General features: G+C 47.2%; 2 protein-coding genes and 1 non-coding gene across 3 annotated transcripts; 2 read left to right on the plus strand and 1 right to left on the minus strand.

Annotated features, from left to right (window-relative positions):
* Window positions 1–13976: 13976 nt before the first annotated feature.
* Window positions 13977–15270, plus strand: LOC147663655 (mid1-interacting protein 1A-like). The gene has a single exon (XM_086950291.1). The coding sequence runs from the start codon at window positions 14048–14050 to the stop codon at window positions 14432–14434; it is 387 nt and encodes a 128-aa protein (XP_086806417.1). The 5' UTR covers window positions 13977–14047; the 3' UTR covers window positions 14435–15270.
* A 14179-nt stretch (window positions 15271–29449) lies between these two features.
* Window positions 29450–113876, minus strand: LOC147663656 (NADH dehydrogenase [ubiquinone] 1 subunit C2-like). Its single transcript, XM_086950292.1, has 3 exons — window positions 113641–113876; window positions 70811–70954; window positions 29450–29657 (listed from the first exon to the last, which is right to left on the minus strand). Exons 1-3 carry the CDS (start codon window positions 113771–113773, stop codon window positions 29608–29610), a joined length of 327 nt encoding a protein of 108 aa, XP_086806418.1. The 5' UTR covers window positions 113774–113876; the 3' UTR covers window positions 29450–29607.
* Window positions 97534–97606, plus strand: TRNAR-CCU (transfer RNA arginine (anticodon CCU)). Its single transcript has one exon. It is a non-coding gene; the product is annotated as a tRNA-Arg (tRNA).
* Window positions 113877–134015: the final 20139 nt, after the last annotated feature.

Genomic DNA, 134015 nt, shown 5'->3' on the forward strand with positions numbered 1-134015 from the left:
TACTCTTTGGCGAGGGGCTGCTACTGGACCATGGTAATTTTGTCCGAGGAAAGGGAGCACCAGATCGTTTGTATCTCTTGCACGCCGCCTTATTACAATATATACAGAAGTATTGGGCACCGCAGAGACAGGAACCCCCCCCCCACTAATGACCTAGTCAAAACTCTATACTATATGGGTAGGGGACGTCACCTTATTAGGTGGTTATTTGTAGGCCTCCGCTCGCACACGCAAGCTGACCTGACACCGCTCCACGCCGCCTGGGAAGGGGACATGGACAGGGCACTAACGGATAAGGAGTGGGAGAGGGTGCTGGAGCAATCTAAAAAGGTATAGCGGAATGCGCCCTTTAAATATATCCAAACTATGATCCTACACAGGGCGTACCTTACACCATGTAAACTTGACAGGATGTACCCGACAACGCGTCACCACTGCCCCAGATGCCAGTTAGAAGGAGCGGATTTAGCACATACGGTATGGTCCTGTCCGCGGATCGTTAGATTTTGTGCCCTGATCAGTGGACACACAGCGGACATCACAAAAAGGGAGGTGGCTGACGAAATGGGGTATTGTCTCCTTGGACTGCGGAAGGGAGCTTCTAAACACAAAGTGCAATATAGATTTGAAAATCTGGCGCTTCTATTAGCAGTGCGAGCGATTAACATGCGGTGGAAGTCAAAGACGCCACCCACGATACATGCATGGCACAGTGAACTGTTGAGGTGGGGTGTAGCAGAGAATGCTGCATTGCGGCAGGAAGAGGCCAGAGGACTGAGCAAGACCCCAATTGCAATGGATTGGGACGTCATGTTGGAGACATACATATCTTTGGACATACCCTTAGACACCAATGTTAGCCATTCCTAGGGTAATGAATAAACCTATGAGTGAGAGTTACATGGTCCTGGGTGTCTGCAGAAGTGGGACGGATGTACGGACAATGATCGAGCCAGTGCCGGCGGCTGAACCTGGAGAAACTCTATATGTATGTAAGCAGAATCAGTTGGTGGGGGGTGGGCGACACACAGTTACAGTGTTTTTTTTTTTACAAGTACGATATGTTCTATTAAGCCAGCAATATAAAGGCACGCAAAGCTAGGTTACGTTAGAGCAGGCTGACATAGCATAATAACATTCTCCCCGGTTAGGACAGGGTTACACCATAGTGCAACTGCAGATGATGCCACAGTCGATAATATACGACAATGGATCTTTGAAATATGAACGAGAAGCACTGCGATAGTATGTTGTAGATAATGTAATAAGGTATATAAAACACACATTTGCTTTGTATTTTATAAGCCTGTATGCTGTGAAGAAAAATTAAAATCAATAAAACTGTTTAAAAAAAAGAGCCTAGTGTTTGTTCAGGGGATGTATATGCATGGGTCTGAGCATCATATTGGTCTTCAAATGTTCATGATTTATAGTCACCGCTCATTACCCATATATTCTCATTGTCTCTCCATAAATACAATCCAGAATATTTGCTCCTTCCTTAGCATACTCCTTGTATAAAACCTTCATAGTTCTCAACTATCCAAGGTGCCTTGGGCCCAGATTAGAAACCAAGCTCTTGCAGATTGCTTGTCTGGTCAGTAATAAGCGATAAAATAGATAATGATCTTCACATTGAGACATGCGCTTGTTTGCATCTGAGAGTCGAAGTAATACCTAACTGGGTTTTACGTGCTTGCAGATAAAAGAGATACATTTACTCACGTCACTCTAGACATTCAGTGGACCTGGGCACTTTACATACATGTTATCCGCATCCAATATGTCACATTTTTGGGGAAAGAGCTCTTGTACCTCATCTGAACGTGGAGAGTGCTTAGGTGTCCAGTAGACCTTGTGGAAAAGGTAAAAGTATTTACCCAAGTGCGGCCAACGCAACAACGGAGTACAGCATGCCTATAGATACTTGTCAATTAATGTAAACACAATGCTGGACAGTATGTCATCATGTCCATTGTTTGATGGTTGCATTCTGAGCTCTTGCCTCCCATCCTACCTCCCGAAGAAGCCTGGGACTGCTCTCACTCACTACCGAGAGTCAAGTACAGAAGGGGTTGACTTGACCCAGTTTCAAGATCATAGTAGGATAGACCCCAAGATAGCAGTAGCAAACAACCGCAACTATTGTGAGACTCAGGAGCCCTTGTCTGCCCCTTGCCCCGCCCCCACATAGGGTGCGATACGTGGCACCAACATTTTTCCATCCAAATAGGGGTTATTTATTATTTTTCTTGATTAGAACTGAATGTTTTAACTTTAGATTTTATTTTCACATTTGGTTAAAATTGTAACTTTGCACTATATTTTCTTTGATGAAGATGGAGTTAAAATAGTGGTTACATACAGCTTCATCAACTTCAATATCACTACAGTATGGGCTGTGTTGTGTGGTTATTTTGACTATTTATTTCTGTTAGGACATTGACAGAGAAAGCAGAGGGAAAAATGAACTTGCTAGAGAGGCACAAAGTGTACCCTGGCAGAAAAAAAAAGATAGGATATGGAAACAAGATGAGATCGCTTTGGTATTTTACTATTCTGGCATGTGTCAGTGTCATTGGCAGGCTCCAAAGAAAAACTTTGGGACCCGGCACTTATCTTCCCCTTCAAGTTAAGCACTAGGCACAAACTAAAAGTGGCTAAATATGTCAAAGCACTTCAAAGCCTAGAAATTGGGTTACATGGACCAAATTCTACTTTATTTCTGGTACAGAACCAACTCAATTGTCAATTCAAAGTTTTATGTATAATGTTCACTCTTTTAGTTCTGTTTCTATTTGTATTGACTGCAAATGCCTGTGTTATCAACACCAAGACCTTCCACCATCTAGGGAATTAAGTTGGCCTGCTGTCGATTATATAAATCCCACTGCATTTGAAATTTCCGCTAAAATCTTCCCAAACTGTTTAACGGCTATGCATGAGACAGTATTGTTATGTGGTGTAAAACTTAAAATTTCCCTCCAATGTAAAGACTAAAGCCGGTTGAATGCAATTATTTTCCATGCACAAAAACGAATAAATCGACCTTCCATGAATAAGGCTCTTTTCAATAAAATCCAGTTCAGTGCACTTGGGATTTGGAAAGGCCCACGAAATATTGCTGAGGTTATCAGTGGAGAAAAAAACCCCTCAAACATAAGATATATCATGGTCTTTTCTAGAAGAAAAAAAACATTAAATAGCGCATATAACAGAAAGGTTGCAGGAGCATTAACTGGAAAATGTAAGACAAATTAAAACCTAAAGGGGTGATGCAGAATACATCTCTCAATACAGCTTTGCAAACCAATTCAGTCATTAGTATTATTTTTAGCTCTACTTCAGCACTGAGAAAAATTCGCTTCATTCTGCCTGCTCCAAGTGGTGCTGCAAATGGAGTGGATTGCAGCCTGGACTACGCCAGCCCTTGATGTCTAAGCGGCATTAAAACAATGCAGAATAAATTGAAGGTGGCACAAAATACGGTAGTCCTGTTGCCTTTAGGACTCCTAAATTACCCTCAAGTAACAGAAAAGAAAAAGATGAAGCACTGGCATTAGGTTGACAACAGCAATAAATATATAAACCTCAACTTGCTATACCGTTGTTACCTGGGTCCTGCTCCAGCTAGCCAGGTGAAGGCCAAGGTGCACTGGTTCCAAGTTACCGGAAGTAGTATTTTCTCTATGTACTAAACTTGTAGAATGCCATCCCCACAGACCTGCAATTTAACCTTCCACCCTTCGGTACAAAAACTACATTAAGACGTAATATGCGTGATCTATTCCACTCAAAATACCAGAGAAATTCCACAAAATACAGAAGATGTGTATAAAGTTTTTTGCCAGTAATTTACGTGAATTTTCTAGGTAATGGCCCACCTTCCATAGCAAAGTTACTCTAGAGAGCAACAAGACACTTTCGAGGAGAAAATGTATCTTAGAACAACATTATCTACATGAACCAGTATCTGGTGGGCAAAACTTACATAAAATTCCAGTTTAAATGTGGTCATTTTGGGTAATGCGAAATTCAGGAATTACACAAGATTAGGCATTCTTAGTGTAAATTATGCACATGCATAATCACTACCATGTTTGCTTGAATGTTTATTTCCTTGAGTTGGCCAGCGGGGTGAACAGTTGCAGAGATGAGTGTGCTATAAAAATTCTTTTCTCATTTCTCATTCTAGAACTTGGAAACTGGGATTATATCTGGGATACAAATTCCATGAATTTAGCAAACCCACTTAGAATGTACACCATTCCAAATTTAAATTTCATCTACGTCCAGAACAGCTATTTATACAGCAAATGTATCAGTATCCCGAATTTCATTTAGTAAAACCTTTCACAATATCAAGAAAACACTGAGACAAAGTTGGAACAGACTGAAGAGCTTATTGTGAAGTGTGGCAAAGGGAACATGTGGAAATTGTGACAGGAGAGAAAAAGTAGAATGAGCTGGGTGAGGGGACAGCGGGTATTTTTGTAAACTTGAAAGTGCCAATGAAATGACAAAGTACAAAAAAATGATTTGGTTGCAACATGCTGCTGCCTAAAAAGCATATACTAAAAAAGAAAGAACATGCAACACATTTAAAAACTAACTTTCTATGTCTTACACAATCTTTTTAGGACTTGCCTAAGAGCGCATGTACAGTCTCTTGTGAGACCTTTTGTTGCCATACAGCGGGCTTTGAGGCCGCCCATTGCTTACCACTGGTTGACTTCATTGCCACTCTCATTTGCTTGCTACTTATTAGTCAGCTTTCTTCTTCTACTTGACAGTGTTCCTCCACTGGAGCATGGACGCATTTCTGTGTCCTTCTGCTGCTTGCCTTTTTAGGTGCTACTTTTTTCCTGTTTCAGCACTACGAATGTGTGTGCATTTTCCAGCTTTCTCCCTTGTGTACTTCTCCCCCTCAATGTTCCTCGTCCATTCACCTCCTACCCACCCTCCTCTGTCAATGTGCTTGTCCAGACTCCTTCCACCCATCCTCCATTTTTTTGGGAATTTTTTTTATTGACTTGTTATAAACATATCGTTTTCCATATTTTTGAAATAATTACATTCTCTTTACTATAGGAATACCACCATTTTCGCAGGCAATTTACACGATTAGAAACTGTACATTGTTCCTATGAATAGGGAAACAAAGTATGCATATGATCTATGCTTATATGTTCAGGATTATTCTGCACTGAGTCTACATGTCTACATATGGCACGGTCATTTACTCACTACGATCTACATGGAAAAAGCCATAATGTACACATAATTAAAAACAGAAAAAGACAAAAGAAAGGAAAAGCAGACAGAGCTCTGAAATGACTCATGCCCATAATACCATGTAAAGGAAACTTATTTAAACAACTAAAATGTAACTGCCTGCCAGGGGTCCTCGCGCTCCTACGGTAATGAGAAAATACTCATCAATTCTCTAGGTGGGGACGGGGGGAGCGACGAGGGAAGGCGAACACCTTATCAGGCGGGGGGCAGGGCTCTCAGTCTCAAACATTCATGACGCTCTAATCCTCAGACTCTGCCGAATCAACCCCCATGGCGTGATCCAGCACATGTCGAGTCTCCCAAGCCCGAAGAATGTCTCCCTACGGTTCCACATATGGCCGGCGCCGTTTGGTAATCCTCTCTTCTGCAATCAGGGCCCTTTCCTCTGCTCTAGCCCAACATTAGACATCCGCCTCCCATGACGTCACCAGTGGTGGTTGTTTGGACTTCCAGCCAAGCGCTATTCTTCTTTTGGCCAAGAGGAAAGCCAGGTCAGCAAACCTATGTCCCAATTTACGGGCTTTAGGTCTCGGAAAGAGGCCCAACAGACAGACCTCGGTAGTACACAGCAGTTTGCGGGACAACACCTTATTGACCATATCCACTATCCTAACCCAATAATCAGAAAGCCGCGGGCAGGACCAAACCATATGGTCGAAATCCACATCTTCTAGGAGGCACCTAGCGCGAGACAAATCCACTCTATTAAAGACTACATTCAGCCGGTGCGGGGTGAGATATGTTCGATGGAGTACATTAAATTGAAGGACTTTAGAGGGTGTATTCCTCAAGACCTTTTTGGGGCCTTTCAGGACTTTCTGCCACTCCTTGTCTGCCAGGCTCCTATGTAATGTCTCCTCCCATCGCTACCGCAGGCTCGATTATGAACCCGGGCTTAACTCTAGTATCGTGAGATAAAGCCATCCCTCCAGGTGGCCCGCCGAACCAATGTCACTATCGCCTCCAAAGCTGGGTGGGCCTCAGGTCCCTCCGTGCCATCCCCCCACAGTTCCCGCACTGCCCCGCTTAGTTTGTGGTAATTTAGGAATTGCCCCCACTGAGAGCTCGTGATATTCTAAAAAGTCATATAAGGGGAGCAGTTGCTTATCCCTGTAGCAATCATCAATCGTCAGTACACCCGCCTCCTCCCAACCTACCAATTGGCGCCGCGATAGCGGTGGGCTCATCCCTGCCTGTGGGATACATACGAGCGGGAGGCTAGGGGCATAGAGCAATCTATTACTGGAGCCCGCCGTGCATCTATCCCAGCATTTCACTGCCACCGAGAGCAGCGTACCCATGTGTTGAAGTTTATGGCATCTGTTTGGAAGCCTGGGAAAGAGCTTAGTCTGTATAGCACCGGCGGGAAGCAGCAACGTAACCAGGTCCCTGCCATCTGGCTAGCCACTGTAGCTGCACCACTAGGTAGTGGGCTTCAAAGTCGGGGCCCCAGTCCTCCACCCACAAGCATAAGCCACAAGGTCTGCAATGATACCCTATTGCGGCCGCCATCCCATACCAAGTCTCTCAAGGGTCCGTCCAGCGTTTTAAACCACGATCGCGGTATCAGCACTGTGAGGTTGACGAAGTAATATAATAGGCGGGGCAGGACCACCATTTTGGATAACGCCACTCTTGCCATAATTGGCAACTGAAGAGTGAGCCAACAGGCTACTTGCACCCGAAGGGCACTTTCAATATTCCCTTCGAACAAATCGGCCTGTGTATGGTAGACTTGTATCCCCATATATTCAACCGACACAGGTGCCCATTCTATTGTGGTCAGCAAGGACAAGGGTCTGTCCATAGCGGAGTGCAGCGGGAACACAAAGGTTTTTCCCAATTTACTCGCAGGCCTGAATAGGTAGCAAACTCGTCCCAAAAGTTACTTTCCTTCGTAACGATATATCTGGAAGAAACATTAGTTAGTGATAGATTCCTTACCTTAGAATATCCCTAGGCGTCAGACTGGATCCGTAAAAGTTTTCGTCAGCAGTACCCTTGCACGTCGGAAGGTGGCGTTGTGCGACTCCGTGTCCGTCGCAGGCGCTGAGATGACGTCACAGAGACTACTTAGGCGCCACCCATGTGCGCTGACATCAGTTCTGTACACGACTTTCCACGCCAGGAACGCAGAGCCACGCAAGAAACTGACCACTGGTGCCATGAAACTAGGTCCCTGAAACGGTTGACCCTAACCTTAGAAATCAGTTCGCAGAACGGGGAGGATGGGTGGGGTGGTAAGAAATCTATCACTAACTAATGTTTCTTACAGATATATCGTTACCGAAGGTAAGTAACTTGTGCATCTGAAAGAAACACGTTAGTGATAGATTCCTTTCCTTAGAATAGATACCCCAGCAATACCAACTCCGGCGGAGGGTCTGCAAATCAAGATCACACCAGAAAGTCTCGGTGAACAGAACAGCCAAAGAAGCCATCTCTCCGGACTTGGCTGTTTAGGCAGTAGTGCTTGGTAAAAGTGTGCAGCAAGACCCACGTAGCTGCCTGACAGATGTCCTGCAAGGGAACGTTGCGTCCCCAGGCAGTAGTGGCTGCTGTTGCCCTGGTAGAATGGGCACACAGTCCCACAGGAGGCTCCTTCTTAGTCAACGAGTAACACGCTTTGATGCACAGAACGACCCACCGAGAAATGGTCCGTTTGAGCACGGCCCGACCTTTCTTGGCGCCCACGTAGCCAACAAAAAGTTGGTCATCCACCCGGAACTGTTGTGTGCGCTTCAGATAGAACGAGAGCGCGTGTTTGGGTCCAGACAGTGGAGCCTCTTTTGAAGGAGGCGGAAAGAAGGTGGGCAAAGTGATGGTCTGCTCGATGTGGAAGGACGTGACAACCTTTGGCAAGAAAGAAGGACGAGTCCTTAAAACCACCTTGTCCGGATGAACAGAGAGAAAAGGAGGTTTAGAAGACACAGCCTGGAGCTCACTCACCCTTCGGGCAGAGGTGATAGCTACCAGGAAAGCCGTCTTTAGAGTGAGAAGACGTAAAGGACAGTTATGAAGTGGCTCAAAGGGAGAGCACATCAGAAAGGTCAAGACAAGATTTAAGTCCCATTGAGGCATTATGAAAGGCACGGGAGGAAACATGTGTGTAATGCCTTTCAGGAAGTGATTAACAACTGAGGACTTAAAAAGAGAAGGCTGATCTGGAAGCCGTAGAAAGGGGGAATTAGCCAAGAGATAACCCTTGATAGTGCCCAGAGCAGAGCCCTGCTGGGCCAAAGAGAGAAGGAACAGAAGAACCTCGGAAAGAGGGGCTGAAAGGGGATCCACAGCCTTCGCTGTGCACCATGTCACAAACTTGTTCCACCTGCAGGCGTATACCATCTTAGTGGAGGGAAGCCTGGCTGCCAGAAAATCTCACAAACTTCGGAAGGAAGGTCGAAAGCGGTCAACCAACGCCGCTCAATCTCCACGCATGGAGGTGGAGGCTGGACAGGTTCGGGTGGAGGACCGTCCCTTGCTGCTGTGACAGAAGATCCTCCCGCATAGGCAGTCGGATCGGGGGATCGATCACCATGCTGAGTAGCTCCGGATACCAGTATCTTCGTGCCCAGTCCGGAGCCACAAGAATGACTTGGGCCCGGTTGCGCTGGATCTTCGTCAGCACTCTGGGCAGAAGTGGTATAGGTGGAAAGGTGTACAACAGACCACAGCACCACTCATGATGAAAAGCGTCGCCGAGAAAGCTCAGTCTTGGAAATTCCAACACGAAGAACTGATGACATTGAGCGTTCTCTTTGGTGGTGAATAGATCTAACCAAGGCTCTCCCCACTGCAGAAAGAGACCTTGCGCCACTCGTGATCCATCAAGCACTGGCGGCTGAGCTGGTCCATCCTGGCCTTCAAAGAACCTGCCTGGTGTTGAACCACCAAGGAAATGCCTTGATGTTCCAGCCATATCCAGAGGCGGAGAGCCTCCTGACATAGGGTCCACGACCCCACCCGCCCTGTTTGTTGCAGTACCACATGGCGGTGGTGTTGTCTGTGAACACCTGCACTACACTTCCCTGGACAGAGGGAAGGAATGCTTTCAGTGCAAGTCAATCGCCCGAAGCTCCAAAAGGTTGATATGGAGCTGGGACTCCACCGGAGACGAGAGGCCTCTGATCTCCACCTCTCTCATGTGGCCGTCCCACCGCAGGAGGGACGCATCCGTTACCACTGTGTGCTCCGGTTGGGGAAGGGAGAGGGATCTGCAATCAACCCAATTGTGATTCGTGAGCCACCACTGCAATTGTTGTGCATTGCCCTCCGAGATCTGGACGTGATGGGACAGGTTGCCCTGATGCCGTGTGCTACTAGAACTTCAGGTCCCATTGCAGAGACCGCATATGCCATCTGGCATGTTGCACTAGCAGGATGCAGGAGGCCATTAGGCGCAGGAGCCGGAGGTTCATCCTGACTGAAACCCAGGATAGAGGCTGAAAGATCGGAATCATAGCCGGAATATCCCGGACTAGCTGCTCATGAGAATAAACCCAAAACTGCGTCAAATCCAGAACCGCTTCGATGAAGGGGAGCTTCTGAGAGGGACTCGGGTGCGACTTCGGCACATTGATGGAGAACCCCAGCAAATGCAGGAGGTCAGCCGTAGTCTGGAGGTGGGAGACTACTGCCTGGGGTGAGCCTGCCTAAAACAACCAGTCGTTGAGCTTTTGGAAGACTGGAAACCCTGACCTGCGCCAATGATCTGCGACCACCACCATCTCTTTCGTGAACACCCGAGGGGCACTGGTAAGGCCGAAGGGGAGTACGGCAAACTGAAAATGCTCCTGGCCTACTGTGAACCGCAGGTAACTCCGGTGGGCCGGCAGGACAGGGATATGAAATATACGTCCTGCAAGTCCAAAGCTACCATCCAGTCTCCGGGGTCGAGGGCAGCCAAGACCTGAGCTAGAGTCAATATCTTGAATTTCTCCTTCCGGAGGAAGCGGTTGACGTTCCTGAGGTTCAAGATGGAACGCAGGCCCCCTTTCTCCTTCTTGGGGACCAGAAATTAGTGGGAACAACCACCACCCCCTACTTCTGGCCCACAAACGCGCTCAATGGCCCCCTTCTCCAAGAGAGTTTTGACTTCCTGCTGGAGAAGCGACAAATGGTCCCCCGACATGCGGTGGTACTGAGGTGGCATGGCCGGAGGGGCAGTTTTAAAGGGGAGGGAGTAGCCCCTTCAGACGATTTGCAGCACCCAACTGTCCGAGGTAACGGAACGCCAGTGGGGAAGGTGCCGCCCACCGGCGTGGGGTTTGCCCCAAAGCTCGGATTCTGTGCAGGCTTGTGGCTGAACGAACGTGTTGGAGCACCCCTTCCGTGATCATGAAAGGAACGAAAAGCAGACGTGGCCGGGCGCGTGGTGGAGAGACATAAGTACTTGGCCGTAGTCCAGGAGTCCTTAAAACGCTCCAGTGCACTATCAGCCTTATCACCAAACAGACGAGTGCCATCTAAGGGCATGTCCATTAGAGAACTTTGTACATCCCCTGAAAAACCAGTGGACCGCAACCAGGTGTGGCAACGGAGGGCCACCGTCATGGAAATCGCCCTACCCAGTGAGTCCGCGGAGTCCAATCCACACCTTATGCGAACTTTGCTGCATCTTTCCCCTCAGCAACAGCTTGGGAAAGCACTGTCCGAGCCTCCTCTGGACACTAAGGCAGCACCTGTGCAACAGTGTCCCACCCAGCTTGTGAATAGCGGCCCAAGAGACATTCGGTGTTCACCAACCGCAGCCCTAAGCTGGCAGATGAAAACAGTTTCTTGCCGAACTGTTCCAGCTTCTTGGATTCCTTATCCGGCGGAACAGTAGGGAATGCTCTCTGGGAAATTGAGGCCTGGATGACCAGGCTCTCCGGGGTTGGGTAGGTAGACAGAAAATCAGGGTCACCCAGGGCCGGGTGATGGCGCCTGGCTACGTTCTTATCCACGGGAACCCCGGTGGCTGGTCTAGACCAGGTGCCCATGAAGACGTCAGTTAAGCCATCATTGAACGGCAGCAGGGGCTCCATAGAGCTTGCCGCCGGCTGAAGTACTTCAGTGAGGAGATTAGTCTTGAGGGTCACTGAAGGCAGGTTAAAGTCAAGGGCCTCAGCTGCTCTACGGAGCATCACAGTAAATGTAGCCCCCTCCTACAAGGCCCCAGCAGGAGGAGAAAGAAAACCAGGTACAGAGGAGAGGTCAAGGCCACCGGCATCATCTAGCTCTGCCGTGCGAGAGGGTCCTCAGACCCCTGCCTTTTATCCCCTTCCTCCACTGCCCGTGGAACAGGCTGCAGCAGTGGGGGAAGGACAGGGGAATACAAATTGCCGAACGGCACCAGACAGCGTTGGTCCGGCTCCGTGTCCCAATTAGGGGAAAAATTGTCCGGAAACCCGGGCAAAGGCGGTGGAGGAACGAACGGAAGCCACTGCGGCACGGGATTGGAGCAGCAGGCAGCGCCGAGGCGGGAGCCGCCGGCAGAGGTCCCTGCAGCGCCGGAGCTGCCGGCGGCAAAGGAGGGCCCTCAATAGGAACCACGGGGCACGAAGGCGCGCCGGCAGGAGCCCGAGGCCTGAACAGGAGATCCATGGCTGCAAGAAAATCTTGCACCTGGGCAGGAGTCGCCGACAGACCCGGATAGGGCGGGTAGGCCGCTGAACTCACAGGCTCCAAAGGAGCCGTGGGGGTGGTACCCCTGGTCCCCTCGTCCGCATCCGGAGACCAACTGGGGGCGACATCGGAGAGCAGCAACACTTCTTCGACTTCTTCTTATGTCATCTCTTACCCGATTCAGAGTGTGACGACTTCGACCCCGAGGAACGATGATGATGGCTCCGCGATTGGTTCCTCGATCGACCACTGGACCTCGAACGACACAGAGAAGACTGCCGGGCCTCCAGCAGCTTACAAGACCGCTCCCGTAAGGACTTCGGAGCCATGGCCAGACAGTCAGAACATGACCGGGAGTTATAGTCGCGCTCCAGACAGTGGAGACCGACACCATGGGGCTCGGCCACCGGCCCCGCAGGACTTAAACCCAGGCATCACTACGTGGCACCAGGAGTCAAAGACTCTAAAGGAGAAGACAAAAAGTCTCAAAAGGATAGTCAAAAAGTAACTAGTGTACGTGCTCTAACCGGATCTGCGCTTGCTGGTGCGGAAAAAGAAAGAACTGACGTCAGCACGCATAGGTGGTGCCTAAGTAGTCTCCGTGACGTCATCTTGGCGCCTACGATGCCAGCGACTGACGTGGAGCCGCACAACGCCACCTTCCGACGTGCAAGGGTACTGCTGATGACAACTTTCCGGATCCAGTATGACGCCTGAAGATATTCTAAGGTTAGGTATCTATCACTAACGTGTTTCTTTCAGATCAGGATAGCTAAGATAGGGCAAACCCCCTGCATGCCATCTCGGAGATAGATCAATACATCATCTGCGTATAGCGAGATAATGTGGTGGGCCCCGTCTAGAGATACCCCCACATCTGCTTGCTTTCTCCGGACCCGCGCTGCCAGAGGCTCCATTGCCAGAGCAAAGAGCAATGGCGAGAGGGGCCCTGCCTGGTTCCTCTATAAATAGGGTAGGTAGCCGAAAATGCCATTTCTGTGCGCACTCTGGCGGTGGGCTTCCCATAAAGGAGACGGACCCACTGCACCCACAGCCTCCCCCAGTTGCTTCGCACCCATGACAGCCAATAAAAAGTCCAAGCGCAGGGTGTCAAACGCTTTTTCAAAATCAATAGCCACCACAATTACCTCAGGATATCCCCGCAAGTCCGGGTGAAACATGAAATGGTACAGCCTCCCACTCATCTCCCTGTGCTTGCTTCCTTGCATTCTCCAGTCATGCTGCTGTACAGCAGAGCTACAAATCAAAGCCACAGGCTCTCGTAGGTGAGACTGATTGACTTTGTCAATGTTTATTATGATTTGCACCATATAACACCTGTGGTTCTCTATCCTGAAAGCACAAATCTGTCTTATACAAGTAATTAGCATGTCATCTTATGGAAGACAAGCTGTGTCTAAATGAGCTCATATGGTTAATTATTTGCAAAATGGTATTCAAGCAAAAGGGTTATAAAAAATTATGTTTTAGAAAGGTTTTGCACTGTTAAAAGCTAAACCACGAGAGCTGAATGCAACAAAAGACGCATACAACGTAAGCACAGTACCTCATGGTGATGGAATATATGTCTTGTAATTTTATTCTATTAAGGACTATTCAAATGTTAATAGTACTTGTGTTGTTTTATTTTTTTACACAAATGATACAGTGAAAAATAAACTTCGAAATCTGGTAAAACTCATGTAAGATCTTTTCATTTTTGAATCAAATTATTTTACACTGTCCTTGAATAACGCATTTATTAAAGTCTGCATGGGTCACTCTGGACCGGCAGCAGGGGAGTTATTCATACTGTGAAACAGAAGGAACGTCTCGTTTACTTATTGCCCAACATCAGATCACCTCACCCAGTGAGCAGTGAAATCGAAGAGCTGTCTTGAGCAAGCTTCGGGCTGGCAGTCGTTATGTAACCCATGGGATTATTAACCAAGCTGTGGAAGTAGATTGCCTGCACGATCCAACTTTTGCCACTGTTGCAATTTGACTGCTCCAAAAAAAAAAAAGTCACGCCACCAGCTTCTGGCCCATATAACCCCTGAAATGCCAGCAGATACCCAGTCGCACTGGGAATCACCAACCTACCAACTGCCCTGCGACTCGAGGAGGCCTCTGTACAGTTTCGGAGATGCAGCACCCGAAAAACTGCCTCGCCTCCGCCATGGCCAGGTTCTCCGAAGCCGCCTGCAACATGGAGCACGAAGTGATGTTTCCCAGTCTGCTGCTCGATGTCCCGCTGGACCAGGCGCAGGGCACCGGCCTCTCTGACCTTTACCAGAGCTACATCATGCTGAAGTCCATCCGGATGACGGTAGAAACTGGGCTGATCCCTCTGGACGGCTGGCCGGCCAAGGCCAACACCGCAGACCTGCACCCGGAGACGGAAGAGAGCCCTGACCTGGAAGTGCTGCTCCAGTCTCACACCCGAGGACTGCTGCACGTTCTGAGCCGCCTGACCAACCAAGCCCGCGCGCTGACCCGGCGGTACAAAGACATGATGGGGATGGCTCACTGACGACAGGTGACGTGAGCACAGCATTGCACCAAAGGCCCACGACTCAACCAAACTTGGAAATGAAGAGGGTCTACAACAAACAGCACAGAATAATCCACCGTCATCGATGAACCATGAATCGTTCACTTCAAGTGCTGCCAATATGTGCAGATTATTTTAACCTGTACATTTTATGGAAAAAAACGCAGACTCTAGTCTTCCTTGGTCCGTGCTGTATCCAAAATTAGGTAAAGTAACAAACTGAATCTAATTCATAGCATCAAATGTTTGTAAGAGACCACTGCACCACATGCTTTAAAGTCTCGTTTGTGTAAGGCTGCCTTTGTACTTGTGGGGTTTGAGGTGGAAATTACTTCTGTAATTAGGGGTCATTGGCAAGCTTGTTAATGCTTACATGACAATGTTACAGCTACAGGGAAGCCCGGAGGTACAGTGGATTTATAGTCGCTGCAAAGGATTCTTAACTGCCTGGATTAAGGCTCCATAAAAAAGTAATGACACTGCATCGAACAACAGTTTTGCATTCGCTTAGACGGCCATGAGTAAAAATCAGAGACACGAACTAGAGGACTTGTAATACAGGACCTCAAGGTAGAGGCTGTTATCACAATCCGATGGTGTAGTCTGATGGTATAGACAGAACACCAAGGAGGACACCATTCACAGCAAAGTAATCCCTTCAAGACTGTTTACTTTTTTTGTAAGAAAACTAAACCCAAATGCTGGATTGTCAAAGTATTTTTAAGCGTTAATAGATTGTCTGTTGGTATCAGCATGTGTGAGGCAGTGAGGTGTCACATGAGAAAGCATCAATGAAATAAACTGTACATGAGCAACTTGTCTTAGCCAATCCTGTTCATTTATCTGCTGTGTTACTCCAAACTGCCCTAAAAAAGAGTCTATCTTCTAGTAAAAACTATTATTCTAGGACCAGCATGCTTTTATCCCACGTTTACCTGTTATGTACAGTAGGGTGACCAACTGGCATGGGTGCAAATTCAGGACGGTAAGTGTAAAAATTCAGGACAAAGGGTCAACATTCAGGACAAACCTTCGAGACGAAAGGTAAATTTTACAGACACATCAGAGGAGGTTGCGCGATAGTATAAAAGTAAGTAAATAGACACCCACTTAAGTACAAGTCAAAATAAGTTTATATTAGGTTGAGACAATTGTGCAGGTCTTTTTGTGGTATTTCATATGAAAATAATCTATTTAGATGGTTACTGCATTGTGTTGACCTGTCTGATATTTTGTTTACAATTCATGGTCTTGAGCAGGCATGTTTGGTGAGAGAAGTGGTCGGGAAGATCTGATCGGATAGACTTTGTAACTAGCATCTCATATCAGAGTTTCATTGTGAAATTTAAAGCGGCACACATAAGTGATCTAAAGGGGGGATTGCTGTGATGAACCCCCTATAGGGAACGCATGATGGGTGTTTCAGCAAGTGTAACTAAAAATATGAAATTGGACTTTGCTTAGGGGGGCTTCGCAGAGAGTTGCACTAGCTGACGGAAGTCACAAAGGTGCTTTTCCCTGCAGCTTCCTTAAAGAAGGCACTGTCAATACACTATTACATGCTTTATTTTTGACGCCTTGCCTATTGCTACCAACACAATATACATCTCAAGCACAGCTCATGGCACTATGAGGCTCTCCCTAAACCCTTACACCTAAAAAACACTTGCAAACATTTACAATTACTAGTGTAACATTCAAGTAGTAGTTGGGTGCCACTAAAAATGTCATATGCATGATGTATAGATCCCACATATAAGCACACAGCAAATACAGAATAGTAACACATAAGCAAGGGAGTAGCCAGAAACTTTAACTACCTCTCACTTGCAACCAAAGCTCTCATGGCACCAAGAAAGCAAAGTAAGTAATCACAACACTCTCCAGAAGAGCTCTATTGTATAAGGATCTAGCCATTCATCCTTCCATCAAACCCCTGATATCCATCATTCAGTCTTTCACCGTTCATTCTGTCCTTCCATCTGTGTGCCCATCAATATGCAAACCTTTTTAACCATTTGAAAACCTATCCATCATCTATCCTTCCTTCCATCATTTCACTCATCCATCCCTCCATCCAACCTTTCTCATCACATCCACTCTTCCACCAATCCATCCATTCACGCATCCATCCAACCATTTACCCTTTCACCCAAGCCATCCTTTCACTCATCCATCCACTCTTCCACCCATCCATCCATTTACCCATCCAGCCATCCTTTCACTTGCTCCTCCATCCATCTAGTTACTCATTCGTCCACCATTTCAACATTTCACTCATCCATCCATGCTTTCTTCCAGCTCTCCACCCTCCCTTTCACTCATGTATGCATTCTTTCAATCATCCATCTTTACATTCTTTTCACTCATCCATGCACCCATTTGCCAATCCATTCTGTCAATCATTCATCCATGCTTTCACTCCATTCATCCTCCCTTTCTCTCCATTCCCCTTTCACTTAGCCACCCACCCTTCCATCCACTTATGAATCCACCCTTTCACTCATCCATTTAGCCTTTCTGTCATCCATCCACCCTTTCACTCATCTATCTATCCTTTTGTCCATCTACCCTCCCTTTCACTCACTCGTCCATCCGTACATCCACCCTTTCACTCATCCATCCATTCACCCTTTCACTTATCAATTCATCAATCCATCCATCATTTCCCTCGTCCATCCACCCTTTCACTCATCCATCCGCTCATCCATCCACCCTTTTACCCATCAATCTACCCTTCCACTCATATATCCATCTATTTGCCCTCATCCATCCATTCACCCTTTTAATCATCCATTCATCCTTTCACTAAACCATCCAGCCATTTACCCATTCCTTCACTTACTCACTAACCCACCTTTACACATTAATTATGAGCTGAGCCTTTCTACCGAGTTACAGACAGAAGAGGCCCATCAAGAACTTCAACCTCGCTGTAGTTCCTAAAGCAAGGGGTGGGAGTGGGTTCACTATGCCCCTGGACAAAAGCAATCTGAAATGTGGACGTTATGCATGATGCACAGTGCCAGGACGTGAGGTGACTGTGACATGGGGTTGTTTCCAGGGCTTTAAGTGGGATGAAAAAACTAGGGGTCTCTCCAAGGGGCGTGTCTGAAAACAACTAAGCTAAAAATGTGCTGAGCATAATGTGCTGCCCAACTGGTATTTTGCGGTTTCTATAATTGCATCCAGTAACATTAGACCTACAACAAGCCATGACTATTGGCTTTGTCAATGGATGTTAACTGCCTAAAATAAATAAAAAAGCAGCAACTATGGTTTTGTAGTATATATTATTAAAAATGCTTCAGCTCTGAAATCATGAGACTGTAAGAACTATAACCCCTTCTTTTTAACTTCTTTCGCCAGCTTCTATTCATGAACTAGCACATAGCAGCATAGGCAGTTTTGTACATTTGTTTTGTACATTTCTTCCATCTAACCCCAACAGAAGGCCCTGACCTAGACCGTTCAGAAAAGGGGGTGGTAGGTAAGAATTGGCTTTTGTAGTTTGGTTTGCCCTGTTCCCATCATGCACTGGGACAGGAACAGACTAATTTGCATACAGCCAGGTTCTGAAACTGGGATGGTGCAGTGAGCTAAAAAACAGTGTTGGATCTAGCCCTGATCTCTTGACTGGGTGAGAGCTTTCTGCTTAATTCAGAGACTCTGTCCCTCACCACCCCTTGTTGTAAATACTGACCTAGACCGTGGCATGAAGAGGCCACGACATGCTGCAACAGCCCAAACATGCCCATACTCATTATGTATGTGGCAATCAGCCAGTATACAGAATGACAATGGGCTGGTGGGGCTGCTCTTGTGCTCGAGGATGAGTGAGAGGCGCTCCATCAGGGAGCTGAGGCCTCTCACGGGGGAACAGCTCTGCTCCCTGCAAGGCCCAAAATTACAGACAAAAGGTTTCCGTAGAAGGGTTCGTCATGGTCAATGGAAGTGAGGTCCAAATTACGGATGGTCAATGAAATTTACGGACGGTTGGTCACCCTAATGCAGAGGGTGAAAGCAAAATCGTTTACTTAGATGTACCTCTGTCATATAATAAAGTATTGATGGACACATGGTTCCATGGTACTTCATTACGTTACCATGCATTCCAAAACACCGCCCTCCCCTTCATTCTCTAGTTCTAATCGTTGAAGTCCGCCCATCAGTCTGTGCCTCTGCTTCCACTGAAAATCAGGAGAGGCATGGAGGTGTGCGTTCGCGACTCATCTATAGAGGCTTCAGGGGCACAGTCCAGCCACATTATGTCCTGAGCCTCAGCCTGCACTGTGCTAATTATTTAACTTAAAAGTATTCACGAAAATAATTTTTTTGTGTTATCATGAACACCGCCAGTGTGAGGGTCAGTCCTCTTGGCCTCTCTACGCGGGCTCACGATGAAAGGAAAATGAAGCGGGCTGCCCAATGATCTATCTACAGTGTTGTTTAAAAACACAGAGCTTTGTAGGTTGATTGCACCAGTATACTGATTGGTTAAACTATGATCCCATCACGCAGGTACAATCCATTTTATTTAGGATACTGGGAATGCCTTGTGAAGCATACTATATCCACTAAAATATGGCTGTCGGGATGCATATCAGTGCACCCTGAAGGAAGTGAGGAGCAGGGGCGCAACTAGAGACACATTTGGTGTTTGGGGGGTGGGGGGTGGGGGGGGGGGGATGGGGGCGGGGCAATGGGGCAGGACAAGAATTTCCATAAGTGGGGTGCGAGCTATCCTCATAGCCAATATAAGAACAAGTGAAAAACTGTGCAATTTAAACATATTGGACAAACTTGATATCGTAATAAGCATGTTTTTGTAGATTTGACACTGCTCCTAGGCTACTCACAGTGCTGAGTGCACCGACAATTAAAAACAACTTCTATAAAGTTGAATCCAAAGCACATAACACGTTTTCACAAAGGTATTTCAAGAAGACAACACCCTTTTTGCCAATTCCCTGATTCCTTCTGTACAGGACAATGTAATTGTGAAATATTTATAACTGAAAGTACAGAAATATGCTCCTGCCCCATAAACAACTGAAGACATTATTTAGTGTACCCAATTGGATGTTGCAAAATATTCAGGGGTGAAGCTGCCCTTATATACAGGTCTCAAAATATTAAGCTTAGTGGCAGTGCCTAAATTGAGCTGGTGGAGCCCACTTGCACTCATTATTGGGGTCCTGCCCTAATTTTTCCTCATCTGACTTTGCTCCAGAACAAGAGAGAAAAAAACACAAAAGGGGGGAAAGGCAAAATAGAAAGATGGAAAAATTATGACAAAATGAGAAAGCAAAAATCAAAAAAAACCTGCAAAAGTTAAATAAGGGGGCAGGGAGTGACTGGTGGTAGATTAACGTAGCACACTGTAGAATCAAGCCTTGGCAGTGTTGGTATTCAGCTCACCTGACATTTGAAATTGCCGGGCACAGGATCCTTAGCAAAACTTTGGGTCCTGGCCTTTATGATTATAAATTAAGGACTGCTTTGTGGGTTACTAAAAGTGAAGTTGGGGTAGATAGCTTATAAACCATAGGCTTAATTCCCCAAATACTATTCCTTCTTCTGCAGTTGTGTGCCAATCAGTTGATAATATTACTGCATCCAACTGCACAGCCACAGAGCTGTGCTAGACACACAACAAGCACTGGCGTTGCCAAAAGGTCTTGCAGTAGGAAAGTTGGAGCTATTACAATTGCAAATAACAATGCCTTTTATTTTTGTTTTCATTTTAAAAACATACAGGGCTTTGTCATTTACAAAACCAATAGCTCCAACTTTCCTACTGCGAGACCTATTGTGCACTGCACAGTGTGGGTGAAAGTGGCACTGCGTGTGTGTGAGTGGCTTTGAGTGAGTTGCGTTGCGTGGGTGAGTGGCGTTGCATGTATGAGTGGCGTTGCGTGTGTGAGTTGCGTTGCGTGTGTGAGTTGCGTTGCGTGGGTGAGTGGCATTGCGTGGGTGAGTGGCGTTGCGTGGGTGAGTGGCGTTGCGTGGGTGAGTGGCGTTGCGTGGGTGAGAGTGGCGTTGCGTGGGTGAGAGTGGCGTTGCGTGGGTGAGAGTGGCGTTGCGTGGGTGAGAGTGGCGTTGCGTGGGTGAGAGTGGCGTTGCTTGGGTGAGTGGCGTTGCTTGGGTGAGTGCGGCATTGCGTGGGTGATAGTGGGCTTGCGTGGGTGTGAGTGGCGTTGCGTGTCGGAAAGTGGTGCTGTGTGGGTGAAAGTGGCACTGCGTGGGTGAGTGGCTTTGCATGAGTGAGTGAGTGGCGTTGCGTGGGTGAGTGTGGTGTTGCGTGGATGATAGTGGGCTTGCGTGAGTGTGAGAGGCGTTGCGTGTCTGTAAGTGTTGCTGTGTGGGTGAAAGTGGCACAGAGCCTTTGATGTGGCCTGGCGCAGGAGAAATGCTGCTGCTGCTAATTAAATATAAAAAGTGTTTAGGGACTCACGGCTGCCGAGAGTAACAAGGCAGTGCTGGGAGGGGGGCTGCACACCAACTGAAGTGCTCTGGTTGCACGGCCTGCGGCCGGCCGTGTGAAGTGATAAGCCTTTGAAGTACACAGGCATGCTGTGACGGAGGTGAGAGAGGTCTGGCAGGGAACAGATGGCCTGGCTGTGAAGCAGGGGGCGGGGCAGCGCTGGGGAAGCCTTTGGGAGGGTGATTGATGCCTTTGATGTGGGGAGGGAGGAGAGCCTTTTGCGAGCCTGCAGGAGAAATGCTGCCGATGCGCGTGCATGTTTAATCACGTGATTCACGTGAACTTAAAGAAAACCGCGGTGAAAGCCCGTGGTTTGAAGTGGATTTTGCCGACTTGAATTCTCCCCATTTCCCATTCCTGCGGAATGGTAAAGGCGAGACCTAAAAATGGTCATTGTTAGCATGCCAAATTAAACGAATCCCCTATATGTAAACATATTGAACCACATTCAGTAGGAATGCTCCAGGCGGGTGTCGACAAGATAGCAGAAAAATTGATTTGTAAAGAGTATTATGGACAGAGGTGCCATTCTCAATGGCAGAGACCTAGCCAACTACAAATACAAAGTTATTTTTTAAGAAGATTTGTCTAAGTCCCTAAAGAGATGGACAAGGGAGAGGTCAAGTAACAGGCAGTCCAGTACTCCATTTTAATCCATTCCAGTGTTTAAATCAACCCGTGTGGAAGTCAGTGCTGCTTTCGTGCCACAGCAATACCAGAATCAGTTTTGGTAATCTAGGAGGTGGTTACGTTCTTCCATGAATGTAGCTATTTGTCTTGATGCTGACCTTTCCATCTATTTGCCTATAAACAGTTTGTTATTATCTGTAAGTTAGAAGGAGAACTTGTTTGAAAGCCTCTTTGTTTTATTGAGTTCTTTTGAGAAGAGACCTTTATCCAAGTAGTTGTTGATGGTTCTGGCTAGATCCGTTGCAGAGCTATTAATTAGGATATTCTTGGATATATGAGCAGGACATATTTGTACCAGTGATGGTGCTGATCTACAAGCTTTTGTAGCTTTATTGAAGTCCTATGTGGTCAGGAGGATAAAAGGTGAGTAACTCGGGATTGTTTTTATACTTTGTTTTCTCGTGAACTGTGCAGCACTGTTGGAATGGTGATTGAGCCTTGGAGAGGGATGGAGGGGATCTAAAATAATTTTGAGGTTTGAAATAATGCAGGTGTGCCAGGCACACAGCAAGAAAAAGTCCAGAGGCCTTTGACTGGGTTGCCAAGGCATCCGTATTTCCTAAGGCACTGCAACTTCAGTTACTGTAGTTAGAAGATCCTTTTACCTGTGAACTCTCCCAGTGGGTTTGTCATCTAGAGGCCCATTATCACCTCCCCCTGTTCAGATCAACTGACTCATGTTTAGGTCTCTTGACCACAGTCTACTCGTCAGGCCACAGGCCATCTCTACAGCTCATGGGACAGGTTCCGCTGAAGCAAGGCAGGCATCAGGTATTTAGGCTTCAGTCAGCTTTCCCTGCTACCTACACATAATTCTAATGCATAGTCCGACAGGACAGCTGGACACTACCTAGCTCCATGGAGACAGTCATTCACTTACTAAGATTTCAGTGAGATTACAAGGCAAAATGGGTGCATATAGAAACTGTATAAGATTATTGGCAAAAAATGTATGAGAGGAAAGAAATAAACACTAACATTTTGAATACAACAGAGAGGGTTAAAAAAAACAACAACCCTGCACTGCTTCTGGATGAGTTATGTCATGGCAACCCATGACATAACTCCGTGCAGTAGTCTGGAACAATTAATATACTTGTATAGTGCTGCGATGTGCTATTTTTCAAAGTAGTAACACTATTGGAAGCAAACTAATCCACTCTTTACAAATTAATATCACAGCATCCAATTGACCGCTTTGGCAAACATTTTTTTTATCCTGTAACACTTTGCATCTTGGTATTTTACATACAATGAAAAAAGAAGAAAAAAAACAAGCTTCACAATGAAAGCATTGTGGTGAATGGAAAGCCAGGAATGGCGGTAGATGTTGCAACAGTACAATGGGCAACTATGGAAATATAAACAAATTTCACGTTGTGATTTTTGGCCTACTTTTTTTGAACAAATCAAATGCTATGCAGTGAAATGGTGAATGAGCAAAGATTCCATGTCATGTACAGATGTTAGAATTCAAGTTCTAAATGTGAAACACTCAAACTCCTCTAAAATAGTGAAACCTGCTAAAAATGGACCACCCACCACAGTGATAAGTCCAAGGGGCTATTGAACCAAAGCTATAGCATCACTTGCAACCCTTTGGTCACGCTGAGTAGTAACAGCACCTGAACGTGTCTGAACTGAGAAGATGAACAGAAAACCTTAATGCTGGTGCTTGTGTTCCCAAACAGAGCAGTAGCTTTGGTGTGCTTTCACAAGTCCCAGCCACTCAGCTGAAATATTGTTGAAACGTGAGCCCAAGTGTCCTAAAGAAGCTGGTGCTGGTGTTCACATCCTCAGACAGTGCTCCACTGTGGTACCTGCCGCCACAGAGCACTGCCATCATGCAGGCCAACAGGTTCAAACACTGATCGACGCCATGGCTTCAGCAAACAACGAAAACAACAGCTCCCTCTGCAGGCCAAGGGAGCTCAGGTGAAGGATTTCAAATGTACTCTGGAGCCAGTGCCACTTCACCACCTGCAAAGCACCGTTGATCAAAGTCCCCACTCTATCCCATCACAAGCTCACATCATCTGTCGTATTGCTTCATCTTTAACCTCTTGGGCCTGCTTCCCCCACTTCTGCAGCTCCCAGCTTATCCCCACAGCCTCAGACTGAGCCTCAGTCCCTCACCATCCCCCAAAGCCTCTGCACTCATCTCCCTCCTTTTGCCATCACTCTCCACTCTTGCACCGGCCACATAGTTAGAGATGGTATCTACTAGGTATCTAGGACCTCAGTTGAAAGGCCATTGCGCCGCCAGTCCATCCTTTTGTTGTGACACTCCAGCGGCGCAGTGTGCATGCTATTTACAAGGCCACGCAGTCACCCTGCGTGACTTTTCATGACCTTCTAAATAGGTGCCCCTTTCACACATTTCTCTGCGTGAAAGGGGCATTCCATCGGTGCTGCTGTGGGTGTTGCCACGCAACATGCTTGGAACTGGACACATTGCCAGGTTTACAAAGTTTTGTAAATCTGGGAATGCGTCAGAATCCTAGGCCTCCCCAGGCGAAGTGTAGGAGTGGCGCAATGAGGAGAAATACTTTTATTTCTCCTTGTTTTTTCCTCTTTCTGTGCGTGCCATCAATGATTGTTATTGTGCAGGAAGCTCTCCCTTCCTACACAAAAAAAAACATCCCCATAACGCAGGCACCGTTGCAACAAGACGCAAGGGTGTCTGCACTGGCACATGGTAGCCAATTGTGCGCCAGTGCAGGGGAAAGCACTCAGATGCATCGTATTGTTGTTAAGAAGACGTATCTCAGTGCTTTTACAATGACGCAGCTCAGAGCAGGAAAATGGTTTGCGGCGCATCACCATTTTCTTTTGTAAATGAGGCCCTTAGTTTTGTGGACAGAATAGATATTTTGCAGGTGCCTTGTAGAAATGTGTATATTTATGACAGTTGGATAATTTTTCGGTCTTGCCTGTGAAAGAGTATGTGCTGCTTGTGCATGCACTATAGCTTGCAAGGCCTTCTACAGAAAGGGGCTACTCTGCAGCATAAGAGGTGAGCTCATATAAATTGTGGGTGATTGTGAACAGTGTGAGTGAAAGCACTGTGAGTTAGTGCATACAGAGTTAGAGGAATTAGTGCAGAGTGGGTAGTGTGACCGGTGTAAATGCAGAGTGAGTTATGTGCCTGTGTATGTACTGGGGGACTTGTGTGCCTTTGTGAGTGGAGTGCAGGGTGAATAGCAAGAGTGAAGGGTGAGCTGTGATAGTGAGTGCATGGTGAGAGTAGTTAGTGGAGGGTGAGTGGTGTGTCCCTGTGAGTTTTGGTAGACTATTGTGCCTGTGTGCAAGAAGAGTGAGCTGCATGAGTGACGGGTAAAAGCAGTGCCTGTGTGAATGCAGGCTGAGCAGTAGGACCTGTGTGAGTGCAAGGTGAGAGAAGGGAGTGCAGGTTGAGTGGTGTGAGTGTGGAGCCTGTTTGAGTGTGGTGAGCACTTGTGAGTGAAGGGTGAGCTGTGCGAGTGACCAGAGTGCCTATGTAAGTGCAGGATGCGTGATGTGATGTGATCGTGTGAAAGTAAGGTGAGAGTGGTGAGTGCAGGGTGAGTGATGTTAGAACTGGGTGAGGGATGTGCCCATTTGAGTCTGGGTGAAAATGCAGAGGTGAGACTGCAGGGTGAGCAGTAAGAGGGACAGGTGAGTGGAGTATCATGTGGGTGCAGGGTGAACGGCATGAGTGCATGGTGAGCTGTGTAACTACAGTGTGATCGCTGTGAGGGCAGGCCGAGTGCTGAGACTGCAGAGTGAGAGTGACAGGTGAGTGGAGTGTCATGCGAGTGCAGGCTGAGAGGTGTGCCTCTGTGGGAGCAGGGTAAGAGGAGGGAGTGAACAGTGATCATTGGAAATAGTGTGATCGCAGTGAGTGCACGGTGAGCGTTGCGAATGATGAGCTAGTTGCCTGAATGCAAGCCAGACACTTTGAGAAACTCAGCATATTTGTTATCCATGGAAGAGAGTGGGGTCTCCGATATAATTTGTATAATGGCATCCATGAAGGATGGAGAGAATAATCTGAGGGCCCTGCAACAAACTATTGATATGCCTTGAAATATTGCTATGACTTGAAAGTGGAAAGGATGTGGCATACCTGCCAGAGCTGCTGGCTTGGAGTTGGTGAACAAGTTTAAAGTCCCAGCACCAGCTCAACATCTTGTGATCCTGAGCAAATCACTATCTCCATGTGCCTTCAAAAATGAATGTGTCCTTGTATAATACAATTGGTGCACATGGAAAGTGCCTCAATACCTTCCGGTGGAGTCCGAGCTACATAAAACTGCAAAAAAAGCCTAAGGTTACTTTTCCGGAAATGCATTCTCACACTGGGGCAGCAAAAGGAATTTGCAACTTTAAGGAATAGGCAGAGTGGAGATGCAGGGTCTCTAGGAACGGGTGAAAAAACAACAAAGTCTTATTATCAAGTAAATGGTCTTTTAAAGACCTGTGAAATACTCGGGTGAGGTTGCGATAAGAAGCCAGACCAGCCAGCCCACAGCAGCTCAAGAACTGTCTGTGTGTGTGTCTGGTAAGCTGTCTCAGCCCGGGCTGACACACACAAGGGAGGAAAGTGGGGGGTAGGCGGGGTGAACTAAAGCCCTTTGAGGCCTACGGAAGTTGCACGCCTAGCGAGGAGCCTCACAAAGCAACAGGCCTCAGCTTCTGACAGTGCTTCAGTATTAACAAGCACTGTCCCAGCTTCTGATAGTGCTTCAGTACTATCAAGAAGCTGGGAGAAGGACTGAGGGGGGCCCTACCATTTTGTTATACTAGTCTTGCTGCTCTGTCTGGGTCCACGCTGGCAATCATGCCTTGCTGGTTCCCATGTCCAGCACTAGGCAATCTACTGTAGTTTTCTCTGTGCATGGGTGAGTCATTGTATGTTTATGAGTGATCAAGAATATAATTGAGTGAGACTGTGTGTAAATTTAGTGCATCAACAAGAGTTAAGTGAAAGTCAGTGTGCATGAATAAGTGAGGGCGTGAGTACAGTAATGCGAGCGAGTTAGAATGAGTGAGGAGCAAATTGTGCAAGGGAGAGGGGGTTAGGGGCGTGCAGCGGGAGCAGTTGCACCAGAACCCAGAGGAGTCTACTAAAACCTATTTATTAAAGCAGAGACCCTTGTACACCAATAGTTGGCAGGAATTGTGCGTTATGCGGTTTCATGGTGACTGTTAGTCAGTCCACGTTATTCTGCCATATTCCATTAGGTGCCGTAGTGCAGCGATTGAAGTGCTTTGCCTGATACCTTGGTCAGCGTCACGTGCTTGCCCCTGGGGAGGGATGTAAATTACTGGCATTTTGAGTCTGTCTTTATGGAGAATGGAAATAGGAACTGGTGAGACCGGTTACTGTTCAGTGTATACACACTGTACGACTACGATAGGTTTTCTTTTCAAAAAATCTTTGTGTAGCACGTCTTGCGTCCTGCAATACGTATAAAATGTTTTATAAATGGCGAATTCCTTGGCAATCCTCTATTTGCATTAAATCAAACTACGTCCCATTGACCACACCTTCAACTGGACTCTGCCATTTCCTTTTGAACCAACCCGGCAGGGGTGGGGAGGAGGAATGGGAGAGGAGATGTCATACTTTAATGCTAATGTCTAATGGTAAACCATCGTAAAGCACATGGCTGCAGTAATAACATAGCACATTATGAAAGCACTATGCTATTCAGTACTATGCTGCGGATCTCCCTTGTCTACAATTTTGTTTCCCAGCTACTGTTTTCAAAATGAATGTACAGCCTTTTCCCAACCCTCATCTGACCTCACCAATATGCGTTTCATCCCACTTTCTTGGCTTTCTATAAAGGCGGGCTATAAAATATTACAATTGTATAAGCCACTCCAAGTGTGCCATGTTGTCTAGCCTTTTACCTGGATATTTCAAAGTTAGACACAAAATCAAATGGCCAAGCATATAGATTAAGAAGGCTATAAACAGAGACCCCACTAGGGATGGATTTATCTACCTATCTATCTATATATTGTTTTTAATGCAGCCTCCTCCATCCATCCAATAACAGTGTCCCATTCGCTTTCCAACATGAGGCAAATGAATTTGCTCATCTCTAGTGTGTGTTGAATCAGTGTAAGGAGGGTTCAGACCACAGGTCGTGATCTGTGCCCCAGTGGGTTAATTGTGAGTGCTGCACAGCACATAGGTTAGATGCGTGCATTTAAGAGCACGGTGCACTTCATACCCAACGCTGCACCAACAATTGGATGTCTTCTTTGAGACCCTACATTCAACAGAGAAAGCAGACACCCACAGTACAAGCACCATCAAGTGTGCTCCACTTTCATAATACTGCATTTCTTTTCTGCTGCATTTGTCCTGTAACTGCTGCTCTAGGACGTGCGCCACTGAAAGAATGGATATAACTTGTAATGGTTTTCTAACTGTGCATAGTTTGCTTGAAGCTTTGAGGAAAATACGTTACAAATTAAGTAAAACCAATGCCCATACCTAGCCCACGAGCAGTTTGTGTTACTATTAATGATGGATTCAACCCAGATCTGTGACTGGGGTGGAGTGTCTGAAAAGTATCAGCGTTCGTCCATCATCTCCTTGTGTTTACTTTGTTCGCCCCAAGTTAGCAGGGTATGCCGAGACATGGATCCCTTGCTCACTTTGCCACTGGATTCAAGCTAGCCTGGCTAATAAAGGGTGTTACCCAGAATCAGGTCCCAGGATGCTTGTTTCCGGTTCAGGGAACACCTGGCTTGGCAGCTCGGGCTGGACTGGTCCCATGATGCACCGGGTCAATACTGATTTGCATATAGCTGGGCCTGAACTGAGGTGGCGAAGTGAGCTAAAGAATGATGATGGATTCAACCCAAATCTGTGACTGGTGGTGAGTGTCTGAAAAGTATCAGCGCTCCGTCCATCATCTCCATGTGTTCACTATTAATAAAGCAACAGATTAATTAATGAAGGCGCCTTGAATCCCTCCTGAAATACCCACTGCCCTGCAGTGGGGCTCATGGTGAGAGCTCAAGATAAGTCTCAACCTGGTTCTTAACACCACAAAGTTCAAGTTGATCATTCAAAGGTCTTTGTTATGACCTTTTGGTTCCCTAAACTTCATCCACTTCCCTCTCTCCAAGGACTGAATCTTTGCCGACCTCACTCACGTCACCCAGCAGGAGAAAGTCTACAGCATGCACTTGCAATTCGAGCATTTATTTAAGAGGTGCTCATAGTTTTCTGCCTTACATGGGTGATTAAATTAAAATACTGTTTTGCTATGGTTATTACCAGAGTGTCCGACGTAGGTGTAGGCAGGCCAAATCGATGCCAGATTGTCAGGATAATCACTCTGTAAAGTAGTTCCATTCAGATAAATTGCATGTAAATAGAAATAATGAGGATGTCCTGAACATATGGCATCGGCCCAGACCTCCTGGACCTACGATGGGCACTCGGCGACCCACATAAATCAACATAGTTTATTTTTAATTGTAGAACTCTCTAGTTCATTCTGCACGTTACTCTAAAGATGGTTACTTTTCCACCCATTGCCATTGAAAAAACACATTGTTACTTTCCCTGGTCATTGACCTGCATTATAATCCGTTTCTCTTTTCCTTCTTTTCCTCTAGTGACGTAACTTTCCAAGTGAAATCATGCCACCAATTTGAAGGGCACTTTGGTGAAAGCTCTGTCACTGCTCTTCAATGTTCAAAGCAGATCTCAACACGTTTCCAGGTTTAATTACCTGTTCAAAGAAAACATAGGCTCTCTCATCTGATCTGGGTTTAGCTTGAACACATACACCAGAGAAAGACCATGTGGTCAACAGTCATTTTAATGCCACGAAAACAGCTGGTTCCATATGGACAGGCGTAATCAACTTATTAAATACGACTTTCAAAATAGGGCCTGTAATCAGCGACAATTGTAATCATAAAAGGGTTCGGCAGGACTTGAGTGGTGGGCGGGAACTCCTCAACGAACGGGAATGAAGTCCTCCAACACCTCAGCCATTGTTCTTCTTTCTACAAAAGAAAAACACAATAAAACATCAGCAAATTTAATGGACCCTAGAATCAATCCAAGTGCTTATTCCATCAGTCAATGGTCACATTAATGGGAAATTAGCACCCTACTCATGGGGTCCCTAACCAGACCCACTACAGAATTCTTCTTAAGGTATTAGTGTAAACAATCCAAACAGATGAAGAGACGAGGGGAAGGAAAAATGAGAGATATGGATTTTAGCACAAAAATAAATCATGTTACTGAACAAGGAAAGGGGCAATGCACATCCAAACAAACATTGGCAAAGTCAATAATTTGGGTTTAACATGCTAACAAGTAAACATATGCGTATCTTGCAAATGCACAAAGGCTATTTGTACCTGGAAGTATTATTGTAAAGTGCCTCTGTGTGTGCCTCCTAGGACTGTGCTCCGTTTTCTATTCCCCAAGCTTGTGGTGATGCTGAAGTGCAGCACAGTAAGCAAGAGGGGGAAAAAGCACAGAAATGACCATCTACACATTAAAATTGGAGGTACTGGCTTTCCCAAGGCCTAATTTTCTTTCAAATGAAGGAAAAACGGGTTTTCTATGACAAGTTGCTTCAAATGAGCTCATCTGCTGAATACAAAGCAACAAAGTTGTGTGTGTAGTTCTAAATAAGAGGGTTTGATAGCATAGTTTAGGTCTTCACGTGATCAGCATGTTGCAATAATAACACCAACTGTTAGTTTTTATGTACCATGTCAAAGTTCACTTATACCATTTCCAACAGCTGCCAATATTAACTAAATTAATGGCCTCAAAAGGAAGAAGAAAGAGTGGGCCTTCGCCAGGTCTCTCACACGGGAACCGTAGATTAAAGCACACCATCGCTGTAACCGTTCTAATCCATTGAGCCATCACTAATCCATGCAATTAGAAAATTGTTGAGCTTGCCTTCTCGAACACAAGGACCAATATGGTATTGGTACAGAATAAAGTGGTTGTACAACTGTTTTCCCAGTGTTTTCAGAGACAACACATTGTGGACACTAATTAATGAAACTAGTAATTTGTTTAACCATGCAAGGCCAATGGTAAATCTGTCTTTTTTTTGCTAGTGGCTGAAAAATCTAAATGACCTTCATGAGCCAATTTACTAATTTGCTCATGCAACGTCAACAGTGGTATGACCAATTAAATTTGATTTTCGCACATTAACTCCGAAGACACTTGACTAAAACTCTTCAAATTGCCTAGACTTTTACAGTATTGCCAGCAATCTGATTAATTAATAAAACCTATTGCAAGACTACATCACGTGCAGTTGCAGACAATCATTCTCTGAAATAGAGGATTTGCATTCTGAAATAGCATTCTTTGCCACTACTGCACACTCATTATCATGCTGATCTCTAGCGGGCAAAGGTAAGTGTGACAGGCAATCTACACATATATTAACTTCACCTTGTATGTATTTAACACACGTCACACTCTTGTAGCTTGAATAACAAGGTTACTATCCATGCTGATGTTTAGCCGAAACTGTTCTCAGCCAAAAGATATGAGAGGTTTATGATCAGTGTATAAACCAAAAGTAGTTTCCCCAATGTAGGTTTTAAATGTATGTACTGCCCACACACAAGCCAAAGCTTCACGCTCAATAGTACTATAATGAACCTCAGCTTTACAGAGTGTTCTAGAAGCTACAGCAACCGTGACTTCCTTGTCAGAGATAAGTTGCTAAAAGACAACTCTAGTACCTTTCAGACTGGTATCTATTCCTTATAAAAGTCTTTGCTTCACGAACACATGGCTCAAAACTGGAGCATTGACAACTTTTTAAGGTGAAGATCTCAAAGGTTGTACAGTCAAAGCATACTCTGGGACAAATCTAGCATAGTACCCACACAGGCCTGGAAACGAGCACAGCAAAGCTCAATCTCTATGGGAGGAGGTGCTAACTGTAATGCTTTTAGGTTGCAAGATTTTGGTTTAAACCCGCCACAGAAATAGTGTGCCCTAGATAATCCACTTGTTTTTTCCAGTTTTACAGACATGCCCGTCATCCAAGATACGAAAAACGTTGCAAAGCACCCTTACATGTTCTTCTCATCTTGTGTGAAAATTACTCTTGGAAAGCTTACACTTTGCCTAAATCACCAAACAATATGCCCATTGTTTTCTGGAGAAAAAAAACGGTCTCCCAATGCCAGTCAAAAATTTAGCTGTAAATGCTTCTAGGTACCCTAAAGCGTAGCAAAGATGGTCAGTTCTTGAGCCTCTTTACTCAGGGAAATTTGATGATATGGTGAAAAAAGCTCAACAGTGAAAACATATTTTGCTTCACTAATATAGGCAATCATTACCTGGTTGCAGGGCCATGGCTGACAATCAACCAGAATATTTTGGTTGAAAGAGCATAGGTCTACAGAACCTTAAATCGCATTAGTGTTTTTTCAGTAAAACAAACTCAGAAACCCACTCTGACAGATTAGATTGTATGACCCCCCCCTTCAAAATAATGTATACAGCAAACACTTCTGAATCTTCCTGACACTAAGTGGTATGGTTTGCCTTTATGAACTACAAGAGTCGCTCGGCAAGAGGTCTGACAGCGTTTGGCGTACTTTGGCAGAAATCCGCTACAGGAGTAGCCCTTTAACTTTCCACGTCACTGTGCCCAGGGAAGGAGGAGACCAACACCGGCGAGGCCGCAGAGGAGGCGAGAGGCGCGGCCCCGGGACTGCGAGGTACAGCGTTAATTCCACCAGCTGTTTCCTCTTCCCGTGTGGGCCGCGCCCCCTCCCTGTGCCCGCCTCCACCAAGCTCTTCATAAACTCTCGCGGCCCCCGCTTCGCGGGAGCCGCTCGGCAAGAGGTCTGACAGCGTTTGGCGTACTTTGGCAGAAATCCGCTACAGGAGTAGCCCTTTAACTTTCCACGTCACTGTGCCCAGGGAAGGAGGAGACCAACACCGGCGAGGCCGCAGAGGAGGCGAGAGGCGCGGCCCCGGGACTGCGAGGTACAGCGTTAATTCCACCAGCTGTTTCCTCTTCCCGTGTGGGCCGCGCCCCCTCCCAGTGCCCCGCCTCCTCTTACCTCCCATAGTCTTAAGCAGGGTCGCAGACGCGCATCGCGGGACGCGCGCGGGTCGCAGCCCGGGGCTAAGCACGGGCAAAGGGCGGGCCCTCTGTGGCCCTCAGAGGCCCGAGAAGGCTAGGCGAGGCCATCCCCTTGATGCCTATGGACTGGTAACATTAAGGTAGTAATCAAGGCTGCCTATAACTCACTGTCTAGCTGTCATTTGCCCGTTGCCCCTGACCTCTACCCTGTGATCATCCATCTTGATTCCCTGCAACAGGCTGTAGGCAATATGGTGAAGAAGAAATCGGCACCCGCCGCTACGGAATCACTTAATACTATGGACTCATACGTTATACAAAAGGTCAGTAAGATCAATAATGAGAGGAGGCAATCGTTAGGTTTGAGCCAATCCCCAGTCTTGCCCCCCGAAAGCCCGTCTTCAAGCGCGTCATCCACAGTGGCGTTGGCTACACCGCTAGAGATTCCCCTAATAAATAGATCAGTTCATACCTCACAAGATCATGGCAGCGACGAAGAAGATCCCGACGTTTTGGTAAATTTGTCTGCTAATATAGACTCTGACCCCAACTATCAGTTAATTACAGTGGAAGAAGCATTATCACCGGAGCAGCCCGTACCACGGGCCGTGAGAGCCTGTAGAAAATCTCACTCAAAGCGAGGGGGGAAACAACAAGGTAGGAAAAAGTTGGCCACACCGCCCCCAAGACGTGAAGTGCAATATGTGGAGTTTGATGTTGAAGCAGAGTCAAAACGTATTATTGACGATGATTTATTCAATCGGATACAAGAAATGATCGATATTAAAATCAGGACAATCATTAAGCCTCTGATTGGGAAACTGGACAAATTAACATCGGAGGTCAAAAAGGCGGGTGTAGTACATAGTAAGTTGGTTGAAGAGGTGGAGAATTTATCCTCCCTTGTAACAAAATTGGTTACCGGAAATGTGGAGGCATCACAGACCACCCTACTAGAGCAGCCACTACCATCTTCTTCATTATCGGCACCTAGTCAGGAAGTAACAGCAGGAGTTTGCCCCACCTCCACAACTGCTGATATAACAGGATCTAAACATGAGGACGTCTCAGCCCAATTCATTTTGGAAGCCTCCCCAGTAGTGCTCGTACTAACAAATGTTCCCGTTTTACCACAAGATAAAATAGAATCCAAACAGGACTTGAAAGATAAAGCGCTACATTGGCTTACCTCTAATATGCATATGGCTCATCAAGGGTTGGATAGTTTAGCAAGGGACATTGTCATGACAAGGAGGGTACCTTGGATCAGGTCAAAGCCAAACAAATTTAAGGGGGACTGTGTGATTATAAACTTCGCTAATGCGGACGTCCTCCCAAACATTTTGACCAATATCTTCCCACCCCAACGGCGTAGCGGCTCTATAATCCCCCTCACCCTAAAATTCTTCTTTAGTGAGGCCCAGCTTGCTACTTTCTCTAACACTCCTAGAGCTAAGAGAGGGAACAATGCCACCAGCTGGGAAGGGGGTACTAGACCCCGACATCTTAATGACCGTTTTCGGCCCATGGCTAATTTTGAGCCTGGAAGATTTAATTATCCGCCTGAGCTAAATTTCAGGCCTGCCATGCCATTTGACCCAGCCATGAATGGATGGGGACCTGGCTTTTCAGGTCCAGACTTCATCGGCCGGAGCAACAGGTTTATACCATGGAGGAGAAATGACCAGTTTCTGTTACATCCAAATACGCCACAACCTTTGTGGAATACCTCAGTTATTGGCCAAGGTCAGGTAGCTACTCCCTTTGATTGGGGATGCGGTATGGGGAATAGGTACGGCCCTTTATCCGACTTAAATAACTGTGATTGACTTAAACCTGGTATTGCCCTAGAAAACGAGACTAGTAACATGCTCCTATTGAATAGTGGCCAACGTCATATGGGTGTGGACCCTAGTGAGCCTACTTCTAACGAAGTATTAGAGAGTAATGAGCCGTGAGAGCACGACCACCCACTGGTATCTCAGCAGGGGGTGGCCCGTGAAAAACCGATCTTGAACATCGACCTAATACAGAGCCACTCTGAAGCCGAATTAAATGAGGGGGTTATATCCTCATGCTCAGCCGAAGGGTGTTTGGTGGGGGTCATAGAGCCTAGGATACCAACTGATTCCTGTAAAATCATAAGTTGGAACATTGCAGGCTCAAATGCAAAACGACAGGATAACGCTTGTTTTAACTTTATTTCCAATTACCACATAATCGCTTTGCAAGAAACGTGGGATACATCCGTCAATTTTTGGTGGGATAGATTCACTAGTTTCTCCAAACCCGCTGTCCCTAGCCGTATGGGTAGAGCCAAAGGTGGTCTGGTAATTATGTTTTCCTTAGACTTGAAGGGTAGCTATAGGCAGATTAATACTGACTCCGTCAACATCCTAATGGTGGAAAGGGTGATCAATAATAATAGCAGGACCATTTATGTTAATTTTTACAATTCTGGGAATAGCGAACATAGAGGTAGTAATATCGCTAACCTAGACAGCATTTTTAATACAGTGTCACAAAATATCAAGTTTGCTTATGAGTTTATTTTATTAGGTGATTTTAATATTCATCTATGTAATTTAGCCTGTAAGGGATGTAGTGACAATGTCAATGAGGAGGATGAGGAGGCCCCCCTGGGACCCCATTTTGAACATTCTACAGAGGGGTACGAGTTAGAAGAATTTCTTGCTAACCACGATTTGTATGAACCCGACAGGGGCCTGAGGGCGCCAACCTTTACTGGCACCCATCACGGATCAGTGATAGACTATATTTTCGTCTCACAAGGCATCCTAACCCGGACTATGGATTATCGAACAGTAATAACACCTTATAGCGATCACAATCCTGTACTACTCGAAGTGGCCTGGGGAGGCCAGATGGGAGCACCGCCAACAGACCTAAAACCGGTACATCCCCTGAGGCCCTACGACCAAGACAGGCGATTGAAATGGGCTAAAGTGATCCCGGAAAATTTTTATGAAAAAAACTTCCCTAAAATAAAAGATAAGGTGGACATTTGTCAAAAAAACGGCGCTCAAGGTAATGAAGTAATAGCGGCTTACGAGGCAATTTGTGGCCAGGTGGCTAAGGATCTTCTAGCCAAACCAAAAAAAGGTATCCCTGGAACTAAGCACTGGTTTGACTCTGCATGCTCTAAAGCCCACAGTGCATTGATGTCAGCCCTAAAAATCTCCCCTAGGGTCGGAGATGACATTGTCAGACTAAGGAAAAATTATAAAGGCAGCCATTAAGAAACGCAAGGATATCATTAAACGCGAATCATGGGAAAATCTACTCTCAGCGGCAGTGTTGAAGGACAGTAGGGAGATTATTAAACAGCCTTTATTTTCCGATGATAAAAATGTTCCCATGGACTGCGTGATTACCGATGAAAAATGGCTGAATCATTTTAAAAACGTCTACGAGGGTGAGGACGAAGGACCCAAAGATGCCTTATTGCCCGTGGGAGCTGTACACCCTATTATTTTTAACCCCGAAGAAGTGGAAAAAGCTCTACTGGCTACAACAAGACATAAGGCACCCGGACCGGACGGTGTCCCTGCCGACTTTTTCATGTACTCACCTAAATTGTGGGCGGAGGTTTTGTCAAAAGTGTTTAATGCAGCCAATGATAATCAAGCCCCTAGTTCTTGGGCCACATCCACCATTGTCCCTATTTACAAAAATAAAGGCCAGCGGGACGATCCCGCTTCGTATAGGCCTATATCTCTTCTGGACTCAACCATAAAAATCTTAGGTAGAGTACTTTTGGCCAGACTTAGGGAAAATGTTGAGAGCTGTGGGGGGCTGTCTGAATTACAATATGGATTCAGAGAAAGAAAAGGGACTATCGAACAATGCATAAATCTGCACCTACTGATCTCCAAATATACAGTGGCAAAGGAGGGTTCCGTGTTTCTTGCATTCATGGACCTCTCCCCGGCCTTCGACCTGGTGAATAGGACGAAACTGTGGCAGATCTTGTTGGAGATGGGCATCGACGAGTCGTTGGTTGTGTTCATTGCCACCCTGCATCAGGAGCTTTTTGCTGCTGTCCGAGTTACAAATGATGGTAGACGCACCCCTCTGTTTAAATCTCTAAAGGGGGTGCGGCAAGGCTGCATCTTAGCCCCCTTACTATTCACCATTTATATTAATGGGTTGGGCGGTCACCTGCGGGGTCAGGTAGCCGACGTTCCGCGTGCAGGAGGCGTTAAAATACCGGCACTCCTGTATGCGGACGATGCAGTGTTGATAGCCCGCACGGGAGTAGGCCTACAGCATCTCCTGGATGCCTTTGGCTCTTTTATGGAGAACCTGGATCTCAAGGTTAACGCCTCTAAATCACACACGATGGTAATGGGACGTGAGTGTAACAAAAAAAGACATAAAACATTTTTTTGTAGGGGAGTTCCCGTCACCAATGTAACCACATTTCCCTATTTGGGGGTCATGTTTGACCAGAAAGGAACCTGGGGCCCTCAGATAAGAGCAAAAAGGTTGGCAGTAATTAGATAGTCTTCAGCGGTAATGGGTTTTGCTGGTAAGTTAGGGGCCAGGCCCATGGAAGCCCTTTTGAAAATCTATATGAGCAAACCAGTGGCCATAGCGTCATACGGTTCCTCTTTGTGGGGGTATGTAAACCTTGACCCAATTCAGAGAGCAGAAAACAGATTTATCAGATCTCTGCTCTAAGTTCCACAATCAACCCCAACGTATTCTATCCACAAAGAGGTGGGCTTGCCCTACCTGTCTGACACCCTGAGCCTTGCTCCGCTGATTTTTTGGTTGAAAATGTGGACGAACGAAGATCTCCCTTTGAACCATAAAATTATGCTCGACGTCCTATCTTTGGACAAACATAATAGTATCCCATGCTTGGCCTATATAGCGAAAACGTTTACAGATTTGGGTCGCCCGGAACTCTTTTCATCTCCGGATAAAATCATGGGACAGGATATAGTTATTATCAAAAAGTTATTTAGGGATAGGCAGGAAGCACGGCGGGAGGATTACGAACTGCTGAAACCAGCGGTAAGGGCCCATAGCCTTTTGGTTTGCTCATCCGCACTTGCCCCCTATTTGAGTTTTGTCACATTCCCCTATCACAGGTTTTTATTAACTAAGTTTAGATTTAATTTGTTACATTTTTATTTGGGTTCTTTTAAGAGCTGGCAGAAACCCGAGCTGGCCCCACCGTGCAGCTGCGATAATTTTTCGGTGCAGGATACTCTGCACTTTGTCATGTTTTGCAGCCTGTATCACGAGCAGAGAAAGAAATACTTGCTTCCTATCCTGAAAGAAGCAGGCTTTGTACAAGTGCGACCAGCCTTGCTCTTTTTACAACTTTTACCTACTCCGCATATTACTTTTTGCATGGCAAACTTTTTGGTAGCTGCCGCAAGGGCGAAATCTGTAGGCCAAATCTTACCTTAAAATCATTGGCTTTTTATTATGCTCTCATTTGTATGAAATGTAAAACTTTTTTAACCATGTACATAATCCTTTTTTAAATGCCTAGATGGTTTTTCTCTTGGAAAATGTAGTTAGTAGTACCGCATGTATTGTATGTAATGTAATTGTTGTTTTTTTTACTTGTCTGTTCTTTGTATGACTTGTAAAAAGTCGAATAAAGATATTCTGACTGACTGACTGACCTACAAGAGTTGCATTCTGCTTTAAATAGAAAACAGTGTTCTAATCCCTTAACTGTGCCAGCTTCATTTTTTTAAGTACACTTGGAAAATTAGTAACATCAGCTGATTTATATTTTTATCGGTATCCTTTCCCAGATCAGGTATTTCACCCAGACCAATAGGGTTTCATGCCCTGGACGAAGTAGGATATCTAATTTAGCTAGATCTTTCACACCACAATATCCTATCAACAGCAAAATAGACCTTTGTCGAGGAAACTGTGATTATTGCCAGAGTCTAAAATAGCAATCAGTGGTCTGCCAGTCTTTTTTGCATAACATAATGGTCTTTTAATTTTCTTTTCTTCACAAATACTGTTTTGTGTTTGAACTGTTAACAATACATTACTTAATTTGTCTAAATAATCTTGCATGTTTATGTGGATAACCTTCATATTGTTACTTGACGGCCAACACACAGATTTAAAGCGGACTATTTTCCTGCAATTATTACACTTCTTACTCAGAGCCAAACAAGTAGTATTGTTCCCAAAAGGATTGCCAGAACGAAATCTATAGCAGGTTGACTGATCCTTCATATTTCTAGAACATCTAGAATTAAGTGCACAAACACAAAAAAAGCCCTGTGGGATGTCCTAAAATTAGAATCAAATTATCCACAAGCAATGTTTGACACTCAGTGGGGTAGATGAGAGACAAATGAGCATGCAGGTTCCCATCTAAGTAGGCTACGGCAGGTGAATAGTGTACTACTGAAGAAAACTACGCCGCAAGTCACATTCTTACTCCTTTGGAACATTGCAGATGTGTGAGTGACTGCTGCAGAGATGTCTTTAACATGTCTGCAGGGATATGGAATTCCTATAGCCCGACGCCCAGTCATTTTGTTTGGGGTCAAGGACAACAAGTTTACATGTGTATTTTGTCCTTAGGACAAGTAGGCCAAACTCCCTGCAGCACAAACCCTTTGGCTGCCAGTTTGCAGTAACACATTACGGATCAGGGAGGGCACTGTCTGTAGTTAAGGTAATATTTTTGCCTGTGTGTTAATGCTATTCAAACTTGCATTTATGGTTCATTGATTAAAAACATTTATTATTAGGGTGAGTGCTCTAAGTAAATTTTGTAAACTCCAACTGCACTACTGACAGTGGTTCCAGTATAAAAACGTGTACACACGCTTTCAAAGTTTAGCCATATGAGGCTATGTAGAATGATCCCAGAATGCTCTCTGATTTGATGCAAATATTTGCAGAAGCTTGAAAGCAAGATTGATGATTCTTTGCTTTCAAAATAAAATGTTCATAAAAAAATAAAGCAGGAAAAAAACATTTTGCTAAACTACTGTAACATTTCAGGAACCATTTCTTTGCAGCATTATTTTGTAAAGTGTTGATGCATGCTAGTATTTCCCAAAAATATTCATAATGGGAAATCAGTGTAACCAGTTACATTAAGATTATGGTAAACAATAATAAACAAGCATTGGCAAAGCCAGTAGGTCTGAAATTGGTGGTCAGCTTTTAGTTTTGTCAATGTGTGACAGTTTTGGCATGTTTTTTGTAAAACCTTATTGGTGTGGGAGCTGCCGGGCCCTCACCATTATAACAAACATTGGCAAAAGCAAAAATTGTTTTAGGTCTAAAAAAGCACACACTGCCACGTCTGCGTACCGATCTGCTCCTTGTGAAAGAGCAGAATGCTGTTACTCACTGTGGAGCCAGCCGATTCAGAGAGAAAGAGGGACATCGTTTTAATAAACACTAAAGGTCACGGTCAACACCAGACCAAATTAGGGGCCCAAATATTAAAGAAAGTCTCAAAAGTGCACCCATGGTATAAGTCCTTGCATGAAGTGCAGCTATACCACTTTCATGAATTCCCAAGAATTTACAGAAGTAGGACAAGAAATAGTACTCCAAGAAAATATTTGTGAATTGCATTTTAACATGAGCAAATATGCATGTGTAGATTTGCTCATGTGGAGATCTGAGTGCTTGCAAGCCTCACTGGTTGGCTGGATACCCCCCCATCTTCAAGAAGGCAGGACTGAGAGTTGTGTTTCACCTCTCCTCCCCCACCTGAAGGGTGGGTTTGGCAAAGGTGGGCACACCTCTCCTCCGATCTTGGTTTTCCCGCCGATTCTCCCTCACAAAGTGGGTGTTAGAACCGGTGGGGGTCAGTTGCTGGGAGCAGCAAATGACGGGGTCAGCTCACAAAGGTGGCAAGCATTTGAAGCTTCCCCTTCGTGGATCCTGCCCAACCTGGGGGGAGGAGGCTTGGCACCTCCACCCAGGATGTGCTTTCTTACAGGACTCAGAGTGGGAGGCTCTCAACCCAGGTGTCCAGAAACCTGTCTGGGGCTGGCAGCTGGCGAGCAGCCAGTCAGCCTGGACACTAGAGTTAGGTCGTTTTTCAGGGGGCATCTCTAAGATGCCCTATGTGTGCATTTGATACATATAACAAAAATCCAACTGAATAATGAAATCCTCAGGGTGAGAGTCACACACTTACAGAAAAAAAACAACAGTAAAAGTATATATGAACCAGGTTGAATTTGATTGTCAATACAATGTGTATGTAAACAAGTATTAGTCAATATGCTCCTTTTAAGATTCAATGTTACAAAGGTTGCTACGAAGTGATAAAGTGACAAAAGTGCTCAAAATAGTGCAAGTGAAGGAATTGTGAAGGGTGGACATTTAGAAATATACAGAATATACAATATTTACACGATTAAAAGATGACCTGTCTAACATGATTTTAGAGATTAGCTTAAGAGACCACTTGATGTGAGAGCGTTATTGTATGAAGAGCTTGTCCACTTCTGGGCTATGAATGATTAGTACAGGTCTCAAACAAATAAAAAAGTTCCAGTTTTGATCCCAAATGAACGTGGTTGTTCAGTCCTTACTGTTGGGTCTTCCTCAGGACCAGAAAGGGGCAACCTGCAATGTAGTAAACTAATTGTTACTACTACGATATTATTTAGAGGGACGATCACATGTGGGAGAGGGCAAAAAGGCTCACCTTAGTTATGACACTGTTCAGTGTATAATGGTACTGGCGTGGCCTGGGTCGCTCCAAGGGAAATAGAGGGAGACACCCAAGGTGCCTAGACTGGAAGACAAAAATGGAGCACGTCCATGCTCCAAGGACTTCATAACATTCAAACTGATAAAGGTAGCACGGGCATTACTCACATGAAAAGAGTATGCCTTGTGGATAGAGTCTGGTTATGCTTCTTGGTATATTCGGGAAACAACGTGATCAAACAATTCACTCAAGACTGAATTAATCAGATGACTTCTATAATCAAAGACAACAATGGAGGCAATGAGAAATCTGACAATGACTAGTGACTTAGCAGAAAAGACACATGCGTTCTGGACTGCGCTTTAAAACTGGAAAGATGAGTGAGCATTGTCCAAGTGGTTACTGACAATGCCGGCCGTATAGTGGACTTGTTAAAGTGAAGGAGTTAGGTCCTTGGAAAATGGGGAAGGATGGACCTTGATTAAAGTATTTATGAAGAAAAAGTACCCCCCCACTTATTTTTCAGAACAGCTCTTAATTATGAGCAACACATCCACTAGAATTTATTTTCCTTTATTTATGTCTAAAACTTATGTTATATTTGTGGTGTTCTTTGTCTGACATGAAATGTACAGAATTTTCTAAATAATTGCTGGATTCAAGGTACAAATAAATATACCGAACATATCTAATTCTAGTGGATGTGTTGCTCATAATTAAGAGCTGTTCTGAAAAATAAGTGGGGGGGTACTTTTTCTTCATAAATACTTTAGGCCGTATAGTGGAAGCGGTGGATACCCAAATTAGCGTCCAGTATTAAGCTATGTGATTAAAATTATAGATCACCAAACACACTATCAATAATATGCACAAAGCTATGACAGCGTGGAAAACTAGCCGACAAGACTTTGGAATGGAATGGAATGGAAGCGGTATTTATAGAGCGCGGCTGTCGCTTCGGAAGAAGCATCCTGGCGCTGACTGGAAGGTGAGTGGAGGGGAAGGATTTAGGCCGGGACTAGATGATATTGCGCACATACTCATCTGGTAAGCTAAAGATCCATGTTTTCAGTTGTTTCCTGAATGTATATTCCTTTGTCAGGAATCTCAGATGCTGAGGCATGGCGTTCCAAGCTTTGGAGGATAGGTGAGTGAGGGTTTTGCCCCCTTTGGTTTTTAGGTTGAACTTTCCTATTGTAAGGAAGTTGTTGTTTGAGGATCTCAGGGACCTGTGTGGATTATAGTGGAGATAACGTTTCACTAGGTACTTGGGACCAATCTGGTTGAAAGCCCGGAAAGCCACGGTTAGGATCTTGAAAAGGATCCTTTTGTGCAAAGGTAACCAGTGGAGGGTTCTCAGGGCGGCAGAGGCTGAAGATCTTCTGGGGAGTTTGAGCACTAGCCTCGCCGCCGAGTGCTGGACGCTCTGGAGTTTTTTGAGAGTGGTTTTCTTCACACCTGCCAAGAGGCCATTGCAGTAATCAATGCACGACAGGATTAGTGCCACTGTGACCGTCTTTCTTGCTTCAATTGGAAGGAAATCAAAAAAATTTTTGAGGGACTTGATGATTCCGAAGCAGCATCCTGCGACTGACCTGACATGATGGTCGAAGGACAAGTCAGTATCAAAGGTGACTCCTAGGTTTCTTGCAGTGGTTACAGTCTGTGGGGGGGCTGTAGAGTCCTTTGGCCACCAGAGGTGGGGATGGAAGTTGACGTTTTTCCCTATGGGGAGGATTTCTGTCTTCCCTGTATTACATTTAAGGTGGTTGGTTTCCATCCACTGGAAGACATCCTTCAGGCAGTTGGTTAAATTTTGTTCAGCAGTCGTGGTGTTCTCTTCTAGCGGGACTATGAGTTGGGTATCGTCGGCGTAGGATGTAACCGTGATACCGTAAGATTCGATCAGGGAGATGAGGGGTATGAGGTAGACGTTAAAAAGCAAAGGGCTTAGGATAGAGCCCTGTGGGACTCCTGATCCGATCATTTTCTTTGTGGAGTTGAAGGGTCCTAATTTCACAGATTGTGTTCTTTCTGAAAGGAAGGATGTTATCCAGTCCAATGCCCTGTTGTCTATACCAATGTCCTTAAGTCTGTCTAGGAGTATTTGGTGGGAGATTGTGTCGAACGCTGCTGTGAGGTCCAACAAAATCAGTACGGCGTTTTTCCTTTGGTCTTGGAGGGTTTTTATGGAGTCGGTCAACTCAATCAAGGCTGTTTCTGTGGAGTGCTGGGGACGGAATCCAGATTGTTGGGGGTGGAGGATATTATTTGCTTCCAGGTGGGCTTTGAGTTCCCTGTAGACTATCTGTTCTGTGATCTTGCCCAGGACTGGGAGGAGGGAAATAGGGCGGAGGTTGGTCAGATCGGAAGGGGGTTTGTTAGGTTTTTTCGTCAGGGGTTTGACGGAGCCGTGTTTCCATGCACTAGGGACGATACCAGTACTGAGGGAAGTATTGACTATTTCATTGATAACAGGATTGACGGTATCAATCAGCTGATGCAGGATGCTCGGAGGACAGGAATCCGTGGGAGAGCCTGATTTGCAAGCCAAAATGACTTCCTTGGATTGTGCGAGAGTGACATGAGAGAAGACCCTTAGTTGAGCTGTAGTATTATCTGTTAGTTCCTGTCTGGCTGGTGGCTGGGATTGTTGGTAGGTGGGGAAGTTCTTCTGGATCAAATTGATTTTTTCTTCAAAGAAATCTGCAATTTTGTCGCAGAGATCTTGAGAGGGGGGTATTTCAGACTGTAGGGCTACGGGATGGGTAAAGGATCGCACTTTAATTCCTCCGTTACCACGGTCCTCACACGGGCTCCTTGCGATGAATTTAACATATTAACAACTTAACATTAAGGATAATCATAGTTAACGGTGTACTAGCTCAGAGAAAAAAATGCCTCTCAATCACTAAGAATCATCTACAAAGCATCTCACATCTGCGCGGCCGGTGGGGTCCCGCCTATGTAGGAATTCTTACGTGAACGTGCACGCTGTGACTGGGGTGCCGTGTAGGCAGAAGCTAGATGCTGTCCTGCTGACCGCGGTGAGTCGAGCGTCATGATGGACAATAGCATGACCCCTTAGATCTGCGGCTGGAGTGCCGTGTCTAAGCAAAAGATGCCAGACATAGGCGTAACCGATTATATCCGCATAGTGGGGTGCCAAGAATACTAAGAAATCGATGTTGCAGAGTTCTACCCTATTTGTAACGATAGACACTGGGGTTTATTTAAAAAAAAAAGGATTTCATCTAGCCCTGGTTCTTTCTAATGCGGTCAATACAAGGTGGGTTATACAATAAGCCCTAGTGGTTGTAGTATTACAGCAGTATCGGACAGCCAGATAAACGTTTACTCATCATAGTTATTGTTACAAAGCATCAATATTATAAACACGTGGAAATCAGTCTATGTAGGTGATATAAAGAAAATTATGCGTGATAAAGGATCACATGTATTATAATATCCGTGTAGCTGGTTTTTGGTCCAGCCCCTAGTACATGTGAGATCCTGCTTCTGGAGCTACAGATCCAGAAAGAATTGCTCAGCGGTTCGCCAGTCATGAACAGAGATAAGGACAAAGCACCAAATGGTGAAACATTACATAAATTAGAATACATTGCATACATTTGAATACATTAAAACACCTGTTCTAGGGGGCGCTAGAGGGCGCACGCACGGAATGGCCGCCTAGCTGAGTGGCTCCCGTTCCCTGGAACATTAATCCTGCAATAATCCTATACTACTGGAGAGCAGTGTCCCATCAGAACTGCTCACTCGATGCAGAAAGAGACCCTCTACAATCGACCCAAGCCTTAGACCGCTGGCGGTGACTGGGACCGAGAAATCAGCCTCATAGATTTGGCCGGCGGCGTCCTCGGCACTCACGAGGTGAGGAGATAGGCCGCGGGCCGGCACGCGAGGCCGGTGCTTGTCACGAGGCGGTGGGCCCCTCCTGCGTGTCTGTCTGCGGCGCCAGATGTGAGCCTGGCGCTTGGCCCGATTATCTGCCCCCGACCCTGCATCCTTGACTGCGCTGCCTGCCTCCCATGCAGGCCCGGTTCTAGAGGGTAAGCCGGGTGGGCCAGGCCTACCCAAACATGAGCCTGGCCCACCCAAACATGATGTGAGCCGTTTTTTACCCCCATATGTGTTCGGGCTTGCTCTCCTGATCGGAATTTAAGAGGCTGCTGCAGCCTCTGCGCAGCCCAGCACAGATTATCGCGGCCCATTGTCACATATAGAATGACAATGGGCCAAAGCCAGCAGGCACAGCATGTGGTGGGAGCTCCTGCCCTGGCCTTAGGGCGGAGGTCTTCAAACTGTGGGTCAGTGGCGGCAGTCCCAGGAGGGTGCAAATGCCTCTTTAAGTACTGAAGAATGAAGATGGCCTGGAAGAGCAACTTTTTTTTTGCATTTCTAGGCTGTCTTCATTTAAAGTCAACAGCTTTGCTAAAAACAACACAATATTTGATAAGTATTTTGTTGTATTTTCATGTTCAGCAACTGCACTTAAAATAATGCTCACGCCTACAAGTGAGTAAAGAGGTGTTAAATAAATGCACATTAAACTAATTGATGGGACACACACATCATGAAACTTGGTTAATGTGATACCCGAAGATGTCTGTATGAGAACAGTCACAAAATTGAATCCAGGATAGTGCAGTGCATAATAGTGACGTGTATTTATATAGTTTTGCGGTCCCAGCATGTAACAGGAAGCAATGTGAATATGTAGGGCATTATTCTAGAATTGTAATAAACACTGTATAACATAGGTTGCCACACAATGATTATGTGATCAGGGCCAATGGAATTATGTGGAAGGGGAGCACCATAGACAAAATATGCAGTATAATGCAGCACATTGTTTACTAGTATAAGTTAATTATTTTGAATTTTTTACTTGGTAGAACTGTCTGGGTAAATATTTCACCCAATTAGTACCAATTTAACAGCCAAATACAGAAATAAGCTACTGAAAGTTTGCAAGTTACCCTTTGAAAAGGGCTTCCAATGCGCGCAAACACGTCACCATGTTTTGTAGTAACTTTTGATCCATTTGAGCTTCAATTGTTTTTTTAAATCTGCATGTTATACTGCACGTGGTGGATTATGTGGCAAATACATAATTATGTGAAAAATGTCACAGATGCAGAATTGCAGAATTACAGCAGCCCTGTATCAGATAAAACAAGTGCTTTAGCAGCTGTAATAGCAAACCAGACTTTACCTATTGCAGACATTTTTTATGACCATTAAAAGTTCACGTTTTAAAACTCAACAACCTTACATTGCCTCTAAAAAAAAATATTTTTTTGTCATCATGATGCTTCAAGTTATTCCATAAATGAAATCACATTAGACCCCCTCCTTGAACTCACACACAGAGGTACCTCCAGGTACCCATTAACACATCTGGGATGGTTGTTTTTACCAAAGGGTATGGGAAGTCTTTGCAAAATGGGCGCCTTAGTCCCCATACCTCAGCCAACTCAGCCTCTGTTTACATGCAGATGGCCTTTCAGGTGAGTTGCGAGGGTACACGGGAAGAGACCCTGCATTCAGAAGTTTGTGGGTTGAGTGGTGCTGTACGCGGTGGGGATTGAGTGGCGCTGTAGGCATTGCGGGTTGAGTGACGCTGTAGGCATTGCGGGTTGAGTGGTGATGTAGGCGTTGCAGGTTGAGTGGTGCTGTACGCGGTGTGGGTTGAGCAGTGCTGTAGGCGTTGGGAGTTGAGCGGTGCTGTACGCGGTTGGGATTGAGTGGTGATGTAGGCGTTGGGGGTTGAGTGGTGCTATAGGAGGTGCACGTTTTCAGCAGGCACACTCCTTCTGCCGTCAGTGCACACTTTCACCAGGCACACACCACTATCCGTCACTGCACGCTATCACCAGACATACACACCACCAGTTGTCAGTGCACGCTTTCACCGGGCACAAACACCACCAGCCGTCAGTGCACGCTTTCACTGGGCACAAACATCACCACACCTCAGTGCACGCTTCCACCAGGTACACACACTACCAGCCAACAGTGCACGCTTCCACCAGGCACACTTCCACCAGCCAGCAGTACACACTTCCACCAGGTACACACACCACCAGCCGTCAGTGCACGCTTTCACCAGGCACACACACCACCAGACGTCACTGCACGCTTTCACCAGGCACACACACACACTACCAGCCATCAGTGCACAATTTCTACAGGCACACACACCACCAGCCGTTAGTGCACACATAATTTGTTAACGCATCCACAATTAACTATTGTAGCAATCGCAGTATGGCGCACTTTACTTTTAAACATATTCATCTAAAGCGCAGCATGCCACCATTGCTACAAAAATACATACACATTTTTTGGCCTACAATTTATTGACTTTTGTTGCAATTGGTGTTGCAATATTTAGCAATGCCAATAGCTCAAATTTAATTATCCAGAGACCTATTGCATTGTAAATGCTTGTTATCATTATATTGACCATGGATGCAAGGCAAAAATAAAAATGTCCAGATAACTGATGATTACTGATCCTGCTGGAGAGCAATCCTTTGTTGGTAGTTTTGAAATGCAGATCAACTGTATTTTATGTGGATAGCTCAGTGGGTTACGGTCTTTGACACAGTGATTCTTGTTTTACTTGCAGCTCAGAAGTTACAATCCTAACATAGAACAGTGACCTATGAACTGTCATCAAAGAGCTGCATACAAACCTGAATGGTTTAGTTAGAACTTCACATTTTGTTTGTGTGGAGATATAGTTAGAACTTCCTCAGTCTTTCATTATTCTAATGTTGCTAAAAAGAGTTAGCTTGGGCAGATATACATTTTTATTTGTATAGCCAACCCACCAACCATTGAGGTATGCTTTAAATCCTGAGTTTGTGCTTCTCCAGACCATACCCTCTTAGAATACATTGCCCACCAGTGTGGATGACACGAGTCCTACACTTTCTAATCCTCATTGGCTTATGCGACATTCCCTATAGACTGATTTACCTACTTGCATCAATTATTATCTCTGTATAATGTGTGTGTGATGTGAAGTACTGTGACACCCTACACTGATATGAGTAGCGCTATACAACAAATGAAATGCATATGAGAGAGGGGCTACAGGGGGTTGAAGGGCACTGTTGAATGGTGGTAGTAATGGTATCTACGGATGAAGAGGTCATTGGTGGCCTAACAAGCCAAGCCAAGCCAAACAAGACTTTTGCATTAGTGCTAAAGCAGGCCCTGTCATGCCCTTTCGGTTTTTGTTTATTTAATTAGCTGTCAGGTCATGAGTGCACAGACTGTTTGGTCGGCCCTCTGGGGCTGCCCAAACTAGTCATGCCCACTCTGTCTTTCTCCATACAGGCTGCATTGGCTGCAATGCAGCCTGCATAGAGAACATGGCCTCCACATAAGGCCCTGGCTGGGCGGTGTCCCGACCAATCACAACACTGCTTGCAGCGTTGTGATTGGCTTTGGGGAGGGAGCCAGGCTGCCTGCATCTTGTTCCTACCAGAGGCAGGAGAGCAGGAGCTCAGAAGACGTGGGTCCCAGCCAACGGAAAGGTAAGCTATATTTTTTAATAATAATTATTATTAAATTAAACACCACCCCGCGTGCCCCCACCCCGCGTGAACCCCCTGCCCTGTCTCCCTTGCCCCGCAAGTCATGCCGGCCGCGAGTGCCGCAGTGGCCCACCCTAATGCACCATTGGCCCACCCAAATAAAAATTCCTGGAGCCGGGCCTGCTCCCATGCCCGCTGGGTCCCAACTACGGCCATTCACCTGGTGTAACTTTTGTGGCCGGACGAGAGGAGCGCTACTGAACCCTGCGCAGCACGGATTGAGTGATAGCCATCGGGCGGGGTGCCGGCGCTGCTGATCCGACCCCTGTTGCCTTTGTGGGACGGCGGACACCTGCCGGGGGCATCGGTATTGTCTTTGCAGTCGACCGGGGAGTGGCAGAGGGTGCATGCCGCTGCTTGCGGCCGTTTCCTGGCGCCCTGCCGAGAGGCGGGAGAAATGATGCCTGCTGTGCCCATCGCCCTGATGCCCACCGCGCTACCATAGGGACGTGGATACAAACCATGTGCCCCTAGCCCCCCCCCTCGACTGAATAACCCTTGGCAGGAGAGGGAGCTGAGGAGACGACGCTAGGTACTGCTCTGCCCTGGCGAAATATCACCGCTTAGCTGTCTGGGTCTACGGTCTCATTGACCACATCCCTGTACTATAGAGGAGACGGAGCCCACCGCAGAATATTTTACATGTCACCGCCGGTATGCACAGCCATATACCACCTGGTCGGAGGTGTTGCCTATGCATTGCGCCACTGATTGCGTGCTGTCTAAGAGGGGCTCGCACCAGACACCACTGGGTACCGAATACTATTGACGATACTTTGTGGATAACCCCTGTTCACTGTCGCTGTCCTGGCACTTGCTGACAGATTGGACATCTTGCTGTGTATATCTGTCTAAAACTGAGGAGTTTTCCCAATGATAAGGGACACTAAACCTGGCGCATAAGGGGTGCCAGGCTTGGGGTGTGCCTACTATCAACGCGACGCCCTAACTGGCTCGGAGGCGCTCACACTAGCGTCGTTGGATCTGGCGGCAGAGGGAGGCGAAAGGCGCGAAAGCAAGAAGGGGCACCCCGAGAACCGTCAGACGAAAATTAACTTTGACAGCGCAAAAAGAGGGACGAGGACAACTCCTGCCGAGCCGGGGCCTAGTGACGCGAATTCAACCGCTGTTCCATCTCCCTCTAAGGAACTAGACTTGCATCACCTATTTCAGGAAATGAGGCAGGGGTTTGCCACAGTGGTGGAGAAAGTGGACAAGATGTCCTCCAGAATGGACGCCCTAGTACATAAGGTGCACCAACATGAGGAGCGGATCACGACAACGGAACAGCGAATCTCAGACAATGATGACGTCACCGCATCCCATACTTCACAACTCGCCCGCATGGATAACCTTCTACGAATCATAGCAGCCAAGAACGAGGAATTGGAAGCCCGTAGTCGACGCAACAACATACGCGTCACGGGAATTCCGGAGTCCACAGACACGGGCAAGATGGAATTATACGTGGAAAAGCTCCTCAGGGGATCGGTGGGAGAAGATGTATTCTCACCTCAATTCATCGTCGAGCGGGCGCATAGATCACTGGCCCCCATACCCAAGCCCGGCATGCCGCCTAGGCCAATTATCGCTCGATTACTGAATTATCGCGACCGCGATGTGGCATTAAGAGCAGCTCGGACTCAACAGAACCTGCACTACAATGGAGTCGCATTTTCCATCTATCCTGACTTCACTCCTATGGTTCAGGAGGAAAGACGCAAATTCATAGCGGTCAAGAAGAAGTTGCGGGAAGCCCAGCTGGAATTCGCCCTGCTCTACCGGGCAAAGCTACGGGTGACACACCAGGGAAAACATCGCTTTTTCACAAATCCACAAAAGGCGGAGGACTACTTGAAGATGATCCGCAAGGCACAGAGGAATGGCCGGGATGCCAAAGCAAACCAGCCGACGAACATTGACCTGGGCTCTGTCCTTACTGCACGATCCCAGAGGGCTCGGACGCTATGCTACAGAACGGGACTAAATAACCTCTTCAGTGGTAACTTATTCCAGGGACCACAATCCCTGCGCTGGCCTCCACCGAGGGTGGTACAGTTCTGGAGGCTATCGGAGGGAGAAGTGGCTGTGCGCCCTTGATGTTGTTTCCCTCGCGGGTATACCCCATTCATGATGCTAAGTTGTGGAAGTTGTGGGTGGGGGGGGGGGGTAGGGGTAGGATGGGCGGCTGCTGGCATCATTGGGATGCAGCAGTGGGAGGGGGGCTGAGTTCTTTTGGGGAGGGAAGTTAAATACATGGAATGGATAGAAGAGCGACAGAATGTCATGACAATATGTATCATCTGAGCGGGAAAGGTATTACTGCATTTGTAGGGGTGGGCTTCAACAGTTTGATGTGTCGCAAACTATGGCCGATATAAGAACTGCTGCACAATTGAACTGTATGTCATGGAATATCGAAGGGCTTAATAATGCTAAAAAATGTCGAAATGTGATTGCCTATTTAAACCGCCATCAAGTCCACATCGCCATGTTACAGGAAACCCACTTATCTCCGCAAACGCGAGTTGCCTTTCCTGGTAAATGGGCTGGCACCCGAGTCTTTTCCTCTTACTCTACCTATGCGAGGGGAGTTGCTATCCTCATTAGACGCACTGTACCATTCCAAATGTGCGGCGAATTAATAGATAAGGAGGGACGCTTTGCCCTATTGTGGGGGCGGCTGGGCCGTGACACTGTCACCTTAGTTAATTGCTAAGCACCTAACATTGATATGCCCTCCTTTTTCACTACACTTTCAGAGGAAAAATTGTGGACGTAGGGTCCCGACACATTATTTGGGGGGGGGGACTTTAACTTGGCGTTGCTGCCACAACTAGATAGAGCAGATGGAGTAATGCATTACAAGCCCAGATCCAGGGAGACACTAGGGGGCGTGATCTCAGAGGGCGGATTGGTGGACGTATGGAGAGGTTTACATCTCTCCCGGAGGGAGGGTACACATTTCACTTCACAGACGGGCACATGGGCATGACTGGATTACTTCCTTATGACCAGGGAGATATCTACAGGGGTGGAGAAGGTAACACACTTACCGAGGACATATTCCGACCACAGCCCTGTCCTGATGCACATGCGAGTACCTGGCTGGGACGACCCTAGGCCACGATGGAGGTTGCAGCCGACAGCCCTGTTAGACGCTATGTTTCGCACCGAACTCGGAGAGGAAATTACTGCTTTCTTTCCTAGAAACAAGGGGTCTGTTGATTCGGTTGATCACATCTGGGAGGCATTCAAGGGAACGATCAGGGGGTATTGCATATCCAAAAGTTTCGGGGCCCTGCGTGACATTCAACGCACTATCCACACACTTGATGGTGAGCTAAAGGCCTTGGAAATTCGAATGGTGGAAGATGACAGTGCTGACATCCACGCGGAGTTTAGAGACAAGCTGACAAAATACGAGGAAGAAGCCAACAGGGAAGCAAAATTTAGGGGGAAGCACTGGCAAGCTAGGAAATATTGTGAAGGGGACAGACCGGGTAGGGCACTGGCGGCGATGACACGATCCCGCATGACCACAACACGATATTGGAACTCACAGATGACCAGGGACACACAGTCAGAAATTCGGACGAGCTACTCACTACCTTCGTTTCTCATTATCATGCGCTTTACACCACCGCCACCACCGCTGACGTACCGTATAATGACTTCTTGAGCGATGTAGCTCTCTGCTGGCTTAGCGACGGCGATAGAGCCTTCCTAGCTGCCCCTTTTGAACTAGATGAAATCCGTGAAGCCATTATGTCTCTCTAGACGGGATCTTTAAAACATACATCGACATTATGTCCCCTGTCCTTCGCGAGATCTTCGAGGAGTCGCTGACTGACGGCGTCCTCCCCTGCTCCATGCCGTGAGGTCGTTATCACCTCGCTCCTGAAACCTGGCAAAAACCCTAGCTCCTGCGACTCTTATCGCCCACTTTCCCTCTTGAATTGCGATGTTAAAATACTTGCAAAGGTGTTGGCTACTAGATTATCCCTCTTAATGACCTAGAATTGTCTTACCTGATCAATCTGGATTTGTCTCGGGTCATTCCACGTCTCACAATCTGCGCACCCCGTTTTCCCTATTCTGCACGGTGCACCCTGACCTTCCAGTCGCTGCGTATTTCCTGGATGCCACGAAGGCCTTCGATTCGGTCGAATGGCCATACCTGTTTACTGTCCTGGCAAGCATGGGATTCTCCAAGTTGTTCATCTCCTGGGTTCAACTGCTCTATACACAACCAACGGCGAAGGTGCTCATCAACGGTCGCCTTTCGCACTCCATTGCCATCTCCAGGGGCACCCGTCAAGGGTGCCCGTTGTCCCCACTCTTATTCGCAATTGCAGTCGAGCCTCTTGCCTGTAGGCTCCGGCAGCTGCATCGCGACGGTGCGATACAATGTTTTCAGCGCCAGATCGATGTGTCTTTATACGCTGACGATATGACACTTTTTGTCAAACACCCAGCCTTGAACCTCAATCTCTTACTTAGAGAGTTTGTTCTATTCGGCAGGATGTCTGGTGTGCACATAAATTGGGCCAAGTCACAATTTTATCCACTCACGGATGCGGATGCCGACTTTCCCCCTCGATTACCCTCTTGAGTGGTGTCGGTCGGACCTACAGATTTCGCGAGACAAAGATGAAACACTGCACTCCAACTACGGAGTGGCAATCACTAAACTCACCGCATCGGTGGACCACTGGATCGCCCTGCCGCTCTCCATGGCGAGTAGAGCGTCCCTTATCAAAATGATAGTCTTACCCCGGTTTCTTTACCTCTTCCTTAACATCCCTTATTATCCAGGTGCCTTCTTCTTTAAAACATTGAAGTCGGAGCTATGTCGATTATTCTGGGGGGGAAAGAGCCCAAGGCTGAAATGGTCCACGCTGATACAGCCAAAGGAGGCTTCGAGTTCCCTGACTTCGAGGCTTATTATCTATGTGTGCAAGCACATTATGCTTATCATTGGATGGTTCCTACTCCCTTCATGCCTCAATTGGCAGTGGAGGACTGGATTGTACATCCCCTCCCGCTCAATGGACTCCTCCATTGTCCGGGTCATCTATAATGACACCGCTTACCTCCGTCTCATGCACTTTAGATGCTTGGCGCCGCATAGCTAAGAGACTATCTTGCCGTCTACTATACTCTTCTCGGCTACCATTACCATATCATCCTAAACTTGCACTCCTGCAGGAACGTGGCTTCCAATTGCTCTGCGAGCGCGTGCAAGTCGCCTGTTGGGGTGACTTATTCTCTGATGGTCAGTTCAAGATTGCTGAGTTGTTCTTCGCCTCTCACGCCAGCACGCCACTTGACGTGTTTTACTATCTGCGCCTGCGCCAAGGGATGAAAGATATCCTACCTGAGTTCCCCAGTGAACCTGAAGCCTTGTCTCTACTACATTTTATGCTATGTTCACAAGATGGTTCACACCTAGTGTCTGGTCTGTATCGTCATCTCAGGAAGAGTGGTCCGGTGCCTGGGGCCAGGGCTCGAATGCACTGGGACACCGACCTAGCGGTCGAGCTCAACGATGAACAATGGCAATATTGCTGCACCCTCACGGCCCAAATATCGGGAAGCAGTAGACTTAAGATAATACACTACAAGTTCCTACAGAGACTATACTACACCCCGGTTAAGACTGATAGATAATGACAGATGCGAGCGCTGCCGCGCGGAACATGCGGGTTTCCTGCATCTTGCTTGGGAGTACCCTCCCATTCGCCTCTACTGGCAACAGGTGCACGATGCCCTCGTAGCTATGACAGGAGAATCCATACCTCTTGATCCATTACTTATGCTCCTTGGGTACACGCCACACATCCCTAAATCCTGCAGGAAATTCTTAGATATTGCTCTGCTCTTGGCAAAGCGGCGAGTGGCATGCCGCTGGGGCCGGGGCAGAGCCCCTAAATTCAAGGAATAGCTAGCGGACATGACCTATAGCCAGGAGCAACACGTAACTTTCACTGAGCTGCTGCCAATTTCAAGTCAGCCTAAAGACATTTGGGGACCTTTGGTCAGCTACCTACTAGCCCAGCCGGATAAGGAGGACAATCCAGAGGGAGGTGACACCTGTAATTCTACTGACATCTGAGGGGTCTTGCCCGCCAATGCATGCACCACTGACGCTCTTTTGATCTGATTCATCAGCCCCATGCATAAGCCTATGTCCCACCAGATAGCACAATCCGCCTCTACCTGCTGTCAGCTCACACTGCATTCGTAGTTACTCATGTTGGGCCCTCATATCATATGTGTCTCTGTAGTTCAATCCACAAGATGCATGCTTACCCTTTGGCAATGATCCTTGCCACCATACAATGTGCTCACCCTGAAAAGACGAATTACTGTTGCTGCTTATGATAGCGAATTGCAGTATACTGTCACTGTTCTTATTTGCATATGTGATTTCAATGACTCAAAGCTCCAAACCCATGTATGGTTGTCTTTCTTTTTTTTGTTTTATGTGTTGAAAAACCAATAAACAGAATTTACAAAACACCTGTTCTACAAAAAAACCTGTTCTAGAAAAGAAGATGGGGAGGAGGGAATCTCTAGACACGATTCAAGGTGTCAACCCGTACCTCGTCACATCTTACAGTGTGTTGACATCTAAATGATCAATGTGAGGGTCAACCCATGGTTAATAAAGGTAACTATCTACTGATTTCCTACTGCTCATTCAGACCGTTTTGGACAATGTCCAAGTAATGCATCCACTTGCATTCTTGCACATTCATTATGTCAGTGATGTTGCCACCTCTCGGAGCAAGGGTAACCTTTTCGATCACCACCCATCTGATACTGTCAGCTGGGTGATGCAATGACAGAAAGTGTTCGACTAGGGGAGCCCCTGTCACTCTGCAGTGGATCATACTGCAATGTTGCAGGATCCGGCCCATGGTCATCTGACAGGTCACATGGACATCTAATCCCATAAATTACTTGTGTGCTGTTACAATTAGTGTGTTCCCTTAATGTAATTGATGAGTTGGTGTGTGAGAACGTTTTGGTTTCAATGGTCAGGTCACGGGCTTTGCATTGGCCACATTTATAGTGGCCCACTGTTGGTGGGAGGTTCCACAGTGTGCGTATTAAGGGTTGCGTGGGTGGTTTGAGAAAGGAATGCACCACATGGTCCCTAATGCTTTTGCCCCTTTTAAAGGAGTGCAGTGGTGGTTCGCACATGTCCACGTCATCAGCAATAAGTTTCCAATACTGGCTGTTTATTAGTTTGATGTCCTTACTACGTGTGTTGTAGGTCGTTACACACACCATGCGTTGGGTGGCATTGTCCTGGTGGGGTTTGTCCTCAAGTAAGGCTTCCCTAGGATTGTACCATGCTCTTTTGCAAGCTTTTTTTAAAAGTGATTTTGGGTAGCCTCTCTCCCTTAATCTTAACGGAGGTCTTCAGACTCACCGAAGTAGTCTTGTCCGAGGGTGCAGTTCCTGCAGATCCTGAGAAAATGGCCGAAGGGCAAGTTATCCCTAAGGCACCTGGGGTGATGGCTGCAGTACTGTAGGAGAGTGTTCCTTTCCATACCTTTTCTGTATAATGCAGTGTACAAATGGTCATTGTCTACTTTGATCGAGATGTCCAGAACATTTATCAAGGAGGGACTATGTTCTATGGTGAAGTCCATATCTGGGGTTCTTTGATTCAGCTATGTATGGAATTCACCAGTTCGCTCACACCGCCTTTCCAGACCAGAAGTACATCATCGATGTAACGCTTCCACAAGACTATGTTTTCGCGGAAAGGGTTGGTATCTCCAAGGGCAAACTCTTTCTCAAAGTTATCCATGTACAGAATTGCCAGGTCTGGGGCAAAGCTGGCACCCATCGCCACTCCTTTGGTTTGGAAGAAAAATTCTCTCTGAACAGGAAGTTTTTCATCACTGCCAACTCCAAGAGTTGGATAATAAAATCAATGGGTACCGCAACAGGTCGAGGTCTGGTGTCCAATGCTGTCCGTATCACCTCAAGTGCAGGTCTCTGCGAAATGTTAGTATAAAGGGATACAATATCCATTGTTACCAATAGTTGCTGCATGGGATTGAAGGCCATATCATCCACTAGGCGTATGGTTTCTATGGTGTCCCTTAGGTAAGCCGCGGTCGATTCAGCTAGGGGTTTGAGAAATAATCAACATATTTGCACAGGGGCTCAAAGACAGACCCAAAACCTGACACAATGGGACTGTCCGGGTGATGTTGTAGGTTTTTGTGAAATTTGAGAAGTGTCTAAATGGTGGGGGTCTGTCAATGTTTCCTATTGAGGAACTCATACTCATGTTCCGTAAGGTATCTTTGGGTGTTATGTCCTTTATCAGCCTACTGGCTTCTCCGGTTGGGTCCGTGCTCAGCTTGCTGTAGCAAGTACCAATATTGAGCTGTGACTCAATTCCCGCTACAAAGTCTGCATGAGTGCATTTGGTATTAAATCCCACACTGGCGGGGGAGGAGCAAAGATGGCGGACGGGACGGACGTGTGAGCGCCCGGCTCCCCGAGCCGTCTGACTTCACATTGATATCCTTGACTATATCCTTCCTACACCGCGCTTAGATGGGGACACGAACGCGCTGGTGACAGACGCGTTCATTTGCGGTCTTCGCCGGCCGTTTTTGATGGAAATTTGTGGATTTAGCCGACCACCGGGGCTCCCCATGAACCCTGCGCCGATTGACGCCGCTGGACGCTGCTGCTCTTAGCCGGTAGGACGGGCTGTGGAGATACCGGTGCTTGGGACTGCTTGCTGATTGCCGGGGGACGAGGGGGCTCCCACTACGCATGGCCCCCTGCACTGATAGCCGCGTGCTCTTTAGTGTTGGGACGGTGGTTCTCCTCTAACGGAGCCGCCCCCCTCCCTCCAGGGTGGTTCCGAGGAGGAGATGGCAATGGCGCCTGCCTTCCAGCATGGACAGAGGGCTGCTCCCTTATCCCCAGCTTGCGTGGACCTGCCTGCACTAGACCCGGAGGCTGATCGTAATGTGACACTGTGCAGAGCGTATCGGCAGGGGCTGCAGAGTGTTCTGACCTGGGGTGATATCCTTGATGCCCTTGCAGACTTGCGGGCAACATGGCGGCGCAATGCTCAAGAGCTGGGGAGAAAGATCGAAGAGGCTACTTTTTCCACTACGCGACCGAGGCTGCCTATCTCCCTGCTGCCTACGTGTGATTCTACACTGGATACAATGTTGCTGCATGTGCGAGCGGAAGATCGAGGTGTCCCTGGCTACAATGTTGCGTGTCTCCCTACCGACGATGCCATTGTTACAAAGTCTCCCCTCACTCCGGGAACTGTGACTCTGCCTGAACAACTGCTACCAGAGCTCAGTTTATCACCCTTCCAGTTGTTTGCCCCCTACGAGGATTTTGCCTTCGGAGCCTTTTTTCTGCGCTGCTGGAGTGTGTGTCATCCTGCACGGCAGGGGGGGTTCGTCATTTTGGCCGCTGAATTTGTTGGAGACTGGGAACACTCGTCTTCTTCACTTCTGCTCCTCCCAGGTCGAGAGCGGCCATCTTGCTCCTTTGTTCTGCCTGCAAAGTGTCCGCGGAGATGGTCATGCCTGGAGAGATTTCGTCGTTCTGGCCAGGGTTGAAGGTGCCCCTCACCTCGGCTTTGCTTGACCGGCTGGCGGAGACCCGGACTGTACTGTATTTTGCTATGCTGATTTGTTGCAAGTGCAGCCTTTTTCCCACTTGAGATTGCGATTATTATGTTCTTCTGTGTTTCTTGCTGACGGGAAGACGGTTCTGTACGGGCCCGGGGTTCTAAGTGTTAATGCTTTATTCATAGGAGCTGGCTTTGTCCTGCGCCCGCTATCAGGCCGGGATTGGGCTGATTCATAACGATATGGCTTCCCGGGTGGGCTGAACAGGGATTGGAACTGCTTTGTATGTGTTGTTAGCGCACATCGCGAAATGACTTTTTCCATCTATGCTATTGTTGCAATTGATTACAGCACTGCTGCTTTCGGAGTAGGAGGTTTTAGTGTGTGGAAGCTGTGGATGGCCGGGGGTCCCGGGCGCTCTGATGCTACGTAGGCTCCTCCCCACCTTCTTCTTTTTGGGAGTTTAGATCAGAATAGTTCATTCTTTTCTCACCCCCTATGTCATAGGTGTTCACGTTTTTCTTTCCTCCTCCTCATTCTTCTCTTGATCTTCTTTCTCTTCTATATTTCGGGTTTACTGGGCGACAAGCACTATGCTGGGGGGGGGGGGGGGGGGGTAGGCCGTAGCCTCCGCATTGGTGTAGGGTGGGGGGGTAATTTAGTACTTCTTATTGGTTCTATGGGCCTTTATTTCTTTCTTTTGTCTTCTGTGCTTTTTCCTTGGTTCGATTCTGGGTCCGGGCTTGGGGTTGGCTGAGTGGGGGCGGCGCTGAAGGGGTGCGTACTTACTGGTGTGAATATCCTGCTGTTGCTTCGCACCGCCTCACTGCCTGAGATTTTAAATTTCCACGGTTGTTTTCCGAAATACTGCCGCTCTCCCGTGATGTGAAGATAGTATGCGGACTCGAATCTCCTTGGGACTTATTCTTCACTGCCTTTTTCCCTGATAAAATTATAAAAAACTTTAAAATTAACCTTCATTTCTCCTTCCCCCTGGTGTCATGGTTCCCCTCAGTGTAACATTCACAAATTGTTGCTATTTTTGTCCGTTGACGCTAGGGGGCCGCAATGTTTGTACTAGTGCTCAAAAGTATCGTGGCCGGCCTGATGGTTGTAGGCCCGTATTTGTTCTTTTTACATGCACGAATAAAGGTTTTCAAAAAAAATTTTTTTTTAAAAATCCCACACTGGCATCAGTGTGGGTTTAATGTGCTGAGAAGTTTGATGCCAAACTTCTCATAATTAAGTAAAGCCATTAGGGTGCTGTGAGTTCATAATGACAAACTCCCAGACCATATACTCTTTATGGCACTTCCAATGTCTAAGAAGGGACTTAGATACTGTAGGGGAACAGGGCTCATGCACCTGTACCCTCACCAGTGGTATAGTGCACCCAGATAGAGGGGTGTCTTACCTATAACATAGGCAGTGGATAGTAGGCATGGCACACAGGTATATGTGCCATGTTGACACTTCACTTTTCTCTGCACCAAAACATGTAAGGGCAGTACAGGACCTCTAAGAGTGGCACAATAGGTGCTGCAGTCCTTGGAGGCCTTCACTGGTCAGTTCCCTTGGTGCCCATGGTATCTTTTACAAGGGACTTACATGTGGCCAGAGAGGTGCCAATTGGTGTTGCAAATGTACAGTTTTAGAGAAAGATTATAGGCCCTGGGTACCTGGTTAGCTGGAACCAAGGCAACACTTCAAAGAGCATCAGCATCAGGCAAGAAGTGGTGGGCACCCATGCAAAAAGAGGCACTTTCCTACATAGAGGCCCGAGGAGATGCGCCTGAGGTGGCTTCATTAATGCATAACCTGTCCCCAGGGCCTTTATTGGATGAGGAGGGGTGGCCAGCCTTCCCTTTAAAATAGAAAAACTGCCCCTTTATAATATATATATATGGTCCTGGGTATGGGGTCCCCAAAGCCTAATGAGGCTCGGAGAGGGGGGCCGCACATCACTCCTCTCCTTTAAAAAAACACACACACAGAAACAAACAGTATGCCTTGGGGGATGGGTTCCCTGAGGCCTTTTTAGGTCTCGCCTAGACGAAAGCAAAAGCGAAGCTTTTGCTGTCTATGCGAGACAACTTATGTTGCCACTTTTCTGGGAATATTGTGGACATCAGACTGTTACGAGCTTTTTCTGCTGTAGTCAGGCTGTCACGAGCTTCTCCTTTGGAGATTTGACCTCGTGAGCGCGCCTTGACTGCATCTAATGGGCCGTGCGCTTCCTTTAGTCAGTTTCACTTTGCCTGCACTTTCAAAGTGAAATGAAACAATGTGTCTGGTAGTTGTTCATGTGGAGTGCCTTCTGACCTCGTGAGCGGCCTTGACTGCATCTAATGTGTGTGGCTTTTTTTTTCAACGTGGCCCTGGCGCTTGCTTCAGTCAGTTTCACTTTTAAGGTGCAGGCGTCAATGGGTCTGGTACTTGTTTTATTTCCATTTAATGCTCTTTGGAACAACAATTTTATATTACTTGTGTGTATTACCACTGGCCAGAATTTCAAAGACTTATATTCACGCAGGTGAAATAATACTATTGTGATTAGGGCCGATTTTTGGAGTCTGACCGTTCAGAGTGCAGAGTGGAGCTTCAGAGTGGAGCTTCAGAGTGGAGCTTCAGAGTGCAGAGTGGAGCTTCAGAGTGCAGAGTGGAGCTTCAGAGTGGAGCTTCAGAGTGGAGCTTCAGAGTGGAGCTTCAGAGTGGAGCTTCAGAGTGGAGCTTCAGAGTGGAGCTTCAGAGTGCAGAGTGGAGCTTCAGAGTGGAGCTTCAGAGTGCAGAGTGGAGCTTCAGAGTGGAGCTTCAGAGTGCAGAGTGGAGCTTCAGAGTGGAGCTTCAGAGTGGAGCTTCAGAGTGGAGCTTCAGAGTGCAGAGTGGAGCTTCAGAGTGGAGCTTCCGAGTGGAGCTTCCGAGTGCAGAGTGGAGCTTCAGAGTGGAGCTTCAGAGTGGAGCTTCAGAGTGGAGCTTCAGAGTGGAGCTTCAGAGTGGAGCTTCAGAGTGGAGCTTCCGAGTGGAGCTTCCGAGTGGAGCTTCCGAGTGGAGCTTCAGAGTGGAGCTTCCGAGTGGAGCTTCAGAGTGGAGCTTCAGAGTGGAGCTTCAGAGTGGAGCTTCAGAGTGGAGCTTCCGAGTGGAGCTTCCGAGTGGAGCTTCCGAGTGCAGAGTGGAGCTTCAGAGTGGAGCTTCCGAGTGGAGCTTCCGAGTGGAGCTTCAGAGTGGAGCTTCCGAGTGGAGCTTCAGAGTGGAGCTTCAGAGTGGAGCTTCAGAGTGGAGCTTCCGAGTGGAGCTTCAGAGTGGAGCTTCAGAGTGGAGCTTCAGAGTGCAGAGTGGAGCTTCCGAGTGGAGCTTCCGAGTGGAGCTTCCGAGTGCAGAGTGGAGCTTCAGAGTGGAGCTTCAGAGTGCAGAGTGGAGCTTCAGAGTGGAGCTTCAGAGTGCAGAGTGGAGCTTCAGAGTGGAGCTTCAGAGTGCAGAGTGGAGCTTCAGAGTGGAGCTTCAGAGTGGAGCTTCAGAGTGCAGAGTGGAGCTTCTGAGTAGAGCTTCAGAGTGGAGCTTCAGAGTGCAGAGTGGAGCTTCTGAGTAGAGCTTCAGAGTGGAGCTTCAGAGTGCAGAGTAGAGCTTCAGAGTGGAGCTTCAGAGTGCAGAGTGGAGCTTCAGAGGAGAGCTTCAGAGTGGAGCTTCAGAGTGCAGAGTGGAGCTTCAGAGTGGAGCTTCAGAGTGCAGAGTGGAGCTTCAGAGTGGAGCTTCCGAGTGGAGCTTCAGAGTGGAGCTTCAGAGTGCAGAGTGGAGCTTCAGAGTGGAGCTTCAGAGTGGAGCTTCAGAGTGGAGCTTCAGAGTGGAGCTTCAGAGTGGAGCTTCAGAGTGGAGCTTCAGAGTGGAGCTTCCGAGTGGAGCTTCCGAGTGCAGAGTGGAGCTTCAGAGTGAAGCTTCCGAGAGGAGCTTCAGAGTGCAGAGTGGAGCTTCCGAGTGGAGCTTCCGAGTGGAGCTTCCGAGTGGAGCTTCCGAGTGGAGCTTCCGAGTGGAGCTTCCGAGTGGAGCTTCCGAGTGCAGAGTGGAGCTTCAGAGTGCAGAGTGGAGCTTCAGAGTAGAGCTTCAGAGTGGAGCTTCAGAGTGCAGAGTGGAGCTTCAGAGTAGAGCTTCAGAGTGGAGCTTCAGAGTGCAGAGTGGAGCTTCAGAGTGGAGCTTCAGAGTGCAGAGTGGAGCTTCAGAGTAGAGCTTCAGAGTGCAGAGTGGAGCTTCAGAGTGGAGCTTCAGAGTGCAGAGTGGAGCTTCAGAGTGGAGCTTCCGAGTGGAGCTTCAGAGTGGAGCTTCAGAGTGCAGAGTGGAGCTTCAGAGTGGAGCTTCAGAGTGGAGCTTCAGAGTGGAGCTTCAGAGTGGAGCTTCAGAGTGGAGCTTCAGAGTGGAGCTTCCGAGTGGAGCTTCAGAGTGCAGAGTGGAGCTTCAGAGTGGAGCTTCCGAGAGGAGCTTCAGAGTGCAGAGTGGAGCTTCCGAGTGGAGCTTCCGAGTGGAGCTTCCGAGTGGAGCTTCCGAGTGGAGCTTCCGAGTGGAGCTTCCGAGTGGAGCTTCCGAGTGCAGAGTGGAGCTTCAGAGTGGAGCTTCAGAGTGCAGAGTGGAGCTTCAGAGTAGAGCTTCAGAGTGGAGCTTCAGAGTGCAGAGTGGAGCTTCAGAGTAGAGCTTCAGAGTGGAGCTTCAGAGTGCAGAGTGGAGCTTCAGAGTGGAGCTTCAGAGTGCAGAGTGGAGCTTCAGAGTAGAGCTTCAGAGTGCAGAGTGGAGCTTCAGAGTAGAGCTTCAGAGTGCAGAGTGGAGCTTCAGAGTGGAGCTTCAGAGTGGAGCTTCAGAGTGGAGCTTCAGAGTGGAGCTTCAGAGTGGAGCTTCAGAGTGGAGCTTCAGAGTGGAGCTTCAGAGTGGAGCTTCAGAGTGGAGCTTCAGAGTGGAGCTTCAGAGTGGAGCTTCAGAGTGCAGAGTGGAGCTTCAGAGTGCAGAGTGGAGCTTCAGAGTGGAGCTTCAGAGTGCAGAGTGGAGCTTCAGAGTGGAGCTTCAGAGTGCAGAGTGGAGCTTCAGAGTGGAGCTTCAGAGTGCAGAGTGGAGCTTCAGAGTGGAGCTTCAGAGTGCAGAGTGGAGCTTCCGAGTGGAGCTTCCGAGTGGAGCTTCCGAGTGGAGCTTCAGAGTGGAGCTTCAGAGTGCAGAGTGGAGCTTCCGAGTGGAGCTTCCGAGTGGAGCTTCCGAGTGGAGCTTCCGAGTGGAGCTTCAGAGTGGAGCTTCAGAGTGCAGAGTGGAGCTTCCGAGTGGAGCTTCCGAGTGGAGCTTCCGAGTGGAGCTTCCGAGTGGAGCTTCAGAGTGGAGCTTCAGAGTGGAGCTTCAGAGTGGAGCTTCAGAGTGGAGCTTCAGAGTGGAGCTTCAGAGTGGAGCTTCAGAGTGCAGAGTGGAGCTTCAGAGTAGAGCTTCAGAGTGCAGAGTGGAGCTTCAGAGTAGAGCTTCAGAGTGCAGAGTGGAGCTTCAGAGTGGAGCTTCCGAGTGGAGCTTCCGAGTGGAGCTTCCGAGTGGAGCTTCCGAGTGGAGCTTCAGAGTGGAGCTTCAGAGTGGAGCTTCAGAGTGGAGCTTCAGAGTGGAGCTTCAGAGTGGAGCTTCAGAGTGGAGAGTGGAGCTTCAGAGTGGAGAGTGGAGCTTCAGAGTGGAGCTTCAGAGTGGAGAGTGGAGCTTCAGAGTGGAGCTTCAGAGTGGAGCTTCAGAGTGGAGAGTGGAGATTCAGAGTGGAGATTCAGAGTGGAGAGTGGAGATTCAGAGTGGAGATTCAGAGTGGAGAGTGGAGATTCAGAGTGGAGATTCAGAGTGGAGAGTGGAGAGTGGAGCTTCAGAGTGGAGCTTCAGAGTGGAGCTTCAGAGTGGAGCTTCAGAGTGGAGCTTCAGAGTGGAGCTTCAGAGTGGAGCTTCAGAGTGGAGCTTCAGAGTGGAGCTTCAGAGTGCAGAGTGGAGCTTCAGAGTGCAGAGTGGAGCTTCAGAGTGCAGCTTCAGAGTGCAGCTTCAGAGTGCAGCTTCAGAGTGCAGCTTCAGAGTGCAGCTTCAGAGTGCAGCTTCAGAGTGCAGCTTCAGAGTGGAGCTTCAGAGTGGAGCTTCAGAGTGGAGCTTCAGAGTGGAGCTTCAGAGTGGAGCTTCAGAGTGGAGCTTCAGAGTGGAGCTTCAGAGTGCAGAGTGGAGCTTCAGAGTGCAGAGTGGAGCTTCAGAGTGCAGAGTGGAGCTTCAGAGTGCAGAGTGGAGCTTCAGAGTGTCAAGAGCAATGCCAATAGCTCTAACTTTAACAAAGGCAAAACCATTGCATTGTAAATGCTTGTTATTTTACCGAATCACATGCTCATGCTGCTGCCTGGTTTGTCTACATGCACACAGGCAGAATCACTCGGTACAAAATGGCTCCTGTTCACTCGTCAGTACGGTCTTGCGCCGCCCCACCTTCCCCCTGCCAAATACATTCATTCCAAATACTGCTTATTTTCATATCAGACTGACTTCTCACATCTGGGATAGCAGGGGCACCTTCCACAGTGATTAGTGCTTCACAAAAAATAATTCTCGGCTAGCGCTCAGAAGCCTTGAAGCTTTGATTGAATGACACTGCAGTTTGATGCCCCGCTCGTTTTTTGATGCTATGCGTTCCAGACACTGATTTTATTAAGACTCACTTGGAGCTCTAAACTGTCACTTGATCTTTCTTTGGGTCATTTCGTTTGCCCGGAAGGACTAACATATCTGTGAAACCCTCTTCTTTTATAGTTTGAGCATCGTCTTCGTTTAGCAGGATAACATTATACATTTGAAAATACAAATATCCGGGAAGAGCAGAGAGCAAATCTCCGCGATGTTGGGCATTCTCCTATCATAAAGGAAGCGTGTTGGTGGGACCTGTGGCATCTAACGCATCATTTAACCCTATATGCGTGGGCACCTACCACAATAATGTATAGGATGAGTTTGTTCCGTTCCCGTTTTTAATTTGATGTAAAACTCAAATCACTGCACACTCTCTACTACACACTCTCTACTACACACTCTCTACTACAGTCACTACTCTCTACTACACACTCCCTACTACAGTCACTACTCTCTACTACACATTCTGCTACACACTCTCTACTACAGTCACTACTCTCTGCTACGCACTCTACTCTCTACTACACTCTACTACACACTCTACTACACACTCTACTACACACTCTACTACACACTCTACTACACACTCTACTACACACTCTACTACACACTCTACTACACACTCTACTACACACTCTCTACTACAGTCACTACTCTCTGCTACGCACTCTACACTCTACTACACACTCTCTACTACACACTCTACTACACACTCTACTACACACTCTACTACACACTCTACTACACACTCTACTACACACTCTACTACACACTCTACTACACACTCTACTACACACTCTACTACACACTCTACTACACACTCTACTACACACTCTACTACACACTCTACTACAGTCGCTACTCTCTACTACACACTCTACTACACACTCTACTACAAGTCACTACTCTCTACTACACACTACTACACACTCTCTACTAGTCACTACTCTCTACTACACACTCACTACTACACACTCTATACTAGGCACTCTCTACTACACACTATCTACTACAGTCACTACTTACTACACACTCTACATTACACACTCTACATTACACACTCTACATTACACACTCTACATTACACACTCTACATTACACACTCTCTACTACACACTCTCTACTACACACTCTCTACTACACACTCTCTACTACACACTCTCTACTACACACTCTCTACTACACACTCTCTACTACACACTCTCTACTACACACTCTCTACTACACACTCTCTACTACACACTCTCTACTACACACTCTCTACTACACACTCTCTACTACACACTCTCTACTACACACTCTCTACTACACACTCTACTACACTCTACTACACACTCTACTACACTCTACTACACACACGCTCTACTACACACTCTACTACACACCCTCTACTACTCTACTACACATTCTCTACTACTCTACTACACACTCACTACTTTCTACTACACTCTACTACAGACTCTCCACTCTCTACTCCACACTCTCTACTTCAATCTCTCTACCTCAATCTCTCTAATTCAATCTCTCTAATTCAATCTCTCTACCTCAATCTCTCTACCTCAATCTCTCTACCTCAATCTCTCTACCTCAATCTCTCTACTTCAATCTCTCTACTTCAATCTCTCTACTTCAATCTCTCTACTTCAATCTCTCTACTTCAATCTCTCTACTTCAATCTCTCTACTTCAATCTCTCTACTTCAATCTCTCTACTTCACATTCTGTATTACACACTCTCTACTACACACTCACTACTCTCTAGTACACACTCTCTACTACACACTCTACTACACTCCCTACTACACATTCTCCTACACACTCTACTACACACTCTACTACACACTCACCACTCTACTACACACTCACCACTCTACTACACACTCACTAGTCTCTACTGCTCACTCTCTACTACACACTCTCTACTACACACTCTACTACACACTACTACACACTCACTACTCTCTACTACACACTCACTACTCTCTACTACACACTCTACTACTCACTTACTACTCTCTACTCACTCTCTACTACTCTCTCTACTACTCTCTCTACTACTCTCTCTACTACTCTCTCTACTACTCACTCTCTACTACTCACTCTCTACTACTCACTCTCTACTGCTCATGACAATGCCATTTATTTATCTGTTTCCAAAACCAACACATAAATAAAACATTTGTCATTTACAATGCCAAAAGCGCTAACTTTTGCAAAGGCGAGACCGTTGCATTGTAAATGCTTGTTAAGGCTTGGGGCCGAGTGGGGGTGGGGGGGACGGAGGGGGGGATGTCCCAGGGTTTATTAAGACTCCAGGATGGGGCCACGTGACCTCCCTTCCCTCTGAAAAACATAAGGCTGCCCTGGGGGATGAGAAGGGAGCACGCAGGCCCCGCCCGCACCCTTTTTAATGTCATTTCCCCAGGGAATTGTATTTCGGGCCTAATAAGGGTCAGGGAGGGGGACTGTGTGGCCCCTCTGCCCTTTTTCTCGAATTTTGCCCTGAATGGGGTTCCCTGGGCCCAAAGGCCAACCTTATGCTGCCTACTGCAAAGGCATGGGATTGGATGCCTGCATAGCATTTGGCAGCAGGACCATTGTCGTCCGCAGCCATGGGTTGGCTTTATGTATGGTAATAAAATATCACTATGTTAAGAATATCCTAAAAATTCACTGAAACAAAGACTAAAGTAACGTTATAGTTAAGTGTGATAAACAGATATGTTTTTATTTAATAAAAAAAAGTAAAAAATTCATTGAAAAAAGCGAAGGTTAAACTAACGTCATAGTTAGGTATATAGGTCACTGAAAATTAAAAAAACACAGAAATTCACCAGTTCTAGTTAGCAGAGCTAACTATAACTTGCTACCCGGCCATGCACTGGTTTTGACTTCACCTATTACATCACTGATGACATGCTCTATGACATCATTTATGGCATCACTGATGACATTATCCAAGATTCTTTTGCACACATTGCACTTTAGAACTAGTAAGGCATTAGAGGGCTGAAAGGCAGTACAAAATAGCTCAGAATTATATGAAGCATCATTAATGCCATCCCATATACAACTCCTTTGGGTATAGAAAGCATGGATAATGGGAAACATTAACCCTATACCATACACTTCAAAGGTAGCCTAGTTCACATTAACAAACAAGCACAGATATATGAGAAACCCCTAGTGCACACGATGTTCAATCTGTACACAAGTGTTCAGAGAAAGCCAAGAGTCTCAGAGTCTCTTCCAAAATTAATAACCTACTAAGGACAGTCTTTATCTGTATCAAATCTCTCACAGTCACTGAACCTACATTGAGAAATGAAGTTGATAACAGTAGAAAAGCGGGTACTGTAAACAGTGTAAATTCTATAACACATTGTTTTCAGACAGTGAAACGCTCATGGGTATATACCAAAGAGTATTACGGGGAACATTATACTCTCTATGCAAAACATGTCCAAAGAGACAATTTGCTTAAAAAAACTAAGGTCTGAAGGTGCTAAAGGAAATATTACCTGCAGCCATCATATAGTGATTAAACTTTACAGAAACACCACCTTCTAAAGCTAAACAAGTACATACATTAGTACCTGGTGCACACAGTTTTCTATCTTATGTAGAAATTGCTATGCTGAGACAATGCTGTCTAATATCTCAAGGCTGCTTACAATACTTAGTATCTACTACTTAGAATCTTTGCCCTGTCGGAAACTTTTTCAGCAGAGCAAAAAAAACCTGTGTGGAACATACTGGACAGAACTCGTCAACTGTCATCTACAAAGAGAGTTACTCTTAAGTAGAAAGGTTTATAAATTGCTCAATACTCCCACGCATGTGTGATCACACATCCGATTTGTAAACACTTACACCCAGTACTGAGACAGAGGACGTACAAAATTAGATAGAAAAGTAATTTGGTAGGTACCTGCCACTATGTAAACTATAAAACAAACTAGCACACTCATTGGATGATGTTTTCAGCGAGATCAGGGATGTCATTTGAGATGTCATAAATGAGGTCATAGAACGTATGCCCAGCGGGGGTGCAAGTTCTAGTTAGCTCTGCTAAATCAGCCAGTCAATATCTTTATTTCGGCCTAAAAGAGCAAAATAAACACCAAAATATACAATATATAAAAACAATTAAAAATAGAGAGAGCATATAAAAGAGAAGGAAGATCCGACTAAATAGATTACAGTAAAACCAGTATAAATTGTGTTAAAACATTAAGTACAGAGCAGCATTAGGGGAACGCCTTTTTCTGTCTTCACCTCCACATAGACATCAGATTAATGCAGAGACAATGGACTGACTTGTATTACTTTGGAGTGTTCGAAGGGTGATGCTGTAATTCCTCAGACCCAAATTACGACAGAGTGACAAAACCCACTTTTTCCTTGGACCATGATAGGCTGGGCAAAATAGAATTACATGTTCAATCACTTCGATCACCCCAGGGCAGAAAGGGCATGTTTTGTCAGACTCTGAGTTCCCAGACCTCCATGCAGTGGTAAAGCCTCGAATTGGGGTAAATAAACGGAACTTTAAGTAAAGGGTTCTGGCATCTCATTCAATAATGATTCAAAGCAGAGGTCAATGTTGAACTCAAAGAAAGAGGCAGTGAGGGAGCCCACCCTAGAGGTTCTTGCAGTATTTTGTTCCACATATTTCCAACAGGCTCTTTTCAGTGCCTGTTTGGAGACCAGTGGAGCATCAGTTGGTGTTGACCGGAGCTTGCCAAAACCAATCTGTCTCAACCGATTCCAGACCAACCTAAACCGTGAGACCTTACTGGACACTAACTGCCCCATTACGTATTCCAAGGGTCCTCGGAGAAATATAATTTGCGGGGCTAACCATAGTCTTCCCCAATACATTAAAGGTTTCAGCCCCACTACGTCATTACCGCTCTTTAATCCATGATCTAGTCAAAGGATAAAAGGGGGGTACTTGCTGGGAGTTTTGTTCAAGGCCATCAGAAATTGATTTTCCACTACTTCAAGAGGTCTAGCGTCACAAACCCCCCATAATTCAGCACCATACATTGCGGCCCCCAGTGATTGACATCAATAGATCTCGAAGGCTGGGGCTCTGCTAAAAATAACTGATGCATTTCTGTGTTTTGTATTAGTTCAGAATGTTAATGTTGTCACTGACATATTAACCTACCCATAACTTTAATTTAACCTTTGTTTTTTTCAGTGAAAATATATACATTTTTCACCACCAGTACCATGAAAAATGGTGCACGATCTTCATTCCTTACAACAGCTGTCGAAACAGTGAACCTTTTCATGTGTATGTGCTCCGACATTTTAATTCTCACTCGTACACCAACAATACCACTGTAAGAAAAATTCAAAGACTGACTGCTGATAAAAGTTACATACAGGAGATAATTGGTAAACTGGTTAAATTACTCAAAGGCTCTTTACCATACCTTTTTTCTTGAAATCTTCTGGATGTAACTTTATGTACTCAAACATCTCTCGGTCTTGTTTTGCATGGATGTAATTTTCACGTTTAGTAAGATGATACCCAATAAACCACCCAATGGTAAGTGCCAGAGCCTGACGATGGACACCTGAAAAAAAAAGAAACATTTTTTTACACACTGCATAACAGGCAGTTGGCCCATTTTCAGATGTTACAGCTAGATCAGATATGTTTCAGTTAGTAAGCACAAAGAGATACAATTGTTATCCTGGGGAAATCAAGTTCAGGAATGTCAATTCAACTAGTTCCAGAGCCGACTGCTTCAATTAAAAGTGCATAGCATCTTTTATGCAAAGGTCTCATTCAGGAAGAACAGTAGATAGGGGTCCTGTAAGGCAAGACACTAAAAACTATTAAATCACACTGGAAATATTTGCCATCAGTGTCTTAACTCCTTTTGAAGACTTTAATCGGTGTCTAAAGTTTACTTAGCACAAACCTAGTGTTTTATCCTTGTTTCAATGTGTTCATGCTCTGCCAGTGAGTTCCTCCTAGAATGATGTAATATGGAATGTTGGGGGTCAGAGATTACAGTTGGAGAAGGGCTGAGCAGCATGCTGGCTGCTCCTGGTGGGGCTAGTCCTGAGCTGAACTTCAGAACATGTAACCATCTACAATAAAGTCTCCTGAACTACTACAACCAGCTTGGACTCCGTTACTACAATTTTATGGCGACGAGTTGACTCAAGAACCTGCGTCTGCTACCTCTCAAGTTCAACTGGGTGTAGCTGGTAACCTACTGTCAAAGAAGCAACCTCTGCATCTACAGCTGCATATCATCAACTAACTGGCAAACCTCAGCCCCACCAGTGACCTCCACATTGGTCGCCCTCTACGTAACAGTGCCAGCTCCTGTCTCAACTGCAGCTCAAGTCTCTACAGCGTCTCAACAAGAACTGCAGCTAGTCACTGCATGCTGTCCCTTAAGCCTCTCAAAAAGCTACTTCCTGCATTTTTTTTTTTACTATAACTCAAGACAGTTCCTGCTGTATCTGTTTTTGTGGTTCCCTCTGGAGAGGTGTATTTCTGTCTTCAGTGGTCACAACTACTGGAACTGAACTGTGTATTTGTTCAAGGAACAACTTGTGGTCACTTTCACCCCTACAATTTATTCAAGGAACCTGATCTCGTTATTCTCCTTCTCTATGCGCAAGGTGTCTACATGGTGTTTTAACAGCTCCTTAATGTATACACAAATCGTGCTACACATCTAGACCTGCACAAGAGCGGACCGGTGAGTTCCCCATGAAAGGAGCGCACGTTTGCGAGCTGATAGTGTGAAGACGTGTTTGGGGACGGACTGCCTCTATGTCACGAGTCTCTCCTGTCATATTCAGGTGAGACATGTTGTGTCTGTTATTGTTGGACAACGCTCAGACCTCTTGTCTGTAGCGTTACCCAACTGTCATCTATATTTTGAAAAATCACCAAGCTCGTGCCCAAGGCTGCACGTGCTTACCTCAGTGCAGTGTCTTGCTCCCGTGCGGTCTTTCCATTTGTGTGACCTACGTTGTGACGTCCATTTCATCTTCAGGGATTCCTTCGTGCTTTCGGGCACGCTAATGCCATGAGCCACACGGGAAGACGTAAAAGGGCGTACCGCCATCTTGTGATTTGCCTATTCTCTTATACCTTTCTCCGTTATGCCAACCACGTTTTCTTCATAAGTGCGGTGATTGTTTCCACATGATTCGAAGCCTCCTTTGGACTTGGACTTGATGCTCCTCTGTTCTCCTGCTACACCTGAGCGTCGTACTATGATCTCTGATTACCGGAGGTTCAACACACGGAGATTGGAGAACACTGTTTTTTTTGCTTCTGTGGTGAGTGGCGAGCGAGTCCTATTTTCTCTTCAAGCCATGACGCACTTCGTTCTTCAGTCGGATCTTCTGTTTACCGGTCCACTGTACTTTCTCAAGTAACAAGGGACACCCCTGTATTTCGAAGTGTTGTTTTCTTATACCCTCGCCTGTCTCTCTATTTCGCGGTGACAGGCACACCATTGTCCATTTAACAGGTCTTTTATAAAGGGGAATGGTACTTTGGTTGTTGTTGTTCTTTTATACTTGCTACACTATTGTGTCTTTTGAACCAGTTAGGTATCCTATACCTGCGCACGCTTTAGTGCACATAATTTACCATTATAGCGCTTTACAAAGAAATTTTTTTTTTTTTTTTTTTTACACACTTGTCAAGGTGTTTGGTCTACTTTTAATTTCAGATTTATGGTATAGGTTATGGGTCCACACCCATAGTATCTTTCTTGCACACACTGCCCCACACAGGGTGTACACTTTCAGTCCCATCTCGTCCATATTCTAGTGCGCCATTACTCCAAGTAGGGTGTACAGTCTGGGTTATAGTCCCATCATTCCAGTACACAACGTTTTTACCTCCACGCGAGGATGTTTTGCTCTAAGTGTTTATTTACCTCTCACAGTGCACGTTTTTACCTCCACATGAGGTGTGTCGCACGGGTTCCAGTCCCGTTGCTACAGTGCACTACCGGTGCGCAACGCTTTACCTCCACTCGAGGTGTCTCGCAAGCGTCCAACTCCCATTGCTCAGTGCACATTGGCATTACCTCTACACAAGGTGCTTTCTTTGGGTGGTTTTCCTTGGTTCGGTGCACATTGTTTTCACCTCCACATGAGGTGTATAGCGTGGGTTTCAGTCCCATTGCTACAGTATAAAATGCTTTTTGCCCCTTCACGAGGTGTCTCACGTGGGTCTTTGTCCCAGTACGCAGTACACATTATTTGACCTTTCGAGGTGTGTCTCACACGGTCTCTTGCCTTCATTACATAGTGCACGTTTTACAGTGTGGGTGTTTCTTTATTGCAACAGTGCACAACGTCTTACCTCCTCTCAAGGTTACCCCTGCACAAGCGAGTTGTTACCCTTTTTGGGTGTATGGTTTGGGTTCCAGTCCCATTTCCATAGTACATGGTTTACGTTACACTGGGCGTTTTTTTTTGTTTTTTTTGTTTCATGTTTCATTGTCAACACTATAGCCAAGTCCTGTTCTCTACTTTGATTCTGTCTTCAATAAGTGATGGATAATTTTAATCATTTGTATTTCTCTGCTTCTCTGTCTTCTGGTTTCCTCCTGCTCCGAACCTCCTCCTATACCTTTTTTTTTTTTTTTTTTACTTAAAAGAGTGTACGGTACATTAGTGCAATAAATGACATCCAATACAAATGACGGATAGTAGTTAAGGCTAAAGGCACCTTCTCGTCCAGATCAGTTTTGTCCACAGGATCCAAAAAACATGAACTCAAACACATGTGTTTAACTCTCTCCCCTCCCCCACATAATTGGCACGCATTATATCAAGGAACTAGTGCCTGTAGGTCTTTATCTAGATAAGAACTATGTGACCGGTGTAACAGTGGCTAAGATTGGTAATTGTCAGTGGCGTGTCCGGGCCTCGCACCTGTGAGAGGACTACGGTAAGGAACAGAGTAAGCGCGTCTCGCTGTTAGTTCAATCCATCCTACTATTTGGGCTCGTCAGGGTGATGTGGCCTTCCCACGTGTGGTTTAGTGTGATGGTTGAGTGTCTGTTGGTAGTGCATCCCGTGGTTCACCAGATGCTATGTCCTCCTCTTCCCGCTGCCAAAGAAGGTAGGCAGTGAAGGGGCCCCAGATATCCTTAGGGCCGGATGTTTGTGGCAATAGTTCCGCATAGTTATGCAGTTGCTCTTGCCATGTGGTCAGGGTGGATATCCAAGCCTTAAATTTGGAGGCGCGGCCCGGCCCCATCTGCACGCCACATGGCGCTTTGCTAAAAGGAGGCTTAGTGCCAAGAATTTTTTGTGTGTGGTCGCAATGACATGTGAGTGACCCAGCAACGCTGTCAGCGGGCTTGGCACAAGGTCCATTCCCAACATTTCGGACAATCCCACAAAGACCTCACTCCAGTACGCGGCAACGGCAGGGCAAGTTCATGCCAGGTGTAGAAAATCTGCTCCGTCCCTCCCGCAGCGGCAGCAGCGGTCGTTGTCTCGCAGGCGGAATCTGTGTAGCTTGGCCGGGGTGTAATAGAGGCGATGCAGAAATTTAAAATGTATCAAGCGTAACCGAGCGTTGCCCGTCACAGCATTTGTATGAGTGCAGCTCGACTCCCATTGCTCGTCCGTTAGTGGGACAGCAAGATCTCTATCCCAGTGAGCACGCGATCGTAGTGTAGTGGGCGGTGGTGCGTGCTGTACGTGTTTGTAAAGTAACGACACTACGTGCTGCGGGGCATTGTTCTGGAGGAGTGCATGTAGTGGAACCAGAGTATCGGGTTCTTCAGGGAAGCTAGGAGTGACTGTGCGAACATTCTGGCGCAGTCGGGTGTACAAGAACGTGTCCATTATTGTGGGGGTGTGATCCCCAAAGAATTGATTCGAGGTGCGGAATTGGCCCTGGAGATATAGGTCCCCCCTGGTGTGGCAAGCCAGGTTGATTAACATTTTGCGCCCGATTTCTTCGCAGGTTACGCGCAGGCGGGGGTCATTCGTCAGGGTCATGCAGGGCGAGTATAGGAACGGGGATCCCATGGTGTTGGCGAGGCGTTTCCACGCCAGCACTGTACAATCTACTGTAGAGGGATCGCGTTCTCTCTCTCGAACTGTCGTGTAGATGTACCCAGAGGCTTTTTCTGGCCTCATGTATCCGTCTTCCACTGCAAGGTGTGCCATGTATGGTGGAGGGTGGAACCAATAGGAGGGGAAATGACCTTGAGCACAGTCGTAGTACCGCTCGAAGTTAGGGACGTCAAACCCACCTTGGTGGTATGGCAGCATCAGTGTTGCCAATCCGATCCTTGCCTGTTTTCCGCCCCAAATCAGCCGCGATAACTGAGTCTTTAGGGCACGAAAAAAATGTGTCCCAGGGTTATAAGGGATGTTAGTGAATAAATATAGGAGTTTTGGGAGTACCACCATCTTAATGAGGGAGATGCGGCCTGCCATTGACAGCGGGAGGCGTATCCATTTAGTGATATTATCTGTAATTTTGTCCAGGGCAGTGCCGTAGTTGGCCCTGATCATGGTGTCCAGTTGCCTAGTAACTCAGATGCCCAGGTATTTTAGTTCATCCGTTTACCAAACAAGGGGGTAATCTAAGGGGTAAGGCTGTGTTTTATCCGTTAAGGGGAATATAGCAGATTTGGCACAATTTATTTGTACACCAGCGACACCACCAAATTTTGTGATTTCGCGCAGTATGGGATTCAGGTTATCTTGGGGTTTTGTGACAGAGCGTCATATCATCCGTGTATAGTGAGATGAGTATCTGTCTCTCTGGATATATGAGCGCCCGGTGGTTATGTTGTTGTCTGAGTTTAGCTGCCAATGGTTTGATGGCAAGCGCGAAAAAAACCAGGGATAGCGGGCATCCCTGACGAGTGTCCTGTGTATTTCAAAGGGGGAAGAGCGCGACCCATTCAGTAGCACGCTAGCGCTCAGTCGGCAGTACAGCAGTCGCACCCAGTTCAGGAAGCTGAAAGGCATCCCCATGCGTTACAAAAGTTCGAGTAGGTAATCCCATTCTAGCGAGTCGAACGCTTTTGTAGCGTCGAGGAATATGGCGGCAGCTTCACAATTGGGGTTTATGTCCTGCAACATTGCGTGTAGCGCTCGCAAGTTGTGGGACGTCGCTCGGTTAGGGACGAAACCGGCCTGGTCCGGCAGGACCAGTCGTTCCATCAAAAGATTGAGGTGCGTAGCTAGGAATTTCGCAGGAATTTTAATGTCAGTATTTAATAACGACAAGGGCTGGTATGAGTCTCACTGTTCGGGGGGTTTACCTGGTTTAAGCAAAGATGTGATCAAGGCTTCGTGCATGGAGTTTGGTAGACTGCCTTCCTCAAGGGCTGCATAATAAACCCGTTTAAGAATGGGGGCGAGTAAGTGAATATATGTTTTATAAAAATCGATCGGGAGGCCATCCGATCCGGGGGCTCCATTGGACTTCATTGACATGATTTCTTCTGTTATTTCATCACGTTCGAGTTCATGGTGAAGGAATTTTTGTTGAGTAGGGCCTAACCATGCTATGGTGGTGTCGTTTAGGTAAGTGTCCAGATCCACTGCCATGGTTCTGTGTGAAGTGTATAGCGCAGTGTAGTGTTCTGTGAGGATGCGGAGTTGGTCGGGCAGGTTTCTGTGAATAGTGCCTTGTTCGTCTTGTAATGCGGTGACATAGTTGGCGCATCGGGGAGGCCTAACCGAGGCCGCCAGAGCTTTCCCCGATTGCTCTCTGTCTCCATAGTTGCGCGTAGTGTACTGCTTCCCGCGGAATTTACACTACCCGTCCGCTGCCTCCTCGTATTCCCTCATTTGGGCTTTGATTTCGTGTCCTCGTGTAACATGATCTAGATCTTGTTCTAGGAAGCGCAGTTCTGCCTTTATCTTTCTGATATCCCCTTGTAAGGATTTAAGGATCCCACCCCCTTTAGCAATGTACCAGCCTCGTACCGTGACCTTGAAGGCCTCCCAGACTGTTGTGAGGCTGGACACTGACGTTTTGTTGCGGTCGAAGAAGTCTTGTATGTCTTGGCCTAATTCGGCCTTCAAGACCGAGTCGCTAAGGTTGGCGGGGTTGAGGCGCCAGGTCAGGTAGGGAGAACTGTTCACGGGGATTTGGAGCTCTAAAAGGACAGGGGAGTGGTCCGAGAACATGCAGGCTAGGTGTACAGCTCCAGTCAGCCAGTGTGTGAGGCCTGCTGATAAAAACACATAGTCTATGCGCGCCCACGTGGAGTGTACCGCAGAGAAATGAGTGCCTTGCCTGAGTGTGGGGTGATTGTGTCTCCACGCGTCCAGCAGACGATGGTCCTCTACAATACCTAGTAGCGTTTTGTGTGTATGAGTCATGAGGGGGTGCGACCTATCCATTTGAGGTCGTAGTGTCGTGTTGAAGTCCCCACCTAGGATGACATGTTTGATATCCAACGCTTGTATCTTGCCCCATAGTAGCAGCAGCGCATCGGGGTTGTCAATGTTAGGTCCGTAATAGCATGCGAAAAGGACAGTGTGCGATAGGAGTCTCCCCCATACCATACAAAATCTGCCGTCCGCGTCGGTGTCTGTCCCTAGTGGTGTAAATCCCACTCCCCGTTTAATTAAAATAGTCACCCCTCTGGAGTAGGAGTGGAAAGAGGAAAACAAGCGGCATGAAGCCCATTCGGGATGCAAATTGGGGGGCACTCCCCGACGCCAAGTGTGTTTCCTGCAGCATGGCAATTGTCACCCCATGTCGGTCTAGGTAGCCCAGAATCTGTCGTTTCTTCCTGGGGATGTTCAGCCCACGGACGTTCCACGAGATTAGCTTAATCTGTCGAAGTGCCTGTGTGTCACCTGTCGTACCCATACCGATGTGTAAAGATCAACATGTAGTACAAATGTGGCATCTCATCCTTGATTTCTGGCAGTGCATCAGTTAAACCCAATGGACCCCCCTCCCACTCCGGCGGCCCCATCTTGCCGGGTACATAAGTCCCACCCAACAACATTAACCGCAGTCTGAAAAAAGAATAGCCCCCATTCAAAAGGGGCGGAGTAACGAGGGGTTCGCCCATAGGGGGAGTGAATCACTAGGGGCGCCCGACCTTGCCTTTCCACCTCCCTACTTGCACCCACAGGCCTCCCAGCTAACAGCAAGGTAGCCACACGTGGGACAGAGGTGGGTGGCCGAGCAACATGTACACAGTAGACCATAATTCAGCGCTCCCATAGATACTTCACCAGTCTTGGAGTAGACCACCAGTGTGAGAAGTTGGCCTGATGTATGATGTCTCCAATTCTGGGGGCACCTTGCATCAGTCCAAACAATTCCTTATGGTGGTGGTTGTAAGTCAACCTTAAAAGATAAGCTATCCTAGGGGTAGCATGGACTAAGCAGCTTTCAGGCTAAACTCAAGAGGGCATGTGAAGCCAGCTATTTTACCATATGCAATCCTGTAATATCAAATGAAAGGACACCACACAAGTTATATATTATAAAAATATATGTATTTATTACTAGAATAATCCTCTGTACTCTTTATGAGTATAGAAGCACAAGCGTTTAAACAAAAGTACAGTTTTACATATGAAAGTTGCACGTTTATGGATGAGGCCGGGTGCCACTCAAACCATATATTAAAAAAGTGGTATAAGTATCACTTTACGAACAGTGGTAAGGCCTAGGGCCTTGGGAATCGCTGGGACTACTCGGGACTAACAGTGATGAAGTCGGGAGAGGCCCGCGGGACTCCGGTGCAGCGCTAAAAGCACGCGCATGCACCAATGCAAAGTCAATGGTGCGTAAAAGTTACAAAGTTACTGTTTTAGGAGTCTTCCGACTGGACTAGAATGACCAAACTTTAGACTTAGACACTAGAAGTGTAAACCACTACAGGAGCACCGGCGTTCATGAGTTACCTCACCCACAGGAAGCAGGTGCATAGGTGCCAAAGTGTGTCGGGTTTCGTCGTGTAGTTCGATGGTGCCTGGAGGTGAAGATGCTACAGGCGGCCAGGAGAGAAGAGTCCGGTTGGATCGAAGATGTAGAGTACCTGAAAGCAGAGGGGGCAGAGTTTGGGTCACTAGCCAGTGACCAGGAAGGAACCAGGAAGGAACCAGGCGATGTCGGGCGCAATCAGGTGGTTGTTGAGAAGCTTGTCTCCGCTGCCACGTGGACTCCGGGGCAACGAGGATGTCCTGGAGTGGATCACAAGCTGTCCCACGAAGGCTCTCGCTGTCGGCGGTGTCGGCTTCCGGATTAGAGCTAACAAGCCTTGACAAAGGCAACCCACGCAGGATTCGAAGAGCGCTTCTTACTCGGACCAGCAAAGTCAGAGAGGTTGCTCCTTTTCAGGGGAGCGAGGGCCAGTTTGGAGCAACCAGACTAGCAGTGTAAATTCAAAGGATCGTCGGTACTGGGGCCACTAGCCAACGGGCAAGCGACCGGACCAACGCGTTGAGCAGGAAAATGCAAAAGGGCCCCACGCAGCACTCGGTGAGTGTGGAGGGGAGAACTTCGGTGCAAAAGCTGCTCAGGGCTTCTCAAACCCCAATGCATAGCGTCGAGGGAGCCTCGGGAGCTGCACGGTCAGCACTTCGTGGTCTTTTCAAGATGGCCAGCCCCACGCTTCAGGTCCCCTTCACGGGTCTCAGATTCGCTGGGACTGTGGATCGGGCTGTTGGAAGGCAGGAACGCTGGGTCTTGTCGATCTCTGTCGCTCGAGTTCCGGCGGGAGCTGCAACAAAGCAAACCGTGACGCGCTGGATGGTGCCTGTTTGCACAAGGTGGTCACTCCTTGACCACAAAGGAGATTCTTCAGCCTTCTACGTTGAGTAGGATGTCGAAGGGTCCGGAGTTTTGTTTCATAAGTTTCAGTCAGGATAATCTGATGTGCATTTGCACAGCTCCTACCTTTATTCCAAATCAAGGGGCTGGATTACCTGCTAGGTCCCTCCTATGGGTGGGACCCTGGAAGGGGGTGGATACACCCCTTTCCCTTTGTCCAGTTTCGCGCCAGGACTGGGGCTGGAGTGCCCCAGAACCGGTTTGACTGGATTTTGCATGGGACACCTTGTGTGCCCCAGGCAGTGTCTAGTCTCTTTCAACCCTCCCTGCTCCAATCCACTATCTCCTGTCTGGGGTGGTGTAGCACCTCCCTGTGACAGGAAACTCTTTGTCCAGGCCTCCCCTGCCAAGTTTCAGTCAGCAGAAGGAGGTCAGACTTGTGTCGGGGCAGCAGCATCCATTTTGTGATGCTGAGGCTCTGGTTAGGATTAACCGCGTTTAAACAAAGTAACATGTCTTCTCCCTCTAGAAGGGTGTAATGCTACCCCCGTCGCCAGGACTGGCGAGGGGGTAGTATTCCAAAGCGTATGACACCTTACACGACATGTTTTGATAAAGCCAAACCAACGTTAGCAAGTAACCGCGAGGATTATAATGCACTTAAGAGTATATGGTATGGCAATATCCCGGAGCAGCTAAGGGAGTTGGTCCCGACAGCTGCAGACAGGCTAAGCTCATGCTAGAGCACCATCTCACGTACAACCAAGCACTCTGCCTCCAGGATTGTTAAGGTCTGCCATAGGAGTGACTTATAGGTATATATGTTTCCAGATATAGGTTTAGATATAGGTATACTATATCTAAGCAAGGGGTGATTACACCACCTTGCCCCAGCTGAGTGATCAGCCAGTTGTGTCGATTTGAATGGCCAGCCAGGGGTGGCAAAAGATATGCTGCAGCCCCTGGTAGGCCTTGGATGCACCTATGCCCTGGGCAGCTATAGTGCATGGTACAGGGGCTGATAAGGTGTCCAGTACCAAATTGGTGATGTACCTATAGTACATGGATAGTAATTTAGAGAGAGAACAGCAGGCTGTGGGTCTGATTAGCAGGCCCACAGCCACATTAAGTCGAAAACCAGTGAAGCAAAAAGCAAAAATTGGGGTGACCATAGGATAGCAGACCCTACTCTCCTACAACCAGCTTGGAGGTTACAATGGGAATGTTCTAAACAATGGGAACAGATTCCGAGGATCAGTCCTGCTGGGACAACGGCGATTGCGATCTGGATCGAGATTGTTCTGCGCCTTCTCTGGAGAGACCTTTCTTATACTGCTTGAGATAGTCCTCCGCTTGCTGCGGGGTGTTGAAGAAGTGCTGTTTCCCTAGATGATTAATTTTCAGCTTTGCAGGGTAGAGCATCGAGTAGGGAATTTCCTGAGCCTGGAGTTTCTTTTTAATCCCTGCGAATTTACGCCGTGCTTCCTGCACCGATGTTGTAAAGTCTGGAAAGAATTTAAGTGTTGCGTTACCATATACAACTTGCCCCTTCTCCCGAGCCAGGCGGAGGACTGCATCGCGGTCTCTGTAGTCGAGGAAGCGGGCAATAATGGGCCTCTGTGGCGTACCTGGGGGAGGGCGGGCTGCCAGAGATCTGTGAGCGCGCTCCACGGTGAGGTGGGAGGAGAAGGATTCTCTCCCAAACAGTTCCGCTACTAGGTTTTCTACAAAGTCCTCCATTCTGCCAGTGTTGGTGGACTCCGCCAGGCCCAGAATACGGACGTTGTTCCTTTGAGACCTAGCGTCCAAGTCTTCGTTTTTGTCTGCAATAATCTTGAGCAGTTTGTCCATTTGTGCAATATGACGTCCGCTGGAGGTGGCTCTGTCTTCCAGGTCTGAAATTCTGCGCTCTGTTTCCTTGATAAAGGTGTCCTGCTGTTCCAGCTTCGCAACCACCGTGCCCATTCTCGTATTAATAGTATCCATCTTGGAGTCTATAGATGTGAGGCTTTGTTTCATGCCAAGAAGAAGCGCCTTCCAGTCTTCCTCCGGGGGGGCGTTCATCGCAGATTCTTCATTTTCAGCAGGTGGTGATCCGGGGACCTTTCTGGATGCAAATGGGATCTTGGATTGTTTGGCTTCTGTGCGGTCCATGTCGCGCCTCGGGACTTGACACGCAGTAGGGTGTGAATTGTCCAGGCCGGGGGGAGTCGTTGGACACCAGGCGGGGAGATTTGTGTGGGTTAGTGACGTAGAAAACACAAGGTTCTTGGCTCGCTGAACGGTAAACAATAGGGCAGTAGAAAAGTGTACTCTAGCCTTGGGAGGATATGCTTGTCGGGCGTTGTGGCACGAAATATCAGTAGGAGCAGTCTGTTCAGGGAAGAGTCTGCCGGCGTCGTGTAGCAGCAATGTGCCCAGTATCCAGTCCTCTACGTCAGTGCCAGCGAAAGTCCAGGCCTCCGCCTCTCCGATCCGCAGATGTAGGGCTAGTGTTGCAGTAGGGGCTGCGGGACAAGCTGTGGGGAGCTCCGTGGCATGGGCGCCGTCATCAGTTATTTAGCGGCCCCCCAGGAGCTGCAATCAGTGAGGCCCAGCAGGTGGTGTGCAAGGTAAGGGAAGCCCAGGTGGGGTAAAGTGTTGGCGCGTCGGGAGGTGCAAATCCACCCAGTCTTCTCCTTAGGCCGCCACCGCCATAGCACAGGCACCATGCGGCTGAAGTCTCCTCTTCCCAGTGCTGCAGTGCTGAGGTGCCTGGCGAGCTACGCAAGATGAGACGTGTAATTCGGGCGGTTAGGAGCGACAGTGTCACTATCAGGGCCTAGCCGCCACCGCAACTTGCAGATCCTCAGATGTGGTGTGTAGTTTGGGTGGTCGGGGGGGCAATAGCGTCGCTTCAGGGCCTAGCCGCTGCCGCAGCACGCAGATCCCCGGTGTCTCCCAGCAAGATGGCTCGGCATGTATTCCCAACGGGAACGCGCAGGAGCAAAGCGCGGTCCCCGTGCAGAGTCTAGTGCGATGCGGCGGCGGGCGCCCCTCACCTCGATGCGGCGTTCAAATGCAGCAGGCTGCGTCCCCCGGTGTGTGTGGGGAGCAGGGCATCCGAGCGCCGTATGTTGCGTGAAGGGTCCGGACCCCACCACAGGCCGCAGATCCCCGGTCTTTATAGGCAGACGTGGCCGGCGGGCGATACCAGCAGGGCAGCGTCGGAGGTCGCAGGCGGGAAACGGGGCCAATAGCTCACACCTCGATTGGAGCAGGGAGGCGAGTTAGCCCTGCGCTTTTTAACATCTACATGAGACCAATGGCTGAGGTTGTCCGTTCGTTTGGCATTAAGATCATCTCCTATGCGGACGACACTCAGCTAGTGGTCTCCTTGGCGCAGGAGCCGGGCTTGCCATCCCCAGGTGGTTTGTTAAAATGCTTAGAGGAGGTAAAGAGATGGATGACTTCCTCTCTCCTCAAGCTGAATGGGGATAAAACGGAGCTGATGCTCCTGGGGCTGGAGAAGTGTGGCTCAATGGGGAGAAGTGTGGCTCAATGGTTAGAGCAGCAGACCCTGATGCAGAGGTCTAGCCCGGGACCAGGGTTCAATTCCCTGCCTCGGCGGGTCTTGGGCTCAAAATTTCACGGACCTGATAATTCTCGCCTCGGTGCCTATTCTAATCATAGAGTCCCACTCTGCAACTCTGGGCAATAGCTTGCTTAATCTCCACAACGGTCCCCACAGCGCTAAGGATGCCTGGCCTTCACCCTGGGGGTGCCCAGGAGTGGTCGCCTCACAGGGAAAGCCAGGACGGGTTCCACAGCGGTATTCGTACAAGCGCCTTGAGACCCTTGCGGGTGAGTAGTGCGCTATGCAAGTATCAATATATACAACCCTACTGCTGTCAACTCCCTGTGGCCTTCATGTCTTGGTACCCCCCCAACACCCAGGGATAATATAAAAAGCCTTGGAGTTTGGATGGACAAGACTCTTTCATTTAATACGCACGCCATAAATCTTGCGGCTACTTGCTTTGGCCTCCTAAGGATGCTGAAGAAAGTTCTTTCCCTTCTGCCGGTGGTGACAAAGCAAGTGGTCATACAGGGTCTGATTCAGTCCCGCTTGGATTCCAATAACGTCCTTTACTTGGGCGCCCCGGACTATACACTGCGCAAGCTCCAGATTGTGCAAAATTGTGCGACCCACACCGTGCTCCAGTTGCCACAAAGGACGTCTGCAAAGTCCCGCCTGCTCAGCTTGCACTGGCTTCCAGTGCGACAAAGAATCGCCTTCAAGGCGATGTGTATATTCCACCAAGCTTTTTGGGACACAGGACCGGCCATCACTCAGGACCTAGCAATACATTATCAACCTGGCAGAACTCTCCGCTCTAGCCAGGCATGTAGGGCTATAGTCCCCAGAATAAAAAAGGCAAGAGCTGGCAGGACGTTCAGTTATAGCGCCGCCAATCTGTGGAATTCGCTTCCGTTTCAACTTAGATCTAACACAAACATTTTCACCTTTCGGAAACAGCTGAAGACCTTTCTTTTCAATGCCTCTCCTTAACTTCCTTTGTCTGTCTGCTAAGCAATTTTACAGCTGTCCATTAGCGCTTGGACGCCCCAGGGCAGCAACTGCGCTTTATAAATTGACTTTTCATTTCATTCATTTCAGGTGTCGCTGCGTCCCTCTCGTGCAGGCGGTCTCGGTAGCACTGGATAGGAGGCTTCAAATCAGGTCAGGATGATGTGTTAGGATGATAAAAGGCTCGGCCAGGCGAGAACTTCACTAAAGGTCAGCTATCTTGGTCCAGCGCCACCTAGCGCCCCCCGCCTCCTCGCATACCTGTCTGGCCAGTAGGTGTGCAGGTGGTAGTCATTGATGGGTTCTCTTCCTACTCTATTATTGTAGGTTCTCTTCCTACTCTATATTAGGTTTTTTTTCTGTCTCTTTATCTTCTTTGGTTATATAAAGAAGGGAGGATGGTTAATGGATTATGTTTTTCTGGATTATGTTCATCTGTTTGCTCTAATTTCTTTTGTTGTTTCCTTTCATTTTCCCACTGCTTTTCTTGTCTCTCCCCGGCTCGCTCTACTCTCTTCCGCTTATTTAGCTTCTGCGTTCTCCCTATATCCGCTATGGTTTTCTTTTCTGTTGTTTCCTTTCATTCTCTCACTGCTCTTCTGGTCTCTCCCTGGCTCTCTACGCTCTTCCGCTTATTTAGCTTCTACTTTCTCCCTATATCCACTATGGTGTTCTTTTCTGTTTTCCTTTTGGAAGAAAGGAGAATAGGTTGTATCCTGGTTTCAATGTGTTCATGCTCTGTCAGTGAGTTCCTCCTAGAATGATGTAATATGGAATGCTGGGGGTCAGAGATTACAGTTGGAGAAGGGCTGAGCAGCATGCTGGCTGCTCCTGGTGGGGCTAGTCCTGAGCTGAACTTCAGAACATGTAACTATCTACAATAAAGTCTCCTGAACTACTAAAACCAGCTTGGACTCAGTTACTACACCTAGTCTGCCCCAGACCTCCAGCATCACCTAAAGCCAGAAACTCAAGTTGGGAAATCAACAAATGAGCACATAAGAAGCTACCACAGACTTACAGGGATAGTCAAGGCCTTCTTCATTAAATGCATAGTTTTGGCACCCAACCAAATCAAGGTCCTCTGCACTATTTATTAGGAATTGTCAAATCCAGCCCTACAAAATAACCCATCATCCACATCATTACTGTAAATACCTACATGTATCCAAACCTGAAGAGTATGCAACACCATCTAAACCATCAGAACAACATCTCTACCTACCCATCTGCTCACCTTGTTTAAACTGTAGTCAAATCCTTGCTAGACCCAGCACTCTAACATTAGCGTGCATCTCACCTATGGAGTGACGATATACAAAAAACAGCTGAACAAGATTATCTCAAATGTGGCTGGGGCGTGGCCAAGCCGGCGAACATGGCGGTCGTTTAGAGCCTGAGCTCCGACCAGCCTGACACACTACTGTTCATTTATCCTGGCCCTGGGCTTCAATAAGAGTTTCCTGGCACAACAATCGGCGGCGGACGCACTGGGCTACAATCGGCGGCGGACGCATTGGGCTACACTCGGCAGCATTTCCCGCCCTGCAGCGGCCCCGGAGAAGGAGCAGCGGCCCAGCGGGGTCCCACAAGGCCCGTTGAGGCCCAGGCAGCCGGGACCCCGATTTTGGGGCTGCTGGGTCCGGGCGTGGCCGCTGCAGTGGAGAGGGGTGCGGCGCCGGTACCTGGAACCGAGTGTGGATCTCCGCCGAAAGTGCTCCTGTGGCAACTCTTGTGCGGACGACCTCATTGGGCGGTGCAGCTGGTCCGGAGGAGCTCTGTGGGGCCTACGCCGTCGAGACCTCGATTTTGGCGCTGCCCGGCCTGGATGGGCTTGCCGGCGCCGCGGTAGGAGAGACCTGGCACCCGTTCTCTCCCGGGGGCTCGGGTGGTCCGAGACCCTCCTGCGCCTCATTGCCTCCCTCGCCCTGGGTTGCTGCGGGGGCGCACAACCGGGCAATCAGTGAGGGTGCGCCGGGGGCAGCCGCGTTGGCAGAGGGCTGCCACCCTACATCCCCATGACCAGACGGATGTGGCGCGTGACCAGAGCCTTAAGGCGGAAGGCTGGGGACAGTCGGCTGCGGTGGTGAGAGCTGCCGACCCCTCTTACAGGCCCAGAACGGGCGGCTCCGGCCGGCGCAGGACAGAAGAAACCCTCATTGTGGGACAGACGGCCCCCGGGGGTACGAGAGGTGTGATGCACGAGCTGCTGGTGAGCGTCGTGAATACTCGGGGACTGAATCGGGTCCCAGTGAGGAGGACTGGTGACACCTGGGGAAGTTCGCGGCCATCGACAGAATGATCCTTAAGGTGCTTGGAGAGCTGTGGGGTCCGGGCGATCCTGTGCGGCCGACATAGCCGGGACACTGATTTTGGAGTGCGACACTGTGCCGGTACATGTGGGTGCGGACTTCGGACACATACCTGTTGATTGCGGTTGCACCTGACCCTCCAGCCCTAGTCTGTAGCAGCAACAATCAAGCCACCGGTAGGATTCATATCCCGTACGGCGCTATCAGTGAGCCATGACACGAAGAGGAGCCGGAGGGGGACAGGGTAAACAGGGGCCCATTGACAAATACACAGAGGCGGTGGGACCTGGTGGTCCCTTGGCACCCGCTCCGGACAATGCAGCGTTGCTTGCCGCGATCACGCAATCGAGGGATATGCTCGATGCGAAGATAGGGGCAGTCGGGGCTGATGTTACCCTTCTCCGACAGGACTTGAGGAATGCAGTGGAGCGTATTACAGGCGCGGAGACACGAATATCTGCAGTAGAAGACGACGTGTCTACCCTTAAACGGAAGGTCTCAGAAATGGAGAAAGTGCAGAAGGGCCTGGTCCTGAGGGCGGAGGATGCGGAAGGACGGGCCCGACACAACAACCTGCGTTTTGTTGGCTTTCCGGAAGGGTGTGAGGGAGGCAGCGAGGAGGCCTTCATAGCGCAGTGGCTGGAGAGCTAGATCCCGGCGGATGCCCTGTCTAGATGCTTCGTGGTGGAGAGAGCCCATCGGGCACTGGTGCAGAAGCCCCCGGTCGGTGCGTGCCCGAGACCGATCATAGCCAAATTCCTGAACTATGCAGATCGGGATGCTATCCTGCGGCAGGCGAGAATTAAAGGTACGCTTGCGCACGACAACGCCACTATTATGATCTTCCCGGATTATACGAGGCTAGTGCAGCAGCAGCGCCAATCCTTCCTCGCCGTCAAAGCCTGTATCCGTGGTCTAAAGCTCCAATATGCCCTACTTTATCCGGCGCGGCTGCGGGTTGTCTACAAGTCCTGCACGCTATTCTTTGACACTCCAGAAGAAGTGCTTCAGTGGACTGATGAGACGGTGAAAATTCCGCTTAACACTGCCAGGGAAGGAGAATCGGGTTTGCCAGGGAGGGTCTACAGAGTCAGCATCGGCGACGCAGAGGATCGCGATCAGGCAGGAGTTCACGCTCAGGCTCGGCCGCACGTCAGGTCGACCCGACACAGGATCAGCAGCCAGAAGTGCCTTGATGACAGAGAGATATGAACGTTGACCAATGTATATGATATTATGTATGTATGTATGTATAGGCATTTATATAGCGCACTACTTACCCGTAGGGTCCCAAGGCGCTTCGACCGCTGCGAAACCCTTCCTGGCTTCCCTGAGAGATGGTCCCTTAATGGGTATCTCCAGGGTGAGACCAGGGTATCTCCAGGGTGAGACCAGGCATCCCCGGCGGTCTGGTGGGGCCGCAGGTGCAATGTTGATTTAGGCTGGGAGCCCGTCCTGTTCTTTATGGGAGTGACGGCCTAGTTCTTATGGGTTGTTACTGGGGGATCAATTGGAGGATGCGGCGCTTGCTCCCCTGTTGGGAGCTTAGCCGTCATCCGTCCGCGACAGGTGCTTCCAAGTTTGGGAGGTGCGAGGTGGGGGCAGGATGGGGGGGGTTGGGGGAGGGGGGGGGGGAAAGAGGGTGTTCTTGGGATGTGGGGGGGGGGGGCTTGCTTGCGTGCGCTTTGCTGCCTGCTGTTTGCCATGTACCATGCTGGCTGGATGCTGGAACTTCTAGTACTGTACTTGCTGTATTGTTCAAATGTCCACTGTTAGGAAGGGAGGGCGGGTAGGCCCGGATCGCTACAAGTCATGAGTTGGAATGTGAGAGGGATGCTAGACAAAATTAAGCGGGGTGCCGTGTTTCAGTATGCCAAAAGGGTGGGTGTGGATGTTCTTCTGTTGCAGGAAACCCATTTGCTTGGCACCAAAGCACTGTGCCTGCAACGCTCAGGTTACACACAGACGTTTCACTCCGGCTTTACAAGAGGCTCAAGGGGGGTGGCGATCCTTATACACCGCAGGGTGCCATACATTCATAAGCGCGCCTGGACAGACACACAAGGTAGATACGTGGTGGTGCAGAGGGAGATAGGCGGAGATAGGGTGACTTTTGGTAGCGTCTATGCCCCTCCGCCACTTCAGTGGCCACTAGTTGAAAAGATCATATCCCTGTGGGGTGAGGTGCCTGACTCTTTGTCTGTTGTGGGGGGGGGGACTGGAACGATGTTGTGGGACAAAGGCTGCGATAGGTGGCGGAGGGGGGCAGCGGGTCAGGATGAAGGGAGTGAGGGAACCACCATCAGACTGTCAGCGTTAATCACAGGGCTGGACTGGCTAGACGCTTGGCGATACAAACATGGTGCGCAACGGGATTACACATACTTCTCGGCGGCGCGAGATTCGTTCTCCAGGTTGGATTACATTCTTATCCCTAGGGGGTGTGCCTCTTGCATAGCCTCGGTGGAGATCTTGCCGCGGGCCCTGTCATATCACTCACCGGTGCTTGCCACGCTTCGTGTGGGCCCAGCTAAGCATCCGTTTCGGTGGCAGATGTCGGCCTGGCACTTGAACCAGGACGGATATAAAGCGCACCTTACGGTGGAAATTGGGCACTTTCTGTCTGCGAATGAGGTACCGTTGACTCCCCGACTATTCTCTGGGAGGCCTTGAAGCCTACGTTGCATGGAGTGGACATATCCTGGTGCGCGGCGGCCCTAAGGGAGAGACGTAGGGACTTAGTACGACGGCAGGCAGAGCTGGAGGCACTGGAGCGCAGAGCCCGAGAGGTGTATGGCAGGCCGGCATGGCGACAGCTGGTGCTAGCGCAACAACAACACGCTTCGGTTTTGATGGACGAGGCGAGGCAGGCCTGGTTGGCGACCCGCAGTCGGGTTTACCAGTAGGGCGACAAGTCCTGCAAAATGCTGCACCGCCTCTGCCAAGGAATCTTGCATGCCCAGCCTCTACCGCGGACAGTGTCCCCTGAGGGGGAGCCCTTGTTAGATCCAGTGGAGATTGCAGAGAGTTTTGCCGGGTATTAGGAGGCTCTATACACGCCCCAGGAGTGTTTGGAGGCCGATATTATTCAGCGTTTTATCGATGATCTCCCGCCAAGAGCCGTCTCGGATGAGGTTAGGGACCTGCTGGATCAGCCTCTGACTGACGAGGAGTTGGGTGCCGCCCTGGGCGAACTAAACCCGGGCAAGGCGCCGGGTCCCAACGGATTCCCCAGTGAATTCTTCCGGAGGTTTTCGGTTCAGCTGGGCCCGCTTCTTCGGCCGGTCGTTGAAGAATCTTGCGAGAGCGGGTCACTCCCACCGGATTGGCGCCATGCCGAGGTGGTGGTGTTTCTGAAGCCTGGGAGACCCCCGGAGAGCCATGCGTCCTACTGCCCAATATCACTCCTGAACACCGAAGCCAAAATCTTGGCGAAGGCCCTTGCCACCAGGCTCAAGCCGCATATTAAAGATTTGATACATCCGGATCAGGCCGGGTTTATGCCGCAGCGGGCTACCCGCCATAACATCAGGCGGGCTCAGGTGGCGGTGTCAGCTTGGAGAGGATTGGGGGAGCCGGCCGCGTTGTTCCTAGCAGATATGGACAGGGCATTTGATTCCCTCAGCTGGATGCATCTCTTTGCCCTGCTGAGACGCTTAAATCTCGGCCCACGCTTTTTGGCGTATGTCCACTTGCTGTATACAGGTCTTACGGCATCGGTGCGTGTCGGAGGCGCGGTGTCTCGCTCGTTCCCGGTCCAGAGGGGGACGCGACAGGGCTGTCCCCTCTCCCCATATCTATTTGCGCTCGCCATGGAGCCTCTTGCGGCGTGGGTGCGCATTGATGCTCAACTCAAAGGATTCCGATGGGCGCCTTGTCTTACCGATAAAATAGCGCTGTACGCTGACGATGTCCTGTTTTTTCTCACTGCCCTGGACCGTTCCGGGCCGCGACTGCTGCGCATTTTGCAGATTTTTGGTGAGACCTCCGGCCTATACATGAATCCGGGCAAATCCATGCTGTGGCTGTTGGGTGACCGGCGGAGCGTTGGGGACTGGGCATCGGGCCTCCGGTTGGCGACGGATGGGGTGAAGTACCTGGGAGTCTTCTTATCCGAAGATGTGGCTATATCCCGGGAACGCAACATCACTCCAGTGTGGGAATCGGGTACGCGAGGACCTGAAGGTCTGGGCGCGAATGACATTATCTTTTCTCGGTCGGTCTGCAATTTTCAAAATGGTGGCGCTCCCACGCCTGGTGTACCAACTACAGAATCATCCTCATGTGATTCCCCCCCGCTGGTTTCGGCAGCTTAATTCAGCTGTAAGCGGATTTTTGTGGGAACGGGGCGTGGCCCGGGTGGCTCTGCGGACGTGCTTTTTGTCAACTTACACCGGTGGCCTGGCCACGTCGGACGTGCTCTAGTATTATCAGGCGGCGCATCGTCTGGTGTTGAATGACTGGTGGTTTGGCGACCGGGGGGACCCGGCCTACGCCGTTGAGACACTTAATGGGCTTGGCGTCCGTGCATACGCTGCTGTATGCGGCACCCCTTCGGAGGTCCCTCCCATCAGCCACGCAGGTGGTCTTTCACGTGTGGAGGCAGGCGCTGCGGCGGACGGGTTGGTGGAATGTCCTTACGCAGGAAACCCCCTCTGGCGCAATGGAAGGCTCCGGCAGTTGGATGCCTTGACGGGCTTCAGGGGCTGGGACGCCATTGGCATTTCCACCCTGGGCGACGTTCTGTCCGGAGATACCCTTAAATCCTTTGCGAACTTACAGGAGGACTTTGGGATGCCCCGCACCCAGTTCTATAAATATCTCCAATTCCGCCATGCCCTGGCGCCCTTCCTGGTTGGCCTGGAGCAGATCCCTGAATTCAGTCCCATCGAAGCGAAAATCTTCATGGGTGAGCTGCCAGACAATAAATCTATCGCGTATCTATCAGACGTTAGTGCGGCATTGCTCCTCAGATTTGAGTGGCCTTAAAGCCCACTGGGAGCGGGACGTCGGGGACCTGGACGAGGAGGATTGGGTTGAGGCCCTCGAAAGTCCCAGGGGAGCAGCCATATACGCGCACCTGCGACTAATCCAGTTCAGATACTTGCACCGCACATATTACACCAGACAGCGGCTGTGGAAGGCGGGACTGGTAGCGTCCCCCGACTCCCTTCGCTGTGGGCTAGAAGTTGGCACATTAATACACGCGGTTTGGGACTGCGCATCGTTGCGAAGGTTCTGGGATGGGGTCCATCGTTGCCTAGATGAAGTCTTAGCCTGGAAGATACAGAGGGACCCCAAACTTGCACTGTTGATGGTCATGGCTGGGGTCGGGGGAAACAGGTATAAATGCCACTTACTGTTAGGATTTACACTGGCGAAACGGGATATTGTGAAAGCATGGAAATCCCCCCAGGCCCAGTCACTCACAGCTTGGAAGAACGGAATGGATTACTGCATGGGCATGGAACAACCTGTATTCCTAGCAAGGGGCTGTCCCCGGAAGCATTTCAAAATGTGGAAAAACTGTGGGCAGACTACCGGGGTCTGACCTAGACCCGCCACCCGAGGAGGTCACCCTCCTGACGATATGAGGTCACAGACTATGCACAGTGGCAGTTGGTATGGATCATACATGGCATGATAATGTTTTGCTATTTTATGCGTCAGGTGGGCGAGCTGGCACGCAGGGAGGGTGCGGGAGAGGGGAGGGGGCGGGTTGCATATTGATTACATCCTGTGGCAATATCTCTTCGGGGCGGGGGGGGGTGTTAATGGATATTCATTGTTATAAATGTGACTAAAGCAAAGATATAGCTGATACATTGATGGTGGCATTTGTCTCTGGGTGACAGAGATATGCATAATATGTGAGTTCACACAATCAAATCTGTTTTAAAAAAAAAATGTGGCTGAAAAAAAGCAAACTTTCTGGGTAAAAATCTAGTTAAGTCGAAGCCTACCAGACAGCACAGTTGTCTGGATTGCTGACGACTTCTTGAGGCCCTTCGGAAAGCTTAGCTGGGAATGCATTCTGCCCAATGCTTACCGTTGGCTTTGTGATTTGTAGCTCACATTTGCTTGCTTTCGATTTGCTTGCTTAATTTATTTTAGGCTTTCCAGCTCGAGTACGTCCCTTTCCTTGCCCAGACCCTATTTGCTGTATTCTTCCACCAAGAAAAATTCTGTAAACAGGCTTTTAAATCTTGTTCTTATATTGTTTTATTTGCTTTGCATTGAAAGATGGAGGTAAAATGTCAGACTGTCTTCCAGGGAGCGTGGTGTTTACTTTTCTTTCTCTGACTTCAACGTGAGAGGATTTAAGTGACATTCATGCTGGCTACTCGCTGTGTGATGTTCGGTGTTATTTTTTTTTAGCACAAAACAAAATTTAAATGAACTGTGCAGATATTTCAGACTATGGAACGTACAAGTGAAGCACATCTTTAGGGTAATTTAGAAGTGTGGTGGAAACATATTTTAATACAATCAAAACAAATCAATACACTAGGTGATGACATTTCCACACATTATTGTTTGTGTGCTGTATACTTTTATCAGTAAAACTGTATGTCTGGGCAAATAGAACGTCATTTCAATTGAAGATGTGTTGTCTGTAATAACAGTGCGCTACCACAACATGCATACTTCACTTTACCCCACTCCACTCTGCATCACTTTACGACACTCCGCTGTGGCAGCCTACTCCATTAAATTGTACTCAACTCTATTCAACGACATGACTCCACTCTACTCTACGATCCTCTAAACTCCCACTATGCAACTTCATGCCACTTTACTCTACAACACATCACTCCACTGTGTACTCCACTGTTTCAATCTACTCCACTATATGCCACTCCACAACACTCTAATCCACTGTATACCATTCCACTATCCTACAATGCTCCACTCTACGACAATCTACTCCGCTCTGTCACTCTATGCAACTCCCTCTACGCCACTCTGCTTTGCTTAAAATGACTCCACGCCAATATGCCACTCCACTTTACAACACTCTACTCCACTGCAACACATTACTCTGCTCTATGCCACTCAACTCTACGACTCTCTACTCCCTCCACAACACTCTACTCTCCTATACCCCCTTAACGTTTAGCCATGCTGAACAGCAGCCTCACTGGCATACAACATGGCTAAAACACATTGGCAAAGCCAATAGCTCTTGCATAGGGGAGACATATTGCCTATGCGAATGCTTGCTGTGAGTTGGATAATTTAAGGTTATAAAAATAAAAATACCTAGATGGTGGTCATGTGGGAGTCTTGTGGGATGGCAAATTAAATAAAATGGTGTTCCGATTGGTCGAAAGGGCTTTGGTGGTTACTAGAAGGGTTGGGGAAGGGACTGCCACCTCTCTCATTGGCTGCCCTTGTCATGGTTCAGCCAATGAGAGGAATACCTTCCCTTACTTGTCACAGAGTGGAATGGGTCATGGAAACTTGCTAACCACACCCCACCCTATGATGAGGTATCACGGATGACAGCACTGGGCGCCTCCAGGCTTAAAACTTAAGCACCCAGGTATGATGAGGGAGGAGGATCTTGTAGCACTTTGCCAACGTGAAGAGGTCACGCCCACAGACCTTCACCCTGGCAAAGTCTGGCTCAGGCAGCCAGGCGCCTGCACATTTAGTGCATGTATATCGCCTGGCTGCCTGAACTCAACATGAAGGGTGTCTGTCAGGCTCACCCTTGCTTAGACCGACTGTACATGTTTGAAAAAAGATGGGGGGCGTGTCTGGGACCCTCTGCCATTAACGACGGACCTCGTCTTCACTCTATCACAAGAAGAGCTGCTGAAAAGGAGACAGAGCATCTTCAACGTCCCAAATAGTCAAAAGATAAAGAAAAGGATGCAATCCTACAACTTATGAGGAAATGTTTCCCATTCATTTTTAGTTCCAATGAGCTATCACACACAAACACAATGCAAATAAAGTAGAATTCATTCTATTGTATCAAATCAAAACTATGTCAAGCTCAAATTACATATGTCATTTCACCCTGACTGAAAATCATACACGACACCACATCTTTCTTCGTTAACCTAATGAAGGCTGAGGGAGTTGTTGGAACACCATGGTATAGCTCTAAGTGTCGTACAGTCGTTTTCAGTAAAAACTGAGTGTTTGTACATTGGGATGGTGAGAGTCTGACTCCCTGCACCTCCTATGAAGATGTTGGCCTGTGTCCTACTAGCTCAAAGTGCACTATTCGTACCCCTAATCTTACTGTGTGTGCAACCTCAGAACATGACAACCCTGACACCCCAAGGAATCATGCTAACAGATCTAGAGCCTTTTCCTTCAGATCCTCATGCAAACCAAAAGAAAATACACAAGAAATAACAACCTGCAATTTCAATATATATTGAAGCAGTGAGATTCTGGAGTAAAATACGTGCGCTGCTATTACTAATAGAATGAAACATATTACCATAATCAGCAATACAAGAACAATGGAGAATTAACTCCACCATTGTGCTAAAACAATGAATATAAGCTGGCATGTAGTGAATTGTAATATTGTTTTGTGATCTCCTATCTAACACTCCCTAACCTAGTTTGACCTAGGGTGGGTGATCTGTCAAGAACCCCTGCCGGGGTGATCTAACTCCCCATTATCTGCAGGCAAGTGTCATCAGACTGCCCATCTTGGTGTAGAGCGGGACTTCTGGAGGTACCAGGAATTAGCTGAGCTTGAATTCTGGCGTGCCCCAAACTCAAAGTGTTAGAAGAGTGCGCCTCTGATTTAAACGAGGAAGTCAATTTTAATATATATTAAACAGTGCCCATGTTGGCATGTCAAAGTCTTTGTCAGGCCGCAATTGTTCATGTTAGCTAGATGGTGTCATTGCTTACTGGGCAACAATAAGCCAAGCCATTTGTGCAGTGAACTCTATACATCGTACTGAATGTTCAAGGTGCCATGATGGTATGCCTACAAAGTTGAAATGTAAGCAAATGCAGTTTTGGGAAATCCTATCCTGCACTGGCACGTACACAAATGTATGTCAAAAGTCACCATGTTGCAGAAAGAAGTAAACTTAAGAAAAGTGAGCAAAAAGATGGCGTCATTTCTAGTCGGGCCACATGACATAAGTGCCATTCGGGAAAAGGCGGCGCCCTGAAGGGAATGTAATACATTCAGTGAACAAGTGCCCTATGCTTTCAGCCACTCTGCTCATCCTCACAAGGACTGCGTTGTAATAAGTAGAACATGGAGATGTAATCCCAGAGTTGGCTATGCAGAAATTATCAAAGAACTGTGTTATGCATGTCAAATCATGCTCGTGTGCTCCGAAGTAGCAGCCAATTGTGGTTCAGAGGTCTCACTGGCCAAGCTGAAAGGTTCTGCATTTGAACTCTGCCCGACTATTCATTTTACATGAAACTGTAATATTTAATGATTTAAATAACTATGCAGCAACTTTTTTTGTTAACTGCCCTCTTCACAACACAAGCTTGTAGGAGGAAATTGATACAGTAATAAGTCCTGTGGTGCCATTCACTGTACATCTGGCAATAAACTGTAACGTTACTGATTGCAAAACACTGAAATTTTTGGTGTAGACTGCAGTAGAGGAGAGATTAAACTGATGGGTGTTTAGAATTAAACTGTTAGATGGTGTGGTGTTTTAGTAACTTCTAGGAGAGGAGACTGGGTGGAGAAGTTCAGAGAGATGGAAGAAGCATGGCAAATGTTGGGGTTTGACTCCCATGACATGTTTAGGTCGAGGACTCCGTCGCACTGCTGTACGCAGTGGGGGCGGAGCTCCGAAGAATTAATGTTTTTTAGTTAGGGGGCTTGGAACCCGACCCTCTTCTCTATTGACTGGCCTCGTAAATGCTGGCCAGCCATTGGAGGAGAGGGGCGTCACTCCCCTGAAGCCCAGTCTTTTGTGGATTCAGGGGCGTGTTTTAGGTTCTTTGTACCTGTGATATCATCCGTCACTCAAACCTAAAAACACACCCCCGATTCCGAAAATATCGGAGCTTTGCGGCGGCCATTTTGTTGTTGTTGTTGTAAGGAACAGCTTGGTTTTTTTGTTGTTGTGAGGAACAGCTTGTTCTTTTGTTCGTTCTGATATTAAACCGTCGTAAAACTAACAAGGAAGAATGTGCGAGGCAAATGGAGGGTTTCGTTAGGTACGCGCGATTGTAGTGTTAGCTCAGAGTATTCCATAGAGAAACCGTACAGTAGCTGGATGAGTGTGTATGCAGAGACAAGTAAATGTGCGCACTTCTGTTTATGCACGCGCGCCAAAGCACCCGCCCCCCCCCCTCCCTCTGGAAACATCAGCTCCAAAGCAACCACCCCCCAACATGGTGAGTGTGTATGCTGAGCCAAGTAAATGTGCGCACTTCCGTTTGTACACACGCGCCAAAGACTCCCCCCCCCCCCCTCTGAAAACCTCAGTGCATCATATGTTGTGCTGAGACAGACAAAGAAAGAGGAAACGGTGTTGAGAATGTACAGTCCCAGTGGCCTAATGGGTAAGGCACTGGCCTCCTAAGCCAGGGATTGTGGGTTCGAGTCCCATCTGGGTTGGATCGTGGTCATTTTTCCTGCTTTTGCCTGACCCGAAGCATTATTTATCTACCGACTTACAGTAGCACAGGGAGCACGGTTGAAGGTCGAAGAGAGAAATTATAAAGTTAAGAGTAACTGGATCTGACTGGGAAATATGTGTTTGCACGAGAGGTAATAGTGTATTTTGGACTTATAAGTATCGAAATAATGAATGTTTGAACTGTAGTGTATTGTGGTAATTCCTTCAGTGATGTGTTTGTATAGCTGTCAAGGTTTCAAATTGCTATGTGTGACATTTTCATAATTTCATTGTAATTGAGTGACATTTTCACGGCTATGAGGGACACTTTCTCACGATAACATCAAGCAATTTAGACGAGGTCAATATATTAATAATATCAGAAATGACACCCGCTTGAGCAACAAGAAAGTAAGAAGTCACTGAACTAAAATACGCTAACGTCTGGCAGCTGAAAACGGACTAGAGCAGAGTTAGGCTGCATGACTGCACAGTTCTCAGACTCAGTCCACTACGGACCAGGGGGAGCTGGCAGCTCAGAATGACTGAAGCATTAATGCTATTTATTAGTAGCAGCCATAGCAAGTTAGCAGAACTACTAAAACACAGATGCCATAGCAGCCTTCACCCACTCTGGGCATCCTGGATCCTCCTTGCTGTCGACAAATCAATCAAGTCAGGATGCAGAGGATCAGTGTGTACTCCAGGGAATTTGTGTCACAAATGGGACCAGGCCCACAACTGAAGGATGTGAGGCCCCAGCATCAAGAAATACGTACCTCAGCTGTAATGCCTCCAAGCTGCAACACTAGTAGACTCATTGCTGCCCCACGTGCTCGATTCTTGCCTGTTCAGTACTGCATGCAGTGCCGTGAGTCGGACTCACTGTGCAGACGTCATCTGCAATGATAGCAGGTTCACCTCTCTAAGCTAAGCTCTTCAGAGGCATGGTGCAGGCGTACTGACATGAGACCGTGACTGCAAGCCTCCTCAGCCGGCCTTTGCTTTTTGAGAGAACCATGGTACTACCGGCAGGAAAGGCAGCAGGTGAGTTGGCACAACTTTGCAAAATTAACTCTAAGAGCCCTTACATAGAAAAAAAGGCTTTAGGATTTGCATTTTACTTACTAATGTTATTTTAACATGTAGCACCAAAATCTACAGTCGGAAAACAAAATCCAGCTTGAAGTATGAGCTGTTAAAGAGTGCAGCAATTGGGAAACAGGCATGGACAGAAAACTGACCCCATTCGACAATATAATGTAAACAAATAACAACAGCTCTCTTTCTCAGTGCAGGCAGATAAAAATGCACTCCAAAAACTGCAGTACATCGTATTTTGCATCCAATAACTGTCACGATGCAAGAACATGCGAAGGACGGAGGACGTGCTGTTTAATGCACTCCATTTACTCTGCAAGCGTTAAAAAGACAATTTGACCATCGGATGTTCTCACACTTACTTGCGAGGAGAGCACGGAAATTCGGTTAATGGGCTGACCGCCTGCCTCCTCAGAGGCAAGTGAAGTGGCTGCCTGTATCGGCCCCCGCGGTCCCTGGGGTTGGGTCATCTGATCAGTGATTTAAATTCACGGCCGTGGGCGTTGTGAGCAGGCTGTCACACAACCTAGCCTGGCAGCCTCCCAAACTTTTAACTGCAGCCAGATTAGGACGACGTGACGTCACATTCAGTGGAACTAAAGACATTCTTTCACTGTGTCAATCCGGAGTCCTGGTGATGTCAGTCAAAACAATGCTGCTCCGCAGTGAGAATTTCGATTCCTTTATTAATAAAGCATTGTAGCAGCCAGCGAGTTATCAGCTATTAGCTCAGCCAGCCCCCCAAGCCTGCCGAGAATAGCGCACACGCAGCGGCGGCACACTGCCAGCCAGATTTAATTTAGTGATAGCAGCGCTCTAACAGCTCGACAGCCGAGGTAGACGCTATTCCTATTATGCGTGACTTTGCATTTCAGTGCGGGAATGCGGACCACCACACTGAAATGTGTTAGTCTAACGCATGATGCGTGATACTTGGCGCGCTTATTAAGCCTTCCGTGGCTTCTTTATTTAATTATTTGGCAGCGCATTGGCTCTTCTGGTGGTGCTTCAGCCCCTTCCTGTGCCCGCCCCCGTTTCACTTCAGCCCCTTCCCGTGTCCGCACCCGTTACAGCCAACCCCGTCATCAGAGGCGAGAAAGATGGTGGTGCTTCAGCCCCTTCATGTGCCCGCCCCGTTTCAGCCGACCCAGTCATCAGAGGCTTGATGTATCAACCAGAGAGGCGCTTCTTCTTCAACTGAAACCCGGAGGCTGCATGACATCACTGAATATACAAACAAGAATGGGGTCAGGCGCCTGCGTTGTCCTAGTCGCAACCGCTCTGTGTGTGTGTGTATGTGGGGCTCTGTGTGTGTGGGGCTCTGTGTGTGTGTGGGGGGCTCTGTGTGTGTGTGGGGGGCTCTGTGTGTGTGTGGGGGGCTTTGTGTGTGTGTGTGGGGGGGGCTCTGTGTGTGTGTGTGTGGGGCTCTGTGTGTGTGTGTGTGGGGCTCTGTGTGTGTGCGTGTGTGGGGCACTGTGTGTGTGTGTGGGGGGCTCTGTGTGTGTGTGTGTGTGTGTGGGGCTCTGTGTGTGTGTGGGGCTCTGTGTGTGTGTGGGGCTCTGTGTGTGTGTGGGGCTCTGTGTGTGTGTGTGTGTGTGTGGGGGGCTCTGTGTGTATGTGGGGGAGCTCGCTGTGTGGGGGGGGCTCGCTGTGTGTGTGTGTGGGGGGCTCTGTATGTGTGTGTGGGGGGCTCTGTGTGTGGGGCTCTGTGTGTGTGGGGGGATCTGTGTGTGGGGGGGATCTGTGTGTGTGGGGGGCTTTGTGTGTGTGGGGGGCTGTGTGTGTGTGTGTGGGGCTCGCTGTGTGTGTGTGTGTGTGGGGCTCGCTGTGTGTGTGTGTGTGGGGCTCGCTGTGTGTGTGTGTGTGTGGGGCTCGCTGTGTGTGTGTGTGTGGGGCTCGCTGTGTGTGTGTGTGTGGGGCTTGTGTGTGTGTGTGGGGCTCGCTGTGTGTGTGTGTGTGGGGGGCGCTCTGTGTGTGGGGGGCTCTGTGTGTGTGTGGCTTTCTGTGTGTGTGTGGCTTTCTGTGTGTGTGTGGCTTTCTGTGTGTGTGGCTTTCTGTGTGTGTGGCTCTGTGTCCGCGAATACTCTCTACTACTCTCTAATGCTCACCTATTGCCATTGTAAATGACTATACCATTTATTTATGTTTTAAAAAAAATGAAAAAAAATGTCATGAGCAATGCCAATAGCTCTACCTTTAATAATGCAGAGACCATTGCATTGTAAATGCTTGTTTTAGACAAGCAGATGGGAGTGGACTAAGGGCTAATATCACAAGCCAATCCTAGAAAGAAAACACAGCGCCTCCTGGTTTGAGATATTAATAAATGTGAGAGAGAGAGGCACCTGCTCCTCCTGGGGCTAGTGGTGGCCAAAAGAGACCTAGCCCGAGCATGGAAGGATGTGAGCCCCCCCCTGAGTGCATGGAAGGCTGGCATAGACTTCTGTATGGGTCTGGAGAGACCGATCTTTGAAGCTCGGGGATGCCCCCGTAAGCACTTTAAGGTATGGAAGAGGTGGGCGGACTACAGGGGCTTGACACTGGACCCCCCGGCAGAACAGGAGGAAGACTTTTAGCCCCATATGGCCCGGCGACCCAGTTTCCCCACACACGCAATTGCCACATCAGGAATTTACATCGACACTGTACGTACACACATGCATGGGATTAGGGTGGGATCCAGGGGAGGGCTCTGGGAGTTGGGTAGGTAGGTAACTGAAAAGATAAAGAAGGGAAAAATGTTTCTTTGTATCCTTGAATTACATTGGTTCCTCGACTGGACACTCAGTCCTATTTTATGATTGTATCGGTATATTTGGTGGTACCATCCTGACTGTGGGGGGCCACTCTATTTCATATGCTCATCTTTATCAATAAAATTGTTGTGAAAAAAAAATAAATGTGAGAGAGATAGTGTGCAGAGTGGGATCCCACTTAAAACAGAGGAATGCAAAAATAGCATTACTACGTGAAAAATCCTTACTAAAGGAAAACAACATGAAGTGGGTAAGAAAAGAAGAGGTGCTGCGCGCAGCTTGGCATATTCTATTAAATCAAACAGGTACTGATCAGGGAGACAAAAGGGTTTCTCCTGTTCATAATACTTGTAAATACAGAGGGAAGACAGGTAATCAGTGTGGTGAAATTCAATGGAAGACAAGACTGCTCTAGATAATGTGCATGCCCACATCAACAATTTCAATTTCTTCCCATACATTACATCAATTTGCAGCCAATATACAGGTGACATCATTATGGGAACGGTGGGAGATTTCAATTTAGTAGTAGATCATTCATAATTCTGATAGATCTATATTCCACAGGCCCAGTTACACTTCACGATGACGAAAGAAATAATGATGTGCCAGAACATATGGCGAGGCGGAGACACCAAGAAGAACGTTAGTGTACTTGTATCGCCAGAAGACTTCACTGCAGGGCTATCTCCAGTTAGAGACTGATATAGGCAAAACTATATAGGCAAAACCCTCTTCGAAGACGACGATACTAGTCTAGGGGCATGTGTTGCATATTGGGACCTTTACGCAATCCGCAGCTCTAGAACCTCAAAGATAACAAATTATTTTGAGCACATTACACTACACTGGATTGAGAGCCCTCAGCGGCAATTCGTAGAAATGCCCATCACCCTCTGCAAGAATACGACTGCGATCTCCAGTCTCCCTACTTGCAAGGACCACGACAGCAACAGGTTGCCCTTCGAATTTGACAAAGTTTACGCTGCTATTCTGGCCCCTGCTCCAAATATACCCATAGGTGCAGAATGAAATAAATTCAGCCAAGAATAAAACTTTACTTGCGAACCGGCGACTGCTGGGAAACAGGTAATATGAGTAACATTAACATTGAACAGAGGAAGCTTAAATAAAATAATAAATAGAAACAAAGAAGCTAAAACAAGTTTTGTTTTATACACCTTTAGATTATTCTATAAAGACAAAGCCCTGATGAAAATCCGTTGAGTGAACATACCGGGTTCGAAACGCGTTGGCGCAAAAGAGAGTAGACACCAGTTTACCAATAGACTAAAGAATTAATTTATGGTCTATTTTTAAAAAAGAATAGTTAATTGCATTGATTTACTGTCTATTCATTCTTGGTTTTCATTAATTGTCTATTCTAACTTGGAGTCCACAGCGTGACTCGTCTTTACAAGAAAAGTAATGCTTGTTTTCTGTGTATATATCAAAACGAATAACTGTGTATATACAATGTGGTGTATTTATGTGATGTTATGAAAATGTTTTGTGTTGTAAATAATTGTTTTTATGTGTGGCAAAATAATACGAAAAGTGTTCTTTTCATATATGAAATAAGAAAAAAGATGAAAATAATAAACAGAAGAGGGTAATAGTAAATATACCCAAATAAACCCAGGAGTTCCACTTGGTTTTTTCCTCAAAATAGAGGATCCAAAACAATTGTATAGTTGGCATTCAGTTTTTTCTAACTAAATATACAAAAGGCATTGCAGCTGGGACTCCTTTTCCGGTGCCTCCAGGAGTCTTGATTAATCACTCTCCTGAAGCCATGTAACATGTCATCTCAAAGATTTATATTGTCCACTCTAATAAATACAGATGTGAAAATATTGGCAAAACGTACGGTTTATTCTAGGAAGGTCAATGCCACACAATGTCCGCATGCTTTTATCCTTACTGCTCCAGCCCCCTTGCAAAGCTGGGTCTGTCTTTTTAGATGCCACAGAAGCTGTTGACTCCTTGGAGTGGGGTTAATTTCACGGTGCTGGCCAGGCTGAGACTCCCGGGAGTGTTTCTAAACTTTATACGATTGCTGTACTCTGGACCAACTATCAGAATACGCTTAAATGGGCTGCTCTCTAATACCTTCCGTATTGAAAGAGACACAGGGGTGGGATGCCCCCTCTCTCATCTGCCTAGCCTCAGAACGCCTAGCATATGCAGTCAACTACAGGGCCACGTGGGCTCACATTTTCACCAAAAACGGTTTCACTTTATGTAGATGTTATTCCTTTATCCATGCGACCCAGCCCGGAAACTCAGTCCAGTCATTAGAGAATTCATGCACTTTAAACAAATACCTGGCATTAAACAGCAACAATCCACTATTTTCCTGTCGACACTCATGAGGGACTTAAACTTTCCCTTGCTGTGGACCTCCACGTCCATGAAGTACCAGGGAATCTGGGTTAGCATAGATAAAATTGCGGTACGTCTTGAAAATTAAGGAATGGCCAAGTCCAAAATAGAAGAACAAGTCCATAAATGGAAAAATCTACTATTATCCCCAATGGGCAGGATAGCCCTTATAAAGATGGTTATGCACCTGACGGGGCTGGTAAGCAGCCCTGCATCCATTGGGAAGTGCTGACTCTGCCTCTTGATCAAAGGGGGATAGCAGCATCAGATTTTGAACTCTACTATTACTACGCCCAAGAGCACTTCACACACTTCTGACTACGCCCACCTCCATGTACGGCTCAGGTGGCAATAGAACATGACCTTGCACATACCATTACATTTTTTGTTGCTGGCTCGGTTCTCCACGGCCCCTTGCTAAAATCTACTCAGTCTCCTGTATAAAACCAGCATGGGAGGGACCCCGACAACGCTTGGCCTACCCCATTCTGTATCCACCAACAGGTAACTAGCCGCAGTCTACAAATTCACATAACATTCTATGCGCTCAAGAGTAACCTATAACTCATTTCCCTGTGGCGACCTTAAAGAGAAGGTTGTTTTACAGACCTTGCGAGGTTGGCAAGTCACCCAGCTGGCGGACATCTTCCGGGGGAACTTTCTTAGACTATGTCACTATCTGCCCAGGTCAACTTCGATGTGCTTACTGGCTTAGGGTGCTGTGCAGTAGATAAATATCTTACATTTCCTCAACAGCCTCCTACTTCTAAGACCCTTGCGCTGCTATGTACGGCCATCACTTCTAGGCATCTGGTGATCAAGCTGAATACCACTATGCAATCTAAGGCCGCATCATACTCCTCCAGGCTAAAACACAATGGGATTTGGCAGCAACAATATCAGATAAAAAGAGGATTTACTGCTATAGACAGATAGTGTAGCTCTCCCCTAATGTCCAACTCCTATTACTGCACTTCACATTCCTAAGCCCCTTTCAACCGAAGCTGACAGCAGATTCCCACTGCACAGATGCAATTTCCCAGTAGCTGACTTTCCCCACATGGTTTGGCACTGGCTGTGCATTTACACATTCTAGGAAGAAGAGTTCCATAAATTATCAGATACGGTGCGATCCACTATTACACTCCCCCCGAAAATGGCCCTATTGGGCTGCACCATATATGTAGAGCAGAGAATCAATTGGTTTCTCTCCTTCACCCTTCTTTTGGCCAAACAATGTGTGGCTGTGTGTGGGCAGAGATTTTTCTCCTACTGTCAAACTGTGGTTCTAAAATATTATATACCTTAATGAGCAGTTGGAAATCTACTACTTCACGATCCCGCAAGCACTACGTCCGTGCAAGATGTGGGGCCCCTTGTAGGCCTACTTACTTGCCCATGAGGTGATACAATAGGGCTCATTGCTAGACCACTGCATAGACTGTATAGGCAAGGAAATCGAAATTGACCCCTGTGTTGGTTGAGAAGACTACTGTAGCTGCATGCACATATTCCCTGGACTGTCACGAGGATATGTGGCTGTAACTTGCTTGAAAACTGTAACCTAATGTATTTCCAGTGGTGTGTGTGCAGATAGAAGTGGGAGCCTTGTGTTATGGGCCATTCGGGCCGACACGTGCTGGACTGTGATCTGTTCCGATCACTGTTTCATATCAATGTACATTGGGCACTCTTGCTGTCCGGCTGTATTTTGTTTTGATGCAAAACTTAATTAAACAATAAAAAAAAAGAAATAATGACGTATTTTAAATGAGAACTGCATCAAGGATGCCTCACATGTCCCGCAGAGAATGCATGTTATTGGCAGAACATTTTCACTGCTTCAGGGAAGGTGAATAAGTTGGTGAAACAATCATAGCTCACACACCATTGCTATGTATAGAAACATGTGGTAAACCCCAGGATTATCACCAAACATTTTGAGAACCGAGTAAATACTCTTGTTTGTGTGTATATGGGTCTGTGTCCTAGACCCTTGATTTTATAAGGATGTTTTATGTAGTGGTGTATTTCAATATTGTCTTTTACGGTTGCAGCCCTGATGAAGCCTTTGTAAGGCGAAATGTGTTGGCTGCGTGAAGAAATTTGAAAAAAAGAAGATCTACCACGTTGACGAGGACCTAGGAGTTTTGATTCATGCCAATTACTAATCCATATTCAACTGTATTTGTTGTCTCTCTTTCTGTATAAATAGTTAATTGTACGGTCAATACACAGCAGGCCATTAGAGGTGGGCAACTTTGTAGCTTTGATAAAGTGGTGCGGCTTTTTGACACAAACATGCCTAATTCACCACTAATTCTTGACAATTTCGACTTCAACAATCTAATCTCTTTCAGCTCCAAGAAGCTACTTCTTCACAAATTTGAGTTTCAGGACATTGGATCTTGAACATTGGACCTTCATCAGCATATTCATACTAATCCGACCAGGCTATAGGATAAAATCCCCCCAACAGCAACAACTGTCCATAGAGTAAAAACAAATAAAAAAAAGAAGCGGAATGCCATTAGAAAGGCTGGGTCAAGAGTTAAATGATGCTTTGCAAAAAAAAAGAAAAAAAATGAATAGCTTTGTCATTTACAATGCCAATAGTTATAACTTTAGCAAATGTGACACCTATAGCATTTGTAATGCAACATGTTTTGTATTTACGTGACTTAGATGTATTGATATCACAAATAACAAAGGCTTTTAATTTTTTTAAATAATACTTAAATAATGTATTTAATTTGTAATGTCAATAGCTTAAACTTTTGTAAATAACTTTTGTGAAGATTATGTTCAGTGTTTTTTATTGTGACGAAAATCCAAGAACAGAAGTGAAATATTAACATATTTTTGTGATTTGTAAAAAAGCTTGAAAACAGCTTGAAACATTGAAAGAACATATTTGAACCAGTGATGCTGTGGTGGTGCTGTGGTGGTGCTGAGTGTTGCTGTAGTTGCGCTGAGTGATGCTGTGGTTGCGCTGAGTGATGCTGTGGTTGCGCTGAGTGATGCTGTGGTGATGCTGAGTGGTGCTGTGGTGATGCTGAGTGGTGCTGTGGTGGTGCTGAGTGATGGTGAGTGGTGCTGAGTGATGCTGGGGTGGTGCTGAGTGATGCTGGGGTGGTGCTGAGTGATGCAGGGGTGGTGCAGAGTGGTGCTGGGGTGGTGCAGAGTGGTGCTGGGGTGGTGCAGAGTGGTGCTGGGGTGGTGCAGAGTGGTGCTGGGGTGGTGCAGAGTGGTGCTGGGGTGGTGCAGAGTGGTGCTGGGGTGGTGCAGAGTGGTGCTGGGGTGGTGCAGAGTGGTGCTGTGGTGGTGCAGAGTGGTGCCGTGGTGGTGCAGAGTGGTGCTGTGGTGGTGCAGAGGTGGTGCTGAGTGGGAGATAGGGAGAGGGGGAAAAAGGAGAGCAGGGAGAGGGAGAGGGGGAAGAGAGGAGAGAGAGTGGGAAAGAGGAGAGAGAGAGAGGGGGAGAGGGGGAGAGAGGAGAGGGGGGAGAGAGGAGAGGGGGGAGAGAGGAGAGGGGGGCTGAGGAGGGGGGAGAGAGGAGGGGGAAGAGAGGGAGAGAGGGAAAGGGTGAGAGGGAAAGGGAGAGAGGGTAGAGGGAGAGAAAGAAGAGGGGGAGGACGAGAGAGAGAGAGAGAGAGAGAGAGAGAGAGAGAGAGAGAGAGAATATGAGAGAGAGAGAGAGAGAGAGAGAGAGAGAGAGAGAGAATATGTGAGAGAGAGAGAGAGAGAGAGAGAGAGAGAGAGAGAGAGAGAGAGAGAGAGAGAGAGAGAGAGAGAGAGAGAGAGAGAGAGAGAGAGAGAGAGAGAGAGAGAGAGAGAGAGAGAGAGAGAGAGAGAGAGAGAGAGAGAGAGAGAGAGAGAGGGACAGACAGACAAGCAGGCAGAGGGGGAGATGGGGAGAGGGAGAAAAAGGAGAGCAGTGGGAAGGTAAAGAGAGGGAGAGAGGGGGAGAGGAGAGAGAGGGGGAGAGGGTGAGAGGCGAGAGGGAAAGGGAGAGAGGTAGACAGAGAGAGGGAGAGAGAGAGTGAGGGGAGTGAGAGGGAGGACGAGAGGGAAGGAGGGAGAGGAGAGGCGAGAGGGAAAGGGAGAGAGGTAGACAGAGAGAGGGAGAGTGAGAGAGTGAGGGGAGGGAGAGAGAGAGGGAGGACGAGAGGGAAGGAGGGAGAGGTGAGGGATTGGAGTGAGAGAGGGAGAGAGAGGAGAGCAGGGAGAGAGAGGAGAGCAGGGAGAGAGAGAGAGGAGAGCAGGGAGAGGGACAGAGGAGGAGAGAGTGAGAACCATGTTATCGACTCCAGCACCATGAAATACCAGGAAGGCACGTTTGGTTTAGGAGCATGATGCATAATAAAAATAAAATCACAGACGCATTACTCCACTTTAAGGAAGCAACACTTCCAACATTATGTAATTGCCCCTCTGTCAAACAGAAGACTGGAGTTAAGATGTCCCTGAAATAGGCCATACACCAAGTGAAAAAGTGGCCTAGATCGTGAAAAAGTGGGATCCCTGGTCAACGTAGCATGTAATTGACCTCAGCAGCATGAAATCTTGAAGTGCAGGTTTGTGAATGTTCGGCCAAATGGCTCCTATGTTTTTTTTACAATTATGTACACCCATCACGGTTCGCTTTAAAAGTACACTCGATATAGGATATCGTAAGGAAGAAAGGCTGCTTGGACTCATCATGAAAATTAGTGTCCAAATGCTGGGGAAGCTGTAGCGAAAACGAAACTAGTTTAAAAGAGCACAAGAGAAAGTTATCTGCGGATGGGGAGGCCGTGGGCAGCAACAGCAGGGGTGTGAGGGGGAGGAGAAATGCGAGTAAGGCTGTGGGCGGGGAGAGAGAGGGGAGGGCGAGAGGGAGAGAGAGCAGGCAGATGGGGAGATGGGGAGAGGGAGAAACAACACCTCCTCGGTGTTACAGACAGCCTTACAGGTCATATCACACGCCATAAGGACCTACGGTGCAGGCGGACCGGGGTGAAGTGAAGCTCACATTAAATGCACAGCCCATACATTCCATGAGTCACGCGACGTCAATGCCTCGAGCTGACAACGATAAGCAAAGTGACAAACTATGTTATACGTAAGTCACAACGCATGACTCTTAAAATGTAGTTGAATTGTGTTCTTACCACTACTCTTGGAGCCCGTGGGCAGCAACAGCAGGGGTGGGAGGAGAAATGAGAGTAAGGCTGTGGGCGGGGAGAGAGAGGGGAGGGAGAAAGGGAGGTGCAGGCGGACCGGAGTGAAGTGAAGCTCACATGAAATGCACAGCCCATACATTCCATGAGTCACGCGACGTCAATGCCTCGAGCTGACAACGACAAGCAGAGTGGCAAACTATGTTATATGTAAGTCACAACGCATGACTCTTAAAATTTAGTTGAATTGTGTTCTTACCACTCCCTTTGTGATCACCAAAACTAGGGGAAAAATGGTAGTGCCAGAGGTACAACGAGACAGGAGAAACGCGAAAAGGAGGCCGTGGGCAGCAACAGCAGGGGTGGGAGGGGTAGAAGAAATGCGAGTAAGGCTGTGGGCGGGGAGAGAGAGGGGAGGGAGAGAGGGAGGTGCAGGCGGACCAGAGTGAAGTGAAGCTCACATTAAATGCACAGCCAATACATTCCATGAGTCACGCAATGTCAATGCCTCGAGCTGACAACCACAAGCAGAGTGGAAAGGCTTTATACACTTATAATCGGGGGTAAAAAAGTAAGGTCAAGGTATGACTTACTTATGCTAGACAAGTTGGGCAGCACAACAGGGACAAAAAAAAAAAACGCGGCCGCGAAATGAAAGCCTTTGATGCAGCAGGGGGCGGAGCGGATACCTTTGAAGAGCTGCTGGAGGCACCACGCTGGGGAACAGATGGCTGGCTTTGATGTGCATGCGCTTTTAAGGTCAATGCGCTTGCGCATTGAGCTTGCTTTTCACGGGCACAGCATCAAATCGCCCGTTTGGTCAAGCTTCTGGTTAAGCCCCTATGTTCTCGCAAGCTCAATGCGCAAGCGCATTGACAGGCGAGACCTAAAAACAGCTGCTCTAAAAACTACAAGGTCTGAAGTACTACGAGACCATTCCATTCTTCGCAGTACTGAAAGTCAGTGAAAAGTTCAACATATTAGCAGCACCAAATGTCCTGTCAGTAACCGTGGACAAGTAATCCGCTACACAAATTATAGAAAAATCCAACCCATTAAAAAGGCTAAAACCCTAATGTAATGCATCAATGAAGCTCACTGTCTTCAAGTAACTTTGCAACTGCCTGAAGATCTCCCACACCAGCATTTTGCCCAATAATGGAAGGATAATGGGGAGATGGTTCTTGGCAGGCAGAAGGACAGCTTAAACAACCACCAACAGGAGCCAGAGCAGACAACCGTCCACGCAGGGCTCCGTGTCTTCATCTAGAATTCTTCCTCACATTCTCCTCTGACATACATACATTCTAATAATGAGATACTTAAGAACACTACATACAGGAAGACTGGGGGGTTTTAAACTAAAATGTTGCCCCCCTCCTCTGTATTTTTAAATACGAGAATCCTAAAAGCCTTTGTACTACACAATGAAATGAAGGTAAAATATGTTTTCTTACTGTTATAATGTACCCCTTCCGGACTCTGACAAACTTTGAGCACCTATTCTTGACCATCAGTGTGATTAACAGTTCCGTGCAACTCCACCCCCACCAGGAAGCGTGATTTAGTAAGAAGCGGCCCTCGTCAAGACCTCCGTCGGCCTCCCTCTTTCTTTACCTAAGTGCAGTAGAGATGTTAAGTCGTTCCAGGTTATGTGTAAGGTTTTTAGGTTGAGCTGGAAAAGCATGCGAAGCATGCGTCCAAGCTCGACAACTAATGTTGCTGAGTTCTGGGAATGTGAGACACGAGTCGGCCACACGCTTTTTATGTCTCAGATTTGTCCTTGTGAGCGCGCTTTTGCTGCTGGCTGCTTGCTTTCGGTTACGCACACATAGCCACACTCACGCATGCGCGCACACACACACACATACACCCACGCAGGCACAATGCATCAGGACGCACGCACAGCCCCTCATATACACACGCACAGCCACACATATACATACACACGCGCACACACACAGCTACACCCACACACCCCCCACTACCCCCCTCCCCACTCCCCGGGCTCTTCTTGCTTCCTCGCACCCTTATGCCTTTCCTGCTCTCTCCCGAGAACCGCATCACTCCGGGAATCCCTGCTTGCTTGTGGGCTCCCTCTGCCTCCAAGGTGCCGCGCTCCGGACGAGCTACGTCACCGCTACCCTGCTACAGAGGCGGGGAATCTGCCGGAACTTCGCAAGCTCCTGCCTATCGAAGAAGAGCCTGCCTCTCTTGCCTGCGTTCCACGCCTCGGAAGTTTGGCATCCTGGTCCCAAGCTCGCCGACCCTGGTTCTTTAAAGTGTGCTGTCTGCTGATATTAATACTAGGACACGGAGAGCAATGATAGCCTTTCGTGTTTCTTAGATGTAGTGTCTACAACTTATACTCCAACATGTACGTTTTCGGAGTTAATGTACGGGCTAGTTTCCTTAGTACAGAATGAGTGTACAGGAAAGCTAGATGTAGTGTCTACAACTTATACTCCAACATGTACGTTTTCGGAGTTAATGTACGGGCTAGTTTCCTTAGTACAGAATGAGTGTACAGAAAAGCTAGAGCCTCCAGAGCTGACTCCCGAGTAGTTTGTCACGCAATCTTTTGGACGTCCATTCGGTTTTACTTATATCAAATTTTGGTGCCCATGCGCAGGCATTCACCTGCTACTCGCCTCCAGACCACAAATTGGGCTGTGGCAGAATGAAAGCAAATGTTCAGTGGTAGAACGAGTTTGCTGATTTTCATTGAGTCAGCACTTCAGCTCCTTTCAGTCTGACTGAAAGACGAATCGTATTGTTGTGGGAACAGAGAAATAAATGCAGCATTTTGTGAAGCACAAGTGTTCGTTTTGCATGTTGACATATTGTATGAGACCTCTGTCGCAACATAGTTCTCAGTGTATTGTGACGCTCACAACTGATTCCGCAGGAAGGGGAAACATCCCTTTGCAAATCACTTTCTTTCTCGCTTTGTTGCGAGAGAGGATGGGGCTAGACGGACATTCCAGCTTTTGAGCAAGGGAACCGAGTCTCGGCGTTGGTTCAACATCCTGTGATTTTGGGAAAATCACTTAGTCTCCATGTGCCTCAGCAAAAATGAATGTGTCCTTGTCTGGTATAACCGGTACTCTAGTAAAGATCTCCAGTACCGTCCCGCAATGTAAAATTGCAAAAATTAAATAAAGTGCAGCAAAGATGTGCTTCCTCGCACCAGAAAGGGGCAGTTGAGTTTCTAAAAAGCACGTGCCCTGCGTGCCAAACTGTGAAAATCCGCCAGCGACAGAATGAGGCCATTCGTCTGCCCACACATGAGCGCCACAAGACAGCGACTTGCCCACAGTCCTCGATTATTATTTTTTTGTAATTCAACCGTCTTTATTTAGGTATACACAAGTGACACAGCCTTACACCTACAACCCTGGGGCCGGTGGCATGTCCATCAGTTGCATGAGATATTCGTCAAGGTAAAGGAAATAGAGAGAAAAGGATGGTAACACAGCCTTTCTACCGGCATCCCGGAGGCAAGTTTAGGATGTCTGTAACATTTATATCACACTCGCGTAATGAAATAAATACCAGATCTCTTTGGTAGAACAATTTTTATGTATTTTTTCTGTAAACTGTAATTTTTTCCCTTTTTTTGTTTGAATATTTGTATTGTCATTTATCATACAACAGAGGTCCATACTTTTGAACATTTCACTGCGAGGAAGCATAAATCTGTCCCACATTTAGCTCGTGACAAGAAATAATCAGTCCAATTGTATTATACATTTCAGCCAACAATTGACTGCATTGTTAGATTGCCCAGGGCACTCGGTAATATATACTGTTTAATATTTCCTCGCAGTGTACCTCTGCAGGGGTCGCTTCCCATTTCTCTAGAGTCCCCGATCTCATTTAGTCTCAGGGCGCCTAGCGGATGGCCTCCTTCCAAGTTATATGCTCTATCCGAGCTCCGCGGTGTAGCTGAGCTGGCCCACAGTCCTCGATATAAGGAAATGCAGCACCAGTTAGATTTACAGCCCACGGTATCCATCCCAAGGAAGGCGACCTGTTTGTTTTAGTGTGACAGCGCCTCAGGAAATAACAGCACCTGCCTGTTTCTCACTTTACGAACATGACAGAGTGCCAGACTCTTAGTTGTTATGTAATTCTTCTTCCTGCTAGCCCTAACACACACAATCCCATCTTATAAAACACACACAACACAGTTGCCCCGCCGGTCGTCTCTGCGCAGTCACGAGGGGTACACCTACGATCGGGAGAGTGGCGCAGAAATGGTGCAAAGACTCCTAACACAAGTCTGGAAAAGGGCACTTATTGCATTCGTTGGCTGCCCCCCCCTGCCCCCCTTCCCCTGACAATACCTTTTATTTATGTTTTTATAATGAAAACAAAAATAAAAGGCATTGTTATTTGCAATGCCAATAGCTCAAACTCGCGTAAATGCGAGACCTATTGCATTGCAAATGCTTGTTTTTCTAGTTTTTTCACATTGCAATTTGTAATTTTTACTTCTGTATTTTCAAAAATGTATGCCGCCTCAGAGTGCAAAGAAAAATAGCTGCCACCAATGTCAAAGGAAATGGAATAGCCCGAGCATGCTCAGCGTTGAACTCCAGTGCAGATCAGCAATGTGCCCGCTCTCACCTGAGTACAGGGGCGGGCGTTGGTTCATTGCGTTCCCCAGGATGATGGAACACCAGCCCATGAAGCCGCACCACACCGAATTCCTATTCACTATGCCCGGCGGGGGCAACCGCTTCGCCTCGTCCGCCACCATCCCCACCGAAGCGGAGGCGTTCAACCTCGGATGAAGGACAGCACCAGGGAGCCGCAAGGGCGATGCACTGCGTGCTTCCCCCAAAGCCGTCCGGCAACCCAACTTCCGCTGTGCATGTAGCAACGACAAAGCCCTTTGACAGCCGCGAGAGGAACAGAGAGAAAGAGGCGGCCATCTTGGAACATCAATGTTTTCATTAATGTTTAAGACATTCCTACCAGACTATGCGGCGCTATACTGAGAGTGATTTTATTTTAGTTACGATACACTTTTCTGATGGTTGAAAATTGTGTTTTCAAGATGCTTTCTTTATACATTTTATAATTAGCTGGTAAGCACACTGGCAAACCATTGAAGACACTAGTCCTAAGTCACGTGACAAATATTCAAATTGTGCTAAATATTTTTTAGTGAGCTGAAGCTTTAATCTAGGCTAGTGTCCAAAGCGTTTAAAATCCCGACCCTGTTTTTAGAACGACAAACATTCACAATCCACCCATTTAGGACATGATACGTGGCTCATATAACTAAAGCATTGTGTGGTAGTGGATTGTCATTTGCAGACCGCACATTTTCTATTAATCCACACATGCCAATAGCACAGATTCAGACAAAACACCCAATTTTTAAAGCAAAAAATCATCCATCCCAATAGATCCGATTCAGATGGGAGACTTCTGATATTTTAAGCCAAAAATCGCCTTTTAGGTCGAGCCTGGGCAGCGCAAGCGCGGTTGCGAGGCCCAGAGTATGGAATAGACTCGCCGCCCACTCTCCGCCCATATTTGTCATTGGCTTTTGTCACATGTCCTTTGCAAGCACTGGCTTCCAAGTCGTTATTAGGCTAGTTAGTCCCTTCTTAGTACCACCTTGTCTGCATTTGTAACCTCCCATGGCGACTGGCCCTTTTACTTCGGTTGTTACACAGCGAGTCTTATTTAGTCTCCAAGCACTATTTTCTTTAAAGAGTTTCTCCTACGGCAGGAACAACATGCTTTCCTGCAGCATTCAGCGCTCCATGCGGCTTTCATTTTCAAGCAGCCGGGACAATGGCGGCTGCTTCTTTGCAGTGAAATAGGTCTCGCATTTAGGAGAGTTTGAGCTATTGCCATTGTAAATGAAAATAGCTTAAACTCTCGTAAATGATAGACCTATTGCATTGCAAATGCTTATTTTGGTTGTCTCTCGTCTGAAACATACATGCCAATAGACTAGAGTCAGGCAGGAGACTCACAATTTTTTAAGCCACAAATGGTTTTATTTTGGCTGTCTACTGCCTGAAATCGCCTCTGCGATAGAAGTAGATGGGGGAAAAGCATTCTCCCGATAATTTTTTTGAAATCTCTCACTTTGCTGTTTTAAAATGTTGGCATGTTTGCTGAAATTGCCTCTGCTTCTATAGAAGTCAATGAGGGGATATATATTTTACTGATTATTTTTGTAAAATCTAAATAGCATACAAATGATAATGTGTTCAAACAGTGTTTCTGTGAATATTTATCATTTGTGCATTGCTAAGTAAAATGTCTTGATTTGTTTTGTTCCTATTAAAATCTGTTTACAGCACACTTCAGAATTACAAAAATATGTGCTGCGTTTTTGCTTTCCCAACTGCTGAGTTAATACAGATCATTTACAGGTATTTATATTTGGTATGTGTTGCAAAAAAACAACGATGTGCATACAGCCTTTCCTTTCACTTTAAAAAGTCCTCTCACTTTGCAAAATGAGAAAGAAATGTAAACACCAATCCCCCATGTTAAAAGGTTAAGCAGCAATTTGTCAGAAGTCATATCCTGACATTTGCCTTCTGTCTTTGAGCGGTACAAAAGGGGGTGGTGATGGAAGGAGCATCTGAATCAATCAAACACTCACACCCAGTCAAAAGATCTGGGTTTAATCTATCACCGTTCTTTAGCCCACTCTGCCACCCCAGTTCAGACATGGCTATATGCAAATCAGTCTGACCCTGTGCCTCATGGGAACAGTCCAGCCCGAACTGCCAAGCCATGTCTTCCCTGGACCGTAAACAAGCTTCCGAGGACCGGTTTCTGGCATTCCAGCCGTCTTCAGCCCGGCTTGCTTGAATCCAGTGGCAAAGTGAGCAAGGGACTCACGTCTGAGCATACCCTGCCACACTTATGGCCGCCAAAAGCGGTACAAAAGGGGGTAGTGATGGACGGAGCATCTGAATCAATCAAACACTCACACCCAGTCAAAAGATCTGAGTTTAATCCATCACCGTTCTTTAGCCCACTCTGCCACCCCAGCTCAGACATGGCTATATGCAAATCAATCTTACCCTGTGCCTCATGGGAACAGTCCAGCCTGAACTGCCAAGCCATGTCTTCCCTGGACCGGAAACAAGCTTCCGAGGACCGGTTTCTGGCATTCCAGCCGTCTTCAGCCCGGCTTGCTTGAATCCAGTGGCAAAGTGAGCAAGGGACTCACGTCTGAGCATACCCTGCCACACTTATGGCGGCCAAAAGCAGTACAAAAGGGGGTGGTGATGGACGGAGCATCTGAATCAATCAAACACTCACACCCAAGAGACAAGATAAACACAGAATTTAAAAGCATCTTTATCTATTGCTCTGTCTTTCCCAACCTACCAAAAATCACCTTGCAACCCACAGTTTGGGCAACGCTGATCTGGACAACATGGCTTTAGTTTGGATGGACAACTTTCCATTCTAACTTTGCAGTACACTTCGAACGTGCTGGCATCATGAGATGTTTGTTAGAGAAAGTGGGGGCTGAATGTGTGTTGGGCAAATGTTTAGGATTCGTCCATTGCTGCTAAATTTCCTAGTCCATGTGTATCCTGCTCGTCCAGCCCAGGTTTTTTTAGATCTCGCCTGAGCCAGCGCATGTGCCGCACTGGCGAGACATTTAGTAAGCGGCTTTTGGAAGTGCTACCAAAGCGGCTAAGCGGCCACCAGCTTGAGGTCACGCGCACAAGCACGCGCCCCACATTTTCTTTCACTTTCGCGCCGTAAAGCACGGGCGCCGCGATTATAGTAAAAGTAAAGAAATAGATTTTTTTCTGTTTCTTTACTTTTGCTATAATCGCGTAACCGGCGCTTTACTTTTAACATTTAAAGTGAAGCGCGTGTGCCGCGATTATAGCAAATGTAAAGAAATAGATTTTGTTTCTACTTCTTTACTTTTGCCATAATCGCGGCACCAGCGCTTTACTTTCAACGTTAAAAGTAAAGTGCGGGTACCGGGATTATAGCAAAAGTAAAGAAATAGAAAAAAAATTCTATTTCTTTACTTTTGCTATAATCGCGGCACCCACGCTTTACTTTTAACAATAAAAGTGAAGCAAGGGTGCTGCGATTAAAGCAAAAGTAAAGAAATAGATGTTTTTTTCTATTTCTTTACTTTTGCTATAATCACGGCACCGGAGCTTTACTTTTAACGGTAAAAGTAAAGCGCGGGTGCCGCGATTATAGCAAAAGTAAAGAAATAGATATTTTTTTCTATTTCTTTACTTTTGCTATAATCGCGGCACCGGCGCTTTACTTTTAACGTTAAACGTAAGCGCCGGTGCCGCGATTATAGCAAAAGTAAAAAAATAGAAAAAAACTTCTATTTCTTTACTTTTACTATAATCGCGGCACCCGCGCTTCACTTTCACCCTGGTTGCAGTGCATGGGAAGATTCTGGAAGGCACTGGTGTCACCTGAGGCATTAACTGTTTGCTAAAGGCCTGGAACAATCGCTGCATTGTCAAGCCTGTCCTAGTATTCGAGTGAAAGAGTTTTACGTTTTTCTCTTTTTGTGAGCATTTTCTGAAACTTGTAATAGTCAACTAGCTGAGGGATCCCCCATTATTAATCTTGAGAAATTTAAATTAAATACAAAACCAGCACATGTTAAACATTAATTTAAAGAACTCTGCTAGTACAGCAGTTCCTGATTTTATCGACCAAGAAGCAATTTTGAGTCTTACTTCAGTGCTGGACTTAAAAGAATGTTCTTCTATATATTATGTGCTTGCAGTTTGGGACTTTGTAGGTCAAGGCATCTGCCCTAGAGATGCCTTTCCCTTGTATTCTCTTCACTTTCTACCGCTTCTTCCTGATTCCGAGATATATTATTGTCCATGCCATTACTTCCTCCTATTTCTTTCTCATCATTCTAAGCCCTTCACTCCCATTCTGTTTGTGTCTCCAAGTTTATGCTCCTCTCATTCGTCATTTCGAATTCATTAAGAATATCTGTTTTGTGTCTCTTCCACTGAACAAGATGTTATAATAAGACTATCTCAATCGTTTGGTTTACTATTAGGTGTGCTGAAACCTCTTTGGTTATGGTGTGCAATATAAAATATAAATAAATATAGATAACCCTCCGCCCCACAGAGGAAATAAGTGAATGACATCCAGAAAGCTGGAGGTTGAACATCCATTATGTTGTTATTCAGAAGTTCTGAGCCTATTCAGCATTTACATCATTATATATATACTTGCACAACATTTTAATTGATTTGATAAAGCATCTGTGGGCAACATGACGGTGTCCCAATTGGCCTCTCGATTTCCTTTTTCTAGGTGATTTGCAATGTACCAGTTTGTTAAATACCCAGTGCAATAGTGTTGATTCTGAAAGAGACAGCTTCTTGGGTCGAGTATTTCTCGGTCTGTCATCCTCTTCATCACTTCAGAGATGCAGTTGCTATATTCCCTTTTCCAGAAACATGAGCACACTGGATGTCAAGCGAGTCCAGTGTGCAGCTTCCTCCTGCAAGATTCGTATTTTAGGACGTTGAGGTCACCCTTGAAATTTGAAAACTTTTGGTAAAGTTTCACATGGTCTTTCACTCCATTCTCCACCAAAGAATGAAAAAAATTGGGGAATGGGTAAAAAAAAAAAAAAAAAGGCTGCCAACTGGATATGTTTTTCTGTTTCCTCGCCATTCACACCCTAGTCTTAACCATACCTTTCAAACAAGAGTTCAGAACATGAACTGTGGAATTACTCAAATTTGGCTGTAAACCCATAGTCTACACAACCTCTATGCGGCACACTTGACTAACCTTGCACGACCTTTTTTTGAAATGTCATTTTATGCTTATGCATGGGACGCTCAACTTCTCAATCTTACAGGTGGCAGGGGTTCCCCTATAATGTTTTAAAGTCTGCATGTTCACCGTTGCCTAAGGATGAACAGAAATTCCTTTCACCTTAGCTAAGGAAAGATGGAAATCCTTACTTTTAGCTCTATGATCCATTCCTGGATTGAGGGTTAGTGGCTTGGGGAACTTGCCTTAGCCCTATTCCAGCCACCTTAGCCCACTATCTGGGTATAATTATGGTACTTCGCTTTTCTTTAAACAACAAATTACAAATCTTGCATCCACTTATTTATTTCTTCTGAAAACCCTGTGGTAAAACTTTCCTCCATTTCTACCTCCAAATGCTGGACCATGGAACAATCCATCCTAATTTCCCACCTACAACTTTGTTCCTTGACCTTCCCAAAACACCCACTTCATAGGTTTCAACTTATTCAAAACTCTACAGTGACTCATCTTGGGTCAAACATACAAAAAGTGATGAGAGGATGCATTGGCATAGCCAATAGGTCTCGTCTTTGGGACCTTATAAGTGTTTAGCCATGCATATTGTGCTGCATAACTAAATACCTATAAGGTCCCAAAAGCAAGACCTATTGGCTATGCCAATGCTTGTCTCTCAGATTTATGGGACTTGTAATCCTCTTTTATAATTGAACTAGCAGCCCGTCCCGACGTTGTCCGGGTATGAATTGCTGCCGGCCAGTAGTATATTGTTTTGTAGGATTTCGTTTTGATAGCATTTCTTATCTGTGACAGGCCTGTGAAACGCTCCGATTCACAGTGCAATGCTGATGCACTTAAGAGTGCGCGTTCAGTAGTGTGTGAACTCGAGTTTCCCCTACTTTATTTTTCCTTGCAATATGATATAGCGCGAACTCGACAACATGGCATGAGCACAATTTACATAACAGAAGAACACATTCAATTGTGGTAGGCACGGGGAGACAAAGCGATTTGCCTGGAATCACAGGATGTTGAGCTGATGCTGAGATTCGAACGTAGCTCCCCAGTTCTAAAGTTCGCAATTCTAGAACTTTTGGCGGGAGGTGTGTCTAAAAGTGTATGTCGGTGCTGGCCATCAATGAGAGAGACCTGTGCATTTTTCAAAAGGGTGGTGAAAAAATATGAGTATATTGCCGGAGATGTGGGCCGCTGTGCCACCAAAGGACTTACCGGGTAAACACTCACTATTCCGCAACTTTCTTTCCGCATACCATCACTCCGCATACTTTCATTACGAAAGTACCATGACTCTGCAATGCCATTGTAACGCATGGCATTACATTTTATATGCTTTTACCACGCATACATTTACAACGAAATTCGTTATAAATGCATGAATGGTAAAAAACATGTTTTTTAAAAAATGTTTGGATAAGGTAAGTATGGGTATAGGGGTATATGTTTTGGGATACTGAGGTATATGTTTGGGGTGTTTGGGTATTTTAAGGTTTCAGATATAGTTTTGGGTTATGGGGTACAGGGGTAGTTTTAGGGTTTAGGGATAGGTATGGGTTTTGGGGTACAGGGGTATTTTTAGGGTTCAGGGCTAGGCTTGGGTTTTGGGGTATAGGGGTATTTTTTGGGTTCAGGGATAGGCTTGGGTTTTGGGGTACAGGGGTATTTTTAGGGTTCAGGGCTAGGTTTGGGTTTTGGGGTACAGGGTTATTTTTAGGGTTCAGGGCTAGGTTTGGGTTTTGGGGTACAGGGGTATTTTAAGGGTTCAGGGCTAGGTTTGGGTTTTGGGGTACAGGGGTATTTTAGGGTTCAGGGGTAGGTTTGGGTTTTGGGGTTCAGTGGTATTTTTAGGGTTCAGGGCTAGGTTTGGGTTTTGGGGTACAGGGGTATTTCTAGGGTTTAGGGATAGGTTTGGGTTTTGGGGTACAGGGTATATTTATAGGGTTAAGATGGGTTAGTGTTTAAAGGTATTGGGTTATTTTAAGGAGTAAGGGTGGGATTAGTTTTTAGGGTGTGAAGGGTAATAAAATTAAATAATAAATGAAAATAATATAAATAATGCAATTTTAAAGAATAAATGTTTTAATTAAATTAAAAAATTGTGTATATATATATATATATATATATATATATATATATATATATATATATATATATATATATATAAATACACATATATACAAACATATATCTGATGTTTTAACAATGTACTTTTACAATGTATATGACTTTACCACACATGCATTTGCGTTATAATGGCATGTGTGATTAAGTCATATGCGTTGTAAAAGTTTTAGAAATGATGTCTTTGCGGAGTAATAGTCCTGCGTTATAGAAATTGCGGAGTGATGGTATGCGGGATGTTGGTTTGCTGAATATCATCACATATTCCCGGGGGAGGAATAGTCCCTTTCTTGCTATTTCCGTGGAGGCGGGCCTTGTGTCCGGATGTGTGTGGCGCGAGGCCTGTGCGCAACAGAAGTGGAAAATCTTCAGTGTGCGCTTCAGGCATCACCGGAAGTTAAGGCGAGATTACATTTCCTGCACAATGGCCCCTGTTTGCGCTCCTTCTGGCCCTTTGGAATAGCGCCATGCCTGAACTCCATACAGTAAAGCAGGTGCACGTCATTGGGAGCGCGGGGCAAGCACACCCGGAACTGGAATATACAGAACCTTGGAAGAAAAAACAATGAAATATTGGGCACAACGCTAGCTTTTTGTTGCCCGTAATCCCGCGCCCCGCACACGACCACGCCCCCAGCACACGCCCACAGCACACGATATGAGACATGGCAAGAAGGGTGGAACGTACCACACGCCCCCAGCATTTGTCACGCCCCCAGCACATGCCCACAGCACAACGCAGACACGCCCACAAGGGACTACTTTGCTGGCACAGTTCTTTTACCTTTTAAATGTATATGGTGGGCGTCTGCACAGCCTATGTCCTTCTGCTGCAACTGCCCTTTCCAACGCTGTATTGGGTGTTATGATTGGTGCTGTGGTTCCTGAGATTACCCGCCTCAAAGGTTTGGGCTCTCTCTTTATTATATTAGTATAGATAAACAATACTATGATTGCAAAATTAAAAGAAAAAACCTGGTCTGGACCCAGAAAAGGACCTGGAAAACTTTATAGGACTGTCGCATATAGACATCTTTAGCTATCTACTGTTGAAAGATCTAGGGACTCATTTATGAGAAGGGGACACGGTGCAGCACAGCAAGTCACCTTGCTGCAGTGCACTGCGTGACAGGGAAAGGGCAGGAATGTGCCATATTTAAGGCAGTAAAGCACAAATTTCTGTATTTTCTCCTGCGCTGGTGCTCTTTTGGCAGCCTAGCACCATTTCTGGCAGCCTAGCACCAATTCAGGCACCCTTACACCGTGGTGCAAGGGTGTCTGTGTTGCATGCAGGATTCCTTTTGTGCAGGAAGGGGTACCTTCCTGCACCAAACCAATCCTGGGAGGCATATTTCTCTTTTTATGTGTGCTGCAAAACATAAAACACATAGAAAGAGGAAGAAACAGGGAGACATAATGATATCTGTCCTCATTAAGCCTCCCTTGGTAAGGTGTAAGATTTTGGCACATTCCCAGATTTATAAGTTCTTGTAATTCTGGGAATGCATCAAAATCCATGAAAGTTGCGTGGGAACACCCACGCAACACCCATGGAACATCTTCCCAGGGCAGACTAATGCAACGCAGTGATTTGAGCTGCGTTACTCCAGATGATTTATGCCACTCAGAGGCAGGCAAAGTGTCTGTGCATGGCTTCAAAAATCTGACATAGAGGTTTGCGTCGAGCATGTACCACATTGCCTGGTGCAAACGCAATGCATGCCTCTCATAAATATGCCCCCTTATTGTTCTATACTAATACTCATAGTGGGCCATGTGTCAGCCCATTGCTTATTACTGGAAGGCTTTCTTGTTAGTTGCATTTGTTTGCTTCTTATTGGGTGGATTTTCTTTTTGTGTTTGTCTCTCCCATAGAGCATAGCTGTTTTTACCATCCTTTTTGACTGGATAACTCATATCCATCTGCTATTTTGATTCAGGGAACTTGCTCTCTGCCCATTTGCTGATTTGTACAAATCTGGCACCTCATTCTGCACCCACCCCAGCTGGTTCGTAACCTCCTTTGCCCCTTCCCACCCAGGTTGATCACTTTTTAAAATGTTGTTACTCCCCGGTTATTCTGCTATTGTTCTGCTATTGTTCTCCCACACCTCCTTGTTCACCATTCTTCCATGCTGTGCTTCTAAGTGGAGTTCTGTTGATCCCCTGCCCCTCTCCACCTAGTTTAATTTTATTTCTTGGGAGGGTCTGACAGCTGCAATTTGCTTCCAGGCTGTTCCTTTCCAGATCATGCACTTTTCATACTGTGTTCGAGTTTCAATCCCTTTATCACCCCCTGGAGTAAGCCTGCTTGTTATTGTAACTTTGAGAGACGGGTTTACAAATGAAAACCTCTCTTATCCAAATGCATACTGTTGGACTGGGCCCTCTCTGCAGGTTACCTTCAATCATTTTGCCTTCACGCCCCCTATTCTTGCTGAATTAATTTTGCTGGCCTTGGGACTCTGTGCTCTTCACCACGTTGGAAACACAAGGAGATGATGGATGGAGCGATGAAACTTTTTCAGACACTCACCCCCAGTCACAGATCTGGGTTGAATCTATCATCATTCTTTAGCTCACTTCGCCACCTCAGTTCAGACCAACCTATAATCAAATCAGTCTTGACCCTGTGCCTCATGGGAACAGTCCAGCCCAAACTGCCAAGCCAGGTCTCCCTGAACCAGAAACAAGCATCCTGGGACCGGGTTCTGGGTAACACCCTTCATCAGCAAGGCTATCATGAATCCAGTGGCAAAGTGAGCATGGGACCCACGTCTGGGCATACCCTGCCAAGTTAGGGGGCACAAAAGAAACACGAGGAGATGATGGATAGAGTGCTGAAACTTTTCAGACACTCACCCCCAGTTACAGGTCTGAGTTGAATTCATCATCATTCTTTAGCTCACCTCACCACCTCATTTCAGACCAAGCTATATGCAAATCAGTCTTGACCCTGTGCCTCATGGGAACATTCCAGCCCGAACTGCGAAGCCAGGTCTCCCCTGAACCAGAAACAAGCATCCTGGGGCCGGTCTCTGGGTAACACCCTTCTTCAGCCAGGCTAGCTTGAATCCAGTGGCAAAGTGAGCAAGGGACCCACGTCTGGGCATACCCTGCCTAGTTAGGGGGCACAAAGGAAACACGAGGAGATGATGGACGGAGGGCTGAAACTTTTCAGACACTCACCCCCAGTGACAGATCTGGGTTGAATCCATCATCATTCTTTAGCTCACCTCGCCACCTCAGTTCAGACCAAGCTATATGCAAATCAGTCTTGACCCTGTGCCTCATGGGAACAGTCCTGCCCGAACTGCGAAGCCAGGTCTTCCCTGAACCGGAAACAAGCATCCTGGGACCAGACTCTGGGTAACACCTTTCATCAGCCAGGCTAGCTTGAATCCAGTGGCAAAAAGAGCAAGGGGCCCAAGTCTGGGCATACCCTGCCATCTTAGGGCAAACAAAGCAAACACAAGGAGATCATCAGCCAGGCTAGCTTGAATCCAGTGGGAAAGTGAGCAATGGACCCACGTCTGGGCATACCCTGGCAACTTAGGGCAAACAAAGCAAACACAAGGAGATGATGGACAGAGCGCTGAAACTTTCCAGACACTCACCCCCAGTCACAGATCTGGGTTGAATCACTCATCATTCTTTAGCTCACTTTGCCACCTCAGTTCAGATCAAGCTACATGCAAATCAGTCTTGACCCTGTGCCTCATGGGAACAGTCCAGCCCGAATTGCCAAGCCAGGTCTTCCCTGAACCGGATACAAGCATCCTGGGACCGGTCGCTGGGTAATACCCTTCATCAGCCAGGCTAGCTTGAATCCAGTGGCAAAGTGAGCAAGGGACCCACGTCTGGGCATACCCTGACAAGTTAGGGGGCACAAAGGAAACACGAGGAGATGATGAACGGATCGCTGAAACTTTTCAGACACTCACCCCCAGTCAAAGATCTGGGATGAATCCATCATCATTCATTAGCTCACTTCGCCACCTCAGTTCAGACCAAGCAATTTGCAAATCAGTCTTGACCCTGTGTCTCATGGAAACAGTCCAGCCCGAACTGCCAAGCCAGGTCTTCCCTGATCCGGAAACAAGCATCCTGGGACCTGTTTACCACTACTAACCAGTTCTAAACAGCTTGTCCCCCCCCCTTTAAACATCGTAAAATTGGCTTACACCTGATTAGAATATTTAATGTACTTCTAAGTCCCTTGTAGAGTGGTATACCATGTACACAGGGCCTATAAATTAAATGCTACTAGTGGGCCTGCAGCACTTTTTGTGCCACCCACTTAAGTAGTCCCTTCAAGCATGTCCCAGGCCTGCTACTGCAGCCTGAATTCAGTTTTAAACTGCCAATTTTACTTGGCAAAATAACCCCCTTGCCAAGCCCTAAATTGCCTGTTTATTGCATGTAAGTCACCTCTAGGGTAGGTCCTAGGTGGCTCATAGGGCAGGGTGCATTTTAATTAAAAGCATGGACATGTACTTTTAAGTTTTACATGTCCTGTCAGCGAGAAACCCCTGAATACATTTTACACTACGATGAGGCCTACCTTTTCCATATGATAACATAGGGTTGATTTATTACATTTACTTAGTGTTAACTTTTTATTTGATTCAGGTAAACATTTCATGTTTAGTGTCTGAGATTTTAAACCCATCTTTAAAGGTAAAGTCGGATTTTAGGTTACAATTTTGAAAATGCCACTTTTAGAAAGTTGGCATTTTTCTACCCCAACTATTTGGTGCCTGCTGCATGTTCCTAGGTCACATTACTGGGTATAGTTGGCAGTTGGGCTTGGTTTGTTCCTCACACTCAGCCACACAATAGAAGGATTATGTGTGCCTGGATGGCCTATTACTGGCAGGATGGGGTCAGAGCTGGACACTGCCCGCTTGCAATTTTAATGACCTGTGCTCTGCCTTCACACAAAGGACTTATCACAACTGCATTTTACATGTAGCCGGCTTGGAACTAGGACAGGGGAGGCAGGTAACTCCAAGGATTTCAAAGTAAGCTCTCTAAAAACTTCAAAGAAGGCACCAGGTAAGAAAATAGGACCCTCAGACCCACTCTTCGATTGACTTTCTGGACTTGCGGAACAACTCATAGAGGACTGCCTGCTGCTGTGGCCTGCTGTGTACTCCACAATACTGCTTTGCTGCACCTGGAAGGAATGTTTTGCTGCCTGGAGCCTGCCTTGAACCCTCAGAGTCCTGCCCTTCTGATCGAGACTTGTTCCACTTCTTGAATCCAGGACTACCAAAATGACTCCAAGGGCTAGTTGGCTGGCTTCCTGATTAGAGCCTCAGTGACAGAAAAGGCTCCACAATCTTCTACCCGCACCTGGGCCCAGCCTGGTGAGTCCTAATCCCCCACGTGTTGCCCCTCCAGCCCTGAACTCTTTGTGGAGATGTTAAAGGTGCCCAGATAGCCAAAATCCAAAACCTGGGACTTGAAACATTTTGAGGTAAAAACTGCTCTGAGAACTAAGAGATCAGGACAACCTGCTCGTCTATCTGTCCAAGGTGCATTGCTGGTCGACCTGCCTTTGCGGAAGCCCCTGCTACGTTCTTCTCCACAGTAGCAAATCCTATGTAGTGGTCCTTCGCAAAAAGGGTATCTGGCCTCATGGAACTCTTGTCGCAGCAGCTTCTAGCTTTGCACGCTTGAGATTTTTGACTTCCAAAAAAAGACATAGTGGCAGATTTATGAGGCCCGTGAGCCACGTTTACGCCGCTGTTGCGTCACGCAAGGCGGTGTAAACGTGGCGCATCCCTACGAACGATTTACAACGTGACGCATCTAGGCAGATGCGTCACGTTGTAAAGCCCTGCGCCACTTGTGGGCGTTCTGGCGCAGGGTGGGCGTTCCGGGGCAGGTGCGCCTCGCAAAAGTGGCTGAGTGAAATCTATGAGATTTCACTCAGTCACTTTTAAGCCAATGCTGCGTCAAAAGCCTGCGCCTGCTTGAAGCAGGCGTAGGTCTTGACGCAGCATTGTTAAAATGGGGCACCCCCGAGCCTTGCTGGAGCTGCGTCGCGCTTGCGACGCAACTCCAGCAATGCGCCACATTTCCGGCACAGATGCGTCACGCATCTGTGCCATTTTTGCACCATGGTGCGCCGCATTATAAATGCGGCGCACCATGGCTGGCGGAGCTGTGGCGCATGTTAACTGGCGCATCCCTGGGGATGCGCCAGTTAACATACATCTGCCCCTTAGTCTGAATGTAGAAATCTTCAACGTGACTTCCCCCAGCAACACCCTGATGACTAAGCCTCCCTTGGACACCGCTTGCAGAATTGTCCCGCTGAACTTTACCTTCATTGTCTGGAGCCATGTCCATTTTGGGAGCCTGGACATTCATGGATTATGTCTATGAGCTCCAGCCACCTGCAACCAGCACCAGGCACGTAGTTTCAGGGTGCACTTAGCTGTGTCGATTCTGCTTGTCACCTGTGTTTGACTAGGCTGGAGTACCTCTGTAAGAACATACGTCTTCACCTCCACAATGGGTAGTTGATCGTCCAGTATTTCTGCTGCTCTTTGAATAACGACAGCGAAGGAGTCACTTATTTCGATGGCGGGGCTGAGAGGAGAAACAAGACAAGTATCTAGAGAAGTATCCAGGCCTCTAAAATCAGAAACTGAAAGTTTGGCTGCTGGCTGCGCTATGGTGGGATGGTGGGATGATGGTGCAGCCCTGGTCGAGGTCGGGTAGATTCTGCTCAAAGTCAGAGGTCACAATGGGTCGCGAATCCTCCTCCGATGTCGATGCAAAGGAAACAGGTGCAGCAGGTGGCATCGGAACTTAAATTGGCATTGAAGCTGAACCCAAAGTAGGTCCAAGAAACACAGACCGCGCCAACTGTGGACCTGCTAGCAGAAGTACTGTTGGAGGCCCTTGGAGATTCTTGGGGCTCAAAAGTACATTACAGGGAACTGGGGAAGTGCTGAAATGCATAGCATTGTCTGCCTAATGGTTTTCACTTGCTGCCTCATTGCAGACGGACCCAGAAATTTGTGATGAATCAGGACTAGACTCGGGATCGGCTATGATGGATATGGGGAGCAAGACCAGATGGACATTGATGCCCTCATGCCCTCTTTTTGAGAGTGGCAGGAAGAGGTCGATTTCCACATAGATTTCTTATACTTCTTCTTGGACTTACCTGAAAATGTAATCTACTATTGGAACGACTTTGGAAGTGGGAAGTTCAACCTCGAATGTTCACGGCATGGAGACTTCTAATGTTTGGTGACATAAAGCTTCTCCTTGCAGCCTCGTATGGCCTTCGGATTCATCTGAGCGCAGCGGTAGCAGGTCCTGGAATCAAATTCTGACCCCAGGCACCATAGGTATACCTTGTGAAAGTCTGTCACAGACATCTGTTTTTGACAGTCCCTGCACAGCTTGCCATTTTCCCTTGCACACTGGAAAGATTTTGTAAAAAAAAGTGAGGAAAAAACAAAAGTAATGAAAAGACTAAAGAGTAGCTCTGGACCTGTGTCTGAAGGTGCGGAAAGAAAGGAACCAGAATCAATGCTTTTATGCGGCTCAACTTGTCACTTCCAGAGCTGAACAATGTCGGTGAGAAGCCACACAACACTAGCTATGTGTGGCTCCTCACAAGAGTACTGCTTTGAAGTTTCCAGAACCAGTCTGACAACTGAGGAATATTCACATGATGAGGAATCTGTGGTTAGAAGTATCCATCAGAAGATGTTTATCCCAGGTGGCCATCACTAGTTCCAAATTTACATCATTAAAAATCAACAGTAGTTCATAAGCCTTCACAGAAGGTTTTAACACTTCAGGTAGGTTAGCCTTACATTCCACAATGGGCAATGGAAGTTTCCAAACTTCTGCTGCTTAACATATTAAGACATGGAATGAGGCCACCTCAAGATGGGGAGGTCCGAAAAGAACTCTATCTCTGGCAATGTGTCCAACACACTTCCATTCATCAGAGATAATAGTCGGCCGTATCAGTAAAAAGGGGAGATATTAAGTTAGTTGCCTCACTGCTCTCATAGCGAATCATCTCACGCATGTCGATGGGATCCGAATCTGACACAAAGATCATGTGCCTTGTGCACCAATGTTGTCCTCCAGAAGGGGCAATAGAAGTCATAGGAGTTTGTGGCAACACACTCTGGGTCAGAGGCCTCAGGAGAAGCATCAGCTGCAACTCTGGAAGAGGAAACACCCGAAGGGGTCCCAGCATTGGCACCACTTTGAGTGGCACCAAAAGCTGAGGAACAGAGGACCCGAATAGCGCAGAAGAAGGAACTACCAGTGTGAACTTGAAGAGGGCCCCAAAAGGTCCCATAGGTCTAAAGCCACCCCAGAGTGAATCCATGCACGCCTGAACTTCTCAAAAATAGCCTTCAAAAAGAAGCACAATCCTCAACCGGAGCCAGGAACTCAGAACAGGCCTGAGGTGGACTAGGGTAGGTGTGAGGCAGTACAAAGAAGAAGCAGAAGGGTGATTTGGACCAGGAGAGGTTCTGGTGTAAACACCATGGCCAGTGGCATGGCCTGCGCTGTCCCCCTGGAGAAAGGGATCACCACCAACTTCAATTCGCAGGGAACAGAGAATGCCTCGGAGACTTACCCTTCTAGAAAGAGCAGTATTTTGAGGAGGCAGCAATGTGCTGCTTCCTTTTCTTGTGTTTGTGGTTCCTCTTCCAGGAAGAGGTGAAAGAATATTTAGGCCAGGATAGATGTTGACTTGAAAATCTGCACACACCTGGGCCATGAAGAGCTTCGCCTCCCTTTTCTTAATGACATTGTGATACAAGTTGGGGCAAGAAACGCACAACCTCATGTCATGGTCGAAGAATTTTGTGGAAAAACTAATTGTGAGCAAGACAGCGAGCTCCACATCTTCATAGAAGGGGAAGGTAAGAATAGGAACTGGTGTCTACTTTTATACAGACAAATTTGCCATGCGTGTTACATCAAAGTTGCTATATTCACTCTGATATGGCAAAAATACGGGTTGTCCTCCCATCTACAACAACTGCAACCACCATTCGCTTGCTCATCATTTGAAATTAAGGTGATACGCACACTCACGTTTCTTGGGGTTGTTGCAGCTGTACGTTCTTTGATCTGTTCATGATCATAATCCTCATCAGAGAAGAACACGATGTCAGAACGAGGCCAAGCTTGCTAGAAGCTTTTTGGGCCCTCCTCTTTTATCCCTGAAGAAGAATATTGCAAATCCTCTCTAGATACTGGGAGGACACTGGAGACATCAGCAATGACTGTAGTGGGACTACAGACCAAAAAAAGATGTGTCAAAGGCTGAGGTGATGGTGACAAACAAATAGAAATACAACTGTGTTGACGCACTTGAGGTCATTGTCTAACAGCAAAGACGACAGGGAAGTTGACAAGATTGGATTGGTTCATGGCGGAGTCAGTGGCGGCATGGCTGGGATCTGAAGAACCACCTGCGTAAACAAACACTAACTTTATTTTACTAATTGTGTTTTAGACTATGGTACATCAACTGATGATCACCTCACACTCTGTACTTGACTGGGATGAAGAGGATGTCTTATGCACAGCTGACTTTGCCAACAGACGGACGTTTCTCAATAGAGCCAGCGCATGTACATTTCAAGGTGCTTACCATACATGGAGCTATTCGTTTCTTCTGTAGACAGTAAAATCTTAGCTTTTCCAAATGAATTTCCAATTCGGAAGTATAATGCTAAGTCCTTTCTGCATGTTTTCAAGGACTGGAAGGTCTTTGATTAATCTTAAGTTAGGAATGAGACTCATCTTCATCTCTTTCTTTTCTCTTTTCTTTTGCATTTAATCACTTTTTCCGAGGAACCATTAGCCTGAAACTTCAGGGCAGGCTCCGAGGGCACAGGCTTTGCAGTGGCATTCTTCTCAGCAGACTTTTTGGGAAGCTGCTGGAATAACAAGAGTCCCCTTCTTCTTTGACTGTGCCAGACTGACTGGTAAAGACCTGTCTTCTTTCACTACCAGTGCCAACTGGAAACATCTATCTATCCCTTAGTGTCTTTCTTGGCTGGTTAAAGCACATTTCATAATGCCGTGAGTCATGGCCCAGGTGAATGCAAGTAGTACAGAAAGCATGCTTGTCATCCCTGTATATCTTCCTTTCTCCAAATTTCTTGCACCACTTGAAGAGATAATCCCCTGATGGTTTGTCAGCCATAGCTGGAAGACAACATAGAATTGCTACTCCTAGCCCGTTGAGAATGTGAGACCCATTACATTACAATACAATGCATGCACCATTGTGAGAGGCTGGCCTGGTATATGATGTCCACTAGAAGTACACAAGGTATTTATAAAAATATGTATTTATTATATATTACTCTCTAACACGTTTAGATATCTCCTACCCGAAGATAAACACAATGCACACAATATTTGCATAGAAATCAAGTAAATAGCACAGAATACCTGTGACAGGATACCTATTTTTCTGCCTTCCCCTGCTCAATCTTGGCTCAGCAGCAGGAGGGCAGAATTGTGTCTCTGGTCGGCATCAGCCATGTTGTACTGTCCGGGTCTGGAAGACTGGGAGCACTGACAGCTTAACGGAGGGCTCTTACATTGCTTGGAGTCATACCTCCCACACTGTTTATGGTGTGGGGGTATGATTCCAACATGTTTGATACCAAACATGATAGGATTCGTTGCAGCCGATTTCGAGATTGTCATCACGTAAGTACGCGGTGCCCCTCTAAATGGTATATGGCTGCTTCATTTACAACCCGCGAGAATAAACTCCGTAGGCTGTAGGGGTGTCCTGCTCATACAGGGGCACCCTCACACTTAGAACCAAGCACCCTGACTTCAGGATTAATAAGGCCTGCTATAGGGGTGACTTATAGGTTTTAAGTATAGTGACCCTCGATATAAAACCTATATCTTTCGAAAGTTGTGCAAGCACCAGCTTACACAAGCTACAATGGCAGGCCTGTAGTTACAGTTTGAATGGTCTCCCATAAGTGGCATAATGCATGCATTAGCCTAGAGGGGACTTCTGGTGTACCTATGTATTAGGGACTGATAAGGGTACCCCACTATCCAATCAGGGATGTACCTAAGTACAGAGCATAACAGTTTAAGGGAGAAAGCAGAGAGACTGGGGTCCTGATTAGTAGGATCCCAGTTTCAGGACCCCAGTCAGACTAGTAAAAACAGCTTAGCACCAGGCAAAAAGTGGGGGTTAACCATGCAGAAGGATCCTACCATCCTACAAACATAATAAATGGCAGTGACATTCTTTGTGAATAAATTATGTTGCAAGTTTATGGATTACACTGGTTGGGTTAGTTTACGGGCAATCCAGATGTAGCCAGTGAGTTCCTTGAGCAGCCAACACCCATCCTGAGAAAGGGCTGTCCTGTTGCTGTTTTCAGCACCAACATAATTAGATTATTTACAGCTCATTCATTTACAGTGGGTTGCCACCCTACTCTTTACTTTTATGTCAAGATACTGGCAAGTCTAAGCGAGATCCCGTCCAGTCCCCACGGTTGCTCAGGATTTCAATTTGAGGGATTAAAGAGTGTTGTTGCATAATCCCAGGCGCTGCTGAATTGACTCTCAGTTACCCGAGGGATTGCTTTTGGCTCCAAGATCCACTATCTGGAGGCCTTTTTAGTTGTTTAAAGCTTTAGGATCACCCTGTAACTGTCAGCCTCAGGCATGTCCCCTCACAATAACAGAGGCCCCACCTATGCTCACCTCACATTACCAATAAGTGGAGCCAGCCTTTTCTAGGGTATCCCTAATGTTTAGCAGGAAAATGTCTGTACCCACATCGGACAAGTGTACCCCACCTGGTGCAAAATTACCGCTCAGATGCCTACTTAGCAGGCTATGTCTGGTGAAACTCAATCTATGTTACACTGTAAATTTCTGTAGAGACAGATTAATTCACCGCCTAGACAATTCAATAGCAGCAGGTGATCTAGCTCTCTGCCACACCCTATGTGGGATGATTTCTGACCAAACTATCTCGCTGCCTCCCATTAGGGTGGCCATGTTGGTAAGATGCTATTGCATGGCCTGCAAAGGGGGAGCCCTACCCAGGAGGTCAGATAATTTCCTGCCAGACACCATTGTTCCAACTCCTCTTTCTGGCCTGGTGTTTCACTCTTGCTACAAAGGAGCGACCCACACTGTTTTAAATCCTAAGTAAAACAAGATGGTACACATTACCACACACTTTATTGAAATCTGTGATTATACTCTATTTGTCATAGTCCACTACTATTAGCAAGGCATAAACAATGTTTGGCCTGAGTCAAATATTCTCCTACATAACACCACCCTATAACACATCCCCCACCCACTTATTTAGGTAATCAACATTTACAATGCAAACTGTTTGTTAAACAGTATTGTGGAGGGCCTACTGCTACCCCCATGTCCCCACGAGTCACAATGTTCTCTGAAACCGAGGAGGTTGCAATGACAACCCTATCCTGCCTTTGGTCAGGGCGTACAATTTGTATCTGTCTGACTGCACCCTTCCAATCCGTGGAATCACCCCTGGTGGCAAACCCTCCTTAGAAGCAGTGGTGACAGCCCCAATTCTAAAGGAATGTGGTGACCATCTCTGTTCATGGTATCCTGCCTCTGAAAGCACCCACCTCAGGACCTTCTGTCTTGAAATTGGGTGAGAGGCTTGCTATCCTGGTGAAGCAGCAAGTATCCTAGTTGTTTGGGTGGCATGCCATATATGTTCCAAGCAGCTCTATCGGGCAACACTTGGATCTCCTGATATGGTCAAACGGACTACTCCGCCTTTTCTCTATTGGTCTGTTTTCAATGCCTCACTATCAGTTCGGCCATATCCTTACCCATCTTGAGTTTACCCAACCTAAGTGCCCTATATTTTGGGTCATTCTTTGCTTTTGCCACTAGCTCGGAAGCCCAGAAGACCCCAAAAAAGGCTGGTGAAAAAGTGGTGGAGAACAGTAGCTCCTCGTACTGTGAGCTACAGATGACTGCGAGTGCCCCAACCAACCCCTTTAGCATGACCAAATCAATGG

The sequence above is a fragment of the Lissotriton vulgaris genome, unplaced genomic scaffold (genome assembly GCF_964263255.1).
Source record: "Lissotriton vulgaris unplaced genomic scaffold, aLisVul1.2 SCAFFOLD_292, whole genome shotgun sequence".
Classification (NCBI taxonomy): Eukaryota; Metazoa; Chordata; class Amphibia; order Caudata; family Salamandridae; genus Lissotriton; species Lissotriton vulgaris.

Excerpts from the sequence above, each read along its gene's own strand:
- LOC147663656 (XM_086950292.1), bottom strand. The coding sequence starts at position 113,773 with ATGGTGGCGGACGAGGCGAAGCGGTTGCCCCCGCCGGGCATAGTGAAT. Across the intron at positions 70,955-113,640 it reads ACGCCCGCCCCTGTACTCAG|GTGTCCATCGTCAGGCTCTG; the intron begins GTGAGAGCGGGC and ends TTTTTTTTTCAG. Across the intron at positions 29,658-70,810 it reads AGAAGATTTCAAGAAAAAAG|AAAGAAGAACAATGGCTGAG; the intron begins GTATGGTAAAGA and ends TTTCTTTTGTAG.
- LOC147663655 (XM_086950291.1), top strand. The coding sequence starts at position 14,048 with ATGCAGCACCCGAAAAACTGCCTCGCCTCCGCCATGGCCAGGTTCTCC.